At 38.0% G+C, this 130,000-nt stretch overlaps 2 protein-coding genes across 2 annotated transcripts in view; both read left to right on the top strand.

The window, feature by feature from the left end:
* Positions 1–4,691: 4,691 nt before the first annotated feature.
* On the top strand, positions 4,692–107,691 carry LOC133645136 (glycine receptor subunit beta-like). The gene is made up of 10 exons (XM_062039970.1): positions 4,692–4,987; positions 30,319–30,457; positions 43,353–43,459; positions 46,333–46,400; positions 63,047–63,273; positions 65,415–65,497; positions 65,576–65,716; positions 81,327–81,479; positions 100,740–101,080; positions 106,812–107,691. Exons 1-10 carry the CDS (start codon positions 4,726–4,728, stop codon positions 107,106–107,108), a joined length of 1,818 nt encoding a protein of 605 aa, XP_061895954.1. The 5' UTR covers positions 4,692–4,725; the 3' UTR covers positions 107,109–107,691.
* A 2,012-nt stretch (positions 107,692–109,703) lies between these two features.
* The window catches only part of LOC133645068 (glycine receptor subunit beta-like), a 22,270-nt gene continuing 1,973 nt past the window's right edge, over positions 109,704–130,000 (top strand). The window contains exons 1-4 of the mRNA XM_062039853.1: positions 109,704–109,773; positions 116,098–116,165; positions 123,643–123,652; positions 123,914–124,254. Of these exons, the coding sequence (XP_061895837.1) occupies positions 109,704–109,773; positions 116,098–116,165; positions 123,643–123,652; positions 123,914–124,254 (489 nt within the window). The remainder of the gene's footprint in view (positions 109,774–116,097; positions 116,166–123,642; positions 123,653–123,913; positions 124,255–130,000) is intronic.

The raw sequence follows: 130,000 nt of genomic DNA on the forward strand, positions 1-130,000 counted from the left end.
CTATATACAGTGCACCTTATTACCTGGTGCGCCTAATGTACGGAATAATTTTGGTTTTGCTTACCGACCTTGAAGCTATTTTATTTGGTGCATGGTGTAATGATAAGTGTGACCAGTAGATGGCAGTCAAACATAAGAGATACGTGTAGACTGCACTATGATTGCAATATGACTCAATTAAACAACACCAAACATTTTATATGTTCCATTGAAAATATAGAACATTACACACGGCGCTCAAAAATCTATCAAAATGTTTTAGTAGGACTTTGGTAAGCTATGAAGCCACACCGCTTGATGGATTGTCGGCGCATTAAACATAGAAGTATTATTATGTTGTGTGTATAAGGAAAGACATTATCTGGCGTTTTGTTTCGCAATATTATGCAAAAGCAACTGTTCTTACCTTCTGGTACCTGCTGATCTGTATTTGGGATCTGCATAAATCCTGAAAAATTGTGTGCATCCGCCTTTGTATTCCGTGGTTGGGATGTGCGTATCGATCCTGTGGTATTTATATATCGATACTCACACGCTACTCATTTGGCATCACTTTTCTGAAAAAAGTATCGATATAAACCAAAAAACGGCGTGTGGGGGGTGCAAGCATCACTTTCAGATGTTTTTGATGACTTACTTAACTTACTATGTGCTGGGACACCCCTGTACCTGGCAGAGTATAGAGCTGGCCCAGTCACGTGACAGGAGACAGCGAATGAGCGTCGTCAACGTGCAACACACACACAGCCAGCCGACAGCTATGCAGCCAGGCATATCCAGTGTTGTCCAATTGTTGACTTAAAACAGGCATTGTTTTTTGTTTTTTTTAGTAATGTTTGCTGAATATTTTTGTTTAAATGATTATCCTAAATTCAAATAATTTCCACACAGGGGAATTTACTGTTAGTTGAAAATTGCTTGAGTATTTAAAACAAGATAAGAAAGAGATACAATTTGGAGATTCTTCATCTTTGCATTACAGTTTTATTTTTTTCCAAGAAAATCTTGAATATATGATTTTGGTTTTAATCTGTAACATGATTTCTTACATTTCGAAAACATTAGCCTATTTCATATTTCATTAATTGCTAATTATATCACAAACTTTAAAAAATAACTGCAGCTTCTTGCAATTCGGATTTGACTTAATTGGAAAGCCCTAATATGTAATTATTATTATATATAATAAATACTTATTATTATATATAATATTTAATGTATTTTTCATAATTATGTTATTTATTTTAATTTTACTTTTATTATATATTGACCATAATAAATGTGGTACAAATGGTCTGTATTTGTCTCGTGATTTGTCTTAAATAATAACAATAGTAATAATATTTTTGACTGACAAAAAATTGCCAATAAGAAATTATTGGTATCGGTATCGGTATCGATGAAAATGCAAGAAAAAGTATCGGTATCTTATCGAATCCTAAAAGTGTGGTATCGCCCATCCCTAGTCCGTGGAGACATAGAAGTCGTTAAGCTTTTTCTTTTTCTCTATCTTCTTGTTATGTGACATTCATCATCCGCTGTTGCCATTTCTAATATAAAGAAGTGTAAAGTTCTTATTTATATCTGTCAGTAAACTCGCCATGAAAGTACTAAAACATACCGGTGTAGTGAGTTTACATTATTCACCCAAGGAACTTTATTTATTAGAGTTTCGGTCGGATGGTTCCGGCCTTGTTTCCGGATGAGGAGATGCTGCTCCGTTATTGATTGAAGTAAAGTCTGAATGTCACTAAAACAGTTAGCTACATCTTTTTTGACCCTCACGCTTCAATTAAGATTCAGAATCTAAGATTCGATTAAAAATCGATTATCGATGCAGTTTTACATTTCTTTTCGTTTCACTAAATAAGCGTTAATCACTTGCAACTAGTGTTGTCCCGATAACAATATTTTGGGACTGGTACCAGTACCAAAATATATGTCGATACTTTTCGGTTCTTTTCGATACGTTTCTAAATAAAGGGGACCACAAAAAAAAGGCATTATTGACTTTATTTCAACAAAAAATAGTGCCATCTTTTGACACTTTTTCCACTCCCGTCCTTGCACGCTACACCGCTACAACAAACATGACGGGGAGAAGACGCTGTCGAAGGTGAGCCACGTAAATAAGACCGCCCACAAAATGGCGCATCCGAAAGAGACTGTCAGAAAGCGGCTTGAAGATGATGTGTAAAACATCATTTATGCAACATTTTGATCAAAGAACCACCATTACATGTTATATAGACCAGTGGTCCCCAACCACCGGGCCGCGGCCCGGTACCGGTCCGTGGACCGATTGGTACCGGGCCGCGGCCGCACAAGAAGATAAAAAATAAAAAATAAATTAAAAAAATATAAAAATAAAAATATTTTTTATTAAATCAACATAGAAAACACAATGTATACATTATATATCAATATAAATCAATACAGTCTGCAGGGATACAGTACGTAAGCACACATGATTGTATTTATTTATGACAAAAAAAAAAAAAAAAAAAAATTTTTTACTACCCCTCCCCCCCAGGTCCGTGGGACAAATTTTCAAGCATTGACCGGTCCGCTAGTACAAAAAGGTTGGGGACCACTGATGTAGACCACAAGGAAGTCTTTTACTTTTAGAAAAAAAACAACAACATATATATATGTATATATATATATATGACTCCTTTAATGCGCCTTATATATGAACAAAGATAAAAAATAGACCATTCATCGGCAGTGCAAAAAAAAATATATATATATACTTTTTTTTTTTTTTCCAACAGATAGATCTGAAGTTGATCTAAAGATTTAAGTGTTGGACTAAAAAAAAAAATTAATATATGAGTAATTATTACTATTTTTATAACCGAGATCCTTCCAAGTCCCTGGGACCAAACCTGAATGGAGCCTGAAGATTAAACAAATCTATTTATTGTAGTGGTTTATCTAAATGGCCCCTACATGCTTTGATTTTTCGGTGTGGCCCTTGAGTGGAAAACATCTCCTACACCCCTGATTTAAATAAATAAGCCTTCTTGAATGTATGCAACATGTATTTTTAATTGTTTCCTTTTAATGTAAGCAAGCATCACACACATTAGTTAAAATAACAACAACAAAAATATACAGTACATCTCATGTTGATCTAAAGATTTAAGCGTTGGATAAAAAAATTAAAAATATATATGACTGATTATTACCATTTTTATCACCGAGATCCTTCCAAGTCCCCGGAACCAAATCTGAATGGAGCCTAAAGAAAAATATAAACAAATCTATTTATTGTAGTGGTTTATCTAAATGGCCCCTACATACTTTGATTTTTCGGTGTGGCCCCTCAGTGGAAAACATCTTGTACACCCCAGATCTAAATAAATAAGTTCCTGAATGTATAAAACATGTATTTTTAATTTTTTCCTTTTAATGTAAGCAAGCATCACACACATTTGTCAAAATAACAACAACAAAAATATAGATCTCAAGTTCATCTAAAGATTTAAGCGTTGGATAAAAAAATGAAATAACATATGAGTGATTATTACCATTTTTATCACCGAGATCCTTCCAAGTCCCCGGGACCAAACCTGAATGGAGCCTAAAGAAAAATCTAAAAAAAAATCGATTTATTGTAGTGGTTTATCTAAATGGCCCCTACATGCTTAGATTTTTTGGTGTGGCCCCTCAGTGGAAAACATCTTGTACACCCCAGATCTAAATAAATAAGCCTTCCTGAATGTATACAACATGTATTTTTAATTTTTTCCTTTTAATGTAAGCAAGCATCACACACATTTGTCAAAATAACAACAACAAAAATATAGATCTCAAGTTCATCTAAAGATTTAAGCGTTGGATAAAAAAATGAAATAACTTATGAGTGATTATTACCATTTTTATCACCGAGATCCTTCCAAGTCCCCGGGACCAAACCTGAATGGAGCCTAAAGAAAAATCTAAAAAAAATCGATTTATTGTAGTGGTTTATCTAAATGGCCCCTACATGCTTAGATTTTTTTGGTGTGGCCCTTCAGTGGAAAACACCCCTGATCTAAATAAATAAGCCTTCTTGACTATATGCATCATGTATTTTTTTCCCCTTTTAATGTAAGCAAGCATCACACACATTAGTCGAAATAACAACAACAAAAAATATAGATCCCAAGTTGATATAGGCTCCAGCACCCCCCGCGACCCCTCAAAAAAAGGGACAAGCGGTAGAACATGGATGAATGGATGGAAGTTGATCTAAAGATTTAAGTGTTGGATAAAAAAAAAAAAAGAATATAAAAGTGATTATTACCATTTTTATCCAAGTCCCCGGGACCAAACCTGAATGGAGCCTAAAGGTTAAAAAATATATATTTTGGTATAAAATATCTAAATGGCCCCTACATGCGTTGATTTTTCGGTGTGGCCCCTCAATGGAAAACATCTTGGACACCCCTGATATAAATAAATAAGCCGCCTTGAATGTATGCAACATGTATTTTTAATGTTTTCCTTTTAATGTAAGCAAGCATCACACACATTAGTCAATTATTTACCATCCCCTAAATAAGTGCTTCTCCTACCACGTCATCCATTATCATACACTCGAAGCCCGGAAGTGCATTCATAATTAGCGTCGGGTCACGTGACGCCCTTTTTTTTCTTCTTCTTTAAACAGCAGTTGGGGGCGGGGCGAAGAGCGTGCTCTCTCCGTGGTGCTGATCTCCTGCGCAGCCTCTCCTGCGCATGTTGCATGACAGGTGCCGAGCCTCCATCTTGGCGCCGCTGGAGCAAGAGGCGATAAACATCAACAACAGCCACCGCAGACATGACGCCTCGCTGCCGCGACGTGACGGCGCTCTAACCGGGCGACGGAAGAAAGCTTCGACGCGGGCGTGGACGGAGGGAAAGGCGGGAAGGAAGGAGGATGGAAAGGTCCGGAAGGTGCCGTTAACGACGAGTAGCACGGCTAGCTTTCACCGGGGGGAGTTTCTACCGCGTCTGACAGGTGACGTAGACCACCCACGTCAATAATGCGTGTTTGTGCGTGTCGCGATCCACGATGCGCTCACGCCAATGCAGCTGTGCCGCACACTAACAATCCTTTCTGGCGTGGGCTCTGCAATTAGGTACACCTGCACACGCCAGGCTAGAAGTGGGTCCTCACCCACGACAATGGTAATGTACAGTCGTGGTCACTTGTAACGAACATCATGTCGTGGCTGTCTTGAGTGGCCAATACTTTCTATTTTTTTTTGTGATGTAGTGATTGGAGCACATACTTGTTGGTCACAAAAAACATTCATGAAGTTTGCTTCTTTTATGAATTTATTATGGGTCTACTGAAGCATAATACTACCAGCACCATGCTTGACGGTAGGAGTGGTGTTCCTGGGATTAAAGGCCTCACCTTTTCCCCTCCAAACATATTTCTGGGTATAGGTGAGGGCCGACATCCGGGCAACTGAGCTACATACGGGTTCTTCGAGCCATAGCAACCAGACTGGCGTTGAAAACAAACCGTTGCCATTACTCTTTAACCTGTCGACCTACGCTGGTTAAACCCGTCATTCTGCCTCCAAAATGCCCAAAAACGGTGTTGTTTTTGGTTGTGCTAACCACAACTGGAAACAGGGAAAACAAAGGTTGTATTTTGCGCGATAAAAGCCCACAGAGACGAGACAAATGGCTCGCAGCTTTACACCGGGAAAACGAGGACGGTTCTCACTGGAGTCCCCCAAAGTCCCGGGTCGTGTGTTCGGATCACTTCGTTTCTGGTAAATATAAGGAACAAAAATCCACCTTCTTCACCACAACTTGGCTATACCGTCCGTGCTAATGTTGTACTTGTTGAATTTGTACCTTATAACGTTCGACAGCTGAAGTTGTTGTTGTACAAAAATAACATGCGGTATATACTATATCAGGGGTCACCAACGCGGTGCCCGCGGGCACCAGGTAGCCCGTAAGGACCAGATGAGTAGCCCGCTGGCCTGTTCTAAAAATAGCTCAAATAGCAGCACTTACCAGTGAGCTGCCTCTATTTTTTAAATTGTATTTATTTACTAGCAAGCTGGTCTCGCTTTGCCCGACATTTTTAATTCTAAGAGAGACAAAACTCAAATAGAATTTGAAAATCCAAGAAAATGTTTTAAAGACTTGGTCTTCACTTGTTTAAATAAATTCATTTTTTTTTTACTTTGCTTCTTATAACTTTCAGAAAGGCAATTTTAGAGAAAAAATACAACCTTAAAAATGATTTTAGGTTTTTTAAACACATGTACCTTTTCACCTTTTAAATTCCTTCCTCTTCTTTCCTGTCAATTTAAATCAATGTTCAAGTAAATTTATTTTTTTTATTGTAAAGAATAATAAATACATTTTAATTTAATTCGTCATTTTAGCTTCTGTTTTTTCGACGAAGAATATTTGTAAAATATTTCTTCAAACTTATTATGATTAAAATTCAAAAAAATTATTCTGGCAAATCTAGAAAATCTGTAGAATCAAATTTAAATCTTATTTCAAAGTCTTTTGAATTTCTTTTAAAATTTTTGTTCTGGAAAATCTAGAAGAAATAATGATTTGTCTTTGGTCCAATTTGTTATATATTCTAACAAAGTGTAGATTGGATTTCAACCTATTTAAAACATGTCATCAAAATTCTAAAATTAATCTTAATCAGGAAAAATTACTAACGATGTTCCATACATTCTTTTTTTAAGTTTTTCTCTTCTTTTTTTCGGTTGAATTTTGAATTTTAAAGAGTCGAAATTGAAGATAAACTATGTTTCAAAATGTAATTGTCATTTTTTCCGTGTTTTCTCCTCTTTTAAACCGTCTAATTAAGTGTAAATATAATTAATTATTAATAATAACATAGACTTAAAGGTAAATTGAGCAAATTGGCTATTTCTGGCAATTTATTTAAGTGTGTATCAAACTGGTAGCCCTTCGCATTAATCAGTACCCAAGAAATAGCCCTTGGTTTCAAAAAGGTTGGTGACCCCTGATATAGTCTATAGCCTAGCTAGCTATTTTCGAAAACCGGTTTCGTTTAAATTTGCACTTAAAAGTTGGGTTTTTAAAAACCAATAAACCCTATAATTTTCATGTTGCCATTTAATCAACTTTTCAAGACAGTCGCAAAATGCGTCTCTTTCTTAGTAGCGCACAGGCTAAGCCAGGGGTCGGCAACCCAAAATGTTGAAAGAGCCACATTGGACCAAAAATACAAAAACAAATCTGTCTGGAGCCGCAACAAATTAGAAGCCATAATACAAACAGATAGTGTGTCATGAGATATACATTGAATTAAGATGACTTAAAGGAAACTAAATGAGCTCAAATATAGCTACAAATGAGGCATAATGATGCAATATTTACATACAGCTAGCCTAAATAGCATGTTAGCATCGATTAGCTTGCAGTCATGCAGTGACCAAATATGTCTGATTATCACTCCACACAAGTCAATAACATCAACAAAACTCACCTTTGTGTATTCACGCACAACGTTAAAAGTTTGGCGGACAAAATGAGACAGAAAAAGAAGTGGCATAAAACACGTCCTAGAAAGTCGGAGAAAGTTATACATTGTAAACAAACTAAGGTGAGTTCAAGGACCGCCAAAATTAGTAGGACAAAACGGCGCTCGCCAAATACTCGAATCAGTGAAGCATGTTTAATACAAACAGTGTGCTTTATAACAATTAGGGAGGTTTGTGTCATGTTTGTCCTCCTACAGTAACCATATTAAAACAAAAAATATATATTTTTTCCCCTCATCTTTTTCCATTTTTCATACATTTTTGAAAAAGCTTCAGAGAGCCACTAGGGCGGCGCTAAAGATGCGGCTCTAGAGCCGCGGGTTGCCGACCCCTGGGCTAAGCTAACTAGCAAGCTAAGCTAAGCCTGAGAAGCTTTAAAGTTCACTGAGACGAGTCTGACGCAAATAATACATTTTCGTTTTTTCACACGATATGCGAATAAGTAAAAATGCGTAAATGAAGGATTTAACGCCGACTTCCAAGCCACAACGCTCGTTAAATGCTTTTTCTGTCAATGCTGTGTTTGCTGTGAGCTGGTTTGTTTTCAACGAATTCCCGGTTGCTCGGGGATTGGTAAGCGGAAGTGACGTAGGTCCGCCCTCACCCATTGTGGCCAAACAGCTCAACTTTTGTTTCATCTGACATCACATGGACAAAGATAAGACCTTCTGGAGGAAAGTTCTGTGGCCCGATGAAACAAAAATGGAGCTGTTTGGCCACAATACCCAGCAATTTGTTTGGAGGAGAAAAGTTGAAGTCTTTATTCCCAGGAGCACCATTCCTACCGTCAAGCATGGTGGTGGTAGTATTATGCTCCGGGCCTGTTTTGCTGCCAATGGAACTGGTACTTTACGCTGAGTAAATTGGGTCAAATTCTTCATGACAAGCTAAAATCATCAGCCCGGAGGTTGGGTCTTGGGCGCAGTTGGGTGTTCCAACAGGAATAAGACCCCAAACACACCTCAAAAGTGGTAAAGGAAAGGTTTTAGAATGGCCTTCCCAAAGTCCTGACTTAAAGGTGTGGACAATGCTGAAGAAACAAGTCCATGTCAGAAAACCAACACATTTAGCTGAACTGCACCAATTTTGTGGTGAACAATTCCAGCAGAAGCTTGTGGATGGCTACCAAAAGCGCCTTATTGCAGTGAAACTTGCCAAGGGACATGTAAGCAAATATTAACATTGCTGTATGGTAAATGGTAAATGGGTTGTACTTGTATAGTGCTTTTCTACCTTTTTTTAAGGAACTCAAAGCACTTTGACACTATTTCCACATTCACCCAATCACACACACATTCACACACTGATGGCGGGAGCTGCCATGCAAGGCGCTAACCAGGACCCATCAGGAGCAAGGGTGAAGTGTCTTGCTCAAGGACACAACGGACATGACTAGGATGGTAGAAGGTGGGGATTGAACCAGTAACCCTCAGGTTGCTGGCACGGCCACTCCCCCAACTTCGCCACGTCGTCCCCTGTATGTATACTTTTGACCCAGCACATTTGCTCACATTTTCAGTAGAGCCTTAATAAATTCATAAAAGAAGCAAACTTCATGAATGTTTTTTTGTGACCAACAAGTATGTGCTGAAGTTGGTATGCTATGTGATGAAAAAAGTTCAAATGCAAACTATCTCAAAGCAATTCAAGCCATTTTAAAGACCTTGGAAACAACTTTCCAATGGTACTTGAACCATTGTGATAGGCCAAATATTAAGGGAGCTAGAGGTGGGAATCTTTGGGCCCCTCACGAGTCACGAGTCAATTAAGATTCAGACTATACGATTCAGTGGCATAGTGGTTAGAGTGTCCGCCCTGAGATGGGTAGGTTGTGAGTTCAAACCCCAGCCAAGTCATACCAAAGACTATAAAAATGGGATTCCATTACCTCCCTGCTTGACACTCAGCATCAAGGGTTGGAATTGGGGGTTAAATCACCAAAAAGGATTCCTGGGCATGGCCACTGCTGCTGCTCACTGCTCCCCTCACCTCCCAGGGGGTGAACAAGAGGATGGGTCAAATGCAGAGGACACATTTCACCACACCTAGTGTGTGTGTGACAATCATTGGTACTTTAACTTGAACTTAACTTTAGTTTTGCATTTCTTTTCGTTTCACTAAACAAGCGTTTATCACTTGCAACTCGTGTTGTCCCAATACCGATATTTTGGTACCGGTACCAAAATGTATTTCGATACTTTTCTAAATAAAGGGGACCACACAAAATGTCATTATTGGCTTTATTTGAACAAAAAATGTTAGGGTACATTAAACATATGTTTATTATTGCAAGTTTGTCCTTAAATAAAATAGTGAACATACTAGACAACTTGTCTTTTAGTAGTAAGTAAACAAACAAAGACTCCTAATTAGTCTGCTGACGTATGCAGTAACATATTGTGTCATTTATACACCTATTATTAAGGACAAGTGGTAGGGAATGAATTGTTAATCTACCTGTTCATTTGCTGTTAATGTCTGCTTATTTTCTGTTTCAAAATGACACTTCTGTTAAAATGTAATAATCACTTATTCTTCTGTTGTTTGATACTTGCACTGTTTGATACAAATTTGGGTATCAATCCGATAGCAAGTAGTTACAGGATCATACATTGATCATATTCAAGGTCCTTATGTGTACAGGGACATATTTCCTGACTATATTAAAAAAAAAAAAAAAAAAAAGTAGATTTTGTGAATTCTAAGAAATATCGATGTAATCATAGTAGTATCGACTAGATACGCTATTGTACTTGGTATCATTACAGTGGATGTCAGGTGTAGATCCACCAACAGCGTTTGTTTATATTGTAGCGTCCCAGAAGAGTTGGTGCTGCAGGGAATTCTGGGAATTTGTTCTGTAGTGTTGATGTTGTGTTGCGGTGCAAATACTCTCCCAAAATGTGTTTGTTATCGTTGTTTAGTGTGGTTTCACTTTACGGCACATGTTTGTGACAGTGTTTAGTGTGGTTTCACTATATGGCACATGTTTATGACAGTGTTGTTTAGTGTGGTTTCACTATATGGCACATGTTTATGACAGTGTTGTTTAGTGTGGTTTCACTATATGGCACATGTTTATGACAGTGTTAAGTGTGGTTTCACTATATGGCACATGTTTATGACAGTGTTGTTTAGTGTGGTTTCACTATATGGCACATGTTTATGACAGTGTTGTTTAGTGTGGTTTCACTATATGGCTCATGTTTATGACAGTGTTGTTAAGTGTGGTTTCACTATATCGCACAGTGGGCGGTATAGCTCGGTTGGTAGAGCGGCCATGCCAGCAACTTGAGGGTTCCAGGTTCGATCCCCGCTTCCGCCATCCTAGTTACTGCCGTTGTGTCCTTGGGCAAGGCACTTTACCCACCTGCTCCCAGTGCCACCCACACTGGTTTAAATGTAACTTAGATATTGGGTTTCACTATGTAAAGCGCTTTGAGTCACTAGAGAAAAGCGCTATATAAATATAATTCACTTCACATTTTTATGACAGTGTTGTTTAGTGTGGTTTCACTATATGGCACATGTTTATGACAGTGTTGTTTAGTGTGGTTTCACTATATGGCACATGTTTATGACAGGTTTGTTTAGTGTGGTTTCACTATATGGCACATGTTTATGACAGTGTTGTTTAGTGTGGTTTCACTATATGGCACATGTTTATGACAGTGTTGTTTAGTGTGGTTTCACTATATGGTACATGTTTATGACAGTGTTGTTTAGTGTGGTTTCACTATATGGCACATGTTTATGACAGTGTTGTTTAGTGTGGTTTCACTATATGGTACATGTTTATGACAGTGTTGTTTAGTGTAGTTTCACTATATGGCACATGTTTATGACAGTGTTGTTTATTGTGGTTTCACTATATGGCACATGTTTATGACAGTGTTGTTTAGTGTGGTTTCACTATATGGAACATATTTATGACAGTGTTGTTTATTGTGGTTTCACTATATGGCACATATTTATGACAGTGTTGTTTAGTGTGGTTTCACTATATGGCACATATTTATGACAGTGTTGTTTAGTGTGGTTTCACTATATGGAACATATTTATGACAGTGTTGTTTAGTGGGGTTTCACTATATGGCACATGTTTATGACAGTGTTTTTTAGCATGGTTTCACTATACGACACATGTTTATGACAGTGTTGTTTAGTGTGGTTTCACTAAATAGCACATGTTTATGACAATGTTGTTTAGTGGGGTTTCACTATATGGCACATGTTTAGGATATTGTTGTTTAGTGGGGTTTCACTATATGGCACATGTTTATGACAGTGTTGTTTAGCGTGGTTTCACTATACGACAATGTTTATGACAGTGTTGTTTAGTGTGGTTTCACTATATAGCACATGTTTATGACAATGTTGTTTAGTGTGGTTTCACTATATGGCACATGTTTATGACAGTGTTGTTTAGTGTGGTTTCACTATATGGCACATGTTTATGACAGTGTTGTTTAGTGTGGTTTCACTATATGGCACATATTTATGACAGTGTTGTTTAGTGTGGTTTCACTATATGGCACATGTTTATGACAGTGTTGTTTAGTGTGGTTTCACTATATGGCAGATGTTTATGACAGTGTTGTCGTTGTTCATACGACCACCTTTAGTGAGACATGTATGGCTGTTGACTAAGTATGCCCTTTAATCACATGTGATCAGTGTGTACAAAGTTACGATGGTTGCCTTAATGGTTGACTTTGTCAACTATCGATAAGATTATGTTCTTCCATCATTATGGCTCTGATTTACTGCGGTGTGAAGTGAATCATGTAGACCTATCACGCACCCTACAGCATTGATACCTGAAATAATCGTACTTGATTTGTCTCCATGGAGACACGGATTAGTGATATGGACAGACATTAGCCGCTAGCTAGCTGGCCATGTCTTAACCTCTTAAGGCCCAAGCTGTTTGTTTACATGCTTTTTTATTTCTCTTTGCCATTTGGGCTTATTGGACCCTAATTGGAATAAAAAACTAAGAATCATCTTTTGATATGATGTACTTAGTCCATAAGTAACAAACGTGTACTTCATGTTTAGTGACATGCTAATTCTTATTTTTAAACTTTTTTTTCCAAATTCCATTGTATGTTATACTCTTCTGACACCACCAGATGGCAGTATAAGTGACCACATAAGCGGCCATAAAATCCCAATTCTGTAGTGTACACAATTTTGGAAATGCGAGCTAAAAGGTGCTGTCCACGCATGTGGCCACATAAATGATAAATGGGTTATACTTGTATTGTGCTTTTCTACCTTCAAGGTACTCAAAGCGCTTTGACAGTATTTCCACATTCACCCATTCACACACACATTCACACACTGATGGCGGGAGCTGCCATAAGCCTTTTAATTAAGATTTTTTTGGTTAAAATAAAGCCAATAATGCAATTTTTTGTGGTCCCCTTTATTTAGAAAATTATCGAAAAGTACCAAAATCATTTCGGTACCGGTACCAAAATATTGGTATCAGGACAGCACTATGTCTATATAATCCTAAAATATGAAGTCCATTTGAGCACTGACACATTTCTTTTAGTGCTGGCTATAACTACCGTAATTTCCGGACTATAAGCCGCACCAGCTAAATTTAGGGGAAAATACAGATTGCTCCATATATAAGCCGCACCCGACTATAAGCCGCAGGGTTTTGATGTGTAATTAGCGTAGTATATAGGGGTTCCTGCTACCACGGAGGGGATTGTCGGGACAGAGATGACTGTTTGGGAACGCAAAGCGTCCCATTTATTAACAATACATCTTTCAATCATTCAATCAAACTTTCACATCTTTGACATGGCGAACAGCATTCGTGCAGAGTACAAATAATACAACGGTGCAAAGTAATACAAAGTGCTCGCCTGTACGCTATCAAAATAACCAGCCTACCGGTATATGAAAAGTCAGTCTTTAATCATTGAGTCATCGTCTTCCTCCTGCGTACTAAAACCACCGAAATCCTCTTCGTCGGTGTCGGAGAAGAACAGGCCGTAAATAAGCCGCACCCTTGTATAAGCCGCAGGGACCAGAACGAGGGGAAAAAGTAGCGGCTTATAGTCCGGAAATTACGGTATTTCTTTAGTTTTTGCTTGTTTGTGCTGCGAGGCCATTAAAAGCCACACAAATGGTGTAGCATTTCATCCAGAAAAACTCTACTATGGTCAGATAGTATCACACTAATGCACAATTATTCGCTCTAAATGGCACTTTATGATTTTTTAAACCTGGTATCTTTGTTATATTTTTTGCTTTGAAAAATGTTATTGTGAGGAAGTTGCAAACAGCCACTTGAGGTGATTTTTCTTCAGTACTGAAGTAATCCATTTGCTTTGTATTTCATGTATTAATGACAAATAATAAGGCAAGGCAAGGCAAGGCAACTTTATTTGTATAGCGCTTTTCATACACAAGGCAGACTCAAAGTGCTTCACAGACAACAAAGTGAAATGAAAGAAAATAAAAGCAAAATTAAAATGCAGACAATAAAAATAAAAACAGTGCAGACGTTAAAAGTTAAAAGATTAAAAGATTTAGCTGAAAGCTAAGGTGAACATAAAAGTCTTCAGTCTAGTTTTAAAAGTAGTGAGAGTTGGGGAGAGTCTGACATCTTCAGGAAGTTTATTCCAGCTATGTGTTGCATAGTGACTGAATGATGATCTCCCTTGATTTGAGTTTACTCTTGGAACCGCTAACAGATTGGTCTCAGAAGATCTTAGTGATCTAGAGGGCGTATATAGTGGGAGCATATCAGTGATATACTTGGGCCCTAGACCATGTAGTGATTTATATGTGAGCAGGAGGATTTTGAAATCTATTCTCTGATGTACAGGGAGCCAATGTAAGGATTTAAGAATTGGTGTAATGTGCTCACATTTTTTGGTCTTTGTTAGAACTCTAGCAGCAGCGTTCTGAACAAGCTGTAGCTGCCTGACAGTTTTTTGGGAAGACCTGCAAGGAGACCATTACAATAGTCTAGCCTACTGGTAATAAAGGCATGTACAAGTTTTTCTAAGTCTTGAGCTGACATGAGCCCTCTAAGTCTTTTTACATTTTTGAGGTGATAGTAGGCCGATTTTGTTACTGATTTGATGTGACTGTCGAAATGTAAATCAGAATCTAAAATAACCCCAAGATTTCTGGCTTTATTTGAGGTTTTCAGGGACAGTGATTGAAGGTGTTGGATGACTTTAAACCTTTCTTTTTTAGCACCAAAAACAATTATCTCAGTTTTATCTTCATTTAGTTGTAGGAAATTTTGGCACATCCAGTGTTTGACTTGCTCAATGCACTGGCACAGAAGATCTATGGGGCGATAGTCATTTGGTGATAGCGCTACATAGATTTGGGTGTCATCGGCATAGCAATGATGGTCAATGTTATTATTTTGCATGATTTGTCCTAGTGGGAGCATATAGATGTTAAATAAAGTCGGCCCCAAGATTGAACCTTGGGGGACTCCACACGTTACGTTGGTTGGTTCTGATACAAAGTCACCAATGGAAACAAAATAGTTCCTATCTTGTAGATATGACTTGAACCAGCTTAAAACTGTGCCTGAGATCCCCACCCAGTTTTCCAACCTGTCCAAAAGTATTGAGTGGTCGACAGTGTCAAATGCAGCACTGAGGTCCAAAAGCATTAATACTGAAGTTTTGCCAGAGTCTGTGTTTAGACGGATGTCATTTATAACTTTAAGAAGGGCCGTCTCTGTGCTATGAAGAGGTCGAAATCCTGACTGGAAGTTGTTGTGGCAGCCAGTAGAAGCCAAGAAGTGATTTAGTTGTTGGAGGACAACTTTCTCAATTATTTTACTTATGAATGGTAGATTTGAAATTGGTCTGTAGTTGTTGATAACAGAGGCATCTAGGCTCTGCTTTTTTAGAAGAGGTTTAATGACTGCAGTTTTGAAAGCCTTCGGGAAATTGCCCGATTTAATAGAATTATTAACTATTTGCAAGATGTCTGTTGATAGGCAGTCAAAAACATTCTTAAAGAAGTTGGTAGGTAAAACATCAAGGCAGCAGGTGGATGAATTTAGAGCTGTCACCGTTTCCACTAGAGTTTTAGAGTCTATGGCATTAAAGCTTGCCATCATTGCTGTGTTACTTTTGCCTAAATGGGGTGGTGATCCAACTTTTTTACTTGAGATATTGATGGTGCGTCTGATGCCTTCAATTTTATCAGTATAAAAGAATGCAAAGTCATTGCATTTCTGCGTGGAATGGAGTTCGGCTGGTATTTGTGTTGGGGGTTTAGTCAGTCTGTCAACGATTGTGAATAGGGTTTTGGCCTTATTTGTGTTGCTGTTTAAGGGAGCTATGATGTATGAAGTCCATTTTCTAAAATATAGGTCACACATGTCTCTATTGCAGTGACGGTGGTATGTGTTCCACTAGTGCAGGGGTCGGCAACCCAAAATGTTGAAAGATCCATACTGGACCAACAAAAAAAAAAATCTGTCAGGAGTCGCAGAAATGTAAAAGCCTAATATAAGTGTTACGTTAGGCTTTTACATCACATGATGTAAGTGTAGCTATATTAGCCTACTATCAAAATGACTATGTGTCGCAGGCTGACGCAAATCTTTGTTGCCAGAAATGTAATATTTATTCTACACATTTTTACAACATTGAAAAAATATTCGTAACACGGAGGCTTCTCAGAGGGTGAGATAACTCCTGGAAATTACTGACTTAGAATGTGTGTGTCCAAGTTAAAGGAAACGGCAAGGTTGTCTCCTTCTAATGTATTTATTACAATCTTTGCAAGCTGAGTAACATTTGCTGTGGTCTGGAACAACATGGCACACAAACAACCATCAGAAATGTAGCTAAAATGACATACAGATAATGTACTACAAATTGTTCCTGAAGAACAAAATCTACCCAGGTAGTTTTTGGTGCAAACTGCTGATGTATGCGGTAACATATTGTGTCATTTATCATTCTATTATTTTGTCAAAGTTATGAGGGACAAGCGGTAGAAAATGAATTATTATTCTTATTTACTGTTAATGTCTGCTTACTTTCTGTTGTAACATGTTCTATCTACACTTCTGTTAAAATGTAATAATCACTTATTATTCTGTTGTTTGCTACTTAACAAAAGTGTTGGCTGATACTATAAATTTGGGTATGGATCCGATACCAAGTAATTACAGGATCATACATTGGTCATATTCAAAGTCCTCATGTGTCCAGGGGTTTATTTCCTAAATGTATAAACAATAACAAAAATAAACGATATCGATGTAATCATTGTAATTTTTACTATGTACGGTTTTTGTACTTGGTATCTTTATAGTCGATATTTGTATAGGGCCACCCATTTGTCTACATTGAGGAGCGCAATTGTGTCATCCTATGGTGTGTATTTAAAGTTAAAGTACCAATGATAGTCACACACACACTAGGTGTGGTGAAATTACCCTCTGCATTTGACCCATCCCCTTGTTCCACCCCCTGGGAGGTCAGGGGAGCAGTGAGCAGCAGCGGTGGCCGCGCCCGGGAATCATTTTGGTGATTTAACCCCCAATTCCAACCCTTGATGCTGAGTGCCAAGCAGGGAGGTAATGGCTCCCATTTTTATAGTCTTTGGTATGACTCGGCCGGGGTTGGAACTCACAACCTACCCATCTCAGGACGGACACTCAAACTACTAGGCCACTGAGTAGGTGTGGTGTAACATGTTTAGCTATTCCTCGCTCTGCAGTGAGGATGTTTGTGAGAACTGCAGTTTACTCGTCGTCATGGAGACAAGAATTGGGGATTTAGAAGTAGCCAAAACATTGCAAACAGCCGCTCGCTAGCTATGTTTTAAAGCACGACTTGTAGTGCAGCGCTTCAGCGTTTAAAGCTTCACCTTTTATTATTAGTTTTAAAGCCAAATTGCATCCATTCTCCCTCTTCTGTCTCCACACTGTTTCTGCTTGCAAGTGCTCTGTGTGTGTGTGTCGACTGCCATGCGCATCGGCTCATATTACCAGCAGTGTCACCACGGCGCGCGGAAAAAAACTAACTACCGGTATTTTTCAAAGGTAGCATTATACCTTATTTAATTAATTAGTACCGCGGTATACCGCATAACCCTACTTCATAGATGTCCTTCTTTTATATGTCTAGATGTTTCTATTAATATGACATTAACAATAGCAATTCACATAATGTAACAACACCCGTTGTATAAAGTTGGCACAAGTTCGGCTATTAACTGACACACGGCATAACATGCTTTTAAATATACAACATGTACCGTAGTTTCCGGACCATACGGCGCACCGGATTATAAGGCGCACTGCCGATGAATGGTCTATTTTTTAATCTTTTTTCATATATAAGGCGCACCGGATTATAAGGCGCATTAAAGGAGTCAAATTATTATTATTTTTTTTCTAAATGTAAAAGACTTCCTTGTGGTCTACATAACATGTAATGGTGGTTCTTTGGTCAAAATGTTGCATAGATGATGTTTTACACATCATCTTCAAGTCGCTTTCTGACAGTCGCTTCCGGATGCGCCGTTTTGTGGCCGGTCTTATTTACGTGGCTCACCTTGGATAGCGTCTCCTCCCCGTCATATTTGTTGTAGCGGTGTAGCGTGCAAGGACGGGAGTGGAAGAAGTGTCAAAAGATGGCGCTAACTGTTTTAATGACATTCAGACTTTACTTCAATCAACAACGGAGCAGCATCTCCTCATCCGGAAAAAACAACAAGAACACCAGAAATGTGTCTCGTGAAAAACCGTCGGACCGGACCTCTCTAATAACTAAAGTTCCTTGGGTGAATAATGTGAACTCACTACACCGGTATGTTTTAGCGCTTTCATGGTGAGTTTACTGACAGATATAAGTAAGAACTTACGGCAACAGCGGAGGATGAATGCCACATAACAAAAAGGTAGAGAAAAAGAAGAAGCTTATCGACTACGGTGTCGGCATGGACTACACAGGCGCATTTATGCAGATCCCAAATACAGATCAGCAGGTACCAGAAGGTAAGAAAAGTTGCTTTTGCATAATATTGCGAAACAAAACGGCAGATATGTCTTACCTTATACACACACCATAATAATACTCCTATGTTGAAGCACATCAAACGGTGCAGCCTACACTTATCTCTTATGTTTGACTGCCATCTACTGGTCACACTTATCATTACATCATGTACCAAATAAAATTGATTGAGGTGGGTAAGCTCAACCAAACATATTCCTTACATTAGGCGTACCGGGTTATAAGGCGCACTCTCGAGTTTTGAGGGGAAAAAAGGATTTTAAGTGCCCCTTATAGTCCGGAAAATACGGTACATATAGACACGTATATTCACTTTACTATGTAGCTGTGCCATCACAAACCACAACAAGTATAACTCATCGCCCTCATTTGCATCCGCACTAATTTGTACCTCTCCAGAGATACACACCTCTTGCGTAAATCATCTCAACGGTAGAAGTCCGTCCAACAAGAAACAGTAAATATTCCGCACATCTTATGTGACACACACACGTCTCCACTTCAGTGCTGACCACAGCAAACAGAACCAGGCCCATCTTGGTTGTTGTTAGCAGGAAAGAAGACTTCAGCCGCCGGCAAAGTCAGTTTGAAGGATTCGTCTCCCGAGATTCTACAAGCTGGCAGCCTCGAAGGCATGTCCGTTAACGTTTAACAATTTGTTCAACTCGTTTATTAACTGTGCTTTATTACTCGCGACAGCCGAACATGGCAGCAGATGAAGATCGTTAGATTGGGAAATTATTTGGTCGTCTGGTGATGGCTGAATTATAAAATAAGATAAATAAGCTCAACTATTAAACCATTTGTTCAATCTGACTTGAAATCCTTCCATTCACAAAAACATTTTATTATTAATCAGTGAAGTAAAATTGCCTAGTTTAGAATAAGGATATTGCAATGCGTTGAAGCTATCAATTAGTTTAGTAATTGAGTACATCTATCAATACATTTTTTAAATTAATGGGTAATGGGATAAAATACTCAATGTGCCTCTTATGGAAAATAATCCAAATAAAACAATTTCTATTTCTGCTTGCCACAACCTTCATTCTTTTTTTTCAAATAAATGCACATCATCAACATTTACCGTATTTTCCGGACTATAAGATGCACTTAAAATCATTTTTTTCCTCAAAACTGGACAGTGCGCCTTGTAACCCGGTGCGCCTAATGTAAGGAATAATTCTGGTTTTGCCTACCGACCTGGAGGCAATTTTTTTTGGTATATGGCGCAATGATAATTGTACTACAAATGTGCGCTACATTCGCTAACCGTGTTACAAAAAAGATCAGTTAGAATAATACATAATGTTGGATATAGAGAACATACAAACCCTTTATTTATTGAGTCAAAAATATTAAAGTTCAGTGATTTGGTAAAATTGCAAACAGCTAAAATGATCTACAAAGCAAACTGTAACCTGCTACCAAAGAATGTACAACAATTCTTCTCAACTAAAGAGGAGAAATATAACCTTAGAGGAAAAAATAATTTAAAACATTTTTATGCACGTAGAACTTTTAGCATCTCAATATGTGGAATTAAATGATGGAATGGATTAAGTAAAGAAGTTAAAAATTGTCCTCATATGATCCAGTTTAAGAGGTTGTTCAAAATAATAGTGCTTACAAAGTACAAAGAAGAATAATTATGAGAAATACTTCCAACCTTATTAAAAATAAGATATTCTTCATCTCAGTATGTTAATAATGACTGAATTAATTAATTACATATTATAAAACTGTTGTGTATACTAATTCATAGATGTTATTTTATTATATAAAAAGGTCAGTGAATGATTCTATATATTTGTAAACGCTCTGAAGTGGGAAAGGGGTAGGATTAAATAAGCTTTGCTTCTTCCTACTCCTTTTCGGGCATGTTGTACAGTAAAATGAAATGATATGAAATTGTGTGATGTATTATGATGTAAGTGTGTTCATGTTCGAAATAAAGTAAAGAAAGAAAGAAAGAAAGAATGATAAGTGTGACCAATAGATGGCAGTCAAACATAAGAGATACAGTACGTGTAGACTGCACTATGATGGCAATATGATTCACGTAAACAACACCAACATTTGATATGTTCCATTAATAATATAGAAAATTACACACGGCACTAAAAAATCTATCAAAGTGTTTTAGTACGACTTTGGTAAGCTATGAAGCCACACCGCTTGATGTGCTTCAACATAGGAGTATTATTATGGTGTGTGTATAAGATAAGACATATTATCTGGTGTTTTGTTTCGCAATATTATGCAAAAGCAACTTTTCTTACCTTCTGGTACCTGCTGATCTGTATTTGGGATCTGCATAAATCCTGAAAAATTGCGCACGTCCGCTTTTGTAGTCCGTGCCGACTCTGTAGTCGATAAGCTTCTCCTTTAGCAGCCCTAGTTGTAGCTGTCATGTTCGTTGTAACTAGGGATGATGTTTGATAAGAAATTATCCAGTTTGAGCCTATTATCGAATCCTCTTATCGAACTGATTCCTTATCGATTCTCTTATCAAGTCCAGATAGGTTGTTGTATATGGGAAAAAAACACACAATATTTGGTTTAACAAATCACTTCACATTCTCTACTGCTCGCTACTATAGTATTACCATATCTGAGTTATTGTGCAGAAATTTGGGGAAATAACAATGTGCGCTACATTTGTTAACCGTGTTACAATTTTTTTTATTAGACTGATACATAATGTTGGATATAGAGAACATACAAACACTTTATTGAGTCAAAAATATTAAAGTTCGATGATTTGGTAAAATTGCAAACAGCTAAAATTATGTGGAATTAAATGATGGAATGGATGAAATGATATGAAACTGTGATGTATTATACTGTAAGTGTGTTCATGTTCCAAATAAACTAAAGAAAGCACTAGTTTATTAGACAGACTTGCAAACTCTGGAGTGGTGTAGGCTACAAGATAACGTCAACGTTATCAGACACATACAAAAAGGCTCACGTTAACGTTAGCCACTGACTATGTTTAGGTAACGTTAGTCTAGCTAACATTACTGCAGTCCTGGTTGACATAAGAGGTAACGTTACTACAAGTGAGCAGATATGGAAATTAACCGGCAACAGTTAACGTTAGTTACTCACCGGCGTCACCGCCACTGTAGCTGCGACTTGGGCAGCTGGCAGAAGAAGAGGGGCGTTCTTCGTCATCTCTGCCGCTGCTTCAACACGTGTCGAAGACACGACACGCTTGTTGTGCTTCCCCCCCTTACACGAGAGCGAAGCCTGGCAATAATTGCATATTGCCGCTTCCTTGTTTTTTTTGGTGAAATGAAGCCATGCCTTAGAGCGCTTTTTCCGGTCCATTTTTTTTCCTGCTTTCCCCATCTGCGCCTAATGACTGAGCTACGTGACGTCATTTTTTGTGATGTCCCACGGGGCATTTCTTGTCGGGACGGGATTCGTTCCCAGGGATTCGAATAAAGAACCAACTCTTTTTCTTTACTATAGTGGTCTCGATAACGGGTACCGGTTCTCAAAAAGGGATTCGAGTCCGAGGACTCGGTTCTTTTCTTATCGAACAACCGGGAAAATCGGTTTCGAGCATCATCCCTAGTTGTAACAGAATCCAGCACAGCTTGTTCTAGTTCGGCACCTCAAAAATAACTTGCAACAGTAGTTGTCATATCAATGCAATGGAAAATAAAGGCTATTTTATTTTCCTCTATATTGTGTAGGGATGTAAGAATAAATGGTATTAATGATAACCGCCGTGAATCTTCCAACGGTTAGTGTTGCCCTTTCAAATTAAAATGATCAAAAAACCCTGATTGATAACTGCGCTTTGATAAACTGGCGCCAGCTTGCTAGCTTGAATACTAAGATGAAAACAAGAGACATTAACACCCCCATTAAGATACGACATACCGAATTTAAACTTACAAAACGCATTGCTGTCGGAAAGACTACGCTAGTGATCGTTCTATACTCAAAGGATTACGAGACGGCGGTGTTTTTGCGGTGCGTTCAAGGACTCCTGAACAGAGTAGGATGCCACAATGTCCGACAGAAATAAAAATAATAGCTTTTATTGGTTACACAGTTGTTATTTAAATACATCTTAAAGTGCTACTGTAAAAACCAATATTTAAAACAATAAAAGTTTAGCTATTAAACATAAGATAAATAGTGGGCTTTCTAACAGTGTGTCTATTAATTTTAGTTATTTAAAAAACTATATATATTCAAATATAAAGCAATAATATTGATAACCATAATATGTTAATATTGATAACCATTTATATTGTTACATCCCCATAATTGTGCGGGAGTGAAACCATAAAAAAATGAACAGATTTTTTTTTTTTTTTTTACATTTCACCATTCTTAACCGGCATACAAGTGTAAACAATATGAATATTAAGATGCAAACGTCAGTGTTGAAGGCTTGAAAAAAAACATTGACGTTGATTAATTACAGTAAATTACAGTATATATTTTCTCGCTGAGCACAGGTCTCATGAGGTCTTCCTTGGCATCATTCATGACGGTGGTTCACGGGGTTTTGCTCAAAGTAAGACTGTTAACTGATAAGTACCACAGCTTAAATTGATATGTAACAATATGCCATTATGTAAAGCTACTTGATTATTTTCCATGTTGCTAAGAGGTAGGTCATGCATGGGCCAAATAACACATATTTGCAGTTTGAGTCCAATCCAGGATTTTTTTGTGTGTACGGTACACTAACCCGATTTATATTTTTAAATGTCCTAATTAATGAACCAGTGTTGACCTTGCAAGGGCTACACAGTAAAAGGTGCTCAACAGGGCAATGGCGGAGCGCCTCCCTATGAATACGATGATAAACGAGCCGGAGAAGAGCAGGTGGTGAGTTGCCGGGCCAAGAGAGTCTGTCGAAACAATAAACTGCTTCACTTAATGTATGGGATGCTTGAGCACAGTGAGGAGAGGTTTGTCTGCAACGTTTCTATCCTGTACATTTAAAGGTCAATGTGATGCTATGATAAATGCACCACGTGGTCACTCAGGCTGCTGGCAGCTGATTTATGGCTGCTATTACACTGCATATGTTTGTATACTAAAGAACAGTGTGGATGTGTGGTAAACACATGTGGTGCATACCACGGTGCGGCAGCATGGACGTCCTACACGCCACTGCACCTCTAAATGGACGCTAATTTGAGTCCTTGGAGGTCACTTTGGCCAAGACGAGTTCCGATTCATGAGTCAGTCACAGTACTCAACTGATTGGTTTTATGCTTGTCACTTTGATCACTGCGCCGTTTAGGTAGTCCTCCACTGGGAAGTCTGTCATTTAAAATGCCAAAAGTCCTGTTCTCTACTACAGTGGACCTCCTGCAAGTTACAATATACAGCATACATGTACGACGAAACGCCATGTCAGTGCAAGACAGCGGCATTCTATGTACAGTCGCGGTCAAAAGTGTACATACACTTGTAAAGAACATAATGTCATGGCTGTCTTGAGTTTCCAATCATTTCTACAACTCTTATTTATTTGTGATAGAGTGATTGGAGCACATACTTGTTGGTCACAACAAACATTCATGAAGTTTGCTTCTTTTATGAATTTATTATGGGTCTACTGAAAATGTGAGCAAATGTGCTGGGTCAAAAGTATACATACAGCAATGTTAATATTTGCTTACATGTCCCTTGGCAAGTTTCACTGCAATAAGGCGCTTTTGGTAGCCATCCACAAGCTTCTGCTTGAATTTTTGACCACTCCTCTTGACAAAATTGGTGCAGTTCAGCTAAATGTGTTGGTTTTCTGGCATGGACTTGTTTCTTCAGCATTGTCCACACGTTTAAGTCAGGACTTTGGGAAGGCCATTCTAAAACCTTCATTCTAGCCTGATTTAGCCATTCCTTTACCACTTTTGACGTGTGTTTGAGGTCATTGTCCTGTTGGAACACCCAACTGCGCCCAAGACCCAACCTCCGGGCTGATGATTTTAGCTTGTCCTGAAGAATTTGGAGGTAATCCTCCTTTTTCATTGTCCCATTTACTCTCTGTAAAGCACCAGTTCCATTGGCAGCAAAACAGGCCCAGAGCATAATACTACCACCACCATGCTTGATGGTACGAATGGTGTTCCTGGAATTAGAGGCCTCACCTTTTCTCCTCCAAAAATATTGCTGGGTATTGTGGCCAAACAGCTCCATTTTAGTTTCATCTGACATCACATGGACAAAGATAAGACCTTCTGGAGGAATGTTCTGAGGAACGCACCTTATTGCAGTGAAACTTGCCATGGGACATGTAAGCAAATATTAACATTGCTGTATGTATACTTTTGACCCAGCATATTTGCTCACATTTTCAGTAGACCCATAATAAATTCATAAAAGAAGCAAACTTCATGAATGTTTTTTGTGACCAACAAGTATGTGCTCCAATCACTCTATCACAAAAAAATAAGAGTTGTAGAAATGATTGGAAACTCAAGACAGCCATGACATCATGTTCTTTACAAGTGTATGTCAACTTTTGACCACCACTGTACCTACGGACGCGCCATTTTAGCTTCTACAATCAACTTTGTTACAATCGGACCTCAGTACTTGCAGCAAAGTTAACACAAAATAAAAATGTATCATAAATCGTCCGGGCAACAGGCAAGCGGTGTGGATTATGCAGTCTGGTGATGTACGATACCACGGATCTTCTTTCTGAACCGAAACGGAGTAAAATTCAGGCTGATTTGGTGATACGCATCCGATACCGATACTTTGTGCAAATAGATCTAATGTGTCAGGTAAGATTTAAAAAGTAGTGCATTTTATTTGTTGCTGCTCTTGAGGAATGATCTTCAAATGGTATAAAATGGTAGAGCGAAACAAACAATAGGGTTATTCTGCATTGAATATTATTTATTCTCTCTGTATGAAGTGTCTCCAAATAGCCTACAATACAATGATACGTACACTTGCTGTTTTATAATACTGAGTGACTCATTTTAATTGCCAGTCATTTTCTTGAACAAATACAGTTTAACAATGGCGATTTTATTGCAATTGCTGTGTATAATTTATTGACACCGAGATCAGTGGTTGCTTCAACTTTTTTCCACCAAGTACCACCTCAGAAAACACTTGGCCCTCCAAGTATCACCATAATGACCTAAAGAGAAGTAGTGTAGTAGACCTAAGTATTCATTAAAAACAAGGCAGAGTGTTTTTATATACAGGTATATATAATATTTTTGGCCACAATGCACAAACATCAACAATGATACTCCATATACAGTATATATTTACAGACTTCTTTGGCGTACCACAGTTTAAGAATCACAGACCCAGATAATCAATTATTTAGGAAACCTTACCTGAATAAATCAAGGCTTTTTTGCCTATGTTATTTTAGTATAGTGTCATATACTGTAAGTATATATAGTTTCAACACAGACCGACAGACTGAATGATCGAGCACATTACATACTTACCTGGGCGGAAGAAAAAGTACCGTCATTTCCGGACTATAAGCCGCTACTTTTTCCCCTCCTTCTGGTCCCTGCGGCTTATACAAGGGTGCGGCTTATATACGGCATGTTCTTCTCCGACACCGACGAAGAGGATTTCGGTGGTTTTAGTACGCAGGAGGAAGACGATGACACAATGATTAAAGACTGACTTTTCATATACCGGTAGGCTGGTTATTTTAATAACGTACAGGCGAGCACTTTGTATTACTTTGCACCGTTGTATTATTTGTACTCTGCACGAATGCTGTTCGCCATGTCAAAGATGTGAAAGTTTGATTGAATGATTGAAAGATTTATTGTTAATAAATGGGACGCTTTGCGTTCCCAAACAGTCATCTCTGTCCCGACAATCCCCTCCGTGGTAGCAGGAACCCCTATATACTACGCTAATTACACATCAAAACCCTGCGGCTTATAGTCGGGTGCGGCTTATATATGGAGCAATCTGTATTTTCCCCTAAATTTAGCTGGTGCGGCTTATAGTCAGGTGCGGCTTATAGTCCGGAAATTATGGTAGTTCCCACTAATAGCATTTTATTTAGACAAGATCTCAATGGTCGAGTTACTTTACACAGTGTTCCTGTTAATAATAGACCTTATCTCAAGTAACTAAAATAGCAAAAGTATTGATATTTTGCTTTGAGAGTCGATATTAAAGCATAAATATCTGGTGTTGCCAGTATCGATCCGCACATCACTAACACCTTTGATCACCATCACCACCCTGGCAACCACCATGAAGAAAAGGCCGTAACACAAATATTATCTGTTGTATCCATTATCTTTCGCTATCATTCATTAGTGTTGAGTACCTGTACATTTTATTATTGAAAATGTTCTTAATAAGAGAGTGAGGCATATTTAGGGCTTAAACCTACAGTATATTGTCTTTTGATGCATTTAACTTGTTAGCTTCCTTCATCGCGAGGGAACAGTGGCAATTAATGAGCGATAGGGAGGGTTTGGGAGCTGAATATAATCTAATAATAATGCAAATATTGTTGGGGACAAAAAAAATGTTGGAAAAGTCAAGGTCAGGTTAGCAGGAGGGCTTGGAGGGGGATGAGCGTAGGTGATGTAGCATCATAGTCCAGGCTTTGTGTTGACAATACACATTTTTATTTCTCACACTTATTTGCTATTTGTTGGTGAGCTCATCGTTAGGATATTATCGATACTGATACCAATATAGATATTCCTTATCGATACCGGTATTCATCGGTACTCTTATTGATACTTTTATGTCATTTGCGTAAATAAAGATGTGAAACAATGCATTTTTTACTAGCACATAGGGTTGTGCACAAGCAACATCATGTAACATCTCACAGCAGGGAAGTATTTTATATTTATATATTTTTAGGTCTTAAACATTTCAACTGTGTTTGCACTGCAAGGTCTAATGAAATTGTTATGTCATCATTTTGTATTGACCACACACTGTGTTTCTATTCATTACAACTACACTCACTATATCCATTTAAAATATTAGTAATAACTAGGGATGATGTTTGATAAGAAATTATCAAGTTCGAGCCTATTATCGAATCCTCTTATCGAACCGATTCCTTATCGATTCTCTTATCGAGTCCAGATAGGTTGTTGTATATGGAAAAAAACACACAATATTTGGTTTAACAAAAGCTCACTTTTATTATATAAGAAAACAATTTAATCTAATAAATAAATAAATATTGACTGTTACCCCCCTAAAAAATAAAATAAAATAAATAAATATTGACTGTTGTTACCCAAAGTATATTAAGTGGGATTTTTCAGAAAAACAAATATATACAGTAACACAAAAACAAGCTGTCTCTGTGATCACTATAGGTGTATAAATAATAATATAGTGTTAAATAAAATCAGTCCCTTGGGCACAAAACTGAAAAAAATACAGCTCTCCAAAAAGTGCAATTCTGCTGCTATTTGACATAACTGTTTGTTATGATGCTTTGACATTTTTGCACTTTATTTCTTTATTGAAATAACATTCTATGAAGAGAACATTTCTTTGCAAATGTGGATACAATGGTAAAAAATGAAAAGTTAAAGCTAAAAAAAGAAATACACTTTGAGTTAACATTATTTCTTTATAGGGGGAAAAATGTTATGAGCTAGGGAATATAACAACTACACTACCCAGCATGCAACGGGAGTGACGAGCATGCGCGGTAGCCCCGAAAAGTGTTGTTGCATATCGTCACCCGGCAGCTAAGAATGAGCACGCTATGAAAGTAAACGTCAAGAACTCAGCCAACACGCCTCGTCTGCATTATTTATAATTAGACAGACAACACATATACAGTGTGATTTTGTTTTGTTTACAAGGAAAGAAAAACAAAAGTTTAAAAAGGGAGATGTCATATATGTTGTATATATATGTATGTGCTGCGGTTGCTTTAAGAACGTTGCAACAGCTGCCGTAAAGGAGGTGCTTTGCTAGCCTGGTTGCTATGTTTCCGGTTGGTCGTAAAAGTGTTCTTCATGTGTTTGTACCCTGCTCAAATCTCTCAGTAAAGTTATTCATTGGATTATACCTTTTGTTTTGAACTTTATTACACCTTGGAGCGCTTTTTCCCGTCCATTGTTTTCCTGCTTTCGCTATCTGCACCTAATGACTGAGCTACGTGATGCCATTTCTTGTCGGGACGGGATTCGTTCCCAGGGATTCGAATAAAGAACCAACTCTTTTTCTTTACTATAGTGGTCTCGATAACTTGTACCAGTTCTCAAAAAGAGATTCGAGTCCGAGGACTCGGTTCTTTTCTTATCGAACAACCGGGAAAACCGGTTTCGAGTATCATCCCTAGTAATAACATAATAAAGTAAAATAATAGTAATGTATAGTATTCATGTTCATTCACAAACCTTTAACATGGTATCTTACAACAATTATATAATATAAGTCAGTACAATTAATTGGCATTTTAGGTGGGTGTGTGTTTTGTAACAATAGGAATTGTTATTTGTGTTTATGTTGTACATGGACCTTTTTGAGTGACGAGCCGGAAGCCAGTGTTGACAGCCACTGACTTATACAAGTATGTGTCGTGTGTGCATTTTATAAATTAAAAAACCAAGTAATCATTTAAATTATTCACTTTTTGAGTGGATTGATATTGGCCTGTGGATTAGTGCATTTTATAAATTAAAACACCAAGTAATCATTTAAATTATTCACTTTTTTGAGTGGATTGATATTGGCCTGTGGATTAGTGGATCGTTTAGAGGACGGGTGGGTTGATGAAGAGCCGTAGTGGCAGTCACTTCAAACTGACACTAACGCTTACTTATCGTGCGTGACTTTGGGGACTAGGTGTTAGAATAATTATGTGTAAGTTATCACACAACTCTTATGCTTAAAGGCCGTTGCTATAGTTATTATCAGTGTGTGAATGTGTGTGTGAATGGGTAAATGTGGAAATACTGTCAAAGCGCTTTGAGTACCTTGAAGGTAGAACAGCGCTATACAAGTACAACCCATTATCAATTGTGCTGAAGTTGTACTTTTCTGTCTGTGCAAAGGGACAACTTGCAAATCCAAAATTGCGAGTCGACTCATATCAGTGTTTTTGTCCAGAACATCGAGTACTGTGACGCAGACAAAGCAGAGACAGGGCGATATCACAAGTGTCAGCACATTTGAAATTCTGAATAATCATATATTGCGTCCAACTGGGGCTGCTGAAATTACCCCCCTTCCTTCAGAAGCAGCCTCAGTGATGTAACCAGGGACCTCCCAAATAAAAATAGGAGCACGTGGGTCTGGACCTTAGAGCGTAGGTTGGATCTGTAACTAAGAGTACAGCCCAAAACGTCTCTCCTCATTGAGCCAAATTGAACTCTGTCTCTGTATGATTCCTTGCTTCTTGTCTGTTTAATAGATGTCATCAGTGTTTGAACCTGACACTAGAAGGAAATATTGTTGTGTTACAAACTTTTGTGTGGTGTTGCTTCCTTATTTGTGATTATTCCAAGCTGATTATCATCTACCCGTGCTCAGTAGCGGCACTCGAACTGAATGTGACCGCGTGTCATAATTACAACGATCAGCTGGATGAAACCAATACTGATAGCATTATCATTAGTCTAGACAGACCCAATTAGAAACCGGTACCAAAAAATACCGGTACACGGTATACATCCCAGCTCATGTGCGACACTAAAGTTTATGACTTGCAAAACATCTTGATTTCTGGCCCTAGAACATCCCTTTGAATTGTTGTTTTTATTTATTTTTTCACGCCCCAGGCTCCACTCGCTCCAGGATGGGCATCAAGAGGCTATTCTTCTTCCTGGTGCTCCTCTGTGTCTGCCTCCAGGGAGCATCTGCCAAAGAAAAGGGCACCAAGAAGGGGAAAAAGAAGGGGCAGCAGGTTTATTGCCCATCGTAAGTACACAGCAGCAGAATTTGTTATTGTTTTCGTGGTAATGGAAATTTCCCGACGTTCCCAACTTATTGTATGTTTGGTGCATTGTACTCATAGCTGTTTTTTAAAGACACATGTTCTGGGACAGTAAAATATCACAGGTCCATGCAAATGAGAGGTGGACTGATTATTCCAACGATGAACATGTTTCATGTTTTAGGGCTACACTGTAGGGAGGTAACCATAAATATAATAATGATAATCGCTGTAAAACTCGACTGTTAGTACCGTATTTCTCACGTACACTACCGTTCAAAAGTTTGGGGTCACCCAAACAATTTTTTGTTTCAGCCTTAATTTCTAAGAACAAGAATAGACTGTCGAGTTTCAGATGAAAGTTCTCTTTTTCTGGCCATTTTGAGCGTTTAATTGACCCCACAAATGTGATGCTCCAGAAACTCAATCTGCTCAAAGGAAGGTCAGTTTTGTAGCTTCTGTAACGAGCTAAAGTGTTTTCAGATGTGTGAACATGATTGCACAAGGGTTTTCTAATCATCAATTAGCCTTCTGAGCCAATGAGCAAACACATTGTACCATTAGAACACTGGAGTGATAGTTGCTGGAAATGGGCCTCTATACACCTATGTAGATATTGCACCAAAAACCATACATTTGCAGCTAGAATAGTCATTTACCACATTAGCAATGTATAGAGTGTATTTCTTTAAAGTTAAGACTAGTTAAATGTACAGTGCTTTTCCTTCAAAAATAAGGACATTTCAATGTGACCCCAAACTTTTGAACGGTAGTGTGTACTTGTGGCGGATGGGACGTGGCCAGGGTGGTGTCAATATGGCGACATCACATCATTTGCATAATCTGCGATGATGCATATATTTTCTTTAAAAAGGCTCGACAAATTTCATACATATATTTAAATATGTGTTATTAGTAATTATTATTAAAATATATATTGTATTGTGTTGGTTTTTAATTGTTGTGGTTTATTTTATTACTACAATGTACACTTTGTACACCCCTGGTTTATTGACATATTATTATGCCCTCCCTGAATGTTGGAATTTAGTTTGCCAAATAAGTAAACTAAGCAAACAAAGGAAAGTATATTATTATACATATGAAGTGCACTTACATGTAGGAATCATGTTAAATCAACAATACAAAAAAAAGCAATACAATTCAGTATTTCCCATAAACTGCCAAGATACCTGTGGCGGTGGGGGCGTGGCTATGGGCGTGGTCACAATGACACCATCGAGTAATTTGCATAATTTACTACAATGATATGATTTTCTCTAAAAAGGCTCAAAAAATGTATACTTACTAATTAATAACAACAGTTTTGTTTTAAACGTCCATCAATCCATCCATTTTACAATATAATTACAACACTATATGTACATATTTATATACAGATTTGAACAATAAGTTATTCACTGAAATATATTTATTAATTGTGGTTCTTACAAAAAATATATCTTATAAAAATATAAAAGCTAAAATGTCTCTTAAAGCTCTGCCCCTTTAATTAGTGCATACTAAATAATTTAACTTTAGCCTACTACTACAACCATATTATTTACCAGCAACATAAAGTGAAACAGAGGCAGAGGTGTCCTGCCACAGTCAGTAACAAATAAACAGAAAACAGTAGTGGTGGTAGATAGACACAAAGCTTCATCAAACATCTGATCCACTGAACAAAGAGCTCCAAAAATCTTGATCCTACACTTCTCTTTTGTAAAGTAAATCTGAACAGCCGATATGGGCATCTACATCAACTATATGATTTGCCTGAGAAGCTGGACAGGACAAAAAAAATAATAATAATAAAAAAAAAAATAATAATAATAATAATAATAATTAAAAAAAAAATGTTTGTGGCGGCCTTAATTCTTTCGTGGCGGGCCGCCACAAATAAATGAATGTGTGGGAAACACTGCAATTAAACCAGATTAAGGTTGCCTCCCGCGCCTTGTGTATGTTATCTGATGCAATGGACCAGCGCAATTACAGGCTAAAGAATATTAGCTGTGCAAACCTGTATAAATGTTTGTCAATTGATATTTTAACGTAACAAAATTGACATGAGATAGCAAGTGTATTTGTAATTACAGGGATATATTCACCAAACTGTGTGTGCGTGCTGACTAACTACGGAAGCCTGTTGCACAAACTCTTCATTTTAAAACAAATAACATAGTACCGTATTTTCCAAACCATAGGGCGCACCGGATTATAAGGGGCCAATGAATGGTCTATTTTTTTCATATATAAAGCGGACCGGATTATAGGGTGCATTAAAGGAGTCATATTATCATTATTATTTTTTTCTAAATTGAAAACACTTCCTTGTGGTCTAAATAACATGTAATGGTGGTTCTTTGGTCAAAATGTTGCATTGATGATGTTTTACACATCATCTTCAAGCCGCTTTCTGACAGTCGCTTCCGGATGCGCCGTTTTAATGACATTTAGACTTTATTTAAATCAATAACGGAGCAGCATCTCCTCATCCGGAAACAACACCACCAGAAATGTGTCCCGTGAAAAACCGTCCGACCGCAACTCTCTAATAACTAAAGTTCCTTGGGTGAATAATGTAAACTCACTACACCGGTATGTTTTAGCGCTTTCATGGCGAGTTTACTGACAGATATAAGTAAGAACTTTACACTACTTTATATTAGAAATGGCAACAGTGGAGGATGAATGTCCCATAACAAGAAGATACAGAAAAAGAGGAAGCTTATCGACACGGAATACAAAGGCACACAATTTTTCAGAATATATGCAGATCCCAAATACAGATCAGCAGGTACCAGAAGGTCAGAAAAGTTGAAAAGTTTGCGAAACAAAACGCGAGATAATGTCTTACCTTATACACACACCATAATAATACTTGTATGTTTAATGCGCTGACAATCCATCAAGCAAAGATGTTTTTATTTGAACAACTTTATTAACACAAACACAGGAAGTGAACTCACGGGATGTCAGATAAACCAGAAATGAAGCCAAGTGAACACTCAATTTGTCTTCATCAATAACATTTTATCAGACTTCATCAATAAAACGTTTACAAATTCAAACTGGAAGACAATAAACATATACAAACGTTCTCTTAAAAAGCCAGAACAATAATGGATGTTTCTTTTGCCAAGAAAATATATTGTTTGTCTACAGTATTTATTTCAGTTATTGTTTTAAAAAAAAAATACAATGTTGTTAAAAGATTGTTTACATTTTTGAGCACATCCAACAATACCACAATAATAATGATAATTTTGCTCACATTAACTGTGATATGACATTTTTATTGTTACATCCCTAGAATGTTGTGAGTGACTTATGGTTTATTTATGTATCATTTAGGTATAAGTTCTGAATCACTCTAAAACTCTACTTCCATTCCTACTGCTTCTGTCTTTGGCATTTCTGGCTGGCAACAGAGTAATTCACCGATCACACACCATTTCTAACGGGCCGCAGTTACGTTTGCGTACTTAATTTAATAGTTCATTAAAAAACTGCAATACTGTGACAACGATGCAGCGTATATGCCAACTAGTGTTGTCCCGATACCAATATTTTGGTACCGGTTCCGGTACTAAAATGTATTTAGATACTTTTCGGTACTTTTCAATACTTTTCTAAATAAAGGGGACCACAAAAAATTGCATTATTGGCTTTATTTTACCAAAAAATCTTAGGGTACATTAAACATATGTTTCTTATTGCAGTTAAGTCCTTAAATAAAATAGTGAACATACTAGACAACTTGTCTTTTAGTAGTAAGTAAACAAACAAAGGCTCCTAATTAGTCTGCTGACATATGCAGTAACATATTGTGTCATTTTCCATTCTATTATTTTGTCAAAATTAATAAGGACAAGTGGTAGAAAATTGATTGTTAATCTACTTGTTCATTTACTGTTAATATCGGCTTACTTTCTCTTTTAACATGTTCTATCTACATTTTTGTTAAAATGTAATAATCACTTATTCTTCTGTTGTTTGGATGCTTTACATTAGTTTTGGATGATACTACAAATTTAGGTATCGATCCGATACCAAGTCGTTACAGGATCATACATTGATCATATTCAAAGTCCTCATGAGTTTATAAACATAATATACATTTTAAGAAAACGAAAGAAGATTTTGTGATGCTAAAAAATATCGATGTAATCATAGTAGTATTAGTATATTAGTATATACTATAACCTGCTCAGTGGCCTCGTGGTTAGAGTGTCCGCCCTGAGATCGGTAGGTTGTGAGTTCAAACCCCGGCCGAGTCATACCAAAGACTATAAAACAGGGACCCAGGGTTGGAATTGGGGGTCAAATCACCAAAATGATTCCCGGGCGCGGCCACCGCTGCTGCTCACTGCTCCCCTCACCTCCAAGAGGGTGGAACAAGGGGATGGGTCAAATGCAGAGGGTAATTTCACCACACCTATGTGTGTGTGTGACTATCAGTGGTACTTAAAAAAATTATGGACGAGATCATCACAGTGGATGTCAGGTGTAGATCCACCCATGGCATCTGTTTACATTCATGAACTGCGTCATTAGCGGTGAGCTACGGTGTGTAGTGTAGCATGTTTATCTATTCCTCGTCCTGCAGTGACACTTGTAAGAAACGTACTTTATTTGTCGCCATGGAGGCGAGGATTAGTGATTTAGAAGTAGCTACAACACTGCAGACTGCGGATTAACTTTAGCCGCTAGCTAGCTAGCCATGTCTTAAAGCACCTCTTCCCATACTTGCCAACCCTCCCGTTTTTAGTGGGAGAATCCCGATATTCAGCGCCTCTCCCGACAACCTCCCGACAGAGATTTTCTCCCGACAAACTCCCGGTATTCAGCCGGAGCTGGAGGCCACGCCCCCCCAAAAAAAAGTCTGCCGCAGCTGCGATTGGACCTGACCAGCCTCCGGGTACAAGTACTGGAGTACCAATTGCTTGCCAGGGAAGATCTTCCCCAGGAAGCAAAGATTGACCGGTTTTGGGCCATGCTAGGGAGAGATGGAAGATTCCACACTCTCGTGCATTTGATGAAAGCACTTTTGTGTGTGCCACACAGCAATGCATCATCAGAGAGGGTGTTCAGCATGGTTAGAAAAATAGTGACAGAGAATAGAAAGATGATGGACAATTCAACCCTTAACAAAGCATTGTCCTTTCAAGTACGAAAATGAGTAGATTAGTTGTTGTTTGTGTGTGTGTGTATATGTGTAAATAAATGAACACTAAAATTCAAGTATTTCTTTTATTTATATAATAAAATCAATATATATATGTATATATATATATATATATATATATATATATATATATATATATATATATATATATATATATATATATATATATATATATATATATATATATATATATATATATATATATATGTAACGGTGTAGAAACAGACGTTCATTATGCGTGATTAAATTATGAATGAAGTGTTGCAACAGCGCCTGTTGCTGGCGAGAAGTGGTATGTGCTTTACCTGCGGGAAGTGCTCAGAACTGTGACGCCTTCCAATTGATAATCCCGTGACCCAAGTGGACTCACAGTCTCACAATTTGCAGGACACTGTAATAAAATAAATTCATAATCCACCTGGTGCCAGTGATATGTTGAAGCGACAGCAGTGTGGAGCTGCATTTTGCCACATACAGTTGTGGACCGTCACATATATACATATATATATATATATATATATATATATATATATATATATATATATATATATATATATATATATATATATATATATATATATATATATATATATATATATATATATATATATATATATATATATATATATATATATATGTAGCTAGAATTCACTGAAAGTCAAGTATTTATACTATATATATATATATATATATACGTATATATATATATATATATATATATATATATATATATATATATATATATATATATGAAATACTTGAGTTGGTGAATTCTAGCTGTAAATATACTCTCCTCTTAACCACGCCCCTAACCACGCCCCCCCCCCCACCACCTCCCGATATTGGAGGTCTCAAGGTTGGCAAGTATGCCTCTTCCTAGTGCGTTTCAGTGTTATAACTTCACCTTTATCTTTACTTTTTAAGCCAAAATGCGTCCGTTCTCCCTTTTCTGTCTACACACTGTGTCTGCTTGTAAGTACTCTGTGATTGTGCGCTGCCGAACATGCTCCTCTGCTCGTAAACCAGCAATGACACGACGTGACGACGACGGGGGCGCGGGGGTGTGGGGGACCGGTACTTTTTAGAGGCGATATAGTACCGAATATGATTCATTAGTATCGCGGTACCATACTAATACTGGTACACCATACAACCTTAGTCCCAACCATGACTCTACTGTAGATCATTTCCATTAAGGTGGCGCTTTTAACATCAGTGCAAGTTGGCGCCCACAGAGCACATTCCTTAGCTGACTGTAATGAAGTGTGAGTCTAACAGATGAGTCGGTAGAGTTGTCCAGACTTTGTTTGATGGACTAAAGCGGCCAATACATTTCCCAAAGCTAAATGAACATCAATGCCCTGACAGGCCCATAGAGTCGATATATACTGTATACACAGTATATTGGAACACTGCCTTCACCGCTTCCTTAAATGGTATCAAATGTCTAAGGACAAAAGAGAAAAATAACAAACGCAGTGCTGGTGTTGGAAATGTCTGACATGTTTCAGAAGTGCTTTGTGGACGCAAGGAGCCACTCGGTTGCAGTTTAGCTGCAGTGCTTGTTGGAAGAGAGAGGCAAAGGGGGGGAAAAAGAGGTTTATCGGATGGGAATTATGTTTCACTTTGATCATGGCAGCCGCGCAGCAAACACACACACACTGCGCAACATTCCTGCGGAGCGCTCAAACCGGTCCTCAGTGCAGGATAACGTTCTTATAATGATATGTAAAGTGCTTTGAGAAGGGGAAATTCTTTGGCAGGAGGTTTCATCACCACCCACAGGGAAGGCTTTTTCTTCTCTTGTCTCCTGCCAGACGTGCTCTGCCTCTCCGCCTCCGCCACATCCAAACATCCTCACGCTTCATGTTACACTTGCTATCTTTTTGCAAAAAAAAAAAAAAAAACACAACCCAAAAAACAGTTTTTCAGCAGGCTTAAGTGGGAAAAGATGTGCTGTGTTTCAATCTATCAAATCAATGCGACTCATGGATCATGTAAATCAGGAAACATTTTAGTCGGGTTGTTCCAGTACGATACCCATATTTGAACCTTGCGTGTTGGCCAATACCGATATTGATTCAATATGATATCAGCACGAGGTATACACTTTTTAAAATTATTTTTGTTGTGTAGAATGTTAGAAAAGGTTTGATGAAGTGAAATGAGCCAAACAGAGAACAAGCACTTAGGCATGGAGACTGTTTCTACAAACATTTGTGAAAGAATGGGCCGCTCTCAGTGATTTCCAGCGTGGAACTGTCATAGGATGCCACCTGTGCAACTAATCCAGTTCTGAAATTTCATCACTCCTAAATATTCCAAAATCAACTGTTGGCTTTATTATAATAAAATGTAAGAGTTTGGGAACAACAGCAACTCAGCCACCAAGTGGTTGGCCACGTAAACTGACAGAGAGGGGTCAGCATAGTGCAAAGACTTTCTGCACAGTCAGTTGCTACAGAACTCCACACTTCATGTGACCTTCCAATTTAGCCCATGTACAGTACGCAGAGAGCTTCATGGAATGGGTTTCCATGGCCGAGCAGCTGCATCTAAGCCATACATCACCAAGTCCAATGCAAAGAGTGGGATGCAGTGGTGTAAAACATGTCGCCACTGGACTCTAGAGCAGTGGAGACGCCTTCTCTGGAATTATGAATCACACTTTTCCATCTGGCAATCTGATGGACCAGTCTGGGTTTGGAGGTTGCCAGGAGAACGCTACATTTCAGACTGCATTGTGAGTGTGAAATTTGGTGGAGGATGAATTATGGTATGGGGTTGTTTTTCAGGAGTTGGGCTTGGCCCCTTAGTTCCAGTGAAAGGAACTTTGAATGCTCCAGGATACCAAAACATTTTGGACAATTTCATGCTCCCAAACTTGTGGGAACAGTTTGGAGCGGGCCCCTTCCTCTTCCAATGTGACTGTGCACCAGTGCACAAAGCAAGGTCCCTAAAGACATGGATGACAGAGTCTGGTGTGGATGAACTGGACTGGCCTGCACAGAGTCCCGACCTGAACTCGATAGAACACCTTTGAGATGAATTAGAACGGAGACTGAGAGCCAGGCCTTCAGTGTGTGACCTCACCAATGCGCTTTTGGAAAATGGTGGAAAATTCCTATAAACACATTCCGCAACCTTGTGGACAGCCTTCCCAGAAGAGTTGAAGCTGTAATAGCTGCAAAAGGTGGACCCACATCATATTGAACCCTATGGGAATATAATGTATCTATTATTAACCATGGGGAATAGACATATGCTGTCTTTAAGTCAAAGTGGCGTGATAATTGTTTTTTGGCATCACCTACGGCCTGATGTCAAACAACATGTGCAATCTATAACATAGCCTGTACAATTAGACTAGATTTACACTGCAGGCCAAAGTGGCTGACTGTTTACACTGCAAGCAAAATGTGATCTTTATCAGACTTCAGTATAAACGCGCACAGTACCCAATGTGGTCCCAGTGTGTACGTGGCCCCCAATATGGCCTTCACGTCACTTGCATGCACACTTCGATAAAGTGAAAGCAAAGGAAGTTGACCGGATTCCGTAAACGAACAAGGAAGTCGCTAAAACCACTACAAAATTTAAAAAAAGTTGGCACACCTCAAAAATATATATTGTTATGCTTTGAAAAATGTTATTGTGAGGAAGTTGCAAACAGCACCTTGCAGATATACAATTATACAACGATATTGCTGAATATATTTAATATTTTTATTTTTGACAGTCGAGCACCTCCTTTCTCACAGCCGTCTGTGTAACTGTCAGTTGGCGCATACTTTCCCGACTAACAAATGCGTAACAGTACTCACAAAACAGTGATCACATTGTGGGATTGTCTAATATATTTGCATCTTTTCTTCCCAATACTGTGGGCGTTCTGATGATCAGCATATATTTTGCATATTAATGAAGACACTCTAAATGGATTGTGCTCCCTGTTCTGCTCGCTTAACAGATGCGATCCACTGTGCTCAATTTTAGTAGATCAGCTTTGTTTGTGCTATTAGGTTTGCAGGTGTTTTAGTACGTGCAAACCTTTGGTGTCCACAATTATTCATTCACGTTTCTTGTTGGATGCTGTAATATGCTTCTGCCAATCTGTAAGTAACTATAATTATCTAATCCAATCCAATCCACTTTATTTATATAGCACATTTACACAACAAGAATGTTTCCAAAGTGCTGCACAGCCATGCTAAAAACAATATTAAAAACAATATTAAAAACAATATTATGCTACACCAATGACTGAATAAAAACAAAGAATAAATGAATAGAAAACCAATACAGATACAATATAAAAAATAAATATGATTAAAAACCATTTTTAAAGGGTAAAACCAATTAAAACAGTCAGATATCTATTACTTTTTTAATGACTTTTTTCATTGACAAATGTTGTCTTACCCTGCAACGTTGTTTAAGGTAGGACACTGTACAGAATGTATCCCTAGCTTGTGTGCTATTGTGTGCTTAGCTGTCGTGTAGCTTCTAGATCCTAGAAGCTTATCAAGCTTACTTTTGGTAAGTGACTTGACTGAAATAGAAGAAAAAAACTTATTGGAGGACATTTAGATTTCAGCTGACTGCTTTGCAAAACATGCTGCAGGACTGCTTGTATCAGAGCGCTTATACTCGACATTTTAGACCAGGGGTGTCAAACTTACGACCCGCGGGCCGGCTAAGACCCGCAAATAGGTTTTATTCCGCCAGCGAGTTTGCTAAAATGAGTTAAAATGTTTTGAAATAAACTGCTGTTCTACATGTGTCCATTGGATGTCGCCAATAGCAATTCTGTTAGGCAAGCAAAGGGTTTATACCGGGGCCAAGCAAGAGGTACACACTAAAGCGTGGCTGCGGCTCCTCCCCCTTGACCCAAATACAATGTAAAGCCTTCCTTTTTACGTCATTTTTCTTTTCTTTTTCATTTATTTATTTATTTCAGGCAATGACATTAAAAAAAAGTAAGAAGTTGACAACACATAATAATATAAATTAATATTGTGCAAAAGGTAATGTACAGTATGTAATGCATGATTGTCCAGTTTTGCCTGAAAGGGAGTGGGGATAAGATCATTTATTTAATCCCACCCCCAGTTCTCCATTCAGTGATTATTACATTGAGTTTCACTGTTACTTTGATTAAGGATTATAATACAAATGTTGTGTCATAGTGGCATTACCACAGATAACTAATTATTACATTGTAACAATAATTTGTATTAACAATGTATGAAGAATGAATATACCAACAATGGTAATAGACAACATAGCAACAATGGTAATAGACAACATAGCAATAATGGTAAGGAAACATTGAGCACATGTTAACACTTTGAGACAGAGTACAGCAGCAGGTCAAATTAAAGACCCTCATCTCTATATTTGAACCAGACCCCATGTTTGTATAATAGTTTGAATCCATTAATAGTTTGACATTGCTTGTGTTGTAAGTCCAGTCAAGTTTGTTCCATAGTTTTACTCTACATACAGACACACAAAAACTTAGTTTTACTCCGCATACAGACACATAAAAACGTTTACGAGTGAAGTGAAGTGAATTATATTTATTATATTTATATAGCGCTTTTCTCTAGTGACTCAAAGCGCTTTTACATAGTGAAACCCAATATCTAAGTTACATTTAAAGCAGTATGGGTAGCACTGGGAGCAGGTGGGTGAAGTGTCTTGCCCAAGGACACAACGGCAGTGACTAGAATGGCGGAAGCGGGATCGAACCTGGAACCCTCAAGTTGCTGGCACGGCCACTCTACCAACCGAGCTATACCGCCCCGCGAGTGGTTTGAGCTCTCGGCAATGAGAAATATCCAAAGCCTCTCAAGTTATGAGCCTGCACTCGTCTTATAAAAAAAAACGTAGATTAGGTGGCAATAATTTGTTAAATGCTTTATATAAGATTATTAATGTATTATATTCAACAAGGTCATCAAATTTGAGCTACTTTGATTGCATAAACAGATTATGAGTATGTTCTAAATAACTAATGTTGTGAATGATCCGCACTGCTCTTTTCTGTAATATGATCAGAGGATTCATTGTGTTGTGGTAAGTATTCCCCCACACTTCAACACAATATGTAAGGTATGGGAGTACCAAGGTGCAGTATAGAGTACAAAGAAGTATTCAACACAGTATGTAAGGTATGGCAGTACCAAGGTGCAGTATAGAGTACGGAGTGCATTTTCATTGAGGTATAGTTTTGATTTGTTTATAATTGAGAGGCTTTTGGAGATTTTTGTTTTAATGTGTCTGACATGAGGTTTACACGATAGTTTACTATCAATTATTACTCCAGAAGATTTATCGTCGTTTACGATTTCAATTTGGGTACCATCAATACTTATTTTCTGTTCAGACTTTATGTTGCGATTTCCAAACATCACTACTTTCTTTTTATTTATATTTAAGGATAATATTATATTGTTTTACTATGTTTAGTTCTGTGTTTACTGTATTTATAAACTCATTATAGTCATCACTACTGTAGAATATATTTGTGTCGTCTGCAAATAGTATACATTTCAGTACTTTGGATGTATTAAACATATCATTAATATATACATTAAACAGTTTTGGCAGTAAACGTCCTCTGCTTCGAACACATTGCCCCAAAATGTCTCTGTCAAAAATGGGTTAGGGTTTTGCGGGCTAGGGATGTTAACGATATGAACATTTCATATCAGTTATTTTGACCAAAAATATAACGGGAGCATTATTATCGCCGTATTGTTGGATGTGCTCAAAAAGTACTTACACACACACTTTAGATTTTTTTTAAATACACCCACTGATAAGTGTTTTGGCGGGCTTTGTGGTGTCCTACCCTGTTCAGCGGTCCTAGAAAGCACCATAAAAACACCTTTGTGTGTGTCAATCACTCTAATCTAAGAGAGCACAGCTTGTATGTTGAATGTGCACAATTGAAGTTGCTCAGACATTGAGTTTATATAAGTTTATGTCGTTAATGTCTCCTGTTTTCCTGTCAGCATTTAAGCTAGCAAGCTATCGCCAGTCTGTCCGTGAGTTTATTAAAATGCGGCGATCAATCAAGGTTTCTCGATCATTTAAATTTAAACAACGGTAGTACTAATCATCAAGAGTTTTACCGCGGTTATCATTATTACCGTTTATTGTTATTAATGGAATGGGTGTCACATTTGTGAATGTTTTACTGTCAGTTGGAAGGCTACTTTTGGTTCATGGAGCATGATGATGAAAAGACCAATGGGGTCTGACAATCAGCTGTAATTCTTGTTTGCCCTTAGCCTGGTTAGCATTATAACGCTACAACTGTAATTAGGCATATTGTTATTGTTATTAGGCATATTTAGCTAACAGAAAACTTACACAAAAGCTTACAGAAATGGTTCATAAGTTAATGTTGGCCTTCTTGAATGTGTTATTGCCGTGTTCTAGCAGGTTCCCCCACACAGACCTTTGAGCTGGGCTTTGTTCCACATGTTCATTCTTGAATGTTTGGGTGGTCCAGTTCCAGACACGAATGGAACAAACCAGCGGTGGTTCTCCAGGGGTCCTTAATTGAATCAGAGCGGAGTCATGAGCGTGTTGTGCCTGTGCTGTACCGCTCATTTGCCAGGAATGTGACCTACCGATGTGACGGCCTTCACTCGGCTCTCCTTTGTTTGTAGGCAGCTGTCATCTGAGGATCTGGCCCGAGTCCCTGCCAATTCCACCAGTAACATCTTGAACAGGTTACTGATCACCTATGATCCCAGAATACGACCCAACTTCAAAGGTAAGTCCGAATTCCCTCTTCATCCCCGTCTGTCTCGCCTTTATGAAGACCGTTTGATCAGTAGTGTCATGCTAATTTCACAACGGATACTCTGATACATATGTCTTCTTTTGGACTCATCCCTGCAATCTTAGGTCAGAGCGGGCATCTGGGAGAGCTTGATCTTTCCTTTAATACACTCAGATGCCTCAGATCCACACATGCAGTCATCGAGTAAAAATTTAAAGATCTAGCTCACCAGATTGCAGTGGGGAAATAACACTTTCTTAAACCCAATCTTGTCATGTGATTCAATGACAAATTATGCTTAATAGTCAGTCTTTGCAGTTTACACAGGGTACAGTACAACAAATCACAAGCCTCCAGTCACGAATGTCCCAAAAGAACTGGCGAGCACTTGACTGATGTCCTCGACACTCCTCAGGTCGATCTTCACATTAAATAGCGTCCATCCTTGCGCCCTTGGCAGAGCCATCATTGAGCTCCGTGTGCCGCGAGCGCAATCGACCGGTCCGCAAGCAAAACATCTGCTCTCAATTCCGGAGTGACCTGAAAAGTCATCCATTAGCAGCGTGTCACGATCTCCTCAGCTGTCCATTTATTTGGCCAAAGCTTAAAAAAAACCTCCTTGCTTTTATCGACCAGTGCAAGGTTTTTTTTTAAGCATAGGAAATGAATTAGTTGCACTACAGTAGGAATGCACACAACCACATTATATTTTTTCTAAGCAAGCTAGTAGTCAAAAGAATCCTGCATCAAACAATATACTAGTCTTCCAGTTCTGAACCGCTGCACACAAAAGCCTGAACATTTTTCTAAAACGTGCACCCTTCTGTGTTGCCTGTACTTTTATGTCTGAAAAATACTCCACATGATAGTGCTGTTATTAAAAAAAACAGGACTGCTAATCAATGTTTGGAGAAGCAAAAGGAACTAATTGTCCACAAGTCATCGACCATTCAGCTAGGACTGGGGGATATATGGAATGTACTCGATATATCCTGGGTTTGTCTCCGTGCGATGAGAAAAGGACTATTTCGTGAGTATTCAAGTATACGTTCTAACGCAGTTGCTTTTAGCTGCAGGCATTGCACTACAAGCTTTTCTCACTCTTTCTTGTCTCTCCTTCTCACAGAGACATAAAACAAGCGCACCTTCTTACATACGTCACATACTGTCGCGGATGTGGATGTAGTTAATAGTGAGAGAGTCCAGAACATAGTGGATCTAACATAATAGTATGAGAGTCCAGTCCATAGTGGATCTAGTTAATAGTGTGAGAGTCCAGTCCATAGTGGATGTAACATAATAGTGTGAGAGTCCAGTCCATAGTGGATCTAACATAATAGTGTGAGAGTCCAGTCCATAGTGGATCTAACATAATAGTGTGAGAGTCCAGTCCATAGTGGATCTAGTTAATATTGTGAGAGTCCAGTCCATAGTGGACCTAGTTCATAGTGTGACAGTCCAGTCCATAGTGGATCTAACATAATATTGTGAGAGTCCAGTCCATAGTGGATCTAACATAATACTGTGAGAGTCCAGTCCATAGTGGATCTAACATAATAGTGTGAGAGTCCAGTCCATAGTGGATCTAAGATAATAGTGAGAGTCCAGTCCATAGTGGATCTAACATAATAGTGTGAGAGTCCAGTCCATAGTGGATCTAGTTAATAGTGTGAAAGTCCAGTCCATAGTGGGTCTAGTTAATAGTGTGAGAGTCCAGTCCATAGTGGATCTAGTTAATAGTGTGAGAGTCCAGTCCATAGTGGATCTAGTTAATATTGTGAGAGTCCAGTCCATAGTGGACCTAGTTCATAGTGTGACAGTCCAGTCTATAGTGGATCTAACATAATATTGTGAGAGTCCAGTCCATAGTGGATCTAACATAATAGTGTGAGAGTCCAGTCCATAGTGGATCTAACATAATAGTGTGAGAGTCCAGTCCATAGTGGATCTAACATAATAGTGTGAGAGTCCAGTCCATAGTGGATCTAACATAATAGTGTGAGAGTCCAGTCCATAGTGGATCTAAGATAATAGTGAGAGTCCAGTCCATAGTGGATCTAACATAATAGTGTGAGAGTCCAGTCCATAGTGGATCTAGTTAATAGTGTGAAAGTCCAGTCCATAGTGGATCTAGTTAATAGTGTGAGAGTCCAGTCCATAGTGGATCTAGTTAATATTGTGAGAGTCCAGTCCATAGTGGACCTAGTTCATAGTGTGACAGTCCAGTCCATAGTGGATCTAACATAATATTGTGAGAGTCCAGTCCATAGTGGATCTAATATAATAGTGTGAGAGTCCAGTCCATAGTGGATCTAACATAATAGTGTGAGAGTCCAGTCCATAGTGGATCTAACATAATAGTGTGAGAGTCCAGTCCATAGTGGATCTAAGATAATAGTGAGAGTCCAGTCCATAGTGGATCTAACATAATAGTGTGAGAGTCCAGTCCATAGTGGATCTAGTTAATAGTGTGAAAGTCCAGTCCATAGTGGATCTAGTTAATAGTGTGAGAGTCCAGTCCATAGTGGGGCAAGTAGGAGATCATCTTGAGTGGAGACAGGTCAGCAGTGCAGAGACGTCCCGAACTGATGCACAGATGAGTGGTCCACCCCGGCTGGGTCCCGACTTTGAACAGCTAGCGCAACATCTGTGGTCACCTAATCTAATAACACACCTATTCAGTGTATTTACTTGTTTTTGTGTGTTTTTTTAAAGTCTATTTGCAATGTGGCCGTCAGCGAAGAAAAATCCATTAATTAGCCGCACCATTTTGTAAGCCGCAGGGTCAAAAGCGTAGGAAAAAAGTAGCGGTTTATAGTCTGGAATCTACAGTAAACCTTTTTTTTTTTTTTTTCCTCACACAGGAATACCAGTGGAAGACCGAGTGAACATTTTCATCAACAGCTTTGGCTCCATCCAAGAGACCACTATGGTGAGAATTTACTCCACTTCATCCTGGCACCTTGACAATTATTATTTACACCAATCGAGGCTATAAAAAGGGTTTATTGCATAAGTTTACGGCCAAACATACCGTCGCTTATGTGATGACTTTATTTCCAAAAACAATAAGGCAGCCCAGCTGGAAAGTTAATGAAGCGACAGGACTCAAGGACGTGACATGGGCGACTTTGGATCTCGAAAATAACTTATCCTACCATTAATATACTATATGCACGTGGAATCCATACCACCAACATTCTGCACTGGACATGCCATTAGCCATCATTTGAAAGGGGTCACAACATACACAATAACAGAGATGTGCCGATTAACCGTACAATTTTGTTGAAAAGGCGACTCCGAAAGGGACAGGCGGTAGGAAATGGATGTATGGATGGTATGGGATCAACCGATGCCGATTAAAGCATTCCAATGCCCATCACAACAGCCAATCCCCTCTGGCTGACACTGTATTTACTGCTCCCCTAGGTTAATAATCATCACGACAAATAAACTGCATTTCTTAGTATCTTACGTACCATTATCACTGGAGGACAAGGCTAAACATATTACACATCCAGTAAAAGCAAGCAGAAGCAGGCATGCTAATCGCTAAGCTAGCTGTTAAAAATAGCTCCAAACAACACAAAAAATAAGTGCTTAGTAAAGTTTAAGAAGTGCAGATGGAATCCCGTTGCAGTAGAAAGTAAGCAGTTATTAATAAGAAATGAACAAGTAAATTAACAAGTGTCGAAAGAGAGGATAATTGTTGTACCTATCTTGCATTATTACGGCCAAGAGTAGCGTATTTTCCGGACTATAAGGCGCACCTAAAATATATTTTTTTCCTCAAAACTCGACAGTGTGCCTTATAACCCGGTGCGCCTAATGTAAGGAATAATTCCGGTTTTGCTTACCCACCTCGAAGCTATTTTATTTGGTACATGGTGAAATGATGAATGTGACCAGTAGATGGCAGTCAAACATAAGAGATATGTGTTGAGTTGAGTTGGGTTGAGTATGAGTTTATTTCGAACATGCAAGCATACAACATGATACATCACAATTTCCAGTTTCTCTTTTCAACATGTTCAAAAAGGAGTAGGAAGAAGCAGAGCTTATTTAATCCTACCCCTTTTCTTTACATAACAGTTGCAAAACTTTTTGTTCACTTCCTGTTCACAATTTTTTCACAATAAACTCCATAAGTAATCACAATAAAAATAAATAAATAAATAATAGTAAGAATTTAATAATAATAATTGGTGAAGTAAGTCATATTTCATATGATGAGATAAGTAAGATTACTTTAAGAATGAATGAATGGATTGATGAAATAAATTGAGAATGTTTGTCATGGTTCTTCTTCTTTGTACTTTGTAAACACTTTAAGTTTGAATAGTTTCTTGAAGTGGATCATATTAGTACATTGTTTGATTGCTTTGCTTAATCCATTCCATCATTTAATACCACATACTGATATACTGAAGGTCTTAAGTGTTGTACGTGCAAACAAAGGTTTTAATGTGTAGACTGCAATATAATGGCAGTCACACACAAGAGATAGGTGTAGACTGCAATATGACTCAAGTAAACAACACCAAGATTTTATATGTTCCATTGAAAATATAGAACATTACACACGGCACTCAAAAATCTATCAAAATATTTTAGTAGGACTTTGGTAAGCTATGAAGTTGCACCGCTTGATGGATTGTACTGTGCTTCAACATAGGAGTATTATTATGGTGTGTGTATAAGGTAAGACATATTATCTGGTGTTTTGTTTCACAATATTATGCAAAAGCAACTTTTCTTACCTTCTGGTACCTGCTGATCTGTATTTGGGATCTGCATACTTCCTGAAAAATTGCGCGGGTCCGCCTTTGTAGTCGATAAGCTTCTTCTTCTCTATCTTCTTGTTATGGGACATTCATCCTCCGCTGTTGCCATTTCTAATATAAAGTAGTGTAAAGTTCTTACTTTTATCTGTCAGTAAACTCACCATGAAAGTGCTAAAACATACCGGTGTAGTGAGTTTAAATTATTCACCCAAGAAACTTTAGTTATTAGAGAGTTCCGGTCGGACGGTTTTTCACGGGACACATTTTCAGCTGATGAGGAGATGCTGCTCCGTCATTGATTGAAGTAAAGTCTGAATGTCACTAAGACAGTTAGCTCCATCTTTTAACACTTCTTCCACTCCCGTCCTTGCACGCTACACCGCTACAACAAAGATGACGGGGAGAAGACGCTGTCCAAGTGGAGGCACGTAAATAAGACCGCCCACAAAACGGCGCATCCTGAAGCGACTGTCAGAAAGCGGCTTGAAGACGATCTGTAAAACATAATTTATGCAACATTTTGAGCAAATAACCACCATTACATGTTATGTAGACCACAAGGAAGTCTGTTACATTTACAAAAAAATTATAACAATATGACTCCTTTACCCTATAATCCGGTGCGCCTTATATACGAAAAAAGATCGAAAATAGACCATTCATCGGCGGTGCACTTTATAATCCGGTGCGTCCTATGGTCCGGGAAATTACGGTACAAATAAGGGGAGGGCGGATCGATCCATGTATCAGTACCAGCATATGATCAATTAAAATCATTTGTTTGTCGTTTTTGTTAACCGAAACCAAAAGATTCAAAAGAGTAGCAAATGGTAGTTTTTGCTTTTGTTTAGTTTTTGTGTACTAGTAACTTTGTTTTGATCGAACAATTGTATGTTAAGGAAATAGTTTAAATATCGTGTTGATAATGTTACGTTGTCAATTGCACTCACCATAAATACATTTGAAAAACTGTAGTCAATACATGTGATAGGTACACTACCGTTCAAAAGTTTGGGGTCACATTGAAATGTCCTTATTTTTGAAGTAAAAGCACTGTACTTTTCAATGAAGATAACTTTAAACTAGTCTTAACTTTAAAGAAATACACTCTATACATTGCTAATGTGGTAAATGACTATTCTAGCTGCAAATGTCTGCTTTTTGGTGCAATATCTACATAGGTGTATAGAGGCCCATTTCCAGCAACTATCACTCCAGTGTTCTAAAGGTACAATGTGTTTGCTCATTGGCTCAGAAGGCTAATTGATGATTAGAAAACCCTTGTGCAATCATGTTCACTCATCTGAAAACAGTTTAGCTCGTTACAGAAGCTACAAAACTGACCTTCCTTTGAGCAGATTGAGTTTCTGGAGCATCACATTTGTGGGGTCAATTAAACGCTCAAAATGGCCAGAAAAAGAGAACTTTCATCTGAAACTCGACAGTCTATTCTTGTTCTTAGAAATGAAGGCTATTCCACAAAATTGTTTGGGTGACCCCAAACTTTTGAACGGTAGTGTATCTGTATCACTTCTAGATGAGCATAACACCCTGATTGGAACATGCTTACACAACACATGCATAAAGAATTGAGCATGTTCAATAGCTTAAGGCACAATAAATAGCCTATGATGACTTAATAGCTTTGTGAAAAATGATTTTGTTTTGACTGTCTGAGAGGTATTCATTTAACAATGCACTTTTGTTGTGTTTGTATGTTCATACCTCTCTGATGCACACTGAACATTATCGTCTTTTTCAAAGGCACAGTATATTTTTCTAATACGGCTCTTGAATTTGGATCTAATTAGAACCTGTAATAAAGTGTATCCCTTTGGGTTCGCTTAGACCTTTTATGATTCCGAATAATTGCAGTCAAAGGAGTGAATGAGCATCACATTTGAAAAAAAGTTCTAATGAGAGATAAGGAGAGATTAGACATCTTCAGACTTTGCCTGTGTGGGCAGTGCGATGTCATTCACTCGCCCCCTCTACATCACCGAGCCCGACCTCATATCCGCTGTCGTTTGCACATCTATTTTTTGCCTGTAGGATGACTAATTCGACGTTATAAACTGTGGCAGTTGTTTTCATTTTTTTCCCACGTTTTACAGCTCCTCAATGTGAGATTCTCTGGCTGCGTTAAATCCCTCCAGAAGGGAGAGCGCGGCACAGGGCGGCTTGATGTGCAGCCAAAGAAAAGATTCAGTTCCACAGCAGAAAGGTGTGTCAAATAAGACACAAGCCAGCAGAGCAGCCCCTCGAGTGGATTGTTAAGAAATGACAACATCTCTTTAAAAATACGATCCCACTTGAAGGAGAAATGTACTCATTGCCCCACACATTTGTCATCCTTGTACAAAAAAATTGACTTTGGAACGGTTTTGTGTAACGTCTAAGTGAGGTCGAGGCAGATCCAAACATATTCCTTTTCCACAAAAGACAGTAATGCCACACGGGGATTTACAACAAAGACCTAACAAGGCAAGCTTCTTCTTGTTTTATAGTTTGCTTTGGGTTTAATGGTTCCCTATAAGCGATTGTCAGGTAACAGTCATCTATTGCACAATACTTAGTTCTGGTTCCACGAGAGAGCGAAACAGCCTCGAGAGCTTTAAGCTGGCCCTTGTGTTTACAGCTCTTGTCACCTTTGATCAGTGTGCGGCGGTTCTGATGGCCCAAACATTTGCAGAGGACCCGTGTTCATTCCCCCAGGTAGTAGTCCTGGCTCGCAGCGGGAAGAAACAAGGACGGAACCAAGACAGTCCAGCTCGTTGTTAAGCAATGTCTGTGCACGTGTCTGGTGCGCAGCTGCGGGGATTCCATGGAGACGGCGTAGTGCTGCTGTACAGAACGTAAAATAAACTGCATTTACTTAAAGAACAGACCTGCAGCTGGGTCAGTTGCTTGTTGACTTCCAAACAGACAGAAAGTCAAATACTTAAAATGAGATCCAGTACAATCTAGGGTTGTACGATATACCGGTATTAGTATAGTACCGTGATACTAATGAACCATTTTTGGTACTATACCGTCTCTGAAACGTACCGGTCCCCCACTCACCCCCCGCTCGTGTTGAGGTCACGTCGTGACATTGCTGGTTTACGAGCAGAGGAGCAGGTTTGGCAGCGCACAATCACAGAGTACATACAAACAGACACAGTGTGTAGACAGAAAAGGGAGAACGGACGCATTTTGGCTTAAAAACTAAAGATAAAGGTGAAGTTAGTGTGAAGTGAATTATATTTATATAGCGCTTTTCTCAAGTGACTCAAAGTGATTTACATTGTGAAACCCACTATCTAAGTTACATTTTTAAACCAGTGTGGGTGGCACTGGGAGCAGGTGGGTAGGGTTGCAAACAGGTGGAAAGTTTCCGGTAAATTTACCGGAAACTTTCTATTAAACTTAAATGATAAATGGGTTATACTTGTATAGCGCTTTTCTACCTTCAAGGTACTCAAAGCGCTTTGACAGTATTTCCACATTTACCCATTCAAACACACATTCACACACTGATGGCGGGAGCTGCCATGCAAGTGGCTAACCAGCAGCCATCAGGAGCAAGGGTGAAGTGTCTTGCCCAAGGACACAACGGACGTGACTAGGAAGGTAGAAGGTAACCAGCAACACTCCGATTGCTGGCACAGCCACTCTACCAACTTTGCCACGCCATCTCAAATATATTTACCCCAGTAATATCATCAAAACTTACCTGACTGGATGAAGTCCTCGGGCTCAAATACTAGTGTGGCCTCAATAGCCCTGCTGTAGTGTGTAGCATGCTGGGAATTATCTGTGCATGTGATGGAAGAATGCACTGCGCATGTGATGGAGGAATGCACCGTGAAGGGTTGAAATTCTACTGAATTTGCATTAAATCAGGTTGTTTTAGCTAATAATCATGCTGCAAGATCTAGCATGTTGCATTCAATGTTTTTTCCCATTAATTCCCGTTAATTCCCATGGAAAGTTTCCAACTTGGAATATTCCCGGAATTTTGCAACCCTACAGGTGGGTAAAGTGTCTTGCCTAAGGACACAACGGCAGTGACTAGGATGGCGAAAGCGGGGATCGAACCTGCAACCCTGAAGTTGCTGGCACGGCCGCTCTTCATCCGAGCTATACCGCCCCAATATATAACACTGAAGCACCCTCAGGAAGAGGTGCTTTAAGACATGGCTAGCTAACTAGCGGCTAAAGTTCATCCGCCCTCTGCAGTGTTGTAGCTACTTCTAAATCACTAATCCTGGTCTCCATGGCGACAAATAAAGTATGTTTCTTACACGTAGCATTATCACTGCAGGACGAGGAATAGCTAAACGTGCTTCACTACTAAGGCTGCAGCTAACGATTATTTTTCTATCGATTAATCTATAGATTATTTTTCGATTAATCGGTTAATCTATAGATTATTTTTTCGATTAATCTATAGATTATTTTTCCTTTTACCGATTATTTTTTTATTCAAAATGAAGATGAAAAAATAAATGTAGGCCAGTTTTTTCAAAAGGCATGGCTTTTATTTACAAAAAAAAAGAAGTATGGCCACTCAGTCAACATTGACAACAACATGACTAAATATTCTGTAACAATGTAAACATTTAAAACTTTTAACCTTTAACAAAATTAAAAGTAGCTTATTTGCTTTTTAATGTGCAAATATAAAAGTCAACATCCAGTGCAAATCTTAATATTCTGCAATAGCATAAGCATTTCAAAAGTAAAAGTATTGCTTATTTTGCTTTAAAATGTGCAAAAATAAAGATAAACATCCAATACAAAAAAGTGTAAAACGAAATATTCTGTAACAACAGTGTAAACATTTCAACAAAAGTGAAAGTATTGCTTATTTGCTAAAATGTGCAAAAATAAAGATAAACATCCAATACAAAAAAGTGCAAAACTAAATATTCTGGAGCACTGTAAACATTAAGTATTGCTTTTAAAATGTGCAAAATAAACATCCAGTCCAACACAGTACACAATAACCAATTCTACTCATTCCAGTGAGTGACTAACAGTTGTAATGAAGAAAGGTTAGCATGTCTACATGCTCTGCTTCTTTTCTTGTTTACAATATTCCCAGCAGCTGAAAATAGGCGCTCAGAAGGGGTCGATGTGGCTGGAACTGAGAGGTAATTAGCCTTCACCTCAAGCCAGGACTGCGAGTGAGCTGAGCTGCAGTTGAAGTTTCTAGAAGGTCAACGGGCTCATAGTGATGTTACTAGTAGTTGACTGGGAGGTGTTTATTATCATTTGGGGAGAGTCCGCTGCCTGATGCTCACCTGCTAAACACCTATCTGCTCCACGCTGAAGCGCTGACTACATGCGCTCTGAATACGCACTGCTGATTGGCTGGTAACGCTCTGAATACGCACTGCTGATTGGCTGATAATGCTTCGTGTGTACCAATCAGATGGTTGTGTGGGTGGGACAATGCTGCGTGCTGAGACAGAGGCAGAATGAGCAAAGCAGCTTGTTAAGACTTTAGCAGCTAAAGTTAGCTTTAGCTTAGAAACTCGTTCGGTACACCCCCGTACCGAACCGAAAGCCCCGTACCGAAACGGTTCAATACAAAACACGTACCGTTACACCCCTAGCAGATACAAATGACACATTCATGTTTTTGTGTAATGATGACAACGTATGCTCACGCGGACGATTGACTAGTTGATGGTTTTCTTTTCAAATGTTCGTTCATAGCCGTTGTGCTGCTATGATAGGCAATTTACGCTCGACACAGTGTGCATACAACAACATTATTAGGCCGTTTATTGAAATACTTTCACACTTTTGACGACTTTTGGCGTGATTTTTCCCCCTCGCTCGCACCGCTCGCATCGTCTGCTTTGATCGTCTGCTTTGCGCTTCGCCATGACGGTAGCGTGACGTAAATATGCGACGCGTTGATGCACAAAAACGGCGTCGGCGTATTTACGTAACCGATGACGTCGACTATGTCGACGCGTCGTTTCAGCATTATTCACTACGCACTGTAGGTCACCGGCGTCACAATGTAAACAGACGCCATTGGTGGATCGACACCTGACATCCACTGTAATGATACCAAGTACAGGCACGTATCTAGTTGATACTAATATGATTACAGCAATATTTTTTGGCATCACATCTTCTTTCGTTTAAAAAAAATGTATATTATGTTTATAAAGTCAGGAAATATGTCCCTGCACACATGAGGACTTTGAATATGACCAATGTATGATCCTGTAACTACTTGGTATCGGATTGATACCCAAATGTGTGGTATCATCCAAAACTAATGTAAAGTATCAAAGAAGAGAAGAATAAGTGATTACTACATTTTAACAGAAGTGTAGATAGAACATGTTAAAAGAGAAAATAAGCAGATATTAACATTAAATGTACAAGTAGATTAAGAATTCATTTTCTACTACTTGTCCTTAATAATGTGTACAAAATAATAGGTGTATAAATGACACAATATGTTACTGCATATGTCAGCAGACTAATTAGGAGTCTTTGTTTGTTTGCTCACTTACTAATAAGACAAGTTGTCTAGTATGTTCACTATTTTATTTAAGGAACAACTTGCAATAATAAACATATGTTTAATGTACCCTAAGATTTGTTGTTCAAATAAAGACAATAATGCCATTTTTTTGTGGTCCTCTTTTTTTAGAAAAGTATCTAAATAATTTTAGTACCGGTACCCAAATATTGGTATCGTTACAACACTAGTACAATCTGTACCTTAAGCGTCGTTCACACTGCAGGTCAAGTCTGATTTTTGTTTTGCCCTTATGCGACCCGTATCGGATTGTTTCATGTCAGTGCAATTCCAGGCCTCTTTCGTATGTGGAAATAAATCGGATATTGGATATTGGTTGTTGAACATGGTTTCCCGACTGAAACGTTCGTATAGTGCGCGGTCAGCAAACCGCAGCTCTCGAGCCGCATGTCTTTAGTGCCACCCTAGTGGCTCCCTGGAGCATTTTTAAAAAAGGATTTAAATAGAAAAAAATATGTTTTTTGTTTGAAAACAAACTACCACTGTTTAATATGTTTGTGTGTATGCTTCACTGATGAGAGTAAATGGTGAACATCGTTTTGTCCTACTAATTTCGGCAGTTCTTGAACCCACCATAGTGTGGACTGTGACGCAACAGTTTGTTTACATGTTTCTTTCTTTGTCTCATTTTGTCCACCAAAAGTGTTATACTGTGCGTGAATGAACGAATGTGCACTTTGTTGATGTTATTGACTTGTTGGAGTGCTAATCAGGCATATTTGGTCAGTGCATGACTGCAAGCTAATCAATGCTAGGATGCCATTTAGGCTAGCTGTATGTACATATTGCATCTTTATGCCTCATGTGTAGGTATATTTGAGCTCATTTAATATCCTTTATTTTCATCCTCTTTGCATATAATTTAGTTTTGCATGTCTCATGACACATTATCTGTACATAATATAGGCTGCATTTCTTATAGTTGTTTGTGTGCCATGTTGTTCCAGACCACAGCAAAGATTACCTAACTTGCCAAAGATTGTTATAAATCTATTAAAAGAAGACAGCCTTAACTTGGACAAACACATCTATACCTTTGGCCATTAAAAACCAGTAACTTCCAGGAGTTATCTCACCTTCTGAGTAGCCTCTGATTTACTAATGGTTTCTAATGTTGTAAAAATGTGTAGAATAAATATTACATTTCAACATTTCTGTCAACGAAGACACATAGTCATGTTGATAGTAGGCTATTATAGCTAATATAGACACTTACATCATGTGTTGACTTCATTATGAGACGTATACTGTATGCGACTTTTAATTTTTTGCTGCTCCAGACAGATTAGTTTTTTGTATTTTTGGTCTTTCAACGTTTTGGGTTGCCGACCCCTGGTATAGTGAAACAGATTTCCCTATAAGAAACAATGTACACATGAATAATTGGTTCTAGCCTCGAAAAACGTCCCTATTTATATTTAAAAAATGCACACTTTGAAAACACTAGAATGTGTATATACTGTATATGTATAACAGGCATGTGATTTTTCCGTCTAAAGTCGGAATTCCGTCTTTTTTAATCTCGGGAAAAAAAAAAAAAAGATCTCCCGTTTTTCCGTTTTTTTTCCGACCCTAAATCAAGATTCGAGACGTAGTTTATATTACGGCGTAGTTGATTGGTCGATATGTTCCTTGTGACCAATCAGGACATCTGTTATGAATGATGACGTTAATAACGTCATCATTCATAATGGTTACTATGGCCATTTTCCATATGTAAACAATGTCGGTTCTCGAGAGAAAGGACGCTTTACGAGTAAAAGAAATTGATAAACATGTCAAAAATAAGTTTTGATGGGACTGGATGGAAAGGGAAATCACTGCTACTGTTGGGAAGAAGATAGTTACGACTTTATTCGGTGATTTTATTCGGAAAATCGATCGTCCCGGAAAGGTTTTGTGCACGTGGTGTCATGATAATATTGACTATGGATCACGAGGTTTCAAGGCTTTGGAAGTACATGCGAAACGCCAAAAACATATGAAACAACTTGAAGCAAGGAAAACAAACGTTTCACTAGCTGGTACTTTTGAATGTCAACCGAAAGTGAGCAAACCTTACGGACTTCATCTTTTGTTTACATCGACAACTGCCGTAGACATGGAGAGGACAGATCCACCCACTTCAGTTGCAGACAGGGTTGTTAATAATGAGGTAAGCTAAAAAAATATTTGCTTGCGAAATACGCATGTTTGTTTTAAATATTAACCAATTATTGCTTAGCAAAATATAAATGGGTTTTTCTAAAAATAAAAAGCCACGAGAAAATATATTATGAAATTACAGAAATTCAAAGAGTCGCATTATTGATTCCAGTTAACAATTTATTTGAAATAAATGTGCATATAATACTCTTTTGTAATATTAAGTTCTTATGTAGTCTGTTGAAACTATTGTCAGTGGTGTAACAATCTTGAAGGTAAATATTTTCACACTTGTTTCATGCAATATGTCTAGTGTCATCACATTATTATTATTTCCTATTTTCAAATATGAGTAAACAATACTGAACATGTTTAATTATTTTCATAAATGTATATCCCATTTTGGCGAAAATAATGAAATGTTTACATTACATGAACTGAAGTAATGTGGTAAAACTGTAAATAAACTGTAGATAATAACACTGATCAATGTGACACCTGTGGATGTGAAATGAACACAAGATGTAAATATTAGTGACTAAATACTGTTGGGACTGAACCATATACAGTGAGTCATTAGGATAATTGGGTTATGTATGTTCTATTAATGATGTTTTCATGTCTTTAAACACTAAAATATTTTCTTCAAATGGTGCTGTCTTAGTTAATTTTAGCATGTTTAGCCTTCGTCCCCCAGACCCCCGGAAGTTTTTTCAGTCTTTTTCATTGTGGTCAAATCACATGCCTGGTATAAAAATATGATAACAAGCGGGGAATGGCTCAACAATCTCTTTTTTTTGAACAAAACATCGCAACAGCCAGCTTAAATGTCAATGCGTCCACTCGCACACAAACGTCCCTTTGGTGCACTTCAAAATGTTACCAAACATGTTGCTACAATAAGAAACAAAAGAGGTAAATCATTGCATCGTGTGTATATTTGTGGTATTTGTTGTAAACAAGCATAGCATCACCTTCCAGCCACAAACTAGCAGTGTGATGCGGTCCTCCATCGGCTTGTGTCCCCTCTAGCATCTTCTTCCAGAAAAGTCCGGTGTTATCACAGATAGGTAGAAAGTCCCCTTGGCGGATAAAATCCAAGTTGAAGAAGCAGCTTTGGCTGTCAGTGACGGATCTTCTTTTTAAACGTTTCCAAACACCCGCTACTCGCCTTAATACTTCTTCCGTGCTGGGTTTCAGCATGGTCACTTTTGGACACAAAGTCACCATATGAATGGCGAGCCTTCTCTCAAATGATAGCCTCGTAAATGCTATTGCCGACTGGCTGCTTCTCGTTTAGTTACACTAGCAACATCTTTTCCACCTTGTCTTGAACTTTCTCTCCGTCCTTGCAAAGATATTTAACTCCTTCGGCAGAATCAGCAAGCATATAAACGATAATGGTTGCAATTGTGGACTTGTTTCTTCCATATTTGGGAGCCAATCCATGTACTTTTTGTGCCACCGTCTACTCCAAGCAAAATGTAGCGTATTTTCCGGACTTATAAGGTGCACCTAATTTTTTTTTTTTTTTTCTCAAAACTCGACAGTGCGCCTTATAACCCTGTGCACCTAATGTACGGAATAATTCTGGTTTTGCTTACCGACCTCGAAGCACTTTTATTTGCTACATAGTCTAATGATAAGTGTGACCAGTAGATGGCAGTCAAACATAAGAGATATGTGTAGACTGCACCATGATGGCCACATGACCAAAGTAAACAACACCAACATTTTATATGTTCCATTAAAAATATAGAACATTACACACGGCACTCAAAAATCTATCAAAATGTTTTAGTACGACTTTGGTAAGCTATGAAGCCAAACCGCTTGATGTGCTTCAACATACGAGTATTATCATGGTGTGTGTTTTGTTTTGCAATGTTATGCAAAATAAACTTTTCTAACCTTCTGGTACCTGCTGATCTGTATTTGGGATCTGCATGAATCCTGAAAAATTGCGCGTGTCCGCCTTTGTAGTCCATGCCAACACCAAAGTCGATAAGCTTCTTGTTTTTCTCTATCTTCTTGTTATGTTACATTCATCCTCCACTGTTGCCATTTCTAATATAAAGTAGTGTAAAGTTCTTACTTATATCTGTCAGTAAACTTGCCAAGAAAACGCTAAAACATACCGGTGTAGTGAGTTTTTCATTATTCACCCAAGGAACTTTAGTTATTAGAGTTTTTCACGGGTTGTTGTTGTTTCCGGATGAGGAGATGCTGCTCCGTTATTGATTGAAGTAAAGTCTGAATGTCATTAAAACAGTTAGCGCCGTCTTTTGACACTTCTTCCACTCCCGTCCTTGCACGCTACACCGCTACAACAAAGATGACGGGGAGAAGACGCTGCCGAAGGTGAGCCACGTAAATAAGACCGCCCACAAAACAGCGCATCCTGAAGAGACTGTTAGAAATCGGCTTGAAGATGATCTGTAAAACATCATCTATGCAACATTTTGACCAAAGAACCACCATTCCATGTTATGTAGACTACAAGGAAGTATTTTACATTTAGAAAAAAATAATAATAATATGACTCCTTTAATGCGTCTTATAATCTGGTGCGCCTTATATATGAAAAAAGATCGAAAATAGACCATTGGAAGATACGGTAAACAGGATGTAAAGTAGGGAACCCGCCTTTTAAAAATGTTGTTTTATAGGAAGGGATGTCATCAAAATGTCAGCACACCAAATGAATAAATACATACAAACACACCGAGGCATATTTGGCTCCTCCATCTAAACGTTTGTAGACCGAAAAGAAAGCAAATAAAGGCATTTGTGATCTGAGGTTCCACTGTATATGCGACGCGTCCTCCATTTAAACGCATTCATTCGACCACAGGTGAAAATAATATGTTTTAGTTAGTTTTATTATTTCTTCGGTCAGTGGTCAACAAAATAAACAAACAGTTTTACATAAACAAACAGTTGTACATTCATGAATTGAAAATGTTGCTGAGAGAAAGGGTTTAGGCTGAGGTTGAACACTTATTGCACCTAACCCTATAAACAAAGTCACATACAAGATGAGCTTCCTAAAAATAGGAAATTTCCTTTGCACAACATATTATAAAAACACCTTGTACACAACATAAACACAGTTCAATTATATACACAGTAACGACATGTGAAATATCCTTGTACACGTGTTGGTTTAACCTTTGTACCAATTATATACTATATACAAACAATTATACTTCCATTATTATTTATATCCCACATTTAGTTAGTAATTAACATTGATCATGGTATTAATTGCTGTGTTGATTCAAGAGTGATATATTTTTCCAAGACATTGGTCTTAAAGTGTTTTTTAAACTGGAACATTTGAAGGAATGATCCAAGCTGTTCCACAGATGAACCCCCTGACAGAAACACATCTACTTTTTAAGCTCCTTCTTATGTTTGCTTTCTGAAAGACAGCTGAACCTCTGAGGTCATAGGGACTCTCCCTGGGTTTGAACCTCTCCTGCAGACACCCAGGCAGCATGTGGTTATGAGCTTTGTACGTCACAAGAGCAGTGTTGAGGTCAACAAGATTGTGCAGTTTTAATGTTTTTAATTGAATAAACAGAGCATTGGTATGGTCGTGATAATCCGCATAATTTACAATTGTAATCGCTTTCTTTTGAAGTAAGAACATGGAGTTGTTTGATTTGTAATTGTTAAGTTAAAGGTAAAGTACCAATGATTGTCACACACACACTAGGTGTGGTGAAATGTGTCCTCTGCATTTGACCCATCCCCTTGATCACCCCCTGGGAAGTGAGGGGAGCAGTGGGCAGCAGCGGTGCCGTGCCCGGGAATCATTTTTGGTGATTTAACCCCCAATTCCAACCCTTGATGCTGAATGCCAAGCAGGGAGGTAATAGGTCCCATTTTTATAGTTTTGGTATGACTCGGCTGGGGTTTGAACTCGCAACCTACCCATCTCAGGGCGGACACTCTAACCACTAGTTCACTGAGTACCCCAGATTTCAACACAATAGTTAAGATACGGGAGTACGAAAGAATTATATAACATGTTAAGAGCCTTTTGATTTACAGTTTTTAATTTTATGTAACATCGCAATAATTGTTGCCAACTTTTTCTTGAGTATATTTATTTACAGTTTCCAATGTCATTCATCATCTATATAAATTCCCCAAAATGTTGTTTAAAACACCCTTTTTATCTCCATATCATCAATTCTTATGTGACACGGTATGTTATTTTTCTTATTTCCAAAAATGATATATTTTGTTTTATTTAGGTTGACTGATAGTTTATTGGCATCAAACCATTGCTTTAGTATGTGAAGTTCACTCTCTACGGTCTCTAGGAGCTGGCCAAGGTCTTGCCCAGAACAGTCCAGGCTTGTACAAACCCTGTTTCCATATGAGTTGGGAAATTGTGTTAGATGTAAATATAAACGGAATACAATGATTTGCAAGTCCTTTTCAATCCATATTCAATTGAAGGCACTACAAAGACAACATATTTGATGTTCACACTCAAACTTTTTTTTTTTTTTGCAAATAATAATTAACTTAGAATTTTATGGCTGCAACACGTGCCAAAGTAGTTGGGAAAGGGCATGTTCACCACTGTGTTACATGGCCTTTCCTTTTAACAACACTCAGTAAACGTTTGGGAACTGAGGAGACACATTTTTGAAGTGGAATTCTTTCCCATTCTTGCTTGATGTACAGCTTAAGTTGTTCAACAGTCCGGGGGTCTCCCTTCTGCTATTTTAGGCTTCATAATGCGCCACACATTTTCAATGGGAGACAGGTCTGGACTACAGGCAGGCCAGTCTAGTACCCGCACTCTTTTACTATGAAGCCACGTTGATGTAACACGTGGTTTGGCATTGTCTTGCTGAAATAAGCAGGGGCGTCCATGGTAATGTTGATGCAGTACAGCCTGAGGGATCGAAGTTCACGGGCTTAGCTGCTTACTTGCAGTGATTTCTCCAGATTCTCTGAACCCTTTGATGATATTACGGAGCGTAGATGGTGAAATCCCTAAATTCCTTGCAATAGCTGGTTGAGAAAGGTTTTTCTTAAACTGTTCAACAATTTGCTCACGTATTTGTTGACAAAGTGGTGACCCTCGCCCCATCCTTGATTGTGAATGACTGAGCATTTCATGGAATCTACTTTTATACCCAATCATGGCACCCACCTGTTCCCAATTTGCCTGTTCACCTGTGGGATGTTCCAAATAAGTGTTTGATGAGCATTCTTCAACTTTATCAGTATGTATTGCCACCTTTCCCAACTTCTTTGTCACGTGTTGCTGGCATCAAATTCTAAAGTTAATGATTATTTGCAAAAAAAAAAAGTTTATCAGTTTGAACATCAAATATGTTGTCTTTGTAGCATATTCAACTGAATATGGGTTAAAAATTATTTGCAAATCATTGTATTCCGTTTATATTTACATCTAACACAATTTCCCAACTCATATGGAAACGGGGTTTGTATCATCAGCAAAAATAATATAGTTGAGTTTTTTAAAGACTTTACAGATATCATTAATATACAAAAAAAACAATTTTGGTCCCAGTACAGAACCTTGGGGTACTCCATGTGTTATAATCTTTTTATCTAAATCTACATTATTCATATGCACATACTGTTCTCTGCCACCAAGATCACTTTTCAACCAATCATGAGCAATACCTCTGACACCATACCTTTTAGGAACTCACATGACACGCTCTTCAAGCAGACATGGAAGCAAATGATCCCGTGTAACTGCCAGAGCCAAAATACTTGTCCTCTTATTAATCTTTTATGCGCAATACTTCGGTTCCCAAAATGTAGACTTTAATTGCACAAAATCCTTGAAATTGACACAAATATTCCAGGACTGAGACCGACGAGAGTTGAAGCCATTTATTTCCGTCAACACTTGCAACGTCATGACATCATGTGGGTCAGTTTGCATTCACATTAGTAATCACATTTTCTTCTGTAATGTGAACGGGCACATAAAAAGATTGGATTTGACAAAAAATTCTGACCCTGCAGTGTGAATGAATCGCCTTAGGGTGATGGAGGACAGTAACCTTGTGCTGCCTTGGACCTTCACAGGACTACAGAATCAACATCTTCCTGCGACAGCGCTGGAACGACCCAAGGCTCAAGCTGCCGACGGACTTCAAGGCCGACTCGCTCACCGTCGACCCGTCGATGTTCGGCTGCCTCTGGAAACCCGACCTGTTCTTCGCCAACGAAAAGAGCGCAAATTTCCACGACGTCACGCAGGAGAACATCCTCCTCTTCATCTTCCGGAACGGCGACGTGCTCATCAGTATGAGGTGCGCACATTTCAATGACACAAGGTAATAAAGTGTTAACATGCTTAAAGGGGAGCTGCACTTTTTTTTTTGGAACAATCCTTTCATGAGACAAGCATATATATGTTTTTATTTGTTTAATGCATTCTAACCCATAAAATAAAGCTAACAAAAGTCATCTATCAATGGAGCCAATAGGAGGCGCTCTAATCCACCTATAAAAAAAACATCCAAAAGCCTACATCATTGTTTTATATACATGCTGTAATGTAGTAACAGGCACATTCATAATATAATGTAATATTTACATATTTTGCTCACAACATTTGCTTTTCCCTTCAACAGCAAGCACTAAGCATCAGGGCTAGGCAATATGGACCAAAACTGATATTCCGGTATTTTTAGGTTGTATCGCGGTATGCAATATATATGTATTTTAAACTCAACACCACATTACTGTTACGACCAGTGTTCTCAAATGACTTTAAAAAAGTAATTGATTGAAGATACTCATTATTTAACCAAAAAACGTATTTAATTACTAATTTAATTACTTTTTAAAGCATGTAATTAATTACAAAGGAAAGTAATTAATGTGTTACTTTAAAAAAAATATGCAGCGTGTGCGTGCCTGTGTGTGCAATTTTTAAAGAAGATACTCATTATTTAACCAAAAAACTTATTTAATTACTAATTTAATTACTTTTTAAAGCATGTAATTAATTACAAAGGAAAGTAATTAATGTGTTACTTTAAAAAAAAATATGCAGCGTGTGCGTGCCTGTGTGTGCAATTTTTAAAAGGCAGTGTCTGTTGCCAGGCGACGTGTTTTACTGTATTTGTTAGCTTTACATACAGATTTTGGAGCAACATTATGCCATCCAAGCAACTTCTTTTTCATTGACGCCCCTGCTTATTTCAGCAAAACAATGCCAAGCCACATTCTGCAGCGTGGCTTCGAAGTAAAAGAGTGCAGGTACTAGACTAGCCTGCCTGTAGTCCAGACCTGTCTCCCATTGAAAATGTGTGAATCCTAAAATACCTCAACAGAGACCCCGGACTGTTGAACAACTTAGGCTGTACATCAAGCAAGAATGGGAAATAGTTCCACTTCAAAAATGTGTCTCCTCAGTTCCCAAACGTTTACTGACTGTTGTTAAAAGGAAAGGCCATGTAGCACAGTGGTAAAAATGCCCCTCTGACAACTTTTTTGCAATGTGTTACTGCCATTAAATTCTAAGTTAATGATTATTTGCAAAAAAAATTAAGATTCTCAGTGTGAACATGAAATATCTTGTCTTTGCAGTCTATTCAATTGAATATAAGTTGAAAAGGATTTGTTGTATTCTCTTTTTATTTACCATTTACACAACGTGACAACTTCACTGCTTTTGGGGTTTGTAAATGAAGACAGATTTTTTTCCCTTCAACTTCCAGTGGCTCTTATGGCGCGCGTCACTACGACTAAAGCAACAAAGGAGAAAGTCGTGGGTTCAATTCCATGTCAGAGTTGAAATGATTTAAAGTTTTTTAACTTCTGTTTTAATGATATTAATAGTTTTCATACACTGTTCCTCAGCATAGTAATTAAAAAAGTGGATTACTGAGATATGAAATATGAACACAGCTGAGATGGGCTCCAGCACCCAAAGGGAAAAAAACAAAACAAAAAAAAAACACAAAATGTACTAAGACAGGTGTTGTATTTCAAAGATTCTGCCTTTGAGTGACACTTCATTATTGGTTATATTATTATCGGCCAGTCGGTGAAGCATGAGACTCAATTTCGGCGTCGTAGTTTGGAGCTCCATATTGGGGATCCCCTTTTTTGGACCAGAAAAGTATCCATCCAAAAAGTTTTTGCTGGAACTCTGCAGGCGTACCTAATGAAGTGTCCAGTGAGTGTACTGTACTGCACTGCAGCGCTAAAAGTACCAGCAACATCTAAAAGTACCAGCAACAAGGTAGTGAGATCATTTCCCAGAAGTATGTAGAAAGACATTGTGATGATGTGTGAGTGTAATCTCCTAGTTGTGTTTCTCTGCTGCAGATGTAGAATATGCTCCCTATTATTCTTTCCCAAATGAGTCCCTGTGCAGGCGGAAATGAGACGATAATAAAATCAGCCCTTTTAATATACCGCTGATGTCTTCCCCTCCCAGGTTGTCCGTCACCCTGTCTTGTCCTCTGGACCTGACATTGTTCCCCATGGACACCCAGAGGTGCAAAATGCAACTTGAAAGCTGTGAGTCTGTGTAAAAATTCAAAGTTGCATCCGGATGCATCAGTGTCTGTATTTGTAACACAATGCTGTGTCCTGTAGTCGGCTACACCACGGACGACCTGCAGTTCATGTGGCAAACAGGAGACCCCGTACAGATGGACGCCATCGCTCTACCCCAGTTCGACATCAGACAAGAAGACATCGACTACGGCAACTGCACCAAATTCTACTCTGGAACAGGTAGGGCTGGGCAATATGGCCTTTTATTAATATCTCCATATTTTTAGTCCATGTCACGATACACGATATATATCTGGGATGATTCTATGTGTCTACATTAAAACATTCTTCTTCATACTGCGTTAATATTAGGGCTGCAACAACTACTGTAATTTCCGGACTATAAGCCGCTACTTTTTCCCCTCGTTCTGGTCCCTGCGGCTTATACAAGGGTGCGGCTTATTTACGGCCTGTTCTTCTCCGACACCGACGAAGAGGATTTCGGTGGTTTTAGTACGCAGGAGGAAGACGATGACACAATGATTAAAGACTGACTTTTCATATACCGGTAGGCTGGTTATTTTGATAACGTACAGGCGAGCACTTTGTATTACTTTGCACCGTTGTATTATTTGTACTCTGCACGAATGCTGTTCGCCACGTCAAAGATGTGAAACTTTGATTGAATGATTGAAAGATTTATTGTTAATGAATGGGACGCTTTGCGTTCCCAAACAGTCATCTCTGTCCCGACAATCCCCTCCGTGGTAGCAGGAACCCCTATATACTACGCTAATTACACATCAAAACCCTGCGGCTTATAGTCGGGTGCGGCTTATATATGGAGCAATCTGTATTTTCCCCTAAATTTAGCTGGTGCGGCTTATAGTCAGGTGCGGCTTATAGTCCGGAAATTACGGTAATCAATTAAATTAATTAATATCCATCCATCCATCCATCCATCCATCTTCCTCCGCTTATCCAAGGTCGGGTCGCGGGGCAGCAGCCTAAGCAGGGAAGCCCAGACTTCCCTCTCCCCAGCCACTTCGTCCAGCTCTTCCCGGGGGATCCCGAGGCGTTCCCAGGCCAACCGGGAGACATAGTCTTCCCAACGTGTCCTGGGTCTTCCCCGTGGCCTCTTACCGGTCGGACGTGCCCTAAACACCTCCCTAGGGAGGCGTTCGGGTGGCATCCTGACCAGATGCCCGAACCACCTCATCTGGCTCCTCTCGATGTGGAGGAGCAGCGGCTTTACTTTGAGCTCCTCCCGGATGACAGAGCTTCTCACCCTATCTCTAAGGGAGAGACCCGCCACCCGGCGGAGGAAACTCATTTCGGCCGCTTGTACCCGTGATCTTGTCCTTTCGGTCATAACCCAAAGCTCATGACCATAGGTGAGGATGGGAACGTAGATCGACCGGTAGATTGAGAGCTTTGCCTTGCGGCTCAGCTCCTTCTTCACCACAACAGACCGATACAGCGTCTGCATTACTGAAGACGCCGCACCGATCCACCTGTCGATCTCACGATCCACTCTTCCCTCACTCGTGAACAAGACTCCGAGGTACTTGAACTCCTCCACTTGGGGCAAGATCTCCTCCCCAACCCGGAGATGGCACTCCACCCTTTTCCGGGCGAGAACCATGGACTCGGACTTGATTAATATCGATTACAAAAATAGTTGGTGATTAATTTAGTCATCGATTCGTTGGATCTATGCAACACGCATGCGCAGAGGCAATTTTTTTTTTTTTTTTTTTTTATAAACCTTTATTTATAAACTGCAACATGTACAAACAGCTGAGAAACAATAATCAAAATAAGTATGGTGCCAGTATGCTGTTTTTTTTCAATAAAATACTGGAAAGGACAGAAATCTAGTTTGTCTCTTTTATCCGAGTAATAATCGACAGATTAATCGATTATCAAATGACTCGTTAGTTGCAGCCCTAATTAATATATGCTCATTTTAAACTTTCATGCAGAGAAGGAAATCACAACTAAAAGTGTATTTATTAAACAGTTATTAAGCAGTGGCACACACATTCATGTCATTTCCAAAACAGAAAGTGCAAGATTGTCAGAGACATTTTAAAACAAGCTATTAGTGCACTTTTGTGCATGATGTCACTAAGATGACATATCAAAACAACACTAATTTAAAGTGCACTTTTTGTACAGAACACCACTACAATAGTTAAAAACAAATAAAGTGCACTTTTGTGCATGATGACACACGAGATATTTCAATAACTGTCAAATAAAAATGAGCTGCATAATAGGAAATCAAATAGTGTATGTCCTTCGCTATGTGGTAGGTTCCCGCGGACGTTATCTCCTTCTGTTGTTGACTATTTCTTTCATACGGTGTCGATCTGGAAATGGAAGACGCCAGCAGGCTCAATTGCGTCAGTGCTGGTTGCTTTGGCATTTTGTTGGTGTGGCACCAAACGGAGATGTTGACATGCAGAGTTTCAAGCACTCCTTATTCTCTACACTGCAAAAAGTCAGTGTTCAAAAACAAGGAAAAAAATACAAAAATTAGGGGTATTTTATTTGAACTAAGCAAAATTATCTGCCAATAGAACAAGAAAATTCGGCTTGTCTAGACTCTCCAAAACAAGTAAAATTAGCTAACCTCAATGAACCCAAAAATACCTTAAAATAAGTATATTCTCACTAATAACAAGTGCACTTTTCTTGGTAGAAAAAAAAAACGAGACCTTTTTGCTCAGTATGTTGAAAAATACTCTTAAATGAAGTAAATGCTAGTGCCATTATCTTGACATAATGATATGCGCTCTGCATCATGATTTTTTATTTCATGCTTGAAGTAAGAAATTATTACTTTAAAAAAGTAGTTTTATACTTGTGAGTGTTGATGACACAGCTTTGTAACACTTGATATTCTAGTTTCAAGCATGTTTTACTCAATATAGGTAATCAAATCTCAGCAACAAGCTGTAATATCTTACTGAGATCATTTAGGACCCAAACACTTAAAGGCGTACTGAAATGAAATTATCTTATTTAAACGGGAATAACAGGTCCATTCTATGTGTCATACTTGATCATTTCGCGATATTGCCATATTTTTGCTGAAAGGATTTAGTAGAGAACATCGATGATAAAGTTCGCAACTTTTGGTCGCTGATAAAAAAGCCTAGCCTGTACCGGAAGTAGCGTGACGTTACTGGTTGTGGAGCTCCTCGCATCTGCACATTGTTTACAATCATGGCCACAAGCAGCGAGAGCGATTCGGACCGAGAAAGCAACGATTACCCCATTAATTTGAGCGAGGATGGAAGATTTGTGGATGAGGAGAGTGAGAGTGAAGGACTAGAGGGCAGTGGAAGCGATTCAGATAGGGAAGATGCTGTGAGAGGCGGGTGGGACCTGATATTCAGCTGGGAATGACTAAAACAGTAAATAAACACAAGACATACACTACCGTTCAAAAGTTTGGGGTCACATTGAAATGTCCTTATTTTTGAAGGAAAAGCACTGTACTTTTCAATGAAGATAACTTTAAACTAGTCTTAACTTTAAAGAAATACACTCTATACATTGCTAATGTGGTAAATGACTATTCTAGCTGCAAATGTCTGCTTTTTGGTGCAATATCTACATAGGTGTATAGAGGCCCATTTCCAGCAACTATCACTCATGTGTTCTAATGGTACAATGTGTTTGCTCATTGGCTCAGAAGACTAATTGATGATTAGAAAACCCTTGTGCAATCATGTTCACACATCTGAAAACAGTTTAGCTCGTTACAGAAGCTACAAAACTGACCTTCCTCTGAGCAGATTGAGTTTCTGGAGCATCACATTTGTGGGGTCAATTAAACGCTCAAAATGGCCAGAAAAAGAGAACTTTCATCTGAAACTCGACAGTCTATTCTTGTTTTTAGAAATGAAGGCTATTCCACAAAATTGTTTGGGTGACCCCAAACTTTTGAACGGTAGTGTATATATACTCTATTAGCCACAACACAACCAGGCTTATATTTAATATGCCACAAATTAATCCGCATAACAAACACCTCCTCCCTCTCGTCCATATAACCCGCCAATACAAGTCAAACACCCGCACAACACACTCAATCCCACAGCCCAAAGTACCGTTCACCTCCGTAAAGTTCATACAGCACATATATTTCCCCAAAGTTACGTACGTGACATGCACATAGCGGCACACACGTACGGGCAAGCGATCAAATGTTTGGAAGCCAAAGCTGCGTACTCACGGTAGCGCGTCTGCTATCCAACTCAAAGTCCTCCTGGTTGTGCTGCTGCAGCCAGCCGCTAATACACCGCTTCCCACCTACAGCTTTCTTCTTTGCTGTCTTCATTGTTCATTAAACAAATTGCAAAAGATTCACCAACACAGATGTCCAGAATACTGTGGAATTTTGCCATGAAAACAGACGCCACAATGCTGTCCCAATATGTCCGCACAATCCATGACGTCACGCGCAAACGTCATCATACCGAGACGTTTTCAGCAGAATATTTCGCGGGAAATTTAAAATTGCACTTTACTAATTGGCATGTGTTGCAATGTTAAGATTTCATCATTGGTATATAAACTATCAGACTGCGTGGTCAGTAGTAGTGGGTTTCAGTAGGCCTTTAAAACAAGTAAAACACTCTAACATAAAATCTACTTATTGAGAAGAATTATCTTATCAGACAGAAAATAAGCAAATATCTCCCTTATTTGAGATATTTAATCTTACTTAGATTTCAGTTTTTGCAGTGTAGCGGTGACTTTTCAAATGATGCTACAAATTAGTAGTGCTGCTACTTTTTGTAGCAACGCTTTAGCTGCATACTTGACATATTACAGTTGTCTGTTCAATATCTTCCCGCTTGAAGCCAAACCACCGCCAGACGATGGATTTGTGCTGTTTTTCTTGGGAATTAATGATTCTTCCTTCATTTGTTACCAAATTCGCACCTTCTCTCTCTCGTAGTACCACTCGCACGCTCCGCTAGCACCACTAGCTACAGCTAATCTTACCCATGCCGCTACCTCTCTGCTCGGCAAGGACGTATGACGTTGCACGCGCGACAGTATGTGACGTATGTAAGAAGGTGCGCTTGTTTTATGTCTCTGTGAGAAGGAGAGACAAGAAAGAGTGAAGAAAAGCCTGTAGTGTAATACCCGCAGCTAAAAGCAACTGTGTGACAACGTATAGTCCAATATCACCATATAGTCATTTTCTATATCGCAGAGACAAACCCACGATATGTCGAGTATATTCCATATTTCGCCCAGCCCTATGTTACACTGTCAAAATTCACTGCCAGCCATGTTGTTTTGGAGACACGTCGTTGGCTGTGAGTCAGCCTCTTATCAAGTTGCCATGGCAACACGGTTGGACACAAAGATTGCCTCTGTGCTCGAGCGCTCGGTGCCTGAGCTGCGATACAGGCGGCTCCTATGAGCAGTAAACACCTCACCAGATATTCCCGGTCATGTATGACTCACACTTTGGACCAACACCCACAAAAACAAACAGAACCCAATACAGGCCAGACGGCGATGCGTAGTCTAGATAGTCTTCCCCAACCTTTTTGTAACCCATGCACTGAACGTTTATACAACCGCGTGTTTTTCCTGTTTGGTCTGCTGCAAAGACTGGTTTTCATTGCCCAAAATCTAGTCTTACACAAATAATTGTACGGGAATGGCAGCAGCGTTTTATTGTCAATGTGGACATTTGTGGATAGTTCCCTTGAACTCTTTTTGAAAAATGTTGGAACAGGGAACTTGTCCTCCCACACCACACACACAAGTGGTTTTGTGCATGAGCATGCCTGGAAGTAAAACTATTTTTAAGTAACTGCTTTCGTAATTTCAGTTGAGTTGGGTTTCCTGTTTTCCCATTATCCTTAATATTTGGCCTGGGAAGTTTTTTCTAGCGAAAAAAGCATGGTAACGTAGTGGACACTTTGACCCAGAGGTGACTTCAGAGCAGGGGTCCCCAAACTTTATATATATATATGTATACAGCCCGGTCCTCGGCCTATTTTTTTAACCCAATGCGGCCCCGAGTATATATATATACATATACACATACACTACCGTTCAAAAGTTTGGGGTCACATGTAAATGTCCTTATTTTTTAAGGAAAAGCACTGTACTTTTCAATGAAGATAACTTTAAACTAGTCTTAACTTTAAAGAAATACACTCTATACATTCCTAATGTGGTAAATGACTATTCTAGCTGCAAATGTCTGCTTTTTGGTGCAATATCTACATAGGTGTATAGAGGCCCATTTCCAGCAACTATCACTCCAGTGTTCTATTGGTACAATGTGTTTGCTCATTGGCTCAGAAGGCTAATTGATGATTAGAAAACCCTTGTGCAATCATGTTCACACCTCTGAAAACAGTTTAGCTCGTTACAGAAGCTACAAAACTGACCTTCCTTTGAGCAGATTGAGTTTCTGGAGCATCACATTTGTGGGGTCAATGAAACGCTCAAAATGGCCAGAAAAAGATAACTTTCATCTGAAACTCGACAGTCTATTCTTGTTCTTAGAAATGAAGGATATTCCACAAAATTGTTTGGGTGACCCCAAACTTTTGAACGGTAGTGTATATATATATATGTGTGTGTGTGTGTGTGTGTGTGTGTGTGTGTGTGTGTGTGTGTGTGTGTGTGTGTGTGTGTGTGTGTGTGTGTGTGTGTGTGTGTGTGTGTGTGTATATATATACTCGACATCCATTGCTTTCGGTCTCCCCTAGAGGGGGGGGGTTACCCACATATGCGGTCCTCTCCAAGGTTTCTCATAGTCATTCACCGACGCCCCGTATGTGGGCTCTGTACCGAGGATGTCGTTGTGGCTTGTACAGCCCTTTGAGACACTTGTGATTTAGGGCTATATAAATAAACATTGATTGATTGATGGATTGATATATATATAATGTCAGGGGATTTTATCCAGGGAAATCTAGAAAACAGGCTTGTAGGGATAATATAGCCTCTGTGTTTTTTCCTAACGTATATTCCGCTCTACCCCGGTATTGAGCATTGTATAACGGATAAACCACAGAAACCTTGACTGTATATATATATATATATATATATATATATATATATATATATATATATATATATATATATATATATATATATATATATATATATATATCTCCCTACAAGCCTGTTTCGCAAGTGTCCCTGGATAAAATCCCCTGACGAGCAGGGAAACCTGCGAAACAGGCTTGTAGGGATGATATAGCCTCTGTGTTTTTTCCTGACCTAACGTATATATATATATATATATATATATATATATATATATATATATATATATATATATATATATATATATATATATATATCGGCCCGTAGTTTGGGGACCCCTGCTTTAGCGCAGTCCTTAGTGGGGTGGTGGGTGATGCCAAGGGGGGCAAATATGACCCTGGGCAACATGCTTTATCAGTATCGCTCGGAAAAGCTGTGCGCTGGAAAACGTTGTCATTGTAGCAATTAATCAGCACAAAATTTTGCCTTCATTTTTGTTTTGTGTTTTATATATTGTGCTCCTGAGTTAATGTGGCTGATCAACTTGAATTTATTATTATTTGTTGACCTAATTGTAATTATTTTTCCAGTATCAAATAGTTCAAGTGGGTCACAAAATGTATATAGATTGAATAACGATTTTGTTTTAATTTCAGGAAAATTATTGCACTTTGAATCTTGATTAATACACGTTATCCACATCCATCCATCCATTTTTCTACCGCTTGTCCCTGTCGGGGTCGTGGGGGGTGCTGGAGCCTATCTCAGCTGCATAAGGTCTTAAAAAGTCTAAATCTAACTATTTTTTTTATTTTCAAATTTTTTATTGTTTTTAATTAATCAATCCAACAAAATAATACACAATAATACCATAATAATACAATTCTAATTCCAAAATCAAACCCGGCCCAGCAACATTCAGAATAGCAATCAACAGAGTAATTGAGAGGACACACAAACATGACCCAAAACAATCCAAAAGTCAAACAAAATGAATAATATCAACAACAGTATCAATATTTATACGAATTCCAACATAGCAGTGATTAGAAATCCCTCAATTGACATTATCATCACTGCCATTTATCAAAAATAAAAACATTAAACAAATAAACAATATTGTCACAGTGGCTTACACTTGCATCGCATCTCATAAACTTGACAACACCCTCCATCCATCCATTTTCTGCCGCTTGTCCCTTTTGGGATGGCGGGGGTGCTGGAGCCTATCTCAGTTGCATTTGGGCGGAAGGCGGAGTACACCCTGGACAAGTCACCATCTCATCGCAGAGCTTGACCACACATTGTGTCCAATATTTTCCACAAAGATAAAATAAGTCATATTTTAGGTTCATTTAATAGTTAAAACAAATTTAAATAATGGATCCCATATTCCAATATATGACTCATTATTACCAGGGATTAATAATGTCATTATTGTCAGGGAGCCTACTTTGGTTCCATTTTGTATTTACGTTTTAGCGTCCTTAAAAATCTAAACATTTTAAAAGCAAGACTGAAGTTTATGCATGGTTTAAATTAAAGTAACGTATATACATGTTTACTGCAAAATATTTATGAGATTTTAGGAGAATTTTAATTTTAATTTTAATTTATACAAGTCAGTATGAGTTGGACTATCAACATCTATTCATTTTTTAGTATTACCCTTTTTGCTATGATGCATATTGAAAGAAATGCATTTTACTCTTTAATGACACGTTACTAAATTGATGCAGATCACCAAGAATACAAGTTTTTAGTGTCAAATCCAACTATTTGAAATGAAGGCCTTACAAAGGTTGCTGCTATATTTAAAAACATGTTTCAGGGGAAACAGATGTCACTCGGTGAGTTTACATCATTTGAATACCTGTGTGCTGTGTTGAAATGCTCTCCCAAAACTCTCTTGTTAATTATCTACAGGCCACCTAAATATTCTGCAAATTTTTTTGATGATTTTACTGAACTATTGTCTAGCATCTCCACTGACTTTGACTGCCTGGTTATAACTGGTGACTTTAATTTTCATATTGACGATTTAAATGACAAGGGCGCAAAAGAACTTTTTACTATTTTAGACACATTTGAACTGTCTCAACATGTGAAAGAGGCTACACATTATAAGGGACACACCCTGGACCTGATTATCACAAAAGGTCTCAATGTTTCTGATGTTCTTGTGATTGATCCTTCATTGTCTGATCATTTCTGTGTTTTCTTTAATATTTCTGTAATTCCGGACACACAAACAGAATCAAAGAATGTCAAAAAGCGGTACATAAATGAACATGCTAATGTCCTCTTTAAAAACGCCATCTCCTCACTACCACCTCTAAACCCATGTCATGCTAATGATCTTGTAAGCAACTTTAATTCCAAAATTGTGAATATCATAGATATCATTGCACCTGTTACAGTTAAAACGATTTCTGGCAAGCAAAAGGCACCCTGGAGAAAATCTGCTGCTGTAACAGCCCAGAGAAGAGAGTGCAGGAAGGCTGAACGAATCTGGCGGAATACAAAACTTCATATTCACCATGACATCTATAAAGAGAGCCTCCAGGCCTACAATTTAGTCTTAAAAAGTGCTAGAGAAACATTCTTCTCCAATATCATAAACAGCAACACAAATAAGGCCAAAACCCTATTCACAATCGTTGACAGACTGACTAAACCCCCAACACAAATACCAGCCGAACTCCATTCCACGCAGAAATGCAATGACTTTGCATTCTTTTATACTGATAAAATTGAAGGCATCAGACGCACCATCAATATCTCAAGTAAAAAAGTTGGATCACCACCCCATTTAGGCAAAAGTAACACAGCAATGATGGCAAGCTTTAATGCCATAGACTCTAAAACTCTAGTGGAAACGGTGACAGCTCTAAAGTCATCCACCTGCTGCCTTGATGTTTTACCTACCAACTTCTTTAAGAATGTTTTTGACTGCCTATCAACAGACATCTTGCAAATAGTTAATAATTCTATTAAATCGGGCAATTTCCCGAAGGCTCTCAAAACTGCAGTCATTAAACCTCTTCTAAAAAAGCAGAGCCTAGATGCCTCTGTTATCAACAACTACAGACCAATTTCAAATCTACCATTCATAAGTAAAATAATTGAGAAAGTTGTCCTCCAACAACTAAATCACTTCTTGGCTTCTACTGGCTGCCACAACAACTTCCAGTCAGGATTTCGACCTCTTCATAGCACAGAGACGGCCCTTCTTAAAGTTATAAATGACATCCGTCTAAACACAGACTCTGGCAAAACTTCAGTATTAATGCTTTTGGACCTCAGTGCTGCATTTGACACTGTCGACCACTCAATACTTTTGGACAGGTTGGAAAACTGGGTGGGGATCTCAGGCACAGTTTTAAGCTGGTTCAAGTCATATCTACAAGATAGGAACTATTTTGTTTCCATTGGTGACTTTGTATCAGAACCAACCAACGTAACGTGTGGAGTCCCCCAAGGTTCAATCTTGGGGCCGACTTTATTTAACATCTATATGCTCCCACTAGGACAAATCATGCAAAATAATAACATTGACCATCATTGCTATGCCGATGACACCCAAATCTATGTAGCGCTATCACCAAATGACTATCGCCCCATAGATCTTCTGTGCCAGTGCATTGAGCAAGTCAAACACTGGATGTGCCAAAATTTCCTACAACTAAATGAAGATAAAACTGAGATAATTGTTTTTGGTGCTAAAAAAGAAAGGTTTAAAGTCATCCAACACCTTCAATCACTGTCCCTGAAAACCTCAAATAAAGCCAGAAATCTTGGGGTTATTTTAGATTCTGATTTACATTTCGACAGTCACATCAAATCAGTAACAAAATCGGCCTACTATCACCTCAAAAATGTAAAAAGACTTAGAGGGCTCATGTCAGCTCAAGACTTAGAAAAACTTGTACATGCCTTTATTACCAGTAGGCTAGACTATTGTAATGGTCTCCTTGCAGGTCTTCCCAAAAAAACTGTCAGGCAGCTACAGCTTGTTCAGAACGCTGCTGCTAGAGTTCTAACAAAGACCAAAAAATGTGAGCACATTACACCAATTCTTAAATCCTTACATTGGCTCCCTGTACATCAGAGAATAGATTTCAAAATCCTCCTGCTCACATATAAATCACTACATGGTCTAGGGCCCAAGTATATCACTGATATGCTCCCACTATATACGCCCTCTAGATCACTAAGATCTTCTGAGACCAATCTGTTAGCGGTTCCAAGAGTAAACTCAAATCAAGGGAGATCATCATTCAGTCACTATGCAACACATAGCTGGAATAAACTTCCTGAAGATGTCAGACTCTCCCCAACTCTCACTACTTTTAAAACTAGACTAAAGACTTTTATGTTCACCTTAGCTTTCAGCTAAATCTTTTAATCTTTTAACTTTTAACGTCTGCACTGTTTTTATTTTTATTGTCTGCATTTTAATTTTGCTTTTATTTTCTTTCATTTCACTTTGTTGTCTGTGAAGCACTTTGAGTCTGCCTTGTGTATGAAAAGCGCTATACAAATAAAGTTGCCTTGCCTTGCCTTGCCTACAATGTTTAAATTTCCCCTATACTCTCATAAATATTTTGAATATGATTTCGAAATGCCCTGAAAATCTACACTACCGTTCAAAAGTTTGGGATCACATGTAAATGTCCTTATTTTTGAAGGAAAAGCACTGTACTTTTCAATGAAGATAACTTTAAACTAGTCTTAACTTTAAAGAAATACACTCTATACATTGCTAATGTGGTAAATGACTATTCTAGCTGCAAATGTCTGGTTTTTGGTGCAATATCTACATAGGTGTATAGAGGCCCATTTTCAGCAACTATCACTCCAGTGTTCTAATGGTACAATGTGTTTGCTCATTGGCTCAGAAGGCTAATTGATGATTAGAAAACCCTTGTGCAATCATGTTCACACATCTGAAAACACTTTAGCTCGTTACAGAAGCTACAAAACTGACCTTCCTTTGAGCAGATTGAGTTTCTGGAGCATCACATTTGTGGGGTCAATTAAACGCTCAAAATGGCCAGAAAAAGAGAACTTTCATCTGAAACTCGACAGTCTATTCTTGTTCTTAGAAATGAAGGCTATTCCACAAAACTGTTTGGGTGACCCCAAACTTTTGAACGGTAGTGTATATACGTTACTTTTATTTAAATTATGCATAAACTTCAGTCTTGCTTTTGAATGTTACGATTTTTAAGGACACTATAATGTAACGGAACCAAAGTAGGCTACCTGTGCTGGCCGTTCGGAATTTATCACGCACAACCAGCCAGTGTGTTGTGCTCGCACAGCGGTGTGTTGTTACAACTTAGCGTAGCAGTGGAGAACATTTACGAAGCCGAATGACTCGCATAAGATGGTCAAGCGCAGGTTCAACGGTTTGTAGCTCCAGAACTTTTAATTTAATACATGGTTGAAGCCGATGGATGGAAACAAATAAAGTGTTTAGGACCCGGATGTGGAGCCAACGAGGAGGGAAGCGTTTGTAAACATTGCGGTGAAAGTGAATGGAATGATAATGTCAAAGTCAAAAATCTGGGATAAGTCTGTCTCAAACCTGCTGAAACGCCACAAACACTTGCACAACTGTACAAGGATCAACTTAATCCCCCAAAGGAGTGTTAAGTGGGTAAAGTGGCGCCAATTGCTGAAGGAGATCAATAAGAGATGTTTAGTAGTGAAGTCATAATATTACTTACAGTAAGCACACATTAATGTTTATGTGCTGTTAGTGTACTCACAGCAGTAAGACTATTAAAACAACAGAATTCTCTTATATTATTTCTATTATTGATACCAATATTTTCAGGTCAGCTTCTCATGCCTAATATTTTCTCTAAGTTCATACAGCAAGTGACATTAAACACCATGAAGGTTGTCTGTTTGAATACTCTGTTTGTGGTGGGGTGAGCAAAGCAAAGAAGATTTGCGAATGTCATCTTGTCCTGCTTAAATAAAAAATAGTCCTTGTTTATTTGCAATATGTTTTCAAAAAAGTTGCAAAAAACAGGTAAAAATATATTCATACATACCAAATATAAAATGAGCTGAGCAAATTGTAATATTATATACCGTAATTTCCGGACTATAAGCCGCACCTGACTATAAGCCGCACCAGCTAAATGTAGGGGAAAATACAGATTGCTCCATATATAAGCCGCACCCGACTATAAGCCGCAGGGTTTTGATGTGTAATTAGCGTAGTATATAGGGGTTCCTGCTACCACGGAGGGGATTGTCGGGACAGAGATGACTGTTTGGAACGCAAAGCGTCCCATTTATTAACAATAAATCTTTCAATCATTCAATCAAACTTTCACATCTTTGACATGGCGAACAGCATTCGTGCAGAGTACAAATAATACAACGGTGCAAAGTAATACAAAGTGCTCGCCTGTACGTTATCAAAATAACCAGCCTACCGGTATATGAAAAGTCAGTCTTTAATCATTGTGTCATCGTCTTCCTCCTGCGTACTAAAACCACCGAAATCCTGTTCGTCGTGTCGGAGAAGAACAGGCCGTATATAAGCCGCACCCTTGTATAAGCCGCAGGGACCAGAACGAGGGGAAAAGTAGCGGCTTATAGTCCGGAAATTACGGTACATTATTCGCATCCAAATTCTGTTTTGAGGCTTGCAAGCCATAATCGCCTTCTTTCTTTATAGACAATCGCTCTGACTGCACTCTGTTTTTCACAAATGTGTGCAGATGCAGTACTACTGTAGAGGTTTTTATCTGTTTGCTCAATTCTGACAGCCACAAAGACACTGCACAAGTTAACCATTTAGCTTTAGCAGAGATGCTCACAGTGCCTTTCACAGACAATATACTGTTGTGCTTTCCTCTACCATTGTTGACGTTCTGCTTGTTGTTGCATGAAAACACTTGACACTGCACCTTTTGCAAGAAAACACTTCAATGCCAAATCTAAAAAATGGCTGTAATGATGTTTGCCAATATTTTTTCAATTAGTTTACAAGAGAGGCTTCTGGTGTATTTACTGATAGTTAGTTAAACCATTTTGTTTTCCAATGTGACACAGCAGTGAATGTATTCAAAATACTTACAATTCCTTCTGGCCCTCTGATTTGACTTTATTTATTTTATTTATGTTTTTGTCCTGTCCAGCTACTCAGGCAAATCATATAGTTGATGTAGATGCCCGTATCGGCTGTACACATTTACTTTACAAAAGAAAAGTGTGGGATACTTCTCTTGTTGCCTTATTTGTATTTGACTTTATTAAATGTGTTTATATTACCATTTGGTGCAGCCGGGCCGGAGCAGGAGGGGATAGAAAGAGGAAAAAAAGTAAGACAGAGGGGGAAATTGCGAGGACAAGAAGGGGATAAGACAGAGAGACAACAACAATAGCAAACATAACAATAACAACAACAACAACAACAACTATAGAGCAACATCAGCAAATAGGATATGTACAAAAATGAAGGTAAAAGTGATAGCAAGAAGCAGTTAGTGAAACACACTAGCGTTCAAAAGTTTGGGGTCACATGGAAATGTCCTTATTTTTGAAGGAAAAGCACTGTACTTTTCAATGAAGATAACTTTAAAGTAGTCTTAACTTTAAAGAAATACACTCTATACATTGCTAATGTGGTAAATGACTATTCTAGCTGCAAATGTCTGGTTTTTGGTGCAATATCTACATAGGTGTATAGAGGCCCATTTCCAGCAACTATCACTCCAGTGTTCTAATGGTACAATGTGTTTGCTCATTGGCTCAGAAGGCTAATTGATGATTAGAAAACCCTCGTGCAATCATGTTCACACATCTGAAAACACTTTAGCTCGTTACAGAAGCTACAAAACTGACCTTCCTTTGAGCAGATTGAGTTTCTGGAGCATCACATTTGTGGGGTCAATTAAACGCTCAAAATGGCCAGAAAAATTACACTTTCATCTGAAACTCGACCGTCTATTCTTGTTCTTAGAAATGAAGGCTATTCCACAAAATTGTTTGGGTGACCCCAAACTTTTGAACGGTAGTGTACATATTAATAATACAGAAATGACAATGAGCATTATTACACTACAAATGGAGCAATACAAATACCAATAAAAATATCACTATTGATAATGAATAATAACAATAATTACCTCTAATTATCAACAATACAATTGTTTCCAATGCAACAATAAATATATGTAATGATAACTTAAAATACAAAAGAAAGCAGATCAATGGAGGGGAAGAAAGAGAAGCCAACTATATTAACCTTGTAGATTGTTATAGTAACAACAAGTCAAGCTTTGTCAGTGTGCCATGTGTTACCCTGATTTTCCTTTATGTCTGTACTTTTTTGTCTTTATGGATGCAAAATGGTCTTAAATTGTATTCATTATGGTCTGAAAAAAGTCTTGAATTTCACTTGACACCTGCAGAGACCTTGTAATAAAGGCATTATTTGTTGCAAGTTGGTCTATATCTCTTTCTTCTTTTTGTGTCTTCTTTACGTTAATACGGATACAATGTTATGCAGACATGTACTTTTAACATTTTTATAGACAAACGATGTATAGTTGCGGAGGAGAGTATGGGTGAAATGTTTCATTCTTCCTCGGTGGGGGCGTAACAGACAATAATTGAGAAGCACTGGTTTAGAGTAAAGTAAATGTGGATGTCAATCAATGCACTAATAAAGAAGCCATGAAGAATTCACCATACGGACAAAATAACTACCAAACCTTAAACTCTGTTCTTCCTTCTTTGTTATTCAAGCCCTTCTTTCATCCCTCTTATTCGATAGGCTACTACACTTGTGTGGAGGTTATCTTCACCCTGAGGCGACAGGTGGGCTTCTACATGATGGGCGTCTACGCGCCCACGCTACTCATCGTGGTACTCTCCTGGCTGTCCTTCTGGATCAACCCTGACGCCAGCGCTGCCAGGGTCCCTCTGGGTATGGACTATTTTTTGTGTCTTTTCCCCTTCATTGTCGTCCAGTGACAACAAGATGTGTAAATATCCTTTCCCAGTATTCACGCCAGAACAGTTGAAGTGCGTGTGGGTAATTAGGTGTGAAATCCCAACGGTGTACCAAACCCAAACCACTGGGGAGGATTTGTATGTTTTAGCGGATCACCGATTTTCATAGCCGGCGCGACGCCATCAATCACCTTGACAGCATGAAGGACTTTATCTAGCGAGCATGCGGCTGTGTCCGCCGTGGCCCTGGATGTGATAAATCAATAAATAACAGATGTAATTGACAGATTGGACCCACGGCAAGAGCACCACAAAGTGTGAAGTCCTTCAAAAACCAAAACCAGGTCAAGCTGAGCGAGGGCAGCTGGTTTGAAGTGTTGGATTCTTACAAAGTGTCAGCAAATGGAGCACATTAATGTTTGGTTCACTACTGGATGGCATAACTTTTTTTGGGATGGTGAGTCCTTAAACGAATATGGCTCAAAACCAGCACAGTAGCTGTGGAATGGAACGACAATCCCTAAAAAGAAAAATTGTAAACACCCACAAGATCATTTACTACTGTATTTTTTCGACCATCGGGCGCACTGGATGACAAGGCGCACTGCCGATTCACTATCACTGTCTATTTAGCTGTAATGATACCAAGTACAGGTGCGTATCTAATCGATAATACTATGATTACTTCGATATTAAAAAAAAAATGTATATTATGTTTATAAAGTCAGGAAATATGTCCCTGGAGACATGAGGACTTTGAATATGACCAATGTATGATCCTGTAACTACTTGGTATCGGATTAATACCCAAATTTGTGGTATCATCCAAAACTAGTGTAAAGTATCCAAACAAGAAAAGAATAAATGATTATTACATTTTAACAGAAGTGTAGATAGAACATCTTAAAAGAGAAAGTAAGCAGATATTAACAGTAAATGAACTAATATATTAATAATTAATTTTCTACCACTTGTCCTTAATAATGTTGACAAAATAATAGGTAGATAAATGACACAATATGTTACTGCATATGTCAGCAGACTAAATTAGGAGTCTTTGTTTGTTTACTTACTACTAAAAAACAAATGTTATTGTATGTTCACTATTTGATTTAAGGACAAACTTGCAATAATAAACATATGTTTAATGTACTGTAAGATTTTTTGTTAAAATAAAGCCAATAATGTCATTTTTGTGGTCCCCTTTATTTGGAAAAAATGAACTAATAGATTAATAATAAATTTTCTACCACTTGTCCTTAATACTTTTGACAAAATAATAGGTGTATAAATGACACAATATGTTACTGCATATGTCAGCAGACTACATTAGGAGTCTTTTTTTGTTTACTTACTACTAAAAAACAAATGTTATTGTATGTTCACTATTTGATTTAAGGACAAACTTGCAATAATAAACATATGTTTAATGTACTGTAAGATTGTCATTTTTGTGGTCTCCTTTATTTAGAAAACTATCGAAAAGTACCAGAAAGTATCGAAATACATTTTGGTACCGGTACCAAAATATTGGTATCGGGACAACACTAGTTAGAACTGTACGCTACTTTATATTTGTCAGGTTCAAACACCAAACTATCTGTTAAACAAGACAAGAAGCAAGGAATCAGGCAGAGACAGAGTTCAATTTTGCTCATGAGGAGAAACGTTTGGGGCTGCACACTCGGTTACAGCCTCCCACCACCCTCTAAGGTACAGCCCCACGCGCTCCTCTGTTTATTCAGGAGTTCCCTAGTTAACATCACTGAGGCTTTTATAAATGGTTGATTTATATAGGCTAGTAAGGTAAAATTTTGTACCTGACGGTGGATCAAAGAGGCGGTTGAAATCAGGAAGCGGGCCCCAAAGACTGTCAACAGGGACGAGGGAGCCTACCAACTATCCCACACCTGGGACACAGTCCTGCAGGGCCGCCCCCGGCCGTTTGGTGGACATCCGGACGACAGGGGGCGCCCCGGCCTACCCCCGACGCACACCAGGGGACACCGCCATCCCACCACCTCAGGTGGGATGGAACAATCCATATAACACGTCACAGATGACGTCACACTAACATCACGTGACACCTCTGAGGAAGGCTGCAGAAGCAAGATAGCCGAAACTTGTCAGGTACAAAATTTTACCTTACTAGCCTATAATCAACCATTTATAAATACACATTAGTAGGCTAAATGAACCTCTTCAACATATCGCTGAGGCTGCCTCTAAAGGGAGTGGTCACACATATCATGCAAAGCAGCTTCCAGTACGCACAATACGTGACGGAATGTGCTGGGGGTCTTGTCTCTGCTTCGTCTGCGTACTGTCGTCTTATCTTCGTTGAGGTACTTTTACTAAAACAAAGAAAACATCTGCGGCGAGACCACCCCTCATATGCCGTGGAAGATAACAAGTTGTGTGCCCTTGCACGAAGCAGAAAAGAGCACAATAGATAATGACTATAGCAACAGCCTTTAAGCATAAGAGTTGTGTGATAACTTATATATAATTATTCTAACTATTACAAATAGCAACAGCAGAGGATGAATGGCCCACAACAAGAGGACGGAGAAAAGATGGCGTCAGACTACAACGAACGCGCGCAAATTTTCGGGACTTATGCAGATCCCAAATACCGTACACATCAACAGGTATCCAATAGGTAAGAAAAGTTGGTTTTGCATAATAGGTCGAAACAAAACGCCAGATAATGTCTCCTAATCTGTGCCATTTCGGGGTCCTTATACACACACTATAACACTCGTATGTTGAAGCACAGCACGTCAGACTACAGTAGCCGTAATGTTGGAGTGTGGAATGTTCTATATTCTCAATGAAACAAAAAAAAGTTTGGGAGTTGTTTGCTAGTGTCATTTATTGAACAGGCGTCGTGTTGCAGTCCACGCGTATCTCCTTATATGGGACTGCCATCTATCGGTCAGATTTATCATTACACCATGTACCAAGTAAAATGACTTTGAGGTCAGTAAGCACAAGCAGAATAAATCCGTAGAGTTATAAGGCGCACTGTCGATTTTGGGGAAAATTTAAAGATTTTAAGTGCGCCCTATAGTCGGAAAAATAAGTATATTTAACTTCTTTGACGTTTCATCTCATATTCCTCAGACTGCAAACTCAATTTTATGTCCAGTTGTGTTTCCTTTGTTCCACTTCAGTCACCCTCTGTCACTTGTCACACATCCATGCGTGTTATTTGTGCATATAGGGCTGCATGAATTACACTGCCATCCCTGTCCACTGCCTTCATCCTCCCTCCAGTTGTTTATCACCTCCCTCACGCCATCATCACCTCGACTCCACACGGGAGGCGTCATCCTCTGACTCCTCTCTAAATGGGACCAGCGCAGGTCAGTCAACACTCAAGTGTGACTATTCTTGTGTATTGCTCTTGACATGCGAACGTGTGGTTCCTCAATGTGTGTCCAAATTGTTGTGAGCCTAGTATTTCTTCATACTGAGGAAATACAGCATATCCAAATTAGGGGTGTCGTGATCGGATGTTGTCATAGGATATCAGTCCGATGTTAACAATACAATATAATCTGATTATATTCGAATGCATCAACAATGTCCAATATAAGCAGTCCATTGCAGGCTCCTCTGTATTCAGCATCAACCTGAGTAAGCATATATTAGGGATGTCAAATGTTTTTATATTCAATTAAACTGGATTCGTTTTTGTAACAAATCTTAATCAATTAAAAATATATATATATATATACTGTATATATATACACCGTATTTTCCGCACTATAAGGCGCACCTAAAAACCTCCAATTTTTTCAAAAGCTGACAGTGCGCCTTATAATCCGGTGCGCTTTATATATGGACCAATATTGAGCCACAACAGGTCTCGCAACCCCAGCCTCTAGTGTAGCGTCTATTCCAGGGGTCACCAAGGCGGTGCCCGCGGGCACCAAGTAGCCCGTAAGGACCAGATGAGTAGCCTGCTGGCCTGTTCTAAAAATAGCTCAAATAGCAGCACTTACCAGTGAGCTGCCTCTATTTTTTTAATTTTATTTATTTACTAGCAAGCTGGTCTCGCTGTGCTCGACATTTTTAATTCTAAGAGAGACAAAACTCAAATAGAATTTGAAAATCCAAGAAAATATTTTAAAGACTTGGTCTTCACTTGTTTAAATAAATTCATTATTGATTTTACTTTGCTTCTTATAACTTTCAGAAAGACAATTTTAGAGAAAAAATACAACCTTAAAAATGATTTTAGGATTTTTAAACACATATACCTTTTTACCTTTTAAATTCCTTCCTCTTATTTCCTGACAATTTAAATCAATGTTCAAGTATTTATTTATTTTTTATTGTAAAGAATAATAAATACATTTTAATTTAATTCTTCATTTTAGCTTCTGTTTTTTCGACGAAGAATATTTGTGAAATATTTCTTCAAACTTATGATTAAAATGCAAAAAAAATTATTCTGGCAAATCTAGAAAATCTGTAGAATCAAATTCAAATCTTATTTCAATGTCTTTTGAATTTCTTTTAAAATTTTTGTTCTGGAAAATCTAGAAGAAATAATGATTTGTCTTTGTTAGAAATATAGCTTGGTCCAATTTGTTGTACCTGTATATTCTAACAAAGTGCAGATTGGATTTTAACCTATTTAAAACATGTCATCAAAATTCTAAAATTAATCTTAATCAGGAAAAATTACTAATGATGTTCCATAAATTATTTTTTTAATCTTTTCAAAAAGATTCGAATTAGCTAGTTTTTCTCTTCTTTTTTTCGGTTGAATTTTGAATTTTAAAGAGTCGAAATTGAAGATAAACTATGTTTCAAAATTTAATTGTCATTTTTTTCGTGTTTTCTCCTCTTTTAAACCGTTCAATTAAGTGTAAATATCATTAATTATTAATAATAACATAGAGTTAAAGGTAAATTGAGCAAATTGGCTATTTCTGGCAATTTATTTAAGTGTGTATCAAACTGGTAGCCCTTCGCATTAATCACTACCCAAGAAGTAGCTCTTGCTTTCAAAAAGGTTGGTGACCCCTGGTCTATTCTATGTGCCTTATAATGCGGTGCGCCTTGTATGTGAACTAAGTTTTAAAATAGGCCATTCATTGAAGGTGCATCTTATAATCCGGTGCGCCTTATAGTGCAGAAAATACGATATATATATATATATTTTTTTTTTAAATATTTTTTTATATATATATATATATATATTTTTTTTTTTAACGTCTCCTGTACAGCCACTCAGACAAATCATATTGTTGATGTACAGTCGTGGTCAAAAGTGTAGATACACACACGCACACACTCACACTGAGCAGGACGGGGTGATCGATACAGATGTCGATACTATTGATACCTCGTATAGTATATGTTTTTTACTATTAGAAAATCTAATAAGGCTACCATAATTTTTACAGTCATTTATTGCAATATTACTTAACATTTTTATTGTGGTATTTTACTGTAAAAAAATACTGTTAAATCTTGTTCTTTTTGGGTTTCTTTTACAGTATATATACTTTAGATTGTTCTTTAGCTTAAATGTTGCAGAAGTGAGTGCTGCATTAGGTTTGCTGTCCATGGTGCTGAAGGTCAGCATCATCTCCACTTAACTATTCACTATGTCCCACATGTATATTACAGTATATTATATGTGTATAATATATACAGTTGCGGTCAAAAGTGTACATACACTTGTAAAGAACATAATGTCATGGCTGTCTTGAGTTTCCAATCATTTCTACAACTCTTATTTTCTTGTGATGTAGTGATTGGAGCACATACTTGTTGGTCACAAAAAACATTCATGAAGTTTGCTTCTTTTATGAATTTATTATGGGTCTACTGAAAATGTGCTGGGTCAAAAGTATACATACAGCAATGTTAATATTTGCTTGCATGTCCCTTGGCAAGTTTCACTGCAATAAGGCGCTTTTGGTAGCCATCCACAAGCTTCTGCTGGAATTTTTGATCACTCCTCTTGACAAAATTGGTGCAATTCAGCTAAATGTGTTGGTTTTCTGACATGGACTTGTTTCTTCAGCATTGTCCACGTTTAAGTCAGGACTTTGGGAAGGTCATTCTAAAACCTTCATTCTAGCCTGATTTAGCCTTTCCTTTACCACTTTTGACGTGTGTTTGGGATCCTTGTCCTGTTGGAACACCCAACTGCGCCCAAGACCCAACATCCGGGCTGATGATTTTAGCTTGTCCTGAAGAATCTAGAGGTAATCCTCCTTTTTCATTGTCCCATTTACTCTCTGTAAAGCACCAGTTCCATTGGCAGCAAAACAGGCCCAGAGCATAATACTATCACCGCCATGCTTGACGGTAGGAATGGTGTTCCTGGGATTAAAAGCCTCAACTTTTCTCCTCCAAACATATTGCCGGGTATTGTGGCCAAACAGCTCCATTTTAGTTTCATCTGACATCACATGAACAACGATAAGACCTTCTGAAGGAAAGTTCGGTGGTCAAAAGTATATATACAGCCATGTGGACAACCATGACATTTTGTTCTTTACAAGTGTATGTAAACTTTTAACCACGACTGCAGGTGCCCGTGTCTGTTGTACAGATGTACTTTAGAAAAGAGAAGGGCTGGATGTTTGTATTTGAGTAGTGTAATATAATATAAGTAATAGAAACATTTATCAGAACTGTTTATTTCATAGAGTAATGTCGTTAATCATAGAACTGGCACCCAATGCAATGAAAAAAGTATTGATTTTGAATTGAGAATCGGTCTGAATCAAGAATTGATTCTAAATTGAATCGTTAACCCCAAGAATTGAATGAAATTGTGTGGTGCCCAAAGATTCACAGCCCAAGTAAACATAGCACTTGTCACAGAGAGAGCTCACAAGGTGCTTTACATGCTTATAATACAAACAGTACATAAATATGAATACAATGAAAAAAACAATTCCAAATATAAATGGTAAATGGGTTATAGCGCTTGGTACTCAAAGCGCTTTGACACTATTTCCACATTCACCCATTCACACACACATTCACACACTGATGGCGGGAGCTGCCATGCAAGGCCCTAACCACGACCCATCAGGAGCAAGGGTGAAGTGTCTTGCTCAAGGACACAACGGATATGACGAGGTTGGTAGAAGTTGGGGATTGAACCAGGAACCCTCAGGTTGCTGGCAAGGCCACTCTCCCAACAGCGCCGCGCCGTTGGGAGAGTGGCCGTATATAAAAATATAATGTAATATTACAGGAATGAACGCTTAAACAAATGTTTTTATTTTTTTTTATTTTATAAAATGTCAACAAAAGGTGCAGCTCTCAACTCACAAGGTAGTACATGCCACCTTTTAGAAGCAACTAACTCAAAGGCTCGATCATCTTTACTTTATAATTTTTCACGAGGTACAGCAAGTAGAATGTGGTCAGCAGACCGCAGGACTGTCTCTAACAGGACAGTGAAAAGACCAGCGATCTACCAAGTAAGCAGGCTTTTGGCCATTGAGGACACTTTAAAGTACCATTGGAGTGGAGATACAAGTTGACTTTCTCTGCTTAATTGTGTTTCATTGTACCGATTAAATCATATCCAATTGTATTTAGAATCCGCAACATATGTGAAAATACCATCGAAACATCACAAAATGCCACACATTTGAGAATTTTGAATATTCCGCTCCGAATATCTTCAGCAATTTCTGTTGTGTCTCCGTCAATGGGCTGATGCTTCTGCACTCTGACCATATTATCAGGTCAGTTATCTGGAAAAACACAAACAAATTGGAAAGATATGTGCTGTTTATCATTCAGAATCCTTATGTAAGACAAGAACACATATGCTTAGCTTTGTTTATGCATTCAAAATCGTAAATATATAGCTAACAATTGAGTCAACAGATTGAGAGGGTCCTCTATTGCGCCCACTTTAAAATTATCCAGAAACCGCCAACAATACTTAATTGTACATGTTGTGACTTGAAAATTAACCAAATATGAGTGATATTGTTATTATTAGTGCTTACGCAGATGGCTTATTTTAGCGACGCATTGTTGCAGTGAGCCAATGCTAGCTTACGCTGCTAATGTTGACACACTGACTACTTCTGTTTTGTCTCAAACTTGCTAAAAAAGGAATTCTAGATTATAATTCATGCACCTCTCACCTGCTAGTAGACACAATGTGGCCATGGGCCCACAGGCTGGTCCACTTTGACATCCCCCGAGATGGTAAAAAAAGACACTAGTTGCTGCAACGTTTTTTAACCCTTTGTGAGTATTGTGATTGAATCTTCATCTAAACGGAATTATGTGAGCGTCCTGTCGGTCCGACTCCCAGCGAGAGTGGAAATTGTACAGCAAATGTTTGTTTTATTATGGTTTATTATGGTTAGTTTTCATGTTTAGCACCTAGCAGTGCTGCTAATACTATAATGTCTCAATAAAGCTGTATCCGTTTAGCACTCGGCTTCTAAAACTCATCCTCTTTGTGTTCGGGCTCAAAAATATAAGGTCCTGGATAATATTTGTTCCCAAAGTAGTCCTTGTTTGCTCTCACAAAGTCTACCCGATTAGCATTGTTATTGATGGAGAAGGGATCTGTGCTTGCTACTTCTACGTCACAGATCACTTGACTGGCTTTGTGAAATATATACTATTTGACATATCTCTTTATTCGCAAACTTTATAAGTCTTTTGGTGTCTTAAATCAGATAGCGTCAATATAGAGGCAACTTGTTTCTCCACTCTACTGGTACTGTAAGTAATAGATAGCAATTTGTACTGCATCCTGAAATGAACAGGTAGCCAGTGCAAGGACGCAAAAACAGGAATATGTGAATATGACTGAATCTATAAAATCTTGACAAGAGCCGAGCAGCAGCATTTTGGACTGATTGCAGGCAATGTATTGAATTTTTGTTGATAGGTAAAGAGTGAATTACAATAGTCATGACGTGAGGAAACAAGAGCACAAATGACCGATTCCAGCTCAAAATAAGATACTATGGATCTGAGTTTAGAAATGGTTCTGAGGTGGAAAAAGCAGGAGTGGGTTACATTTTTGATGTGCTCATTGAAAAATGCACGTAGTGGTTAAATGTGACCCCACGATTTTTCAGACGTGAGCGCACATTAGCACCAAGGGACCCTAAGCAGTTGGCTATTTTTGAAGTTCATTCAGCTGAAGATTATTACTAGTCATCAAGTCTTTTTCAGACAGTTATTTAGCGTATTAATTTCATTTGTTCTATCAGTGTTAAACGAGCAATATAACAGAAGGTCATCCGCGCACGTGTGAAATGAGGCACCCTCAAATTCCCAATGATTTCCCTGAGTGAAAGCATGTAAAAAGGATAGGCCTCAAAACTGAACCCTGCGGAACCCGCATGAGAGGGGGCTGAATGCTGACTTATGAGGGCCCACAGTCACAGAGAAAGATTGAAACTATTGGAGGGTTGTTCCTGAAATGCTCACCCAGTCCCTCAGATCTCAGATCTGTGCTGAGTTCCTTTGACTTTCCATTGTCGCGTTTGTAACCTTTGAGACACTTGTGATTTAAACTGATTGATTGATTGATTGATTGATTGATTGATTGATTGATTGATTGATTGATTGATTGATTGATTGATTGATAACCGAGTCTAATGACTGCATCACACGAGCCCTATTTAAATGGGCTCAGAGAAGTCAACAAGTGTCGTCAATCATAGTCAAACTGCAGAAACTGAAATCTAAGTAAGATTAAATATCTCAAATAAGGTTTATATTTGTTTATTTTCTGTCTGATAAGATAATTCTTCTCACTAAGCAGATTTTATGTTAGAGTGTTTTACTTGTTTTAAGGGTTTTGGTCCTAAATGATCTCAGTAAGATATTACATTATCTTTAAACGTATCACATTATCTTTAAACACCTTTAACTTGTTAACAATATTAACTACCGTAATTTTCAGACTATAAGCCGCTACTTTTTCCCCTCGTTCTGGTCCCTGCGGCTTATACAAGGGTGCGGCTTATTTACGGCCTGTTCTTCTCCGACACCGACGAAGAGGATTTCGGTGGTTTTAGTACGCAGGAGGAAGACGATGACACAATGATTAAAGACTGACTTTTCATATACCGGTAGGCTGGTTATTTTGATAACGTACAGGCGAGCACTTTGTATTACTTTGCACCGTTGTATTATTTGTACTCTGCACGAATGCTGTTCGCCATGTCAAAGATGTGAAAGTTTGATTGAATGATTGAAAGATTTATTGTTAATAAATGGGACGCTTTGCGTTCCCAAACAGTCATCTCTGTCCCGACAATCCCCTCCGTGGTAGCAGGAACCCCTATATACTACGCTAATTACACATCAAAACCCTGCGGCTTATAGTCGGGTGCGGCTTATATATGGAGCAATCTGTATTTTCCCCTAAATTTAGCTGGTGCGGCTTATAGTCAGGTGCGGCTTATAGTCCGGAAATTACGGTATATGTATTAAACATTCTTGTATTATCATTAAACACCTTTAATTTATTAACAATATTAACTATATGTGTTAAACATGCTTGCATTAACATTAAACACCTTTAACTTGTTAACAAAAACATATATTTCATAAATAGGTAAATATAAATTATATATATGAATGAGGTAGATCCCCGCATCTTGATCAATTGAAAAGTAGCTCGCCTGCAGAAAAAGTGTGAGCACCCCTGCTCTAGAACACCTGTGCTATGTTGACACAAAGCATACAGCTTCTGGTAATACCAGGGAGTATTCCATCCAGGTACTAATCAGGCGAGTATGGTCGGGTTTGATTAGGAGTCCTGGAACCTTAACAAAGCCGGCTTAATGAGATGCATGGTGGGGGCTGGGATCCACCAGTCTTGGCGATGTATTTATCAAGTCTCAGAAGGAACATTCCGTTAATGGAAGGGGAGTGACGCTGGTTAATGGGGGTTAAAATTCCTTCCTAAGTGGCGCAGTAATCGTTTCTGCTCTTGCCTGAGCTGAGTGCCATGGTGAAAGAGGGGAACTGTAACCTGTAATTTGGACACAAATTCGTAAAAAAGGCTTTTATTTGTTGCTACAGGTCATTAAGGCTATCACAGGTATTCTACTGAAGGAGCAATCACTTGTCGTAAACTGCAGCAGATACGGGAGCTTTTGGGTTTTTGGTATTTATAGTACTGAGGTGTGACAAACTGTCAAGACCAAAACACATCTGGTGATTCATTCTAACGGGAAGGAGGCCATAGAAACTGTTGGAACAAGGCAGTTTCAAAACCAACCTAGAAGGTGGACAAATTATTCGAAGACAATAATTTATAACACATATAGTTAATATTGTTAATACATTAAAGGTGTTTAATGATAATACAAGAATGTTTAATACATATAGTTAATATTGTTAACAAGTTAAAGGTGTTTAAAGATAATGTAATATGTTTAAAGATAATGTAATATCTTACTGAGATCATTGTTAATTAATTGTTAAGTGAATAATAGATGGTTAAAAAATGCTGCCTCAACATTCTCAAAGGTTTGATTATTGCACATAGCCGCCCAGAATCTGACCTGGTTAGTTAGTTTAGTTTATTATTTCTTCGGTCAGTGGTCAACAAAATAAACAAACCGTTTTACTTAAACAAACAGTTGTACATTCATAAATGGAAAATGTTGCAGAGCGAAAGGGTTTAGGCTGAAGTTGAACACTTATTGCGCCTAACCTTATAAACAATGTCAAATACAAGATGAGCTTTTCCTTTGCACAACATATTATAAATACACCTTGTACACAACATATACACTGTTTAATTATATACACAGTAAAGACATGTGAAGTATCCTTGTACATGTGTTAGTTAAACTTTTGTACCAATTATATACCAACAATTATACTTCCATTATTATTTATATCCCTCATTTAGTTAGTAATTAACATTGATCATGGTATTAACTACTGTGTTGATTCAAGAGTGATATATTTTTCCAAGACATTGGTCTTAAAGTGTTTTTTAAACTGGAACATTTGAAGGAATGATCCAAGCTGTTCCACAGATGAACCCCCCTGACAGAAACACATCTACTTTTTAAGCTCCTTCTTATGTTTGCTTTCTGAAAGACAGCTGAACCTCTGAGGTCATAGGGACTCTCCCTGGGTTTGAACCTCTCCTGCAGACACCCAGGCAGCATGTGCTTATGAGCTTTGTACGTCACAAGAGCAGTGTTGAGGTCAACAAGATCGTGCAGTTGTAATGTTTTTATTTTAATAAACAGAACATTGGTATGGTCGTGATAATCCGCATAATTTACAATTCTAATGGATTTCTTTTGAAGTAAGAACATAGAGTTGATGTTTGTCTTAGTTAAAATATGGCAAGAAGGACACAGGACTAGAGATGTCCGATAATATCGGTCTGCCGATATTATCGGCCGATATATGCGTTAAAATGTAATATCGGAAATTATCGGTATCGGTTTTTTTATTATCGGTATCGTTTTTTTTATTTTTTTTATTTTTTATTTTTTTATTAAATCAACATAAAAAACACAAGATACACTTACAATTAGTGCACCAACCCAAAAAACCTCCCTCCCCCACTCATTCACACAAAAGGGTTGTTTCTTTCTGTTATTAATATTCTGGTTCCTACATTATATATCAATATATATCAATAGAGTCTGCAAGGGATACAGTCCGTAAGCACACATGATTGTGCGTGCTGCTGGTCCACTAATAGTACTAACCTTTAACAGTTAATTTTACTAATTTTCATTCATTACTAATTTCTATGTAACTGTTTTTATATTGTTGTACTTTCTTTTTTATTCAAGAAAATGTTTTTAATTTATTTATCTTATTTTAATATTTTTTTTTAAAAGTACCTTATCTTCACCATACCTGGTTGTCCAAATTAGGCATAATAATGTGTTATATATATATACATATATCGGTTGATATCGGTATCGGTAATTAAAGAGTTGGACAATATCGGATATCAGCAAAAAGCCATTATCAGACATCCCTACACAGGACACAATGGTTCATCAACATTGGCATTTGAGTGACAAACATGTTCGCCGATCATAATTGTTGAACCTTTTCCTCCTGGCGAATCAAAAGTGTTAACAGGAAACAGCAAGTTTGTGTGTGCTGCAGTGGAGGCAGCCAGTACGCTAATGACAAACACCGCTTGCACCTTGGAAAAAACGTTTTGATGGTGACTAGAGATGTCCGATAATGGCTTTTTTGCCGATATCCGATATTCCGATATTGTCCAACTCTTAATTACCGATACCGATATATACAGTTGTGGAATTAACACATTATTATGCCTAATTTTGTTGTGATGCCCCGCTGGATGCATTAAACAATGTAACCAGGTTTTCCAAAATAAGAGAACAACTTCAACTCAAGTTATGGAAAAAAGTGCCAACATGGCACTGCCATATTTTTAACATTAAAGTGCATTATTTTTTTTAACATGCCTCAAAACAGCAGCTTGGGATGTGGGACATGCTCTCCCTGAGATAATCCTGATACCCACTACAACTATGGGAAACACTGTACTTTGACTTTCAAAAGTGCATTTTTTTAATTTATTTTTTTAACCATGCCTCAAAACAACAGCTACAAAAACAATGAAGGCACACAGCTTTAGTCCAGAGTATACTAGAAACTGGGCTCAATCTGCCCTGTTCTTAACGTATTCGTATGAGTAACAAAAATGTGCGAATAAAAACAAGAAAGGCACAAAAATAAAAAACTGCTTTAGTCTAGACTAGTAGAAAACACAGCCATCCTTTAAAGTGCATGGGGAAAAAAGGCACAAAACATAAATAAAACAGCTTCACTCAATCCAGACTATTAGTCTATTTGTGCAAAAGATGAAGCTCAAAGAGTGGGCTAATTCTTTTTCTGCTTGTCATCACGTGTGAGAGGTAGATTTTTCTGAATGAAAACAAGCAAGGTTCTGGGTATTTGTTCTGTTGTGTTTATGTTGTGTTAAGGTGCGGATGTTCTCCCGAAATGTGTTTGTCATTCTTGTTTGGTGTGGGTTCACAGTGTGGCGCGTATTTGTAACAGTGTTAAAGTTGTTTATACGGTCACCCTCAGTGTGACCTGTATGGCTGTTGACCAAGTATGAATTGCATTCACTTGTGTGTGTGAAAAGCCGTAGACATTATGTGATTGGGCCAGCACGCAAAGGCAGTGCCTTTAAATTTTATTGCCGCTCTGTACTTCTCCCTACGCCCGTGTACACAGCGGCGTTTTAAAAAGTCATACATTTTACTTTTTGATACAGATACTGATAATTTTGAAACCGATACCGATAATTACAGATACTACATTTTAAAGCATTTATCGGCCGATAATATCTGCAGTCCGATATTATCAGACATCCCTAATGGTGACTAGGCTTGGGCCAATAGTCAATATGTTTTATCTAACAATAAATGAAAATTAAGTTAAAATAATAAAATTTAAAATTTAATTGCCATGTCCAAGTGATTGTTTTCTTCATCCCTTGTTCTGTGCATCGCTGTCAGCAACCGAGCACATTTATTCAACGGTAGAATTAACTCAACGCAGTGAGCCCTCTTTTCAGTCGTTCACAATCTTTGTCTCGGTGGGCGGATACGGCACCGCTAGCTTACACAGAAAAGGCTTCACAGATATCGCCTCCCCTACTCGCAACTCGCTAGTCAGAAGTTCCGCAAAGTAAGATAAATTAGAAGGAAAATATGATTAAAAAGCCAAATGTCAAGTTGTGGGAATATTTCGGCTTCAAACACGATGGGCAATATGAGCCCATCAACACGGACGAATGAGCGAGAAAATAAAAAAAGACAATGTCAATCAATCAATCAATCAATGTTTACTTATACAGTCCTAAATCACGAGTGTCTCAAAGGGCTGCACAAGCCACAACGACATCCTCGGCTCAGATCCCACATCAGGGCAAGAAAAAACTCAACCCAATGAGATAACAATGAGAAACTTTGGAGGGGACCGCAGATGTGGGGACCCTCCCCCTGGGCGACCCGTGCAATGGAGGTCGAGTGGATCTAGCATAATATTGTGAGAGTCCAGTCCATAGTGGATCTAACATAATATTGTGAGAGTCCAGTCCATAGTGGATCTAACATAATAGTGTGAGAGTCCAGTCCGTAGTGGATCTAACATAATAGTGTGAGAGTCCAGTCCGTAGTGGATCTAACATAATAGTGTGAGAGTCCAGTCCATAGTGGATCTAACATAATAGTGTGAGAGTCCAGTCCATGGTGGATCTAACATAATAGTGTGAGAGTCCAGTCCATAGTGGATCTAACATAATAGTGTGAGAGTCCAGTCCGTAGTGGATCTAACATAATAGTGTGAGAGTCCAGTCCATAGTGGATCTAACATAATAGTGTGAGAGTCCAGTCCGAAGTGGATCTAACATAATAGTGTGAGAGTCCAGTCCATAGTGGATCTAACATAATAGTGTGAGAGTCCAGTCCATAGTGGATCTAACATAATAGTGAGAGTCCAGTCCATAGTGGAGCTAACATAATGGTGTGAGAGTCCAGTCCATAGTGGATCTAACATAATATTTTGAAAGTCCAGTCCATAGTGGATCTTACATAATAGTGAGAGTCCAGTCCATAGTGGATCTAACATAATAGTGTGAGAGTCCAGTCCATAGTGGATCTAACATAATAGTGTGAGAGTCCAGTCCATAGTGGATCTAACATAATAGTGTGAGAGTCCAGTCCATAGTGGATCTAACATAATAGTGTGAGAGTCCAATCCATAGTGGATCTAACATAATAGTGTGAGAGTCCAGTCCATAGTGGATCTAACATAATAGTGTGAGAGTCCAGTCCATAGTGGATCTAACATAATAGTGTGAGAGTCCAGTCCATAGTGGATCTAACATAATAGTGTGAGAGTCCAATCCATAGTGGATCTAACATAATAGTGTGAGAGTCCAGTCCATAGTGGATCTAACATAATATTGTGAGAGTCCAGTCCATAGTGGATCTAACATAATAGTGAGAGTCCAGTCCATAGTGGATCTAACATAATATTGAGAGAGTCCAGTCCATAGTGGATCTAACATAATAGTGTGAGAGTTCAGTCCGTAGTGGAGCTAACATAATAGTGTGAGAGTCCAGTCCATAGTGGATCAAACATAATATTGAGAGAGTCCAGTACATAGTGAATCTAACATAATAGTGTGAGAGTCCAGTTCATAGTGGATCTAACATAATAGTGTGAGAGTCCAGTCCGTAGTGGATCTAACATAATAGTGAGAGTCCAGTCCATAGTGGATCTAACATAATAGTGAGAGTCCCGTCCATAGTGGATCTAACATAATAGTGAGAGTCCAGTCCATAGTGGGGCCAGCAGGAGATCATCTTGAGTGGAGACAGGTCAGCAGTGCAGAGACGTCCCCAACTGGTGCACAGACGAGTGGTCCACCCTGGGTCCCGACTTTGGACAGGTAGCGCTTCATCCGTGGCCACCGAACCTGTGCCCCCCCTTTACGAAGGAGAGGGGGGCAGAGCAGAAAAGAAACGGCAGATCAACTGGTCTAACAATGTCCAGCCTGCTTTTTCCAATTGGGGAATAAAAGGCCCTCAGAGATGTTTACTACTTAATTAATAGGGGTGTGGTGTGCATCTCTACATAAAATGGTGAGCCGACATGCATCTAGATACATGGGTTAACAACACTTTTTACAACATTATGATTCGATGCGATTTGATGCAGACGGTAGCTTTGCATGATGAAAAAATGCATCATGTCAGAACAATGTCATGTGTTTATATTTTAAGTAGACACAGAAAAAACAAGCACTTCCTGGAATAATTATGAGCAAATAATAGAAGAGAGAGTGCTGGCCCGGCTCAAAGGAGGTGAGTTTTAGTGAAGTGCACGGTTGCCTGAAAAACATTATTTCTCCTCACAATTTCAGCATTTCAGTCACATTTCCGCAACTTTCCGTGTTTAATAGTAGACTCACTTTTTATTGAAGATTCCGTAATTCTGTCTGCGATAGCACTGAACGCACAGGGCTCTAGATAACTACATTATTGCTGACATTTACTTAGCTGCGTGTTTAGCTCCAAGTTAGGTCATTCTGTGAATGTCTCTCATTTTATTTACTTCTGCGGAAAAAGGGAAAATGTCGACTCGGATTCGCTGTTGTCACGGACAATTCCGCCATGTTTGATGTTAATACGCTCACGGCTGATCACCATGATTCATCTGCAATGTATTATGACGTAAAATCGACAATGGAAAGTGATTTTTCTGCATTTTGTTCAGGAGAGAACACACAGAAGTATAATACAAATAATAACAGAAGAAGTGATCAACTTAAAAAGATGGTTTGACAAAAACAGACAATCTTTGAATCTCAGTAAGACTAAAATAATGCTATTTGGTAACAGTAGAAGAGAAAGTCAAACATAAATACAAATAGACAGAGTAGACATTTAAAGGGTAAAAGAAAACACATTTTTGGGTGTAATAATAGATGATAAAATGAATTGAAAATCACTTCATATTCTCTACTGCTCACTAGTGTTACATATCTGAGTTATTGTGCAGAAATATGGGGAAATAACTACAAAAGTACACTTCATTCACTAACTGTGTTACAAAAACGATCAATTATTTATTTTTTTTAAAATGTATTTATTTATTTATAAAAAAAAATTTATAATGTCCTGCCCAGCTTCTCGGGCAAATCATATAGTAGATGTAGATGCCCATATCGGCTGTTCAGATTTACTTTACAAAAGAGAAGTGTGGGATACTTCTCTTGTTGCCTTATTTGTATTTTGACTCTATTAAATGTATTTATATTATCATTTGGTGCAGCCGGGCCGGAGCAGGAGGGGATAGAAAGAGAGAAAAAGGAAGACTGAGGGGGGAATTGTGGGGACAAGAGGGGGATTAGACAGAGAGACAAAAACAACAACAGCAAACACAACAACAACAACAACAACAACAACAGAGCAACATCAGCAAATACGACATGTACAAATATGATGGTAAAAGTAATAGCAAATAAGCAGTTAGCGAAAAAAAAAATACAGAAATGGCAATGAGCATTATTACACTAAAAATGGAGCAATATGAATACCAATAGAAATAGTGCTATTGATAATAAACAATACCAATACTTTACCTTTATTATCAACAATACAATTGTTCAAATGCAACAATACATATACGTAATGATAACTTGAGATACGAAAGAATGCAGAAAAATGGAGGGGAAGAAAGAGAAGCAACCTACATTAACCTTTTAGATTGTTATAGTAACAATAGGTTAAGCTTTGTCAGCGTGCCATGTGTTATACCCAGTTTACCCTAGGGCAACAACGTTAATATATGTTTGATGAAACGTGATTATGTGCATGAGTGTATGTGTGCATATGTACAGTATGTGTATATGAAAAACAATCAATTAGAATAATACGTAATGTTGGATATAGAGAACATACAAACCCTTTATTTATTAAATGACAATTATTGAAATTCAAGGATTTGGTGCATTTGCAAACATCTAAAATGATACACAAAGCAAACTATAACCTGCTAGCCAAGAATATACAACAATTCTTCTCAACAAAAGAGGAGAAATATAACCTTAGAGGACAATCTCATTTAAAACATTCGTACGCACGTACAACACTTAAAACCTTTAGCATGTCTGCATGTGGAATTAAATGATGGAATGGATTAGGCAAAGAAATCCAACAAAGCAGCAATATGATTCACTTTAAGAGACTGTTCCAACTACAAGTGTGCACAAAGTACACAGAACAAGAATTATGATAAACATTTTGAACTCTTGAGACAAATATTATTTATGTATTTAATATTTGTTTACTTCCATCCATCCATCCATATTCTACCGCTTGTCCCTTTCGTGGTCGCGGGGGGTGCTGGAGCCTATCTCAGCTACAATCGGCCGGAAGGCGGGGTACACCCTGGACAAGTCTTACTATGGTATATTATTTATGTGCTCACTGTTCTGTTACAGAGAACAAGGAAATTGAATAAAACCGCTATGGTATGAAAAGGGGTAGGATTAAATAAGCTCTGCTTCTTCCTACTCCTTTTCGTGCGTGCTGTAATGAAACAACTGGAATTTGATGATGCATTACATTGCATCGTATGCATGTTCCATAAAAACTGAAAGTGAAAGTACCAAGACTCCCCGTCCTTTAAGCCAACCGACAGTCCTTGCTGTTCCCAGGCATCCTGTCCGTGCTCTCGCTGTCCTCCGAGTGCACCTCGCTGGCAACGGAGCTGCCCAAGGTCTCCTACGTGAAGGCCATCGACATCTGGCTCATCGCCTGCCTGCTGTTTGGCTTCGCCTCGCTGGTAGAGTACGCCGTGGTCCAAGTTATGCTCAACAGCCCCAAGCGCATCGAGGCGGAGAAGGCCAAGATAGCTGCCAAGGAGAAGGCCATGGGAAAGAGTGCCGCCGCCGTTGCTGCTGTTACCACCACCTCCACCGGCACCATCAACACCACCACCAGGAACAACACGGTCAACGGGACCGGAGGGACGCCGCTCCACGTCAGCACCTTGCATGTCAGTGTATCTTCTTTGATTGACTACTCTTTCTGCTTCTGTAGATCTCAAATAATTCAATTTAAAACATTTCAGGTACTGTCACTCTTCCCACTTCAGAGATCTAATCTAAATGCAAAACAGAGGAGTCTAATTTGGAAGAAAAAAAACACATTCCAACTAGGACTGGGCCATATGGCCTTTTATTAATATCTCCATATTTTTAGGCCATGTCACGATACATGATATATTAAAGGCCTACTGAAATGATTTTTTTTTATTTAAACGGGAATAGCAGATCCATTCTATGTGTCATACTTGATCATTTCGCGATATTGCCATATGTTTGCTGAAAGGATTTAGTAGAGAAAATCGACGATAAAGTTCGCAACTTTTGCTCGCTGATAAAAAAAAAAGCCTTGCCTGTAGCGGAAGTAGCGTGACGTCACAGGAGCTAGTATTCCTCACAATTCCCCGTTGTTTACAATGGAGCGAGAGAGATTCGGACCGAGAAAGTGACGATTACCCCATTAATTTGAGCGAGGATGAAAGATTCGTAGATGAGGAACGTTACAGTGAAGGACTTGAGAGGCAGTGATGGACGTATCTTTTTTCGCTCTGACCGTAACTTAGGTACAAGCTGGCTCATTGGATTCCACACTCTCCTTTCTTTATTGTGGATCACGGATTTGTATTTTAAACCACCTCGGATACTATATCCTCTTGAAAATGAGAGTCGAGAACGCGAAATGGACATTCAGTGCCTTTTATCTCCACGACAATACATCGGCGAAATGCTTTAGCTACGAGCTAACGTGATAGCATCGTGCTTTAACTGCATATAGAAACAAAAAAATAAACCCCTGACTGGAAGGATAGATAGAAAATCAACAATACTATTAAACCGTGGACATGTAAATACACGGTTAATGCTTTCCAGGCTGGCGAAGGTTAACAATGCTGTGCTAACGACGCCATTGAAGCTAACTTAGCAACGGGACCTCACAGAGCTATGCTAAAAACATTAGCTCTCCACCTACGCCAGCAAGCCCTCATCTACTCATCGACACCCGTGCTCACCTGCGTTCCAGCGATCGGCAGAAGGACGAAGGACTTCACCCGATGCGTTTGGCGGCCCGGAGACGTAGGAAGTCAAGGTGAGGTCGGCGGCTAGCGCGTCTAGCGCTCCAACAAAGTCCTCCTGGTTGTGTTGCTGTAGTCCGCTGCTAATACACCGATCCCACCTACAACTGTCTTCTTTGCAGCCTTCATTGTTCATTAAACAAATTGCAAAAGATGTCCAGAATACTGTGGAATTATGAAATGAAAACAGAGCTTTTTGTATAGGATTCTACGGGGTACCATAACTTCCGTTACTCTGACTTCGTCACGCGCATACGTCATCATACCGGGAAGTTTTAAATGTCACTTTATAAGTTAACCCGGCCGTATTGGCATGTGTTGCAATGTTAAGATTTCATCATTGATATATAAACTATCAGACTGCGTGGTCGGTAGTAGTGGCTTTCAGTAGGCCTTTAACACTTGATGCATATAATGACAGCAGAATGAGGATTCTATGTGTCTACATTAAAACATTCTTCTTCATACTGCATTAATATATGCTCATTTTAAACTTTCATGCAGAGAAGGAAATCACAACTAAAAGTGTATTTATTAAACCGTTATTAAGCAGTGGCACAAACATTCATGTCATTTCCAAAACAGAAAGTGCAAGATTGTCAGAGACATTTTTAAACAAGCTATTAGTGCACTTTTGTGCATGATGTCACTAAAATGACGTATCAAAACAACACTAAATTTAAGTGCACTTTTTGTACAGAACGCCACTACAATAGTTTAAAACAAATAAAGTGCACTTTTGTGCATGATGTCACACAAGATATTTCAATAACTGTACAATATAAATTAGCTATTCATACGGTGTTGATGTGGAAATGGAAGACGCCAGCAGGCTCAATTTGGTCAGTGCTGGTTGCTTTGGCATTTTGTTGGTGTGGCACCGGCCGGAGATGTTGACATGCGGAGTTTCAAGCACTCCTTATTCTCTAGCGGGTGACTTTTCAAATGATGCTACAAATTAGTAGTGCCGCTACTTTTTGTAGCAACGCTTTTGCCGCATACTTGACATATTACGGTTGTCTGTTCAACATATTCCCGCTTGAAGCCAAACCACCGCCAGACGATGGACCCCCTGCTGTTTTTCTTGGGAATTAATTATTCTTCCTTCATTTGTTACCAGATTGGCACCTCCTCTCTCCCGTATTACCACTCGCACCACCTGCCGCAGCTAATGTTACCCGTATGTGACGTATGTAAGAAGGTGCGCTTGTTTTATGTCTCTGTGAGAAGGAGAGACAAAGAGTGAGAAGAGCCTGTAGTGTAATGCCTGCAGCTAAAAGCAACTGCGCGAGAACGTATACGCCAATATCACGATATAGTCATTTTCTATATCGCACAGAGACAAACCCGCGATATATCCAGTATATTCCATATATCGCCCAGCCCTAATTCCAACATGAGTGATATCCAACCCGTGCATGTCATCCCAATTGGTCACTAATTGAAATTAATTTTTCTCCAGAGTGTTAGTGTGTTGGGATTGAGGGGATTACCTGACTCCATTGTGCTTTAATAGACCTTCTTGTCAAAAGCAAATCAAAAATAATGAAGCTCAGATGAGTTTAATTACTTTAGCGCAGGGGTCACCAACCTTTTTGAAACCAAGAGCTACGTCTTGTGTAGTGATTAATGCGAAGGGCTACCAGTTTGATACACACTTAAATAAATTGCCAGAAATAGCCAATTTGCTCAATTTACCTTTAACTCTATGTTATTATTAATAATTAATAATATTTACACTTAATTTAATGGTTTAAAAGAGGAGAAAACACGAAAAAAATGACAATTAAATTTTGAAACATAGTTTGTCTCCAATTTCGACTCTTTAAAATTCAAAATTCAACCGAAAAAAAGAAGAGAAAAACTAGTTAATTCGAATCTTTTTGAAAAAATTAAAAAAATAATTTATGGAACATCATTAGTAATTTCTCCTGATTAAAATTAATTTTAGAATTTTGATGACATGTTTTAAATAGGTTAAAATCCAATCTGCACTTTGTTAGAATATATAACAAATTGGACCAAGCTATATTTCTAACAAAGACAAATCATTATTTCTTCTAGATTTTCCAGAACAAAATTTTTAAAAGGAATTCAAAAGACTTTGAAATAAGATTTAAATTTGATTCTACAGATTTTCTAGATTTGCCAGAATAATTGTTTTGAATTTTAATCATAATAAGGTTGAAGAAATATTTCACAAATATTATTCGTCGAAAAAACAGAAGCTAAAATGAAGAATTAAATTAAAATGTATTTATTATTCTTTACAATAGAAAAAATAAATTTACTTGAACATTGATTTAAATTGTCAGGAAAGAAGAGGAAGGAATTTAAAAGGTAAAAAGGTATATGTGTTTAAAAATCCTAAAATCATTTTTAAGGTTGGATTTTTTCTCTAAAATTGTCTTTCTGAAAGTTATAAAAAGCAAAGTAAAAAAATTAATGAATTCATGTAAACAAGTAAAGACCAAGTCTTTTAAAATATTTTCTTGGATTTTCAAATTCTATTTGAGTTTTGTCTCTCTTAGAATTAAAAATGTCGAGCAAAGCGAGACCAGCTTGCTAGTAAATAAATACAATTTAAAAAATAGAGGCAGCTCACTGGTAAGTGCTGCTATTTGAACTATTTTTAGAACAGGCCAGCGGGCTACTCATCTGGTCCTTACGGGCTACCTGGTGCCCGCGGGCACCGCGTTGGTGACCCCTGCTTTAGCGACTGTCGTCTGATTAGACCCCGTTCACTCCTGTGAGCCTTCAGAGGGCTTGAAAAAAGGCTTTTTTGTGGGACTGCCTGTTGGAAGTTGTTTTTTATAATCCCAGGTTTAGGGGGTTGTGACATCACAGAGGGACGGGAGGAGTCAAATGATGCTTGACATTATCATGAGGGGTTTTGTCCAAACAGTCCATCTACCGTAAATTCCGGACTATAAGCCGCTATTTTATGGATTTTTCTTTGCATAATGCAAATAGTTTTCATGCAAGGCGTTCTATGGCGCCATTGTTTGGACAAGTTTGCTCACTGAATGTCTACTATAATAACCAAATATATTGATTATTAAGTTTGGACTCCCCTGATCCAGAGATTTAGGCCCTGGAAGCAAAAATCATATTTATTGATATATGACTGATTTTTAACACTTTTATGAGACCCCGAGACCTTAAGTCTGTTTTGTTTAACTGTCATCGTCCAAATAATAATATAATGAACCCAAAACATTGTTGTTGGGAATATTTTCATATTTACTTATTACATAACCCAAAAGCAGTGAAGTTGTCACGTTGTGTAAATGGTAAATAAAAAGAGAATACAATGATTTGCAAATCCTTTTCAACTTATATTCAATTGAATAGACTGCAAAGACAAGATATTTCATGTTCACACTGAGAAACGTATTTCTTTTTTAGCTAATAATCATGAATTTAGAATTTAATGGCAGCAACACATTGCAAAAAAGTTGTCACAAGGGCATTTTTACCACTGTGTTACATGGCCTTTCCTTTTAACAACACTCAGTAACGGTTTGGGAACTGAGGAGACACATTTTTGAAGCTTTTCAGGTGGAATTATTTCCCATTCTTGCTTGATGTACAGTTTAAGTTGTTCAACAGTCCGGGGGTCTCCCTTGTGGTATTTTAGGCTTCATATTGCGCCACACATTTTCAACCGGAAGTAGAAGTGCCGTTCCGACTTCTAATCGTCCATAGTGTTTATATTCGTAGGAATTTTACATTCCTCACTCCAAGTAACGTTTGTAAGTTAAACAATATAACTAAAACAATTCTTACTTACTAAACCTTCCTATGTGTGATGTCCGTAGGAGTGTTTTCATGCATATTTGTACGTGCTATCGTAATGTAATAGAGCTTGCGTCGTTAGCATCAGCTATTATGCTAACTCGTTTACGAGTGTTTGTGTTAGTATTATTAACTTACAATCACATTCTGTTTTTAATGTTTCATTTTCGCAAATTATTCAGAAAATGTTCCCAAAATGTCACCGTGGAGTTATTTTACTACCGTGTTACAGACACTGTTTGGAAACAAAGTATGTAAATAAACATTTATTTATATATATATATATGTGTGTATGTATGTATGTATGTATGTATGTATATATATATATATATATATATATATATATATATATATATATATATATATATATATATATATATATATATATATATATATATATATATATATATATATATGTCTTAATTAGATTATCCAAAAAAAAAATAGTGCTCGATACCGTGGTAGAGCGTAATATGTATGTGTGGGAAAAACCACAAGACTATTTAATCTCTACAGGCCTGTTTCATGAGGGGTTTCCCTCAATCATCAGGAGATGATTGAGGGAAACCCCTCATGAAACAGGCCTGTAGAGATTAAATAATTAAATAGTCTTGTGATTTTTCCCACACATACATATATATATATATATATATGTTTGGGAACCCCTGTCTTAGATCAACATTCTAGTGGATCATTTTTGTGTTCCCAATACTAACTGCTCATATCCCCAGCAGGGTGTTCAGGTCCTAGTTAGCGTCCGGTCCCACACGTGGAAGACAAAGATAAATCCCTCCGTGTCTTTTTCCCGCAGGTGGCAGAGACCCGCTGCAAGAAGGTGTGCACCTCCAAGTCGGACCTGCGCACCAACGACTTCAGCATCGTGGGCTCGCTCCCGCGGGACTTTGAGCTGTCGAACTTTGACTGCTACGGCAAGCCCATCGAGACCAGGGGTGGCGCCGGGAAGTCCCAAGCCAAGAACAACAAGAAGCCCCCTCCCCCGAAGCCCGTCATCCCCTCGGCCGCCAAGAGGGTCGACCTGTACGCGCGGGCCCTCTTCCCCTTCACCTTCCTCTTCTTCAACGTCATCTACTGGTCCGTGTACTTGTGATCCTCTTTAATCCCCCCAAAAATCGGTGCTTCCTTGAATCGAGCCCGGCGTGTTCATCCTTCCATCCAAATTGAGTGCTGCAATGAAGCTAAACCTACTATATGAATATTTATCTTTACATATTTAATGTTAATTATCATCATTTGTGCATTAGATGACCAGCCAGCCTTTCTTTCCCTGAAAATACGGAATCCTATATTGACTGAAATCAAATCAGGAAAGACAGACTATCTATTTGGCAGCGTTGCAGGATGCACAGACGTATAAAAGAGTAAATGTAAATATCTATTTATGATTCCACCGTTTATTTGCCCACCGCTTTGAGGAGTTGCGGAAGTGGAACCTTGGCTTTACTTTGCATGTTTTAGCAAGGGAACGCATGCATGCCAAGATATACAAGTAGACATTACGAACGTTGATTTCGGGTTCTTTTGACGGTCATGTGACAAGGCCACGCCCCCCTCGCAGCTGCGATGTTCACCCCCCCAACCCAGTAAGTGAGGTCGCGAGCGCGTTTGTGAGATTTGCAAGTAACGATCAATAAAATATTACTTTTCACCGTGTGAGCTAAACTGACACAGAATCATTGCTGTCATGTGACCATCGGCACTTGTGGAAGGAGGTCCTGACCTTGAGCAACCCAAACATGACGTTGAAACAACATGCTTTTTGACAACATTTAATCAATGTTGGGTTTGGACATTGATTTGACCGTTGAAATTTGGTCGTTTCTCAACCAATATTCTACAACTCAACTACAACGTTAAAATAATATACTTTTTGACGACGTTCATTCAATGTCAGGTTGTGACGTTGATTTGACCATTGAAATTTGGTCATTTCCCAACCAAATTTCTACAACACAAATACAACGTTGAAACAACATACTTTTTGACAATGTTTAATTATTGTTTCCATGTACAGGTATATATATATGTATGTAAATATATAAATATATATATATATATATATATATATGTATATGTGTATATATATATATATATATATATATATATATATATATATATATATATATATATATATATATATATCTATATATATATATATATATATATATATATATATATATATGTGTATTAGTATGATATAGTATGTGTATATATAGTATATGTGTATATATGTGTATATTATATATATGTGTATATATATATATGTGTATAGATAGTATGTGTGTGATATAGTATAGGATAGTGTGTATGGTATATATACGTATATATATATATACGTAATATACTATATATATATATATTATAATGTTTATATATATATATGTATATATATATATATATATTACGTATATATATATATATATATAATATATATATATATATTATAGATATATATATATATATGTGTATATATATATATAATATATATTATATTTATATATGTGTGTTATATATATATGTTTTTATTTATATATAGTATGTATTCTATATACGTATATATATGTATATATTCATATAATAATATATATATATAATATATATGAATATATATATATGTACATTATATACACAATATATTATACATATTATATATATGAATATATATATGTACATTAATATACACATATAATTTATATATATATATAATATATATCTATATTATATATATATTATAATATTTGTTATATATATAACACAAGATATATTATATATATATATATATATATAATATATATATATATATATATATATAATATCTATGTATACTTATACATAACCACTACATACATACACACTACTATATATACACATATAATACTACTATATATATATATATGTATACTATACTATATATATATATATATATACATATATATGTATATATACATACATACATACATACACACATATATATATATACATATATATATATATATATATATATATATATATATATATATATATATATATATATATATATATATATATATATATATATATATATATATATGTGTATGTGTATGTATGTATGTATTAGGGCTATCAAGTGATTCATTTTCAAATCAGATTGATCACAATCTGTAATCATGATTAATCACAGGGTTTTTTGCTTGCATAAATAAAATGTGCTGAAGAATATACTCCAATATTTTGGTACAAATGCAATTTAGTAGCCAGAATGTCATAGGGAAATTTTTTAAAATGTTTTACTGACCTGCAAGTCATTGATGTGCTCAAACATTGTTGAAAATAAGTCTAGTAAAAAAAAAGTGCACTTTTTGAAAGTCTTTGCCGTTTCAACCAATCTTGCAAATAAGGTAGAGTCACTAATGAATAAAGTAGTAAACGCATTCATAAACAACTTAACATTGTGCACCATTCACTCTTCTTTAGTTGTTGGAACAAACAAGCTTGTTTACGTTTTCAGAAGACAATGCTGATCTTTGTTTTTCGGCACAATGCGACCCCGGCTCGTTGTGATGACTTACAGGTGGCCGACGTTCTCCAGGAAGCAAAATAAATCCACATCCAGTCTGTAGTTGCAACTTGATGCTCATGTTGGTGTCATACTGTTGCTTTTTCCTTTGCTGTGATTGTGCCTCTCCAACAGACCCGCTGTGTTGCCATGACTGACTTCTTCTTGCAGGACTTGCTCTTCACAGATGCTACATGTCTTGCATGTCCGTTCAGCAAAGGTATACGTTTCACTTAACTGTTACTTCTGTTGACAACATTGAATCGGTAAACTTTGCCAGCGTGGCGTTCGCCTCTGCTTCTTGTCCACGTAGCCATCGCCGTCACTCCTCGCTGACTCAAAGACACAACAAAAGTCTCCAATATCCCCGGGAAAAGACACAATGTTTGTGTCTAGTAGCCGTTGAGAAAAGAAGTGGATAAGACGATCAACAACACTGGTGCGCCATCCTCCAGTTGTGCGTTAAGATGGCATTTTAAACTTGACGTGCATTGATGATAAGAACGTTTGTTGCTGCAATGCCAATAAGTTACCGGAGTTTTATCCAAAGTTCTGTTTTGAAGCCAAATTGGCTGCCTGTCATCGTGATCACAGACTGTGGAACAAATGCAATTGAAGTAGAGATGTCCGATAATATCGGCCAATAAATGCTTTAAAATGTAATATCGGAAATTATCGGTATCTGTTTTTCTATTATCTGTATCGTTTTTTTTTTTTTGCTTTTTTTTTTATTAAATCAACATAAAACACACAAGATACACTTACAATTAGTGCACCAAGCCAAAAACCTCCCTCCCCCCATTTCTTTCTGTTATCAATATTCTGCTTCCTACATTATATATCAATATATATCAATACAGTCTGCAAGGGATACAGTCCGTAAGCACACATGATTGTGCGTGCTGCTGCTCCACTAATAGTACTAACCTTTAACACTTCATTTGACTCATTTTCATTCATTACTAGTTTCTATGTAACTGTTTTTATATTGTTTTACTTTCTTTTTTATTCAAGACATTTTTTTTAATTTATTTATCTTATTTTATTTTATACATTTTAAAAAAACAAGGACCTTATCTTCACCATACCTGGTTGTCCAAATTAGGCATAATAATGTGTTAATTCCACGACTGTATATATAGCGGTATCGGTTGATATTGGTATCAGTAATTAAAGAGTTGGACAATATCGGAATATCGGATATCCCTAAATTGAAGTGATTAATCATCACTCATATTTTATAATGCCATTATTTTTATTAATTGCATGCATTATCGCGTTATGGTTGACAGCCCTGTATATATATATATATATATATATGTATGTATATACACTATATTGCCAAAAGTATTTGGCCACCTGCCTTGACTCACATATGAACTTGAAGTGCCATCCCATTCCTAACCCATATGGTTCAATATGATGTGGGTCCACCTTTTGCAGCTATTACAGCTTCAACTCTTCCGGGAAGGCTGTCCACAAGGTTGCGGAGTGTCTTTATAGGAATTTTTCGACCATTCTTCCAAAAGCGCATTGGTGAGGTCACACACTGAAGGCCTGGCTCTCAGTATCCGTTCTAATTCATCCCAAAGGTGTTCTATCGGGTTCAGGTCAGGACTCTGTGCAGGCCAGTCAAGTTCACCCACACCAGACTCTGTCATCCATGTCTTTATGGACCTTGCTTTGTGCACTGGTGCACAGTCATGTTGGAAGAGGAAGGGGCCCGCTCCAAACTGTTCCCACAAGGTTGGGAGCATGGAATTGTCCAAAATGTTTTGGTATCCTGGAGCATTCAAAGTTCCTTTCACTGGAACTAAAGGGACAAGCCCAACTCCTGAAAAACAACCCCACACCATAATGCCTCCTCCACCAAGTGTCGTCTGCATGCCACTTTTTCTTCCATGTAGTAAGTGAACACATCACCATGAGAATGTACAGTGACCTGAATGTCACTTTGATCTGTGTGTGTGTGTGTGTGTGTGTGTGTTCTTGTACTTCTACCCTTGTTGAGACATGAAGAAGGAAATGTATCTTCCATATGAGGAGGTGTGAACAAGTGATGACATAAATCATGGTCCCAATAACATTGCATCTAATAGACAATGTCTCATTTGTGGCGACATCTATCAACATGAGTGTGGTACCAAAAAGGAGGGATTTTTCACATTGACTGTGTGTCGCTTTTAAAAGTGCTCCCCCTCTGGTCAACATATGAAATAACAAGTGTGTGTAAGGAATTGAAATGCGCCCCCTTTGGCCAAAATTAATAAAATAAAATGTATATAGAGACATGCTGTAATAACTTCAAGTAAATAACGAAGATTAAAAACCCATTACAAAAAAATATGAACTAAAAGCAGTCTTTTTCTCACAATGTGTCGACTTTTTTCTTATAAAATCGGGAACAATTTCTCATATTCTTTCTGTTTCTGTAATATTGCAATATTTTCTCTTAAAATTATGACTTTTAGATGTAAAATTATGACTTTTTAATGCAAAATGGTGATATTTGACCATTTTTTTTGTTGTTCTTGTAAAAAAAAAAGTGACATTTTTTGAGTAAAATTATGACTTTTGTCATCATTTTGCCAAGTATAATTCAGGTTATTATTATAATATTGCCAAAATGTAAAAGTGTTCTTATAAAATTGGGACTTTTGTCGCGTAAAATGACGACTCTTTTCATAAAATTGCCAACATTTGAAGCTTTTCTTGTGAAATTGCGACTGTTATTGAGTAAAATTCCAACTTTTATCATAACATTGCACAAATGTTCAGTTTTTCTTGCAAAACTGTGTGTCGCTTTTAAAAGTGCTCCCCCTCTGGTCAACATATGAAATAACAAGTGTGTGTAAGGAATTGAAATGCGCCCCCTTTGGCCAAAATTAATAAAATAAAATAAAATGTATATAGAGACATACTGTAATAACTTCAAGTAAATAACGAAGATTAAAAACCCATTACAAAAAAATATTAACTAAAAGCAGTCTTTTTCTCAAAATGTGTCGACTTTTTTCTTATAAAATCGGGAACAATTTCTCATATTCTTTCTGTTTCTGTAATAGTGCAATATTTTCTCTTAAAATTATGACTTTTAGATGTAAAATTATGACTTTTTAATGCAAAATGGTGATATTTGACCATTTTTCTTGTTGTTCTTGTAAAAAAAAAAAGTGAAATTTTTTGAGTAAAATTATGACTTTTGTCATCGTTTTGCCAAGTATAATTCAGGTTATTATTATAATATTGCCAAAATGTAAAAATGTTCTTATAAAATTGGGACTTTTGTCGCGTGAAATGACGACTCTTTTCATAAAATTGCCAACATTTGAAGCTTTTCTTGTGAAATTGCGACTGTTATTGAGTAAAATTCCAACTTTTATCATAACATTGCACAAATGTTCAGTTTTTCTTGCAAAATTTTGACTTGCGTAGAGTAAAATTATGACTTTTATTATAATACTGCCAAAATTCTAAGTTTTTCTTGTGAAATTGTGACCTTTTTCTTGTGAAATTTCAACTCATTTTTTACAACAAGCTTTTGTATATCTGCATAGTTATATATATATATATATATATATATATATATATATTATAAAAAATAATATAAAAAGTGGACTAGTAATTAATGATATAAGTGACCACTTACCTGTGTTTCTTACTTATGACTGTCCAATTGATAAAAAGAGGGAGGAAAAAACTCATAGATATGTAAGGAAAAGAACTGAAGAGGCAATAAATAGGTTTAGGAAGGACTTATTTGAAACAGACTGGAATGAGGTGTATGGGGGAGAAGCAAACGCTGCATATGAGGCTTTTCTTAATATATATTTATCATTGTATGAAGAGCATTGTCCGAATGTATGGAAACAAAGAGACAGCTACAATAAAAAGCCTTGGATTACAAAGGGACTACAGAATGCTTGTAAAAAGAAAAACAAACTTTATAGAGATTTCATAAAAGTAAAAACAAAGGATGCTGAAACAAAATATAAGGTTTACAAAAACAAATTGATAACAATAATGAGACAAGCAAAAAGAGAATATTATAATAATTTACTAGAAAAAAATAAAAACAATATCAAAGGAACTTGGAATATTCTGAACAAGGTAATAGGAAAAACATCTGGGCCTACAAACCCACCAAGCCATTTTATCAATGAGGATAATAAGATGATAACAAATATGAATGAAGTGGCAAACGGATTCAATTCTTTTTTTGTGAATGTTGGACCCAAATTGGCAGAGAGTATTGGAGAACATAAAGATATACAGAGTGGATGGAGAGGGGGAAGCAAAGTGCTACAGTCCATGCTTCTAGGAGATGTTAGTGAAAATGAAATTGTATCGGTGGTAACAAAACTGAAAAATAAGACATCAACAGACAGTGATGGTATAGACATGATAATTGTAAAAAAGACTATTGACTGTATCATCAAACCTCTTTGTTATATTTTTAATCTTTCTTTTCAAACAGGGACCTTTCCAAATAAAATGAAGGTAGCAAAGGTAATTCCACTCTTTAAAACGGGAGATAAACATAGATTCACTAATTACAGACCAGTGTCACTACTGTCACAATTTTCTAAAATAATTGAAAAAATATTTGTAAAAAAATTAGATAGTTTTATTGAAAAGAACATGCTGTTGAGTGAGAGCCAGTATGGATTCCGGACCAATAGATCCACTGCTTCAGCTGTAATGAATATAATTGAGGATATAGCAACAGCAACTGATAATAAGAAATACACTATAGGGGTATTTAAAAAAGCATTTGATACTATAGATCATTCTATATTATTGTCCAAGTTGTATTCATTTGGTGTGAGAGGAGTAGTTTTAGACTGGCTAAGAAGTTATTTAGATAATAGACAAGAGTTTGTGGATTTTATGGGTAATACATCTGAACAAATGAGGATTGAATGTGGAATTCCACAAGGTTCGGTTTTGGGACCAAAATTGTTTATTTTATATATTAATGATATATGTGAGGTATCAAAGTTATTGAAATTTGTATTATTTGCGGACGACACCAACTTTTATAGTTCGGGACACGACTTAAAAGCATTATCAAAAATTATTGAACAGGAAATGATTAAACTTAAGAGATGGTTTGATGCCAATAAATTATCATTAAATGTAGAAAAAACAAAGTTCATGATTTTTTGTAAGAGGAAAAGGGAGGAAACGATCAAATTGTCAATAAATGGAATAGATATTGAAAGGGTTTCTGAACTTAGATTTTTAGGAGTGATACTGGATGACGGTCTGACATGGAAATCTCATATTGCACATCTGCGGAAAAAGATGTCTAAGAGTATTTTTATATTAAATAAGGTAAAATATGTGTTAGATTATAGGGCAATGCGTATATTGTATTGTGCACTTATATTGCCATATATCAACTACTGTGTGGAAGTGTGGGGGAACACATATAAGAGTAACATAAAGGCATTGTATCAACTACAGAAAAGAGCTATAAGGATTATTCATAAAGTAGATTACTTAGAACACACTAACATATTATTCATTAATTCAGGTTTATTGAAATTACAGGAGCTAGTAAAGTTACAGACATTATGTGTCATGTTTAAGGCTAAAAGCAAAACATTACCAGCAAATTTACAAAAAATGTTTGTCATCACTTCTGAGAATGAAGAGCATAGAAGAAAAGGTCATTTCCAACATCAGTATTCAAGGACAACTTTAAAACAAATGTGTATATCAGTGGTGGGGGTTAAACTATGGAATTCTCTTTATAATGAGATAAAAGATTGTAAAAATATATTCAAATTGAAAAAAATATATAAAGACAGAACAATAAAATCATATGGACAGCCATAAGTGTTTACATTTTGCTTTATATTTATTAATTTACTTGTTTTTTGCCTGGTTTTGTATCTGTTTTGTATCATCCTGTGAGGTGGACCTGTATATTACTTCTTTTGTATTTTTGTTCGGTTTGTACTTCATGAAGTTTTGCACTTGTGTTTTTTTTTTTTGTTTTGTTTTGTTTTCGTTATATTTGGATGTAATTGTTGGTTCACATATCATTAAGTAAATATCATCATTAACAAAAAGTTTTGCAACTGTTATGTAAAGAAAGGGGGTAGGATTAAATAAGCTCTGCTTCTTCCTACTCCTTTTCGAACATGTTGAAAAGAGAAACTGGAAATTTTGATGTATCATGTTGTATGCTTGCATGTTCGAAATAAACTCAAACTCAAACTCAAACTCAATAGTATGTATATATTATTCATGTTGTAAATACACTTCTTTATATATCTAGAAAGGCTGGTCCTAAAGAGGGAGGCATTTTTCTCAGGTCTCAAGAAGGTAAGAAATACAAGATTGTGTGTGTGTGTGTGTGTGTGTGTGTGTGTGTGTGTGTGTGTGTGTGTGTGTGTGTGTGTGTGTGTGTGTGTGTGTGTGTGTGTGTGTGTGTGTGTGTGTGTGTGTGTGTGTGTGTGTGTGTGTGTGTGTGTGTGTGTGTGTAACCTATATCACACAGCGTGCCGACTAATCCGACATGACCTCTCGCCAGGCTGCTCCCCAGGAGAGCAGCACAGCATGATGTGTCGACCCGCAGACGTCTTCAACAGGGGGTCAAAGGTCGTGGCCTACATTCTCGGTTGAGTCGAATTCGCTCGCTGGCAACTAGTACGCTAATCGGCAGATGGCAACTGCAGCGGCAATCATTAGCTGACAACCACAGCTCTAACTGTTAACTGACAACTAGTGCACTGATCGCTACCCGGCAACTCGCGTGTTGATCTCCATCTGACTACAAGCACGCTAATCGCTATCTGACAACTAATGTGCTAATTTCTATCTGACAACCGGAGCACCAATTGCTAGATGGCAATTAGGGGGATACGTGTTAGCTGACAACTCATGCGCTAATCGCAAGCCGACAACTAGAGTGTCAATTGTTAGCTGACAACTAATGCACTAATCGCTAGCTTCCAACTACCAGGCTAATCGCTATCGGGCAACTCGAGCGCTGATCGTTAGCTTGCAACTACATTGCTAATCGCGAGCTGATAACTGGCGCGCCAATCGTGGAAATGCTATTGTGATGCATTCAAGTGATCGCATGGAAATGTTATTGTGATGCATTCAAGTGCTCACATGGAAGTGTTATTGTGATGCATTCAAGTGATCGCATGGAAATGTTCTTGTGATGCATTCAAGTGATCGCATGGAAATGTTCTTGTGATGCATTCAAGTGATCACATGGAAATGTTATTGTGATGCATTCAAGTGATCACATGGAAATGTTATTGTGATGCATTCAAGTGATCACATGGAAATGTTATTGTGATGCATTCAAGTGCTCACATGGAAATGTTCTTGGGATGCATTCAAGTGCTCACATGGAAATGTTATTGTGATGCATTCAAGTGCTCACATGGAAATGTTATTGTGATGCATTCAAGTGCTCACATGGAAATGTTATTGTGATGCATTCAAGTGCTCACATGGAAATGTTCTTGTGATGCATTCAAGTGCTCACATGGAAATGTTATTGTGATGCATTCAAGTGCTCACATGGAAATGTTCTTGGGATGCATTCAAGTGCTCACATGGAAATGTTATTGTGATGCATTCAAGTGCTCACATGGAAATGTTATTGTGATGCATTCAAGTGCTCACATGGAAATGTTATTGTGATGCATTCAAGTGCTCACATGGAAATTTTCTTGTGATGCATTCAAGTGCTCACATGGAAATGTTATTGTGATGCATTCAAGTGATCACATGGAAATGTTCTTGGGATGCATTCAAGTGCTCACATGGAAATGTTATTGTGATGCATTCAAGTGCTCACATGGAAATGTTATTGTGATGCATTCAAGTGCTCACATGGAAATGTTATTGTGATGCACTAAAGTGCTCACATGGAAATGTTATTGTGATGCATTCAAGTGCTCACATGGAAATGTTGTTGTGATGCATTCAAGTGCTCACATGGAAATGTTATTGTGATGCATTCAAGTGATCACATGGAAATGTTCTTGTGATGCATTCAAGTGATCACATGGAAATGTTATTGTGATGCATTCAAGTGCTCACATGAAAATGTTATTGTGATGCATTCAAGTGCTCACATGGAAATGTTCTTGTGATGCATTCAAGTGCTCACATGGAAATGTTCTTGTGATGCATTCAAGTGCTCACATGGAAATGTTCTTGTGATGCATTCAAGTCATCACATGGAAACGTTATTGTGATGCATTCAAGTGATCACATGGAAACGTTATTGTGATGCAGTCAAGTGCTCACATGGAAATGTTCTTGTGATGCATTCAAGTGCTCACATGGAAATGTTCTTGTGATGCATTCAAGTGCTCACATGGAAATGTTCTTGTGATGCATTCAAGTGATCACATGGAAACGTTATTGTGATGCATTCAAGTGATCACATGGAAATTTTATTGTGATGCATTCAAGTGCTCACATGGAAATGTTCTTGTGATGCATTCAAGTGCTCACATGGAAATTTTCTTGTGATGCATTCAAGTGCTCACATGGAAATGTTATTGTGATGCATTCAAGTGGTCACATGGAAATGTTCTTGTGATGCATTCAAGTGCTCACATGGAAATGTTCTTGTGATGCATTCAAGTGCTCACATGGAAATGTTCTTGTGATGCATTCAAGTGCTCACATGGAAATGTTCTTGTGATGCATTCAAGTGCTCACATGGAAATGTTCTTGTGATGCATTCAAGTACTCACATGGAAATGTTATTGTGATGCATTCAAGTGCTCACATGGAAATGTTATTGTGATGCATTCAAGTGCTCACATGGAAATGTTCTTGTGATGCCTTCAAGTGCTCACATGGAAATGCTTATTGTGATGCATTCAAGTGCTCACATGGAAATGTTCTTGTGATGCATTCAAGTGCTCACATGGAAATGTTCTTGTGATGCATTCAAGTGCTCACATGGAAATGTTATTGTGATGCATTCAAGTAATCACATGGAAATGTTCTTGTGATGCATTCAAGTGCTCACATGGAAATGTTCTTGTGATGCATTCAAGTGCTCACATGGAAATGTTCTTGTGATGCATTCAAGTACTCACATGGAAATGTTATTGTGATGCATTCAAGTGCTCACATGGAAATGTTATTGTGATGCATTCAAGTGCTCACATGGAAATGTTCTTGTGATGCCTTCAAGTGCTCACATGGAAATGCTTATTGTGATGCATTCAAGTGCTCACATGGAAATGTTCTTGTGATGCATTCAAGTGCTCACATGGAAATGTTCTTGTGATGCATTCAAGTGCTCACATGGAAATGTTATTGTGATGCATTCAAGTGCTCACATGGAAATGTTATTGTGATGCATTCAAGTAATCACATGGAAATGTTCTTGTGATGCATTCAAGTGCTCACATGGAAATGTTCTTGTGATGCATTCAAGTGCTCACATGGAAATGTTATTGTGATGCATTCAAGTGCTCACATGGAAATGTTCTTGTGATGCATTCAAGTGCTCACATGGAAATGTTCTTGTGATGCATTCAAGTGCTCACATGGAAATGTTATTGTGATGCATTCAAGTGCTCACATGGAAATGTTATTGTGATGCATTCAAGTGCTCACATGGAAATGCTTATTGTGATGCACTCAAGTGCTCACATGGAAATGTTCTTGTGATGCATTCAAGTGCTCACATGGAAATGTTCTTGTGATGCATTCAAGTGCTCGCATGGAATTGTTATTGTTCTTTATTACGGACTTTGCCTGAATAAAATGGGAGTAAAGCTTTTCATGAACAACATGTTTCATTTCCTGCATCTTGCATCTATCACCACTGCCAAGGACAAGAGACAAGAGGAGCCACCGAGGAAGGAAGACACAACACAGCCTATCAGGAACGTCGAAGGAGGACCGCCACTGCAAAAGGAGAACGTCGACCATGAGATACACCAGAGCAAAGAGGAGAGGTGTCTATCCTCCTCTACCGCCCCTCCCTCCATTCTGAATGCATGTGAAGATCCCTCCCCCACATCCCCCAAGCCATCCACGTCTCCATCTTTCTCCCTCCCTCAAGTAGACCTTTCTCCCCCCTTCTCCCCCTTGGAGTTCCGGGAGCTACCCCCACTCACGCCCCACCCTACTCAGATTTTTACCCCCCTAGATCATCGCTCACCTCCACCACCCCCTCCACGAAGGCGTGCTCCACAACCCCCCAGCCATACTTCACCTTTCTCACGCCAACCCCTTACACGCCCTCAACGTCCACCTTCAGTAGTTCGTCCCAGCTCTGACGCTGCTCACTCCCCCTCCCCCTTACGGCAAACCCCGCCTCGCCCTGACAGCAGTCCTGAATATTTCTGATACAGAAAAGGGTTCAGCAGTAGACCACATTATCAGCTGGGCCCAAGGTTGCCTACATCAAATCATGGCACCTTCTACATCCCTGTTGTGACTACCAAGAGAGTAAACATTGGGAAACTTAGCCACCCTGCTAACCTAAACAATCTCATTCCTATTATCTCCAAATCAAAGCCAACATCGAAGCCTGTCAATAACACCATCAGGATGGGTCTGCTCAATGTCAGGTCTCTGAATAGCAAATCATTTTTAGTCAATGATTTTATTAGCACTTCTAAACTTGACTTTATGTTTTTAACTGAAACATGGCTGGAACAAAATAACAGTGCAAGCATTCTGATCGAGACAGCACCCCCCAACTATAACTTCATTGATATATGTAGATCGGGGAAAAGAGGTGGAGGGGTTGCTGCTATATTTAAAAACATGTTTCAGGGGAAACAGATGTCACTCGGTGAGTTTACATCATTTGAATACCTGTGTGCTGTGTTGATATGCTCTCCCAAAATTCTCTTGTTAATTATCTACAGGCCACCTAAATATTCTGCAAATTTTTTTGATGATTTTACTGAACTATTGTCTAGCATCTCCACTGACTTTGACTGCCTGGTTATAACTGGTGATTTTAATTTTCATATTGACGATTTAAATGACAAGGGCGCAAAAGAACTTTTTACTATTTTAGACACATTTGAACTGTCTCAACATGTGAAAGAGGCTACACATTATAAGGGACACACCCTGGACCTGATTATCACAAAAGGTCTCAATGTTTCTGATGTTCTTGTGATTGATCCTTCATTGTCTGATCATTTCTGTGTTTTCTTTAATATTTCTGTAATTCCGGACACACAAACAGAATCAAAGAATGTGAAAAAGCGGTACATAAATGAACATGCTAATGTCCTCTTTAAAAACGCCATCTCCTCACTACCACCTCTAAACCCATGTCATGCTGATGATCTTGTAAGCAACTTTAATTCCAAAATTGTGAATATCATAGATATCATTGCACCTGTTACAGTTAAAACTATTTCTGGCAAGCAAAAGGCACCCTGGAGAAAATCTGCTGCTGTAACAGCCCAGAGAAGAGAGTGCAGGAAGGCTGAACGAATCTGGCGGAATACAAAACTTCATATTCACCATGACATCTATAAAGAGAGCCTCCAGGCCTACAATTTAGTCTTAAAAAGTGCTAGAGAAACATTCTTCTCCAATATCATAAACAGCAACACAAATAAGGCCAAAACCCTATTCACAATCGTTGACAGACTGACTAAACCCCCAACACAAATACCAGCCGAACTCCATTCCACGCAGAAATGCAATGACTTTGCATTCTTTTATACTGATAAAATTGAAGGCATCAGACGCACCATCAATATCTCAAGTAAAAAAGTTGGATCACCACCCCATTTAGGCAAAAGTAACACAGCAATGATGGCAAGCTTTAATGCCATAGACTCTAAAACTCTAGTGGAAACGGTGACAGCTCTAAAGTCATCCACCTGCTACCTTGATGTTTTACCTACCAACTTCTTTAAGAATGTTTTTGACTGCCTATCAACAGACATCTTGCAAATAGTTAATAATTCTATTAAATCGGGCAATTTCCCGAAGGCTTTCAAAACTGCAGTCATTAAACCTCTTCTAAAAAAGCAGAGCCTAGATGCCTCTGTTATCAACAACTACAGACCAATTTCAAATCTACCATTCATAAGTAAAATAATTGAGAAAGTTGTCCTCCAACAACTAAATCACTTCTTGGCTTCTACTGGCTGCCACAACAACTTCCAGTCAGGATTTCGACCTCTTCATAGCACAGAGACGGCCCTTCTTAAAGTTATAAATGACATCCGTCTAAACACAGACTCTGGCAAAACTTCAGTATTAATGCTTTTGGACCTCAGTGCTGCATTTGACACTGTCGACCACTCAATACTTTTGGACAGGTTGGAAAACTGGGTGGGGATCTCAGGCACAGTTTTAAGCTGGTTCAAGTCATATCTACAAGATAGGAACTATTTTGTTTCCATTGGTGACTTTGTATCAGAACCAACCAACGTAACGTGTGGAGTCCCCCAAGGTTCAATCTTGGGGCCGACTTTATTTAACATCTATATGCTCCCACTAGGACAAATCATGCAAAATAATAACATTGACCATCATTGCTATGCCGATGACACCCAAATCTATGTAGCGCTATCACCAAATGACTATCGCCCCATAGATCTTCTGTGCCAGTGCATTGAGCAAGTCAAACACTGGATGTGCCAAAATTTCCTACAACTAAATGAAGATAAAACTGAGATAATTGTTTTTGGTGCTAAAAAAGAAAGGTTTAAAGTCATCCAACACCTTCAATCACTGTCCCTGAAAACCTCAAATAAAGCCAGAAATCTTGGGGTTATTTTAGATTCTGATTTACATTTCGACAGTCACATCAAATCAGTAACAAAATCGGCCTACTATCACCTCAAAAATGTAAAAAGACTTAGAGGGCTCATGTCAGCTCAAGACTTAGAAAAACTTGTACATGCCTTTATTACCAGTAGGCTAGACTATTGTAATGGTCTCCTTGCAGGTCTTCCCAAAAAAACTGTCAGGCAGCTACAGCTTGTTCAGAACGCTGCTGCTAGAGTTCTAACAAAGACCAAAAAATGTGAGCACATTACACCAATTCTTAAATCCTTACATTGGCTCCCTGTACATCAGAGAATAGATTTCAAAATCCTCCTGCTCACATATAAATCACTACATGGTCTAGGGCCCAAGTATATCACTGATATGCTCCCACTATATACGCCCTCTAGATCACTAAGATCTTCTGAGAGCAATCTGTTAGCGGTTCCAAGAGTAAACTCAAATCAAGGGAGATCATCATTCAGTCACTATGCAACACATAGCTGGAATAAACTTCCTGAAGATGTCAGACTCTCCCCAACTCTCACTACTTTTAAAACTAGACTGAAGACTTTTATGTTCACCTTAGCTTTCAGCTAAATCTTTTAATCTTTTAACTTTTAACGTCTGCACTGTTTTTATTTTTATTGTCTGCATTTTAATTTTGCTTTTATTTTCTTTCATTTCACTTTGTTGTCTGTGAAGCACTTTGAGTCTGCCTTGTGTATGAAAAGCGCTATACAAATAAAGTTGCCTTGCCTTGCCTTGCCTTGCCTTGCCTATATGAAAAACGATCAATTAGAATAATACGTAATGTTGGATATAGAGAACATACAAACCCTTTATTTATTAAATGACAATTATTGAAATTCAAGGATTTGGTGCATTTGCAAACATCTAAAATGATGTACAAAGCAAACTATAACCTGCTAGCCAAGAATGTACAACAATTCTTCTCAACAAAAGAGGACAAATATAACCTTAGAGGACAATCTCATTTAAAACATTCGTACGCACGTACAACACTTAAAACCTTTAGCATGTCTGCATGTGAAATTAAATGATGGAATGGATTAGGCAAAGAAATCCAACAAAGCAGCAATATGATTCACTTTAAGAGACTGTTCCAACTACAAGTGTTCACAAAGTACACAGAACAAGAATTATGATAAACATTTTGAACTCTTGAGACAAATATTATTTATGTATTTAATATTTGTTTACTTCCATCCATCCATCCATATTCTACCGCTTGTCCCTTTCGTGGTCGCGGGGGGTGCTGGAGCCTATCTCAGCTACAACCGGCCGGAAGGCGGGGTACACCCTGGACAAGTCTTACTATGGTATATTATTTATGTATTATTTATGTGCTCACTGTTCTGTTACAGAGAACAAGGGAATTGAATAAAACTGCTATGGTATGAAAAGGGGTAGGATTAAATAAGCTCTGCTTCTTCCTACTCCTTTTCGTGCGTGCTGTAATGAAACAACTGGAATTTGATGATGCATTACATTGCATCGTATGCATGTTCCATAAAAACTGAAAGTGAAAGTACCAAGACTCCCTGTCCTTTAAGCCAACCGACAGTCTTTGCTGTTCCCAGGCATCCTGTCCGTGCTCTCGCTGTCCTCCGAGTGCACCTCGCTGGCAACGGAGCTGCCCAAGGTCTCCTACGTGAAGGCCATCGACATCTGGCTCATCGCCTGCCTGCTGTTTGGCTTCGCCTCGCTGGTAGAGTACGCCGTGGTCCAAGTTATGCTCAACAGCCCCAAGCGCATCGAGGCGGAGAAGGCCAAGATAGCTGCCAAGGAGAAGGCCATGGGAAAGAGTGCCGCCGCCGTTGCTGCTGTTACCACCACCTCCACCGGCACCATCAACACCACCACCAGGAACAACACGGTCAACGGGACCGGAGGGACGCCGCTCCACGTCAGCACCTTGCATGTCAGTGTATCTTCTTTGATTGACTACTGTTCTTTTGGTCCTGGCTATTTCTGCTTCTGTAGATCTAAAATAATTCAATTTAAAACATTTCAGGTACTGTCACTCTTCCCACTTCAGAGATCTAATCTAAATGCAAAACAGAGGAGTCTAATTTGGAAGAAAAAAAAACACATTCCAACTAGGACTGGGCCATATGGCCTTTTATTAATATCTCCATATTTTTAGGCCATGTCACGATACATGATATATTAAAGGCCTACTGAAATGAATTTTTTTTATTTAAACGGGAATAGCGGATCCATTCTATGTGTCATACTTGATTATTTCGCGATATTGCCATATTTTTGCTGAAAGGATTTAGTAGAGAAAATCTACGATAAAGTTCGCAACTTTTGCTCGCTGATAAAAAAAAAGCCTTGCCTGTAGCGGAAGTAGCGTGACGTCACAGGAGCTAGTATTCCTCACAATTCCCCGTTGTTTACAATGGAGCGAGAGAGATTCGGACCGAGAAAGTGACGATTACCCCATTAATTTGAGCGAGGATGAAAGATTCGTAGATGAGGAACGTTACTGTGAAGGACTTGAGAGGCAGTGATGGACGTATCTTTTTTCGCTCTGACCGTAACTTAGGTACAAGCTGGCTCATTGGATTCCACACTCTCTCCTTTTTCTATTGTAGATCGCGGATTTGTATTTTAAACCACCTGGGATACTATATCCTCTTGAAAATGAGAGTCGAGAACGCGAAATGGACATTCAGTGCCTTTTATCTCCACGACAATACATCGGCGAAATGCTTTAGCTACGAGCTAACGTGATAGCATCGTGCTTTAACTGCATATAGAAACAAAAAAATAAACCCCTGACTGGAAGGATAGATAGAAAATCAACAATACTATTAAACCGTGGACATGTAAATACACGGTTAATGCTTTCCAGGCTGGCGAAGGTTAACAATGCTGTGCTAACGACGCCATTGAAGCTAACTTAGCAACGGGACCTCACAGAGCTATGCTAAAAACATTAGCTCTCCACCTACGCCAGCCAGCCCTCATCTACTCATCGACACCCGTGCTCACCTGCGTTCCAGCGATCGGCAGAAGGACGAAGGACTTCACCCGATGCGTTTGGCGGCCCGGAGACGTAGGAAGTCAAGGTGAGGTCGGCGGCTAGCGCGGCTAGCGCTCCAACAAAGTCCTCCTGGTTGTGTTGCTGTAGTCCGCTGCTAATACACCGATCCCACCTACAACTGTCTTCTTTGCAGCCTTCATTGTTCATTAAACAAATTGCAAAAGATGTCCAGAATACTGTGGAATTATGAAATGAAAACAGAGCTTTTTGTATAGGATTCTACGGGTACCATAACTTCCGTTACTCTGACTTCGTCACGCGCATACGTCATCATACAGAGAAGTTTTAAATGTCACTTTATAAGTTAACCCGGCCGTATTGGCATGTGTTGCAATGTTAAGATTTCATCATTGATATATAAACTATCAGACTGCGTGGTCGGTAGTAGTGGCTTTCAGTAGGCCTTTAACACTTGATGCATACTGTATAATGACAGCAGAATGATGATTCTATGTGTCTACATTAAAACATTCTTCTTCATACTGCATTAATATATGCTCATTTTAAACTTTCATGCAGAGAAGGAAATCACAACTAAAAGTGTATTTATTAAACAGTTATTAAGCAGTGGCACAAACATTCATGTCATTTCCAAAACAGAAAGTGCAAGATTGTCAGAGACATTTTAAAACAAGCTATTAGTGCACTTTTGTGCATGATGTCACTAAAATGACATATCAAAACAACACTAAATTTAAGTGCACTTTTTGTACAGAACGCCACTACAATAGTTTAAAACAAATAAAGTGCACTTTTGTGCATGATGTCACACAAGATATTTCAATAACTGTACAATATAAATTAGCTATTCATACGGTGTTGATGTGGAAATGGAAGACGCCAGCAGGCTCAATTTGGTCAGTGCTGGTTGCTTTGGCATTTTGTTGGTGTGGCACCGGCCGGAGATGTTGACATGCTGAGTTTCAAGCACTCCTTATTCTCTAGCGGGTGACTTTTCAAATGATGCTACAAATTAGTAGTGCCGCTACTTTTTGTAGCAACGCTTTTGCGGCATACTTGACATATCACGGTTGTCTGTTCAATATCTTCCCGCTTGAAGCCAAACCACCGCCAAACGATGGACCCCATGCTGTTTTTCTTGGGAATTAATTATTCTTCCTTCATTTGTTACCAGATTGGCACCTCCTCTCTCCCGTATTACCACTCGCACCACCTGCCGCAGCTAATTTTACCCGTATGTGACGTATGTAAGAAGGTGCGCTTGTTTTATGTCTCTGTGAGAAGGAGAGACAAAGAGTGAGAAGAGCCTGTAGTGTAATGCCCGCAGCTAAAAGCAACTGCGCGAGAACGTATACGCCAATATCACGATATAGTCATTTTCTATATCGCACAGAGACAAACCCGCGATATATCCAGTATATTCCATATATCGCCCAGGCCTAATTCCAACATGAGTGATATCCAACCCGTGCATGTCATCCCAATTGGTCACTAATTGAAATTAATTTTTCTCCAGAGTGTTAGTGTGTTGGGATTGAGGGGATTACCTGACTCCATTGTGCTTTAATAGACCTTCTTGTCAAAAGCAAATCAAAAATAATGAAGCTCAGATGAGTTTAATGACTTTAGCGCAGGGGTCACCAACCTTTTTGAAACCAAGAGCTACTTCTTGGGTAGTGATTAATACGAAGGGCTACCAGTAAATAAATTGCCAGAAATAGCCAATTTGCTCAATTTACCTTTAACTCTATGTTATTATTAATAATTAATAATATCTACACTTAATTTAACGGTTTAAAAGAGGAGAAAACACGAAAAAAATGACAATTAAATTTTGAAACATAGTTTGTCTCCAATTTCGACTCTTTAAAATTCAAAATTCAACCGAAAAAAAGAAGAGAAAAACTAGCTAATTCGAATCTTTTTGAAAAAATTAAAAAAATAATTTATGGAACATCATTAGTAATTTCTCCTGATTAAAATAAATTTTAGAATTTTTATGAGATGTTTTAAATAGGTTAAAATCCAATCTGCACTTTGTTAGAATATATAACAAATTGGACCAAGCTATATTTCTAACAAAGACAAATCATTATTTCTTCTAGATTTTCCAGAACAAATTTTTTAAAAGGAATTCAAAAGACTTTGAAATAAGATTTAAATTTGATTCTACAGATTTTCTAGATTTGCCAGAATAATTTTTTTGAATTTTAATCATAATAAGGTTGAAGAAATATTTCACAAATATTATTCGTCGAAAAAACAGAAGCTAAAATGAAGAATTAAATTAAAATGTATTTATTATTCTTTACAATAGAAAAAATAAATTTACTTGAACATTGATTTAAATTGTCAGGAAAGAAGAGGAAGGAATTTAAAAGGTAAAAAGGTATATGTGTTTAAAAATCCTAAAATCATTTTTAAGGTTGGATTTTTTCTCTAAAATTGTCTTTCTGAAAGTTATAAAAAGCAAAGTAAAAAAATTAATGAATTTATGTAAACAAGTGAAGACCAAGTCTTTTAAAATATTTTCTTGGATTTTCAAATTCTATTTGAGTTTTGTCTCTCTTAGAATTAAAAATGTCGAGCAAAGCGAGACCAGCTTGCTAGTAAATAAATACAATTTAAAAAATAGAGGCAGCTCACTGGTAAGTGCTGCTATTTGAGCTATTTTTAGAACAGGCCAGCGGGCTACTCATCTGGTCCTTACGGGCTACCTGGTGCCCGCGGGCACCGCGTTGGTGACCCCTGCTTTAGCGACTGTCGTCTGATTAGACCCCGTTCACTCCTGTGAGCCTTCAGAGGGCTTGAAAAAAGGCTTTTTTGTGGGACTGCCTGTTGGAAGTTGTTTTTTATAATCCCAGGTTTAGGGGGTTGTGACATCACAGAGGGACGGGAGGAGTCAAATGATGCTTGACATTATCATGTGGGTTTTTGTCCAAACAGTCCATTTACCGTAAATTCCGGACTATAAGCCGCTATTTTATGGATTTTTCTTTGCATAATGCAAATAGTTTTCATGCAAGGCGTTCTATGGCGCCATTGTTTGGACAAGTTTGCTCACTGAATGTCTACTATAATAACCAAATATATTGATTATTAAGTTTGGACTCCCCTGATCCAGAGATGTAGGCCCTGGAAGCAAAAATCATATTTATTGATATATGACTGATTTTTAACACTTTTATGAGACCCCGAGACCTTAAGTCTGTTTTGTTTAACTGTCATTGTCCAAATAATAATATAATGAACCCAAAACATTGTTGTTGGGAATATTGTCATATTTACTTATTACATAACCCAAAAGCAGTGAAGTTGTCACGTTGTGTAAATGGTAAATAAAAAGAGAATACAATGATTTGCAAATTATTTTCAATTTACCGTATTTTTCGGAGTATAAGTCGCTCCGGAGTGTAAATCGCAACGGCCGAAAATGCATAATAAAGAAGGAAAAAAACATATATAAGTCGCACTGGAGTATAAGTCACATTTTTTGGGGAAATGTATTTGATAAAATCCAACACCAAGAATAGACATTTGAAAGGCAATTTAAAATAAATAAAGAATAGTGAACAACAGGCTGAATAAGTGTACGTTATATAAGGCATAAATAACCAACTGAGAAGGTGCCTGGTATGTTAACGTAACATATTATGGTAAGAGTCATTCAAATAACTATAACATATAGAACATGCTATACGTTTACCAAACAATCTGTCACTCCTAATCGCTAAATCCCATGAAATCTTATACGTCTAGTCTCTTACGTGAATGAGCTAAATAATATTATTTGATATTTACGGTAATGTGTTAATAATTTCACACATAAGTCGCTCCTGAGTATAAGTCGCACCCCCGGCCAAACTATGAAAAAAACTGCGACTTATAGTCCGAAAAATACGGTATATTCAACTGAATAGACTGCAAAGACAAGATATTTCATATTCGAACTGAGAAACGTATTTATTTTTTTTAGCAAATAATCATTAACTTAGAATTTAATGGCAGCAACACATTGCAAAAAAGTTGTCACAGGGGCATTTTTACCACTGTGTTACATGGCCTTTCCTTTTAACAACACTCAGTAAACGTTTGGGAACTGAGGAGACACATTTTTGAAGCTTTTCAGGTGGAATTATTTCCCATTCTTGCTTGATGTACAGTTTAAGTTGTTCAACAATCCGGGGTCTCCCTTGTGGTATTTTAGGCTTCATATTGCGCCACACATTTTCAACCGGAAGTAGAAGTGCCGTTCCGACTTCTAATCGTCCATAGTGTTTATATTCGTAGGAATTTTACATTCCTCACTCCAAGTAACGTTTGTAAGTTAAACAATATAACTAAAACAATTCTTACTTACTAAACCTTCCTATGCGTGATGTCCGTAGGAGTGTTTTCATGCATATTTGTACGTGCTATCGTAATGTAGTAGAGCTTGCGTCGTTAGCATCAGCTATTATGCTAACTCGTTTACGAGTGTCTGTGTTAGTATTATTAACTTACAATCACATTCTGTTTTTAATGTTTCATTTTCGCAAATTATTCAGAAAATGTTCCCAAAATGTCACCGTGGAGTTATTTTACTACCGTGTTACAGACACTGTTTGGAAACAAAGTATGTAAATAAACATTTATATATATATATATATATATA

The sequence above is a fragment of the Entelurus aequoreus genome, linkage group LG28 (assembly GCF_033978785.1).
Source record: "Entelurus aequoreus isolate RoL-2023_Sb linkage group LG28, RoL_Eaeq_v1.1, whole genome shotgun sequence".
NCBI classification, from domain to species: domain Eukaryota; kingdom Metazoa; phylum Chordata; class Actinopteri; order Syngnathiformes; family Syngnathidae; genus Entelurus; species Entelurus aequoreus.

Bases quoted from the DNA above. Each gene is read 5' to 3' on its own strand.
- LOC133645136 (XM_062039970.1), top strand. From the start codon at position 4,726: ATGTTGCATGACAGGTGCCGAGCCTCCATCTTGGCGCCGCTGGAGCAA. The intron at 81,480-100,739 runs GTATGGACTATT...TGCTGTTCCCAG, and splicing joins CGCTGCCAGGGTCCCTCTGG to GCATCCTGTCCGTGCTCTCG. The intron at 101,081-106,811 runs GTCAGTGTATCT...TTTTTCCCGCAG, and splicing joins TCCACGTCAGCACCTTGCAT to GTGGCAGAGACCCGCTGCAA.